We start from the raw sequence: 144,179 nt of genomic DNA, 5'->3' as shown, positions 1-144,179 counted from the left end.
GGTCCATGTAAAACTTCTATCATACTTCATACTGTGCACTATACAGAACATAAAATCCAGTTTATAGGATCCTTTACATGAGCTGTAGCTTACTTCAGCAGAATCCTGCATAAAAATAAACTCCAGTTCATGTGCAAAGTTATGTAAGCAATTTAGCAATTATTTTGCACAGAGTCATGCATAAAGGACACTACAGCTGCATGATTGACAGCTGGTATAACGGTTAAGGTCTTCACTTCACAATTATATTGCTATTATAACTAAGGCTAAACATCATAAACCCATATATACATTTATTTATTTATCTGACCAGAAAGCACAAGTGGATGAGCTCTTTTACAACAGAGATCTGGGGAGAAAAGTTCCAGAGAATTCAGAATATCTTAAAAATATAATGCAATAAAAACTGATGAAAAGCATCATTGGTGAAAAACATAAGGAAAAAAAAAACATTGCATATAAGGCACAAACAATGTAAACATGACAGGCATAAGCAAACTGACAAAGTATATTGGGGACAGCCCAGAGAGAAAATGCTTAGCACAGCAAATATACTCGTGTTAACCTCCTTACAAAATATATTGGTGAATATGTAGGGAGATCAGAGGTTAGCAGAGGATTGGGTAAAGAAGTAGGAGGAATGAATGAGGAGTTTTGTCATGCTGCATTATTCTCTGCACCAAAATGCCACTTGTGTAGAAGTTTACCCATTTTTTTCAAATTGCTTTATTTAGGACATTGTCCATTGTTGTTGTTGTTGTTTTGTGTGTGTGTGTGTGTGTGGGGGGGGGCTGTGTTATATGTAGCTTCTTTTGCACATACAGGAAATGTTTCATACAGAACACTGATAAATATACAAATCTGGATGCAAGCATCTGAATGCATAGGGTCATTAACTTATCTGACACTTCCATGTTGAAAATTAAATATCTAGGTGAAATATGGATTTTTAATTATAGCACAACAAAGTTTTTGACTGTCAGGTTCACAGAGAATGATTATCAATATGTCTGGTGGTAACTGGAGCATGTGGAAATCCAAAACTGATAGGCAGTGCTTCTTTTTCCAGAATCATAAGACTGTCTTTCAGCAAGTGACTTTGAGACTGAACTATACAGCCTGTATAGGTCCTCTATGCAGCCACTAAAATATGCACAATATTCTTGTAATCATATGCAGATGAGTCCTCTCTTTTAGGCCTAGTGTTTACAAAGAACTTCACAAGGGTCTGAGTGTCCTCCAATTCTTCCACAGAACAGGTAATTCAAGAAGCAGGGACTAGTTCCCACATGCTAACCCCATATCTATATCATTCAAACACCTTTACCAGTCTATTCAACAGACCCCCACTAAAAGTAATCTCTTTACTGGGGTGATAATGGACTTCTGATGGTGTAGGTAACCTGATGACATGCAGAGAGGTCTCCAAGTAAGGAATGTTATTATCTGTTTTATAAAAATGACAAAACCCTCATTTTCACCATCCATCCACTGCTGAGAGAGAGATCTTACTGGTAGATCATTCTGAAAGAAAAAAGGTGAGCAGCCAGGGGGAGCCCGCAGAATTTTTTGCAGAGAGTGCAAACCTAAAGTGTCCCTACACAGCCCCCCACCACCACGTAGCCATTCCAGTATCCCATTACTTGGCTATTTCTCCCCTGTTGCCATAAACACTGTTCAAAACTCTCAGTGTGCTTTACTTCTACAATGATTACAGATATTTGGATTTAATTTACAACTTTTATTTCAAAATTTATAGCACAAACACTGATAGCCATTTGCTAAACAAAGCAATAGTCTTACAATGAAAACAGACTTAGCATTAAAGCTTCTCCACCTTTGAAACTCAGATTCACTGAAACAGCATTGAAACCCGCATTCAAAACAAAATGCATCTGGCCAGTGGCAGATTAAGTTTACCTTTGGGGTGTTGTTAAACCATAGGCCCCTTGCACTCATTTTTAGGGCAGTGCAAAAGTTCTTTGATTCACCTTCCTGATTGTATTAATTATAATATATAATTGAATTATATCCCTTGTATAATACAGCACCACTTGTTAGAGTGTGTTTTAAATTTACAGTTTTAAACATTTTTCCAGTAAGCAATGAAACAAAACATATGAATCACTAATGACAAACTGCCCAATTCAGAATAGTTCAACCATAAAAGGCCACTCAAAATTTTGTTATTACAATCCACCAATATCAGTCAATATACACAATCTCTGCAGAAGTAAAAGTCATCTGAATAATTCCACATCAAAGATATCTGAAACTAATGAGGAGGTTGTTCCTAGAAAACAACTTTATATTTCAGTTTTTCATCTACAAATTCTGTGCCTGCTGCCCTCATATAATAAATTTCCTATGTTACTTTAAAAATGGTAAGCTGGTATATGGCAATAGAAAATGGGTGGCAAGCTAAAAAACAGGTTCGTAGTTACTAGGCATCTCATCCAAAAGCAGGCACCCCACCCCCTTAAAGTACAAATCGACATTCTGTGGGATTAGAACCTACAACTCTCTACATCAAGGTGCAAGCATGCTACCTGCTGTGCTATAAATACTGCTTTAAAATTCTATACCACAATATGATACCATTTGCTAAACAAAACAGTTGCACATTTTAAGCAGACAGCATGAGCAGCAGTAAACTTCTCTTTCCTTGAAGTTCACAATTCCTTGAAAATGCACTTGAAAATAAATTCCACCTGCTAACTCTAACTAGGACATTTCACTCTCTCTCTCTCTCTCTCTCTCACACACACACACACACACACACACACACACACACACACACACACATATGTGTGTGTGTTTGTGTTTGTACACTGAAGTATGAGAGCCACAAGTCTGTAAAAAACTTAGTTTACTATGTTTATACAGTCTGCACAGTATATTGAGAATCACAAGTCCACACACACACACACACACACACACACACACACACACACACACACACACACACACACGCACACACACACACACACACACACATATATATATAAACATGCTTGCGCACACACACACACACACACACACACACACACACACACAGATAGAACAGCAAGGTTTGCATTAGTATGCATTTTCTAAGGATATGAAGTTTAAAACTCAAATGTCTGCCATTATTTTCTGACTTCAGTTCTCAATGATTTGCCAGAAAAAACAAAATTTTATGAGAAACACACTTGTTAGACTGTGTTTTAAATGTATTGTTTTGAACATTTTTTTCTAGTAAGCAATGAAATAAAATGGATGAACCAACAATGGCAATACTGCCCAAAATCAGAACAATTTATATCATAAAAGTCTATTCAAACATCTGTCATTACAATCCACCAATATCAGTAATATGCACAATCTCTGCAGAAGTAAAAGTCATCTAAATAATTCCACATTAAAGAGATCTATAACTAATGAAGTGGTTGCTCCTAGCAAATCATTTTATATTTCATTGTTTCATCTATAAATAAAGTGCCTGTGGCCCTTGAAGAATAAATTGCCTATGTTACATTAAAAAACTGATAAGCTTGTAATATTGCAATAAGGAATGGATGGCAAACTGATAACAGGTTCATAGTTACTAGGTATCTCCTCCAAAGGAGGACATTCTCAGGACTGCAGCATCCACCCCCTTTAAAATACAACACAGTACAGTATCCACAATCCATCTACATACTGTGGGAGCAGAACTCACAGCCTTCTGCATCAAATGCAAGTATACAACCTGTTGTGCTACTAACAAGACAAACAGACTTGCCATAAGCAGCGCTAAACCTCTGTTTCCCTGAAGCTTTCAGCTCCATGTAATATCCACTTGAGACTCAACTATATCTCTCAACTTTGCAGCACAAGAAGTCTGGAAAAAGCCAAAATTTATACGGGGGCTGGGGGCCAAAACCAAGGACACATTTTAAACATTGATTGTATAATCTTAGAAAGTTGCTAGAATAAAATGTTTTGTGTTACCATGCATTTCCTGAAAGAGACTGAAACTTAAATGTCTATCATTATTTAGTGAAGTCATTTCTCACTGATTTGCCAGAAAACCACAAATTCTAAGAGGAACAGAACAAAAGTATGAGCCAAATATTCTGTGAAAAATCTGGACAGTTGACAGCTATGGACTCAACTCCTTAAATCACAAGCAAGTGGTGGTATGGGTAGAGAATTCAGGCTCTTACTCCTTGTACCCAAGGTACAGGGTTTGAGCCTGAGTAACACTAAGCACAAGGTATACCTAACAGGGGTGTTTTACACACGCACACACCAAATCCCTTACTTGATGTCTGTGCATTGAACACTTACCTAAATTCCCTTACTTGACACAGCAAATGTAATTGTCCATGAATTGATATGAAGAAACAAAAGGAATTTCAAATAGCCAAATAGCGCAGGAAGAACAAGACATCTGCATGTACAGATGTGTTGCAGCCACACCAGCAAGCTACGGGACTGTTCTTAAAGAAAAATGCCCTTAAAAAGTGTTTTTGTTTGTAATAAAAAGAAAATTAATCTCCCGGCCAGCCCTCAGCCCTTTGGGGGGGGGGGGGGGTGCAAGGGAGTCCCTTACACGTGTGTGTGGGCACCCTTGTGAGCAGCATCCTGATATCCAGTGTTTTTTAACAAAATCCTTGAAACAGGATATAAAGTAAGCTATGACACTGCAATTCTCAAAACAAAATGCACCACCAAAGCCAGCTTCATAGATAGCATTGCCAAAGAAGAAGAATGATGGAGTTGAAATACTAAAAGTACATCTATAATTCAAATCATGTTCATCATACTTACGTACAGAAATTTAAGAATTCTTGGATAGGCATTATTAGAAGACTGAGCAGAAAGAGAATATGATGACTGTCTACAAGGAGAGAATAAAAAAGATGGAAGTGCAAAATTATTTGGTGGTAAAACAAAGCTCTTTCTAAAGAAATTAGATGGTATGAATAGGAAGGCAATAAAATGACAGATATGCTGCAGTTACCCTGGTGGAGACTCCCCAGGTCACTAGAGAAAGACCTAAGGTAAAAACCATATAAAGTGAGTGCACAGATCTTTGCCTCCAAAGCCAGAAGATATAAGGGGACCTTGTCCCATACCATAGTCCGGCTTTTGCTTTATTGGTAAAAAAAAGTGCTTGAGACACCATGCTGTATTACATTACAAGGAGGTTAAAATTGCCATACACAGTTATTACTCAAAATTTGTGAGTGAATGAAGGAAACAAGATGTTATATATTAGTTACCCACAACTGAGGGTAACAATGATTAAAAGAATCTGAGACTTTGCTGACCACAACCTGGCATGTGAAGTTTTGTGAGGGTAAGGTTACTCTCACCCAGTTTACAGATAAAGAGTAAGGAGAAACAGTTTTCATTCATCATGTCAATATCACCTTTCTAGCTCTGAAGAACTGCTGGCATGTAACCCATCCATTCAAATGAGAACAGGGGTGTGCAGGAAAATTCTCATTATTATCAAGATTATAAAGAAGCAGCATAGAAAGACCGGAGGATTATGGAGTATGAGAGAGGAGTAAGAAACAGTTTGCTATTCTAAAGCTTGTAGGTTTACATAAACATTGTGGTATTTTTGTGACACAGTTGATATGAAAGCAACTAAAAATTCAGCTTTTGTTTTGCTCCCAAGTTGCTTTATCCAATGTTTCAAAGCATGTGTTGAAAAAGTACTATCTCCCAAAACATCTATGCACAGATTTCTCTATATTCAAGTAAAAAGTTCAACTAGAAATCCAACTTCTGGTCCAGCTAAAATTAATTTGTTGCAGACTCTAAATAAACTTATTGTCACATTAGTAGTTACCCCAGGCTCACTATTACACATATTTAATATTTCTTCTCACTCTAGCAAATAGAGGATACTGTTGTTCCTGCAAATTTTTCTCCAGACTTGAGGATTTATCTCTGAATGAGGCACACCAACAGTCTTCACTTTAACTCCATTCCAGGCAGTGATCCTTATCTTCAAGACTGTAATAAATCACTGGCAAATATACCATAACTAAGAAAGGCACCCCCCATACCAAAATAAATCATTATTGGTCACATAATGACATGTAGTTATTTCCCCTGTTTCTAATAAATGGCATCAGCTAGCTGTTCTTCAAAAATATTATTTACATGTTGTGTATATCACATTATGGCATTTGTAATGCTTTAAACCCAAACCACTTAAAATGTGCCATTGTTTTACAATGTTTATGTCACAAAAAAAAAAAACATTCAGTAGTCAAAATGCTACATAGACACCAACCTATCTCAACAATGGATTTTGAACTTAAATGGTGGGGTTTGGGGACTTAGCATGTCCAACTATAGGAATAAATTAGATCCATGTTGCTAACAGCTTAGCAGACAAGAAATAGTCAGGAGAATGCAGACCAAAAGGGTACAAAAGCAGTATTGTTAAGGCCATAAATTACTCAGGTAATGACACTGTGCTGCAATGACACTATCCTGAAAACTAACCACAGTCTTTTCATTTACTGAACTAGAGCTGCCCACTACACTTCCCAAATTAAATTCTGGCAACAGGGCCTCATCTTGTGAGTAAAAGGTTTATTTAGAATATGTATTATGGGAGCAATACAGACAGTCTTTGGTTACTTCTAAAGTTCTGTACTTAGCTTGCCCGGTCCCCTGTCTATTATAATATGGTTTTCTATATACATAGCCTTGCTTTTGCAGCATCTTATGGCAATGCCATTCACAATTTCTTCCATAGTGCTATATTGTTTAACAAAAACTTTTGCAGCTTCTGTTTTTCCTTTCTCAGATTGTTCTTGTTGCTAAGAGTCTGTGTCATATAATTGCTCCAGCTGCAATACGTTCAAGTCATGTAACAGTTACTCTTTGTTGGTAACAATTGTTTAATATTCTTTCTAGAGAAAACACAAAGTTTATTGTTACAGTCATTACACCCTACTGATTTTTCACTTATTTTACTTCCAGTCTTGTCACCTTTATTAGAGTTCTCAAACCCTACTATTTTACACCTCTGTTCCATTTTCAACAACTACTCATGGCTTCTTAGTTGGATTTTTTTTTTTGGCAGAATTCCTTCTCTACAGGCCTACCTTCACTGTATTGCTGCACTGCTTTCTTATAGTGCCTCATGCAGTTTGTAAGAATCTGAATTCACCTTTTTACACTATACTCTGTCAGGTTAGTCCTCGCAAGCAGATTTGAAAATATGCCCTTATTTCTGTCTAGAAATTCTAACTCCTTTTATTTTTGTGTCTTGGACAAAGACTTGTCTATCTGAACAGTAGGCATGGATTTCTTTTTCACAACATTTTTGACAGTGCTAAAACTTACTTCTTCTTCTTCTTCTTTTGGCTTTTCCCGGTTAGGGTTGCCACAGCGGATCACCTGTCCGCTCATGATTGGCAGTAGAGTTTTAAAGTGTCGAGTTGCCAGCCCGGCGCCCAACCTTCCACAGAAGGCACACTTACTAGTGAAGATTCATTTTCTTTCCACTCTTTCAGCATATTGGTACGGTGGATTTGTTATGACCTTCTTTTGCCAGTCTGCCTGACTTGATAATCTACCTAATATGACTTTTACAAGATTTCAAATGGACCTTGCCTCTAAGCTAAAAATGTATTTTCTTCTGATGGCTCAAATACCAAGCCTTTGTGTTCTGGGTTGAGTTCTCATTTTTTAGCATTTCTATTACATATGCTTTTCTGCATTTCCTGAGCTGTTCTTCACAATAGACATTACTTCTCTAAGTTTTCCTAAGGTTAAGGACACACTATGTATCCCTTTTAAATGTTGTTTTCTTGTCTTCCCAGGTATCTTTGGCAATATCAGGACAACCTCTTGGTTGCTTACCGTACAAGAGTTCAAATGGCATAAACCCCATTAATATCTGTAGCACCTCACATGCTGTAAACAAGTAGGGTAGCAACTGATTACAGTTTTTACCATCTCCTTCAGTTATTTTTCTTAACACAAATTTTCATGTTTTATTAAACTTCCTTATAAACCATTAGTCTTTGGATAATAAACTGACATTTTTAGCTGTTTACCTGTTTCATTGTGGCAAACCTTCTAGACCATTTGTGATGATGATACTAGATCACACCAGTATCTCAAAAATGATCATAGAACTATGTTTAAATGGCAAAACTCTAATAGACATTTAAATCAAAGGATTTTTGAAACCAGATAATGCAGCGACTTTCAAACATTCTGTATAAGAATAACTGAATTTTGATAGTTCAATTATAAATAAATCCTGGCCAGCTACATATGGGTAATAGTTTTGTCCATTCCCAAGTAAATTCCAAGAACATGATTATATACAAGTTTCATAACTCAAGTATTGTCAAGGTTTTGATACCAGAAAATGGTGTAAAATTTCTTTTTTTTTTTTTGTTCTTACTCGCCCTATATAAGAGATCATTGATTAATTCAAAGTAATGGTAGGAAGTAGTTTCTTTATCAACCCCGACTATCAGTTCTATAAGTCTCCTTGCTCTCAGTAAGATACTATCTTACAATTAAACTTTTTTGAAGTTAATATGGCTCACTTCTAGATTTGCTAAATTTGGATAATTTTCCTCACTTGTTTATTTTGAAGTGGAAATTTCAGATTCCTTTGCAATACATTCTGGTATATATTCTTTGATAATGAAGTCTTCCTTTGCGAATGGAATGTCTAAATAAAATTTGTCTTCAGTTTTATTTTTCCCTCACTCATACATCCATGATGCCTAAAACTACCATTTACTTTAGTTTTCTTTATTAATCAACAGAAATAGGTTTGAAAGTCTGACAGGATTGTGTTTCTTTCTCGTGTAGTACACTGGTGAGGTCTTTCTTATTAACTAAATTCTCCATTTTAGTACACAAATGCTGCCCAGAATTCTCCATTTTAGGATATGCTGTTTCTTTTTGACAACATATATAATTCTGCTAAGGCTGTGCATTTTTCAAACCTCCTGACTTAATTTGTTTGAGTTGAACATTATTAATAAGAAATTTGTTCTCTTCAGTTTCCCTAGTTAGCTTTAATATTTTCTTTGAAATGATTTCAGGAAGTAATGTTTATTGTGTAACTCCCTAGCTTCTATTGACTTTGTTCCTTCAGGCTATTCTTCCCAAAAACATACCTCTCCCCCTTTTTTAAATATGTTTATTGAAATTTTATATACAAGAATTACCATATTAACATCATAATCCTTTTCTAAAAGAAAATCCAAATTGGTTATAATCCTCTCCTCAACTTGTGATATAAATTTGAAAAAAGTTGTACTTTTGTAATACTCAACCTTGTATTTGATCCTTACTGTCCTTCCAAATAAAAAAAAATGTCATCAAGGTATCTCACGTAAAATCTATAAGATTCTTTAAACATACCCTCCAGAATAAATTCCCTTTCCCATTCCGACGTAACTATATTAGCAAACATTAGCCGAACCCATAGCCACACCGTTTTTCTGTAAATAATGTTGTCCTTCAAATATGATAAAATTATTCTTCAAGACAATATTTAATAAACACTCATACATTTTTTTCTTATGCCACTTGTTTATGTAACAGAAATTGACAAAACCATTCTGCCCATATGTCATGAGGAATTACTGTGTGACGGTCCTTAACATCCACTATTTTAAATACATAATTTTTCTGGAATTCTAATTGAATAATATTTTTCAAAAATTCCCAGGAGTCTTTACATACTTGTTTCTGTTCTTTCAGAAAATTCTTTAAGTTATGATCTAAAAATTTGGCACACACAGATGTGATGGACTGCTCCCATCCACAATAGGGTGCATTGGTGGGTTTTCCATGTGCTTGTGTATTATAGGGATCCCAAATATGGCAACAGTGGTAGGGGACATAACATTCAAATAATTATATTCATTTGTGATAGACCCTTCAATGAACATGTCATTCAATTCAGATCAAATTCTTTGATAGGCTTTATTCATTTCATTAATTGATGTTAGTCCTGTTCTAAAATCTCCCTCATTCTATTACAGTAATCTGCCTTCTCCATAATAACTAACCCTCCCCCTTTGTCTGGTTTCATCACCCTTATATCATGGATTCTTATTCTATCCCGCTGCACTTTCTCTAAATTAGTAATATTGTCCTTTCTTCATTTTTTTGCCCCTTATTAGATTCCCATTCTCTAAAAGTACCTTTAAATCAATTTCACAAATTCTTTCAAATGATTGCAGAATGGGGTGCAGGGGTGGGTTAAATGTACTAGAAATGCATAAACTGGACATAGCAGGGTTGAGCTCATTAAACATTATAGCAAGATTTAGCTTCCTGGTAAACTTTTTTAATTCAATCAGTATGTTCCCTAAATTAGTGGACATGGTAGGAACAAATGACATACCTTTAGCTAATAAATTCACTAAGTCAATATTCACCTCAAAAGATGAGACGTTGTCAATTTTAAAGTCATTTTCTTCATTTGTTTTTATCTTCAGCTTATTCCACCCATTTTGACTTTCCTCAGTGTCTGCAGAACCAACCCATTCGTAAAACTGTGGAAGCATGATATTATCATCCCCTTGTTCAGAGGGACTACCCTGGTTTGCTAGTTCTTAAGTCAGTGAGAATGATTCCTCTCCTTCCATCAGTTTGCTCTGATTGGTTGCTTCAAGGGTTGGTTCTGCTGCAGTCCCAGACATTGGTTCCTGTTGTTTTGCTCCCTTATCCTCTCAGAAAGCCTTAAAGGAGGGAAGTTCTGATCATACTCCTGAAAAGGGGTATAACCTTCCTCATTCCTCTTGGATAATTCATTGGATTGAGAGTTATATGTAGATTGTTCTTGCTGCAAGTGCTAGAAATGATGACACTGTGTAAAATCCTTCTTCCCCTAAGTTTGTGATACAGGAGAGTCTGGATAAGCAACCTCATTGTTATAATCAGTCCTGTCTCTTTCCGGCTTACTCAATTTTCTACTTTTAATATTATTAATTTGTGCATCTATTCTAGAAAAAAATTGTAGCATGATCAAACCTATACCATGTATAATCAATATCATGTGTTATTATATTGTTCAAATTATTTATCTCAGCGATAAGTTTGTCAGACAATTTAGTGTTGTGCTTAACTAAAACCTCCATATACTCATAGCTGTGTATATTAAAAAGGTTAAGTAATTCTTTGTGTAGCAGTGAATCCTTTTCAAGGCCAGTGGGATATCATCATAACCCTTCAGAACTATACTAGATCAAATACACTCTTTAAAATACATATTTCCGACCTGTAACTTCTTTATTTTAAAAAGTTTATAGTCAAGTTCCTCCAATTTACTTCTCAACCCATCATCAATGTTTGTTGGTTGAGGGATAAAATCCATATTAATGGTAAGCCATTCATTTATTTCTCTCAAACTACCAATATAGTCAAGCAAATTCAATGAGAGTAACTCTGATCAATGCAAGTAGCCTGAATAAGAATGTATACTCCTCACAGGCCTTTCTGATCCTCAAAAACATAGATACATGCATGTTACTAATGGTTTACTATTAAAATGTCGAAAGGCACTACGTCGACTGTACTATAGTCGAACACAGAAGTTCAAAAATAGTAATGTCGATGTCAAAAAAACAATCTAGGAATGGTTTTAACATGGGTCAAGGTAGGTGTTCAGTATTATTCAGAACTACAAACATCTCCCCTACCTCGACCCATGTTAAAACACAGTCCTAGATTTTTTTTTGTCGTCGACATTACTATTTTCGAGCTTCCATGTTCGACTATAGTACAGTCGATGTAGTGCCATTCGACATTTCAATAGTAAACTGTTACTAACACATAGCTTCAAGGTATTAATAGCACCATTCAGTGCCAGCATTCAATGTCTACCACTCATTGAGACCCACCTCAGATGAAAATAATGATGTAGGTGGTGGTAAAGCATCCATATTCTTAAGAGGCCAAATCACATTAAGATTCATAAGACATGACAGTTAACACTGAGCACCTTCATATCTTACTTACCATCAATAAAAATGCATACTATATCAAAACCATGTACCATGCCTTCCTCATATCACCCTCAGCCCACAAGATAGTATCTAAATAAACTGCAGTCCCTCCCCATTGAACCAAGTACTCTACTTATGGGGAATGTCAACTAACCTACCATTGACTGGATAACATACTCTATAGCATATAAGTATGTACAATACTTCCTAGATTCTTAAACATTAATTAATTAGACCAGCTAGTTCATATCCTAACTAGGGGTTTAAACATACCAATATAACCCATCCATGCTCCATACCTGTAGCCATCTCATTACTGGTAAAATCTGACCACCACTCAGTAATATCCACTATGAGCATTAAACTTTATATGCCATCAAACACTTTTTTTCTTTAGAGGTTGTTCAAGGGCAAACCTATTGCAGCTATCTGATGACCCAGTAAAATTTAAGCACCTGTCCCCTTTCTATGACTGTGTATCATACACCGCTTCATTCATGGACAGTCCTTATCCTTACCTAAATAATTGCATCGAGGCATTAGCCCTAGTAGACAGAAATACAATAATATGTTTAGGAATTTGTGGTGGAATCCAAGTGTATATACACTACACAGTGAAAGTGAGAACCTTTTGTTCAGGAGAATAAATAATATACACAAACTTCTAAAAATTAATTAAGATAAAGCACTTGGAAGTGAAATCAAATCCTACAGAGATGAGTACAAACTGAACATTTTCATCTATGTTATGGATAACCACAAGGCCTTATATAACTATATCATAAACCTTAGAAGTAATACCTCACACTGCACCAGGCTAATATATAACAGCAGTACATACTCTTACCAAGAGGAGACAGCCAAGATGTTAACTGATAAATTTAGCTCTAACATTACACCCTTATCTCTGTCTAACTTTTCCCTCCATATTAGCATGCCCATATTCCCTTACATGACTTCAGAGCAAAACTTGAGGGGCTCTCCTAAGAACACAAGCTCCATAGGTCTTAGCGATGTGCCATGTTTTCTTTTTTTTGTTCAAATAATTTTATTGAAAGAATTTTTTACAAACAATAGTTAATGGATTTTGTAAATCAAATATTTAAGTTAAGTAACTATTTACAAATGTACATAGGCCTTAAGTCAGTTGTATATAAGAAATACAAATCATTATTGCATATACAGACATTATACATTATTAAACAAACAGTTGGACAAATACATGATGATTCCTTGCGACTTCTCTTCTTATGTAGGTTAATTTGTGACCATCTTGATTGTCTCAATTAGGGAGAGAACTTTCTCCCAGGGATTCTTGGTCCATTTCCTAGGAAAGATTCTCGTTTCCTTAACTTTGATTTCTAACAAAGCTACCTCTTTCAATAGAGTTAGAAAATCCTCGAAAGTTGGACTGATAGTGAGTTCCATTTCTTGTGATACATTTTTTTGATACTGCCAATATAGCCCAAAAAAGATACCGGTTTTTCCTTTTCATTGCAGTGGCTTCATATATATTCAGGAGAATGAATAATTTTGACAAAATAAAAGAATCGGTATAAATGGATTGCAAAAATTCACCAATATCTTCCCAAAATTTCTTTATATAAGAACATTCATACATAATATGAGATCAATCTGCATTACATTTTAATGAACACCTCCAACATAATGTTTCCTTCATGTTATTAAATGTAGCCATTTTACTTGGAGTGTAAAAAAGGAGCTTCCATGCAAAGATTTTCCAACATTGTATATTTGAGGTTAACTTTATAGAATATAATATATCTTTTTTGGTCTCATTTGATAACAATAATGTATGATCTTTAGTGATGAAATTCCACAATTTCTGATTAGCTTTTATTTTATAGTTGATGATAATTTTATATAAGTTTGAAATTAAATTTGTCCAATTAAAGTCTCCATATATTATTCCATATAAATGAAATATAAATTTGGGCATGGAACTAAATGAGGAATTATCTATTGTTCTACATACATCTTTTGCATAAGCTATTAGTGTATTGATAGCTAGTCAGTCAGTGCTTGATAAATTAAATGTGTTAATTAATTGATTAATATCTCAGACTATTAGATTTTCCATACATTAATACCAACATATGAAGTTGTTTCCCTTCCATGAGTTAAGGGTATCTCTAGGAATGTTGTTGAAAAAGTTTTTTGTAATTTTAAATGGAGTTAATAACTGGAACCATAATTTGATATCAATGCTATTATTTACAAAACTCCAAAAAAGTATTGTAAATGTAATTTATATAATTTAGATTAGTAGGTTTGGTGCAGTTGTATTGCAAGTTAACACAGATAAAGCACCAGAGCTTATTATTTTGATGATTTAGTTGTATATTTTTACTAATTTACATTCCTCTTGAAAAGTAACAGTATGTAATGTCTTCCATGCTGAGGAAAATTCTGGATCTATCCAATTTACTATCATTTTGAAAATGGATGCTTTGATATAAGTTTCTAAATCAGGAAAGTTAATACCTCCCATCTCCCAGGGCCTAATATGGTTCAGATAAGCTATTCTGTTTTTTGGGGGTACCAAAGGAAACTTATAATGATTCTATTTAAATTTTTTAAGATTTTCTTTTTGCTAGGAATTATAGGGATAGCTTGTGTAATGTAGTTTACCTTTGGGAGAATGACCATTTTTATTAACTGAAATCTATCTTCAAAGGTTAAATACAGCTTATTCCATTTCCCTATTGATAATTTTAGGGTATTCAGAATATTGTTGTAATTTGTAGATAAAGTTAATTCTAGGTTTTCACATAAAACAATCCCTAAATAATCTAAAGAGGAAACTTGTTTACCAAGTATTTGATTTATGTTAGTATTTGATTTATTTTTATTATTTAATAGTATGTGATTCGATTTATAAGCATTCATTTTTAAACCTGAGATCTGATGAAATTTCTCAGCAATAGAGTTTAATTCACAGAGAGACTCATCTGAGTTTGACAAGGTAAGTAAATCATTAGCATTTATCAAATCGGAGTTTGGACTTTATTCAACTGTTTATATTGCGTTTCATTCAGCTCTGAGTTCCGTTTTCACTTTCTGTGAGTTCTTTAGTTTGTTTTCGGTCTCTTTAGTTCTTGGGTTGACATGGCCAACGAAGACGGAATTGCAGAGCCTCATTCACCACCACTGTTTACATTAAGCACCGGACACAGAGAGGCAGGTAATAACGTAACAAAAAGCCCTCCTAACGAGGTCGTGGAGGCGAACGCTGACGGCAATTTAACTACGGTCATCCAGATTATGATGGGGTGGCTAGACCAGCTAACACAGCGTTTTGATAAACTTGACAGCGTTTTTAATAAAATAAGCACACCAGTATCGAGGGAGCAATGGAAAGAAGGGCATAATGTGGTACCTGATTGTCCTTTTTTTTCACTCGGAGCTCCTAAGGTTGGGGCTAATTTGTCTAAGCAGAGCCAGGCAAGCAACAACTTTTCTCAAGCCTCTAACATACCGGCTGGACAGAGGCAAGCCGATCCATTTACAGAGAGCATTGTTCAAGGAGTGGGGACAGCACTAGCTACACAACAGCTAGTTCCTTCTATAAGTAGCTTTCTGAACAAGAAAGATGTTTTTGTTAACAGCAACGTTAACGAAGCAGAACCATTACAGCCATGTGAAGGTAGGAACAATGACATTACCATCCTCATAAGTGAATTTGATTACAAACTGTTTAAATGCAAAAAACTTCAACTAGAAGTGGCATATTTGGAAGAGTGTTTGAATAAAAAGGTAGTTCCCAAAGGACTGAGGCAATGGAGGTTCCCAGTAGGTTTGACAAAGGGTTCTAATCTCCATAACAGATTGTTAGAACTTTTTGACAAACAGGGGTTTGACTTCATTCAGGTGCTTATAGCACACTATTTGGAACAAATTCAAGAGTACCAACATGACTTAGAGAAACTGGAAGTGGATATTAAAGACAATCATGACTTCCCTAGGTACAAGTATGAGTATACAAGGATTTTTTTCAAGTATTGCAGCGACTATGGAAAAACTCTCAAGTAACAAACAAAAGAAAATTAGGAGAGATTTGTTCCAATATGCAAACCACATTGCCTACCCAAATCCACCTATGGTTACTCAAGAAAAATTTGGTGCAAAAATAAATAACAATTCAGGTGAAGGATGTCACCAAGGTTTTAATGGGGTACCTTTAACTCCCATTAGTGCACCTTCACAACTATTGAATGATGAATTTCATCAGGACTTGATTGATGATCAAGGCACCAGTAACCAACCTCAATTTAATGACAGTAACCATAACACTCGCGATGAAAGCAACAATAGACAAATACATGGTAACAATGCCAATGAAGTACAAAATGCTCAGGGTTTTCGGCAGGGACAGAACTTTTACCAGGGGAACCTGAGGTCCAACAGCAACCAGAATGTTCCAAGGAACAAGCGGAACCAGAGGCGGAGGTAGTGGAACCTCCCAGCATATTGAACATAGTGAATAGTACCGAAGGAGATTTTAAAAATTACAATTTTACTTCCTTTGGTATAGATCAAAGTACATGCAACTTTTTCTCCAAAGGGTTAACTTTTGTGCCAGACACACATTTTAATTTAATAAAAACCATCATTGATTTAAAATTATTCGTACGCAAGCTGAACCTGAAGATCACATTAGGAGATAGGCCCACCCTTCTTAACAATTTTAAAGTTTCCAGTGTCTTTAATCCACCATTATTGGAAAGACTTAAAGTCTTTGAAATGGCTTGTGAATTGGATTTAAGGCACTTAGCTGCGAATCAAACTAACATGAAAGGAGTTAAACTTAATATAACTTTGCAGCAAAGGGAACTTATTAGTATTCTCAAAGATTGTAACATTAGGGTTATGAAACCCGACAAAGGGAATGGGCTTATTTTCATGGATCAGTGTGTTTATGTCAACAAGTTGTTAGCTCATTTAAGGTCAGCACCATATGAAGAAGTTAGTATAAATGAAATCAATATAGCGTATGGCAAAGTTAAAGGCATTTTTGATGACCTGCTTCTTGAAACTTCCATCGATATGGATTTATATAGGTACCTAACCATTATATCACCTAGGTTACCAGTCTTTTTTGGGGTGCCCAAAATTCATAAATCAGTGTCAGATCCACCTTTTCGACCTATTGTTGACGGCAGGGGTTCTATTCTGAGTGCAGCAGCTATATATGTTGATAGTCTGCTTAAGCCACTCATTGCAAATGAAATGCAGATCTGCAAAGACTCCTGGAGTTTTTTGAGGGAAATTAAGAAAATTCCATTCAGTCCTGAGTATATACTTCTGACAGTAGACGTAAAAGATTTATATACTGTCATCCCTCACAACATAGGTTTAGAATGGATTAGAGACTTCCTTTTTGATAGGAAAGTTAATGATATCACCATTAACTTAGTAGAGACCCTTTTAGAGCAAATTCTCAGTGCCAATTTTTTCAGGTTCGAAGGGCATATGTATTTACAGACATCTGGTGTAGCGATGGGCTCCCTGTGTGGAGGGGCCTATGCAAACTCCATTATGGCACACTGGGAAAACTCATTGTTGTTCCAAGATCCCTTGTATAAGAGGCATGTCGCCTGGTACACTAGATACCAGGATGACATGTTTTTCTTATGGAAGGGCTCTCCTAATGATATCCCATTCTTTATTGCTTCCATCTCCAATTTAACCAATTTCTTGGAATTCACTTATGAATTTAACTACACTAGCATTAGTTTCCTGGATATCTTACTACACAAGGACGAACAGAATCTAAGGTTTAAAAGTACTATTTACAGGAAACCTACGTATTCTAACGGCTTCTTACACTATTCTAGCTGTCACCCGTACCACCAAAAGAAGGCTGTAGTTAAAGGGCAAATGGTATGGGCAGCTAGGATGGTTACTGAAGAAGCTGATTTTCTAACTGAATGTGCCAACCTTTCTAATATGTTCTACAACAGGGGTTATCCAGGCAGCATGGTAGCGGAGATTATGGAAGAAGTTGTATATAAGCATAATGCAGGACATTTTAGTCCCATTTTAAGCATAGAATTGCCATCACACGCACAGAAATATGCGAAAACATTGGGGAGCAGCATTCTAATTTAACTAACGGCGACCGTCAGTATAGTTTAAGGTTCTTATGCACTTTTTCCATAGACCACTACTTCATTAAGGACATTCTAAGCAAAAATTGGAGAATCCTATCAAATGGCAGGTTTTTCCAGGGGAAATTTGAAGGGCCCCCAGCTGTTACATTTAGGAGGGGAGTTAATCTTAAAACCTTATTAGAAGTGGGTAAATCAAAAATAAGAACACACACAATGGGCATGTTAAAATGCGGCTTTTGCAGACAGTGTAAGTTCATAAGAGAAGGGCACTTTGTAAAGATCAATAACATTGAATATAAAGTCAGAGGCAAGTTTAATTGCCACACTAGGGCATTGGTTTATGCAGCAACTTGCTGCACTTGCCATGCTTTCTACATAGGAAAGACAGAGCGCAAGCTGAAACAGCGTATTTATGAACACACTTACGCTATAACAAAAAAAGAACAAACAAATGCCTTAGCTTGCCATGTGATTGAACATCCAAACCATAGTTTTAAATTTACAGTTTTGAAACAGGTTGACGACAGCCCGTATATAGGCCCGTGGCAAATCCAACTTGAAATGGAAGAATTGTACTGGCAAATAAAAACTGCAGCTCATTGCCCCCCAGGTTTAAATGAACAAATATCAATTGCTTGCATCCTGAAAAAGCTAGCCCTAAACAGATAATAATTTGGAGTAGCTTCAGGATGCAGCATTTTGTTAGTTACAGTTATGCACATTAACATATTATTATGTGGAATACCCTTTTTGGAGAATATGTAGTAAACATTTTTTAAGTTTATTATTTTGGTTTTTACATAACTCTTTAGTGATTTAACATTAGGCTAAATTTGTTCAAAATTATAGTTGGATATTTAGGTTTAAATAAGAACCTTTTTTGTGTACATTTACACACACTAACAAAAAGGTTTTATAATTGTTGTGCATTTTTGCGTATTTATGTAACAATGAAAATTGTTTTTTAACAATATACACAGGTTGTATTAAGTTAGTTTTAAAGTTAGGGTGACACATGTCATGCCTTCCTATTTGTAAAAGTTTTAGATTTGTAGGTTGAAACGCTGACAAGTGCCACATGACAAGTATAATTAATTAGCTTGTTCAACTAATTTACATGTTTAATAACCTAAGTTTTAAATTGAACTGTTGTTTGCCTATTGCTTGTTCGTTGATTCTGAGGAAGGAAGGAAGGGCACTGAACCTTCCGAAAGTGCTTAATTTATTAAATCGGAGTTTGGACTTTATTCAACTGTTTATATTGCGTTTCATTCAGCTCCGAGTTCCGTTTTCACTTTCTGTGAGTGGCTTCATATATATTCAGGAGAATGAATAACTTTGACAAAATAAAAGAATCGGTATAAATGGATTGCAAAAATTCACCAATATCTTCCCAAAATTTCTTTATATAAGAACATTCATACATAATATGAGATCAATCTGCATTACATTTTAATGAACACCTCCAACATAATGTTTCCTTCATGTTATTAAATGTAGCCATTTTACTTGGAGTGTAAAAAAGGAGCTTCCATGCAAAGATTTTCCAACATTGTATATTTGAGGTTAACTTTATAGAATATAATATATCTTTTTTGGTCTCATTTGATAACAATAATGTATGATCTTTAGTGATGAAATTCCACAATTTCTGATTAGCTTTTATTTTATAGTTGATAATTTTATATAAGTTTGAAATTAAATTTGTCCAATTAAAGTCTCCATATATTATTCCATATAAATGAAATATAAATTTGGGCATGGAACTAAATGAGGAATTATCTATTGTTCTACATACATCTTTTGCATAAGCTATTAGTGTATTGATAGCTAGTCAGTCAGTGCTTGATAAATTAAATGTGTTAATTAATTGATTAATATCTCAGACTATTAGATTTTCCATACATTAATACCAACATATGAAGTTGTTTCTCTTCCATGAGTTAAGGGTATCTTTAGGAATGTTGTTGAAAAAGTTTTTTGTAATTTTAAATGGAGTTAATAACTGGAACCATAATTTGATATCAACGCTATTATTTATAAAACTCCAAAAAGTATTGTAAATGTAATTTATATAATTTAGATTAGTAGGTTTGGTGCAATTGTATTGCAAGTTAACACAGATAAAGCACCAGAGCTTATTATTTTGATGATTTAGTTGTATATTTTTACTAATTTACATTCCTCTTGAAAAGTAACAGTATGTAATGTCTTCCATGATGAGGAAAATTCTGGATCTATCCAATTTACTATCATTTTGAAAATGGATGCTTTGATATAAGTTTCTAAATCAGGAAAGTTAATACCTCCCATCTCCCAGGGCCTAATATGGTTCAGATAAGCTATTCTGTTTTTTTGGGGGTACCAAAGGAAACTTATAATGATTCTATTTAATTTTTTTAAGATTTTCTTTTTGCTAGGAATTATAGGGATAGCTTGTGTAATGTAGTTTACCTTTGGGAGAATGACCATTTTTATTAACTGTAATCTATCTTCAAAGGTTAAATACAGCTTATTCCATTTCCCTATTGATAATTTTAGGGTATTCAGAATATTGTTGTAATTTGTAGATAAAGTTAATTCTAGGTTTTCACATAAAACAATCCCTAAATAATCTAATGAGGAAACTTGTTTACCAAGTATTTGATTTATGTTAGTATTTGATTTATTTTTATTATTTAATAGTATGTGATTCAATTTATAAGCATTCATTTTTAAACCTGAGATCTGATGAAATTTCTCAGCAATAGAGTTTAATTCACAGAGAGACTCATCTGAGTTTGACAAGGTAAGTAAATCATTAGCAAATAACATTATTTTGGAGTTAAATTTATTATAAATGTTAATGCCTTTAATTTTGGGATTTGAACGAATCTCAGAGGAAAAAAGTTAAATTGCTAGGGCAAATAATATTGGAGACTTGGTTGCTCCTTGTTTGGTACCCTTAGTAATTTTAATTGCTTCTGATGTGAATGGACCTAATTTTACATATGCCAGATAGTCTCTATATATATTCTTTATCAGAGTGATGAATTCTGTAGGAAAATTATAAATTTGTAAAACTTTGAATAGGTAATTCCAATTTAATGAATCAAATGTTTTTTTCAATATCTAATGTGACTATTAGTGCTTCAGCTTTGTCTTTATTTAAAATATCTATAGTGGTTAAGATTCTATGTATGTTATCATGGGTGCGTCTGTTGTAAATAAACCCTGTTTGGTCATCACTAATGACTTTAGAGATTTTTTGATCCTATTGACCAGAATAGACATAATAAATTTGTAGTCATTATTAAGGAGTGAAATAGGTCTATATGAGCTACATGAAGTGGGATTTTTATTTTCCTTTAAAATAGGTGTAATCGATAAGTATCTCCATAATGGTGGAATTGTGCCTTGTGAGTATGTTTCGTTTAGTGCCTTTTGTAGTATTGTTATGACAGATGATGGGAATAGTTTAGAAATTTCCATAATTATTCTATCTATGCCTGGGGCTTTGTTATTTTTACCTATTTTAATGTTCTCATTAAATTCTTCTATCGTAATTTGTTTTTGAATATTCATGTTTATGCTCTCTGGTATTTTATTTAAATTTAAGTTATCTAGGCATATGTTTGTATTGTTATGAAGTGGGTCATTATTGGTATAATGTTTTGTGAAATAAAATTTAAAAGCATCCAAAATGTCACTTATATCTGAAACTTTTTGCTTGTTATCCCCTTCATGAATTATGTTTGTAATATTATTTGCATTGGAAGATCTTTTTAATCTCATAGCTAAATTATGCATATATTTGGCAGAGATTGAATAAGAGTTTAATTAAAATATTTCTAAGGCTGAATTGGTTTTATACAATAAGATATCATTATATTTTTTATTTAATTTTTCAATCTCCTTTTTTTTAAACAGGGTCTTCTAAAACCTTTAGATCAGTTTCTATGATTTGTTTTTGAATGTTAGCTCTGATTCCCATTCCTTTACTTTATTATTACATCAAGAAATAATTTTGCCATAAAGATATGTCTTTAGAGAAGCCCATAAAATAACTATATTTATGCCACTAGCATAGTTTGTATCCAAGAAATATTTTATTTCCAAATCTAACCATGGCTTAAACTCTTTTAATTTAGTAAAATATGCTGAAAGTCTCTTGGTGATTATCAATATTTGAAATCCATTTGAATTCTAAGAATAAGCGAGTTATGGTCAGACAGGGGACAGGGGATTATAGAAGAATGCAATATTTTCATTTTTAAATCATGAGATACATATATTTTATCAATTCTTGTTTGAGTGTTAAATCTATAGTTACTATGGGAGAATAGTAATGAACTTTCATTCTTAAGACTAAATGAGTCTAATAGCTGCAAGTTATCTATCCATTTTTTTAAGAGTTCTCCCTGTAGATGTGATACGAAAAGATCTTTTGTTGGTAGTCTCCTGGCTATCTAAGATACAGTTAAAATCACCTCCCAAAATTAAGTTACCTTTAGATGCTTTGTTAATAAGTTCTATGTGTTTTTTAATAGTTCTTATACCTATACCCAGAAACCAATACAAGTTCACCAATGTCCAGATTCTATTACTATATCTTACTATTACTATTGATAAAAGGCCCTCTTTGTCTTCATAGTTAAATAAAACTTGTGGATTAGTAATATTTTTCTTCCATAGTATTAATACCCCCTGTTTTTTTTACTATATGATGAATTAGATAGCTTTGGGAAGTCATTTGGGTTCCAAGTGAAATTATCATTAGCTTTAAAGTGAGTTTCCTGTAGAAAAAAACACTTGTGCTTTATTTATTTTTAGGTATTTAAGTAAGTTAGATCTTTTCCTATGATTATTTAAACCATTTACATTTAATGAGAGTAATACTGTGTCCATCTCATTTGTACTTAAAGAGTTTTGATTGAAATGATGACTGTATATTTTGTCATTTATTTGTTGTATAATCTCCATATATGCATTGAATTCAGTGGTGAGGTTGTTACTTCCTTTAAAACTATATAAAATAAAAATTGAATGAGGCCAGAAAAAAAAATCAACAAATGTATAATAGTAGACCTTATACATGCATATAAACAAATATTTAAAATAATCTTTTAACAAACATGGAATGTATAACATTCCCAATCTGAGTGAACAAGAAGCTCAGACAGATTAACCTTCGTTGCAGAAATTGAACCAAACATTAATGAAAAATTAGTGGCTCCTTTGCATATTATTCTGGAGGTTGCAATGGATCAAGTCAAACATATGTGATTAATTCAATCAAAGTTATTTAGAGATGTGCTTTAAGTTTTATCATTTATTACATCATGTGTGTTGATTCAGGTATAATTCCTTTTTAATAAAGTATTTATATAACATAAATAAATTATCATGTAATGTGTTTGATAACCCATTTCATTTCCATCTTATATGAGTATCTATATAATGACCAGTTCATTTTGTAACTGCCTTATAGAGCATACTTTAGTCAATGTTGTGCAATTTGTTTACACTAGTAACAATTTAAAACTCAGAGAATTAAACAATTTCTGACACCTGTCATCGCTGTTATGGTTTAGTTTAAATTTGTGAACTACAAGTTCTGCATATATATATATATATATATATGAATTCCAAAGCATAGACAGTGCTGCTCAAGGCTATGCTATACAACAATTACACATGCAGATCTCTATATCATGTTTGTTACGTAACCTTAAATTTCAATAGAAAGTTTGTTCGTTATTAAATTACTAATAGCCTTAAAAATTCTATTGCGTGTGTTGAACATGATCTTAAATTTCTATTTTATACTCATATAATATCAATTCTAAGAAACAAATCAATTTAGAATTGCATTTCAATGACCAAACATTAATAGTAGCTGTAAGTTAGATAAAGACAATGATAAACAGATGAAATATTCATTTAGCTAGTTTCATATTGCTAGTGCCCTTACAACCATTTATTCTTCATCAGAAAAATTCCATTACTAATGTATTCTTGCAGGTTAGACATGCTTGTCTGAAATAATAACATTTTGCAAGCTATTCACTGTTTGCACTCTGTCTATTATAATAAGCTATAGTTCAATACAATAAATATGAGATTTGTCTTTTTGCAAGCTTGTAAAGACCCAGTATCAGATTATGTCTTACATGTTATTTCCTCATCTCGTCAAGTAACTGTTTCTAAGTATATCAAAACTTCCTTTGATACTTCATTGAATATGGTGACATGCATACTTCTTAAGTCATTTCTCTTCTTTATTTATTTATTAACTAAATAATGCAGATTCATGGATAACTTCAAAGTATCTAACCATGGGTCTAATGCTGAATATTTCACTTTTATCTGTATCAATGTATTCCTTTATTTTTGTTTTATAATATCTAACAATAAGCTATAATATATTCATGCCTCGTAATACCTTCTTTCCATCCCTTCTTTCATACAGTATATATATATATATATATATATATATATATATATATATATATATATATATTAAGTAGTTATCCTATTTACAGAGGTGCTGTCGCCTTAAGGCCATAAGGAAGCGTAATGTGATTACACACTAGAATTGTGTTGTTGTATCAAACATCCTCTCCGGTAGTAAGATAATCTGGACTTCAGTACTTTATGTTTGTTTTTTCACTGGCTATACAATTATTTGACAACTAAAAGAAAGGATTTGCTAATACAACACTTATGTTAAAGGGGTTTCATCGCATATCTTTAAGATGAAAGGTAGATGTTCAAACAAACACTTCGTGATGACTTAAAACTGTGTTCCTAATACGAATATTAAATTAGAAAGTATAATGACTTAACATCGATAGATTGTGTCGTGTTTATTGTGTTTTGGCACTTTACTTTATCAAACGATCATTCTGCCTTTACGATAATGCGTATAGTACACTAAGGGAGCTCGCGGACTAAGCACTAAAGCTTGCCTACGTGTCTCATGTAACAAAAGCTTCTCTTCACATTTTTGTGAGAAGCAAAACCTTTAAGTGAAATCTATAACAATATTTGACAAATAATTCAACAGGATCTATTCATTCTCTAGGTTGAATTAATCCATGTTTCATTGCAAATGATTCAAATGAGTCAAACATATTTAAAACTTGCATGCCAATAACGATCCTTGCCTATTAGATTTAAACACTTTTGTACAGTCAGTATTTGTAGTATGTTGCATTAATATTAAATATTTCCTCCCCAACCCTCATTTTTATACTTCACAATCACACAATAAAGCAATCATTAAGTCTATTGTATGTGAATGGGGTATTCATATTACTGACAAATATTTTGTGAGTAGCTTGAAATATAAGTAGACAAATACATATTTGTTACCTTTAGCCTGAAATTTTAGTTTTAGTTGATTCTTTGAGAGAAGCAGTAGAAAGAATACTTTTTGAGTCAGTTCTTTGCTTTTTTTTCTTTACATCAATCCAATTATTTTTCTCAGGGGATCTTTTTAATGTTGTAGTAAGAGACCAGTCCATTTCTTCCAGAACTGTGACCAAATTATTGTTCTTTATGAAAGTTATTGCTTCTTCGATATTATTAAATGTCCTTGTTTCATTTGAAGTGAAAATCCTTATTTTTGCAGGATATGCTAGGTGTGCTTTTATTTTATTTTGTTTGAGTAACTTTACCAGTGGCCAGGCTTTCTTTCTCATTTCTAAGACTCTGGAGGAAAAGTCATTGTCAAATCTAATTAGATTTTGCTTATACTTCAGAGGGGACTTTCTCCAGGCACATCTCAGAACAAGCTCTTTATTCAGATAAGAGAGAAATTTAACCACGACTGACCTGGGTGAGGATGTTGAAGATGTAGGAATGGGTTTCCCAATGGCTCGATGGGCTCTTTCTATACCATAAGAGAAACCTTCTTTCAGTTCAAGGATGTCAGGTAACCATGAATTAAGGAAAGAAATTATGTCATCTCCTTCAGATTTTTCCGGTAAACCAAAGGTTCTCACATTAGTCCTCCTTTCTCTATTTTCCATATCATCCAGTTTGTTAATAAGCCATTTATTTTGTTCCTGAAGAAAATCACCCTGGGTTTCCTCCTGTCTGAGCCTTCCATCTATATCAGATAAGGATTCTTCAATGTTTAATATTTTGACTTGCTGTTACTGGAGAAGTACTTTAAAAGTTTCAGTTTGAGTATGACAATTTTCTCTCAGGTTTTCTAAGTTGTCTATAAAACTGTACATTTTAATAGATAGTTCTTGTAAAGTTGAAGATATCAACTGAATTTCTTTCCTCAGAGTAGATTCTGCATGTGAGTTCTTTGAGCCACTCATCTTCCCAAATCAGCTTTAAATACACCAGAGATTTCTGACAGGAAATTCTTGAAGAAAATATTCCAAAATTGAAATACTAGTAATAAAAATACTAAGGAACAATAATTAACTGTTTTTCCCAAAATAAAAAAAATAATAATTTCCTGTTATTTAAAGTGGTTTTAAGGAGCTCTAAAAAGTGCTGCTTTCAGAGTGCCATATAGGCTCCGCCCCCTACATTTGGGCGTGCCATGTTTTCTTGTTAGCACAAAGCAAAACCTTATAGACTCACTTCTAAGCATATTCAGTCTCTGCCTCTCCACTTGACTTATGCCTGAGCTCTGGAGAACTGCTGTCATCATTCCACTCCCCAAGGGATGACCTACCATTGACACTGGCAAGTATAGACCTATAAGCCTAACCAGCCCTATCTATAAGGCAATGGAGTGCATCATTATACAGATTATTAACAAGAATGTTAGCAGTCTGCAGTCCCTTGACCCAAACCAGTTTTGGTTCATTAAAGGTAAATTGTGCCTCTTAAACTTTGTGGACTTCTTTGAACAACAGGATACAGGAAATCAGTGCACTCTGCTTACCTTGATCTTGACCTTGAGAAGGCCTTTGACACTAGTTCACTTTCTGTCATTACAGACAAATTAGTCAAACTAAATGCAAACCTTTATGTAATCAACTGGATAGCAAACCGGTTCACAGACTATTTATCGTAGGTGGTACACTGACTTCAAAAAAGGTTAATGGTGGTATCCATCAGGGATCATTCCTTGTGTCACATGTCATCAGTATTTACTTTTCTGATGGCCAAATGTTAAGGCCTCTGGATGACCAGGTTTGTGGATGACTACAAACACAGAGCTGACATACTCTTCATTTGACTTCCAGCTTCTTCAGGATGCTCACACATTCAAGTAAATAGTGCCAGGGCCATGACTATATACTAAATGCCAAGAAATGTAGTAGACTATTCTTTGGCAAACATAGTCACCCATGCAGCTACCACATAGTTGACGCCCCATTGAAGAATTATGTACTTATTATGGACCTGGACAATTTTTATTTATTTATTTATATTTTCATTACTATGGTAGAGCACTGATTATGACATGGGTAACTGCAGGCTCAACCAGGTTACAGTAAAAATGTAACAGTTACAGTCAACAACAGAACACAAAATAACCACAAAAAAGAGAGTTAGTATTCATTGACAATGAACTATCCTTTGACCACAAGTGTGTCCACTGTCATTAGGAAATTGCTTCACCTAGTCTGACTGATTACCATGGAAATATCTACTAGCTTAAGGGAAGATATTATCCCACTTTACTCTTTTCTTACCAGACCAATAACAGAACATAGTGCCCATGCATTATGTACTTTTCTAAACAATGACTCAGCTTGAGGGAACACAGCATTTCCTCACAAAAACAAAAATAAATCAGTGACATATCTTCCATTGAGTACTTAGATTTCCTTAAATCACAACATCTTAATATAGATGGATAGTTTGTTTCTCATAGACATTTGGTGATGGTGGTGGTGGTGGAAGCTTTTCCATACCTATAAAGCCTTGAGGGATCTGGTTCTATCCAATCTCCTACACATCCACAAAACAAACAACACCATAAACACCTACTCAAATGATCCAAACATCCACAGCAGCAAAAACACGACCTGTTGGTGAGACAGATATCTCTCCCAAAGAATCTCTCTTATGTGGAACAGACTTCCCTTAAATGTCAAAGTAGCTCCCTGACACTCTTCAAATGCAACCTATACAAATGGATGAGAAACCATAAATTCACTAGTGGTGTGGCCCCACAAACTCTCATTGAAAAGGGAAAAATAACTGGTTCTGCACCACAAATCCATACTGAAAGGGGAAGAAATTAAGTAGTAGTTTATTTAGCAGTTAGTTACATTTATTTACCTGAGTAGAACATTAATTAATGAACAGTCACAGGCTCAGCCAAGGTTACATCATAATGTAACAAAAGGAAAAATTAGCACAGTATTCAACTAGCAGAGATTTACCTTTAAGAACAGCCATAGAAAGTCTGATATGCAATATATACATATTTAAAAGCCAGTGCATGGCACAGAGAATTAAGGCTATCAGTTGCAGTTCCTGTGGTCATCATCTTCTTCTTTCGGCTGTTCCCGTTAGGGGTTGCCACAGTGGATCATCTGTTTCCATTTCTTCTTGTCCTGTGCATCATGCTCTTTCACACCAACTGCTTTCATGTCCTCTCTCACCACATTCATAAACCTTATATTAGGCCTTCCTCTTTTCCTCTTACCTGACAGCTTCATCCTTAGCATCCTTTTCCCAATATACCCAGCATCCCTCCTCAGCACATGTCCAAACCAACACAATCTCGCCTCTCTTGCTTAGTCTCCAAACTGTCCTCCCTGAGCTGACCCTCTAATATACTGATTCCTAATCCTGTCCATCCTAGTCACACCCAGTGCAAATCTTAACATCTTTAACTCTGCCACATCCAGCTCTGACTCCTGCCTTTTTGTCAATGCCACCGTCTCCAACCCATATAACATTGCTGGTCTCACTACCCTCTTGTAGACCTTCCCTTTCACTCTTACTGGTACCCGTCTGTCACAAATCACTCCTGAAACTCTTCTCCACCCATTACACCCTGCCTGTACTCTCTCCTTCACCTCTCTTCCACATTCACCATTACTCTGAACTGTTGATCCCAAGTACTTAAACTCATTCACCTTTACCAACTCTACTCCCTGCATCCTCACCATTCCTCTACCCTCCCTCTCATTTCCACACATATATTCTGTTTTAGACCTGCTGACCTTCATTCCTCTCCTCTCTAAAGCATATCACCACCTCTCCAGGGTCTCCTCAACCTGGTCCCTACTCTCACTACATATCACAATGTCATCTGCAAACATCATAGTCCACGGGGCCTCCTGTCTAATCTCATCTGTCAACCTGTCCATCACCACTGCAAATAAGAAAGGGCTCAGAGCTGATCCTTGATGTAATCCCACCTCCACCTTAAATGTATCTGTCATTCCCACCGCAGTTCTCACCAATGTCACACTACCCTTGTACATATCCTGTACCACTCTTACATACTTCTCTGCCACTCCTGACTTCCTCATACAATACCACAACTCCTCTCTAGGCACCCTGTCATATGCTTTCTCTAAGTCCACAAAGACACAATGCAACTCCTTCTGACCTTCTCTGTATTTCTCCAACAACACTCTCAGAGCAAATATTGCATCTGTAGTGCTCTTTCCTGGCATGAAACCATACTGCTGATCACTAATCACCACCTCCCTTCTTAACCTAGCTTCCTCTACTCTTTCCCATAACTTCAAGGTGTGACTGATCAATTTTATCCCTCTGTAGTTACTGCAGCTCTGCACATCACCCTTATTCTTAAAGATAGGTACCAAAACACGTTTTCATCATTCCTCAGGCATCCTCTGACTTTCCAAAATTTCAGTAAACAATCTGGTTAAAAATTCCACTGCCATTTCTCCTTAGCACCTCCATACTTCCACTGGTATGTCATCTGGGCCAACAGCCTTTCCATTCTTCATCCTCTTCATAGCTGTCCTTACTTCCTCCTTGCTAATCTGCTTCACTTCCTGATTCGCTAACCCCACATCATCCAACCTTCTCTCCCTCTCATTCTCTTCATTCATCAGCCCTTCAAAGTACTCTTTCCATCTATTCAACACACTCTCCTCACTTGTGAGTATGTTTCCCTCACTGTCCTTTATCACCCTTACCTGCTGCACATCTTTCCCAGCTCTGTCCCTCTGTCTTGCCAATCGGTACAGGTCCTTTTCTCCCTCTTTAGTGTCCAATCTCTCATACAACTCTCCATATGCCTTATTCTTAGCCTTCACCACCTCTCTCTCTTTGCCATGCCCCTCATCTCCTTATACTCATGTCTACTTTCTTCATCTCTTTGACAATCCCACTTCTTCTTCGCCAGCCTCTTCCTCTGTATACTCTCCTGTACTTCCTCATTCCACCACCATGTCCCCTTGTCCTCCTTCCTCTATCTAGATGTCACACCAAGCACCTTCCTAGCAGTCTCCCTTACTAGCTCTGCTGTAGTTACCCAGCTATTCGGTGACTCTTCATTGCTTCCCAGTGCCTGTCTTAACTCTTCCCTGAACTCCACCTCACAATCACCCTTTTTTAACTTCCACCATTTAATCCTTGGCACTGCTTTCACACTCCTTCTCCTCTTCTTGATCACCAACATCATCCTACAGACCACCATTCTATGCTGCTTAACTACACTTTCCCCAGTCACCACTTTACAGTCTCCAATCTCCTTCAGACTGGCCCTCCTACATAGGATATAACTCACCTGTGTGCATCTTCCCCCACTCTTGTATGTCACCCTGTGCTCCTCCCTCTTCTTAAAATATGTATTCACCACAGCCATGTCCATCCTTTTTGTAAAATCCACAATCATCTGACCTTCTGCATTCTTCTCCTTAACACCATACCTACCCATCACTTCCTCATCCCCTCTGTTCACTTCACCAACATGCCCATTGAAGTCTGCTCCAATCACTAGTCTCTCACCCTTGGGTACACTCACCACCACTTCATCCAACTGACTCCAAAATTTTTCTTTCTCATCCATCACACACCCAACTTGTGGAGCATATGCACTAACAGCATTCATCATTACACCATCGATTTCAATCTTCATAAACATCACTCTATCAGACAATCTCTTCACCTCCAAAACACTCTTGGCATACTGTTCTGTTAGGATAACCCCTACCCCATTTCTTCTCCCATCCACACCACGATAGAACAATTTGAACCCGCCTCCTATACACTTGGCCTTACTTCCCTTCTATCTGGTCTCTTGCACGCACACTATATCAACCTTCCTTCTCTCCATCATATCAGCTAGCTCTCTCCCTATACCAGTCATACTGCCAACATTCAAAGTTCCTACCCTCAGTACTACACTCCTAACCTTCCTCCTCTCTTCCTGCTTTTGGGCATGCCTTCCCCCTCCTCTTCTTCTTTGGCCAACAGAAGCACAATTTCCGCCAACGCCCTGCTGGCTAACAGTACTGGTGGCAGTCATTGTTAACCTGGGCCTCAACCGATCTGGTATGTAAATATGAAATATTCTCTGTATCAGTAATTTGGCAGAGGTTTTACACCAGATGCCCTTCCTGACACAATCCTTCCCATTTATCCGGGCTTGGGACCGGCACAAAGAAATGCACTGGCTTGTGCATCCCCAGTGGCTGGGTTAGTTGTAGTTCCTGTGGTATAGGATTTTATTTCATCATCTCTCATTTGCCTGATGTGTGACTTTGAGCAAGTCACTTAACTAGACATTTCTCCCTGGTCACCTCTGAAAAGGGGCTTTTCATCTAGGAGGCCAAACCTATTTAACACATGGGTATTATTATTACTGTTATTATTATGATTATAATATAGAAGATCTAACAAGTCAAATATATGTACAGTTACACAACTGGAATAGAAAAGAGAGAACAGAGTTAAAGTGGAATGAAAATAAGTGGAGCTATGGGCAGCAGTAGCAAGGTTAGAAAAGCTAATAGACACTAGTAAGATGAAAGACCCAGGTTATGCATAATGATGTGGTAAGCTGAATCGTAGTTTAGGATAAGGGAGTTGATCAGGTGGATCTGGTATTTGGGAAGTAAACATACTACACAGATATTGGTTTACTTGACATGTCCTTTAGATTAATAGTCACATTTAATCTGTTTTAGTTAAGTGTTTTTGAACTGTGGCTTGAACTGGGAGTAGTCTGTATGATCATTTATATTAGGAGGACGTTACTGCCATAGTTTTGAGGTCAGTACAGAGAAGCAATGGCTAGTAGAATGCAGATTGAGAGTAGGGGTTTGTAGGGAAGGACCAACTCTGGCTTAGCTTCTTAGATGATCAGTTTGAGTGGCAGCAAATTTTTGAAGATAGGGCAAGTGTCTAGTTTGAGTGTTTTGAAAAGTAAGGAAAATATTTGACCTGGTTTGAACTGGAAGCCATGTGGCCTTTGAAAGAGCAAGGCAGTAGTTTTTATTCCATTGTGGGTTAGATATGAATCAGCATATTTTATTGGAGAGGGTCCACAGAAGATCAGAGTTTTTCACAGAGGCAGGAGCTGAGTAACTAGGGTGCTTTTTCCTGCAGCAGCTCTTGGTTGATCTGAGAGGAATTGACATATTTTGTTGGTCCAGAACAGTAGCCTGATGATCGTGGCTCTCAACATTTTTATGCAACCATGGAAGTATAGTTATATGTCTAGACAGATCCTCAAATATCTAAAGGATGTGCTGGTTTCAATGGAATTATCTCAGTTAAGAATATGAAAAGATTAGGGGATTTGGATAATTGTTATGGATGTAGAATAATGAGGGATTATTTTTCTGTTTTACATTGAATAGTAGCTTTCTGGAGATTAGACAATGCTGTAATTGAAGAAAGTCCTACAGAAGTTCAGTTTCAACTGTATGATGTGAGGGATCAACATTATAGACAGACATCAATTACATAAAGATGTAGTGGTAAATGGGGCATGTTAAGTGGAAGTGATATTCCTAAACTTTGTTTTCTGGTACTACTAAAAAGAGATAGTCAACTTAGGTTCTTAATTGCTCATTTTCTTGATCTAAAATATTTTAAATATGAGCATTACCCATTTCCATTTGGATACCACAATAGGCATACTGCTTGGGGGTGTATCAAATAAGAACTACTGAACATATTCTCTTATCTTAATAAGAAGATTTGATCAAGTTAAAGTCAGGGAGTCCATCTTCCAGAGTTTGTGGGGAGACCCCCGCTTCATCTTTTCTAACTGGATTGCAACTGCCATATGGTCTATGAAGGGGGCATATATCAGATTAGCTGACCTTATGAGCAATTTGTTGTGATAATAACCAATAATCTAACCTGCTAGCCAGGACTGTAGTGGGGTTAGCAAAGGTATATTCACCCACTAGTGGATAATGCAAATATCAGATTTCATCTAGACCTTCCCCGTGAAAACTGTTATTAATTACCTTTTGAGAATGCATGAGCCTTTCAGCTAATGGAAGTGTCCTATCTTGTCCAAAGTCCACAACTATATTGATGTTACCTGCTAGGAATTACACTAAAATCACTTCTATTTATTTTCCTCAAACAATTGGCAAAAATGGGTTGATCATTAATAGGGCCATAAAAACAACCTATCCCTGCAGGATCACACTAAGTATTAAACTTGATGAAGAGAATTATACCTTCTTTATCAGCATATTTTCCCAAAAGTTGCAATCATAAAGAACACCTTTCTCCAATAAGAAAGCCTCATTTCTTATTTAGACTATACACAAGAGCCCTCTGACAAAACATATTAAGCACGTGAGCATGACATTGTCCTGTTTTACATTCTTATAAGCAATGACATCAGCCTTAATTTTAGTCATACATTTAGTTATAACATGTCTTTCATGAAGACTAATTGCCAGTCTAACATTTAATGATACACACAGAACCATTAAATAGTGGTAACTGTATTTTAAATAACAACAGCTTATAAAAGAAATAGTAAACTGGAACAGGACTGCAAAACAAGAAAGTTTCTACAGATAACAGTCATCAATAGGGCAAGCCTCTCAGAAGGCCTTAGCATCATCACTACCATCTAATAATAACAACAAAGGTCACACAAGTTACAGAGGACAGTGTAACTTAACTAATGAATCTATTAACCTTCTTTCAATTTTTTTCCATTAGAGGGGTTTGTTTTTCCACCTTTGTTTTTATTACACGAGGGATGTCTATTCATAAAGATGTCCTATTCCATTTGAAAGTGAGACACCATTAGGATTGTCCTTTACAGTTTCAGTGGAAGACTTCGTACAAGGAATAACTGGATGAAAACTAATTTCCATCGTGTCTTCTAATTCCAGGCCACCAGGGGAATCACAACAGTTATCAGAGACACCTTCCATTTCAAAGAGCTCTTTAGTAATCAGTGTACAGTGTCTGGGCATTTCAACAATGGAAGACCGTTGCAATTTCTGTGCCATCGCTGGGCTAGTAAGCAGATCAGATTAAATACAAACCTGGATCACTGTGAATTTTCCCAGTCCAGGACTTTTGTTTATTTTTTTTACTTATTTTTATACGTTTACATTTGTAAAAATTTCTTTTTATAACATGCTTCTAGCACTTTTGTAAATGCCCTTTCTTTTTGAACTAAAGCAGGGGAGTTAACATATAAAACTCAAGCATTATACCCCATGAACTGAAAAGACATCCCTCCTTAGCAGCATGGAGAGGTATTGCTATATCCAAACAGTTTAAGCAATAAGAAAATAATGTGGCAAGGGAGGAGGAACCCTGGTGAACTCATAAAGCCCAATGAACATGTTCATTCACTAAATCATTTGTAAAAATTTAACCTCAGCACAACTGTCAGGTTTTTATATAAAAAGCTGATAAATCTCCCACCTCCATGCTTTCTGGCAAACACATTAATGTTAAATGATTCCTATGCATCCTATCTGAAGCTCCTTGATCATATCCTGGTCCTTCAGATGTATACCCAACTGCATAGTTATGGAAACACTAAGATCATGTGACTGGCCTGCGAGGATATTCATAGTTTAATTCAGAAAAACAGCCTTGGATACATATTCATCTAATGTTTGCTGATAGTCGATACATCTACTGCCTTCACAAGGGTCTTTGTCATCAGAGCTGTTTAACAATTTTAGGCTCCAGTGGCTATGACTGGGAGCCATATGTAGCATCTGCCATGACAAATGTCTCTCTTTTGTGTCTCCACCTTACAACTGTTAAAAGCAGAGTATATTAGAATAATAATGGAAATATATATTGGTTTACCTAAGCAGCAACTTAAAATGAAAAATTGGCTGGAGGATTCAAAATAAAAAAAAATTAAGAAGAAGAAGACGCAAAAAAGAATAAAATCAAGATACCTGTTCTATGGAGCTAATCACAACATATCTTACTCCATCAACATAGAAGTTCCGCCTACAAAATGCTCACCAAATAAATTAGTTTAGTTTGCATTAGCCCTGTTAGACTTCCTGGGTTAGATCACAGAAAATTATGTTTCCTGTGTTTGCCTGAATAAGCCCCATTATGAGTCCCTCTGTCATTTCACCTAATACTTCTGAGAGGCTGAATGGTTTGTAATTACTGTGCCTTCTAGAAGGGCCTCCACTTTGGATATGGAATACAATATCCTGCTTCCATTTATCAGTAGCAGGTTTTAATGCCCTTTTTGTGTTTCTGACCTTACCAAAGGCAAAGGTGACCATTTCAATTTAAATCTGATTGGGACCATGTTGAAGAGTAGAAAAGTGGATGGGTTCCCTTTCTGCCCTGAATTAATGTATGATAGTATGTAGCTATTATCTGTTGGCTCGGTTATGGTGATATAATTTTGTTCTAGTACCCTGTTTTCCTTTTTCATTTCTCTTCATTTTTCAGATGAGGCTGTGAAGGCCTTATCATTGATACTTGCCCTGATAAGTTTTACATCAAATTAAGCTTTACTTTTGATTGTTTTGCAAGTCAATTTTGGACAGAGATGACGTTATCAGCTATAAATTCACACAGACTACAGAGATGATAATACATAGCTTATCTGAAATAATCCTATGTTGATTTGTGATGTTTTGATTTTTACTGTTATAACAAGGTGAGACTGTGAGTGAATGTGAGCAGAAGCTACTGTGCATTTATACATGATATAAATGAAATCCAGCTTATGTGTTGTGGATACATTTGGTACCGTAGGTCAGAGTGATTACTTTATTGTACATAAAGTAATATTTAGTCATGTTGTTTGTGTGATTTTTCTCATAGAAGTTGACTAAGAATCTCTTTGAATTATATGGTAACTGATTTTGATTATCTTTTGTTTTAAAATTCTTTATTAGGTTATAGCTGAAAATGCATTACTTAAAGGTCTATGCCATTAATGATTTGCTAAAGCACAGTTATCTTGTGCGGTGTAGTAAATGCTATGTATATTTTAAATGTGACACCTGATAACAGTGATGTCCTGTATTCCTCATGTCAAAAGTTACATGATTTGCTTACCATTATTAGTAGTAAATCTAGACTTACTGGTTATGATTGCACTTGTGCAACTGGCACAGCTTGGGGAACTGTTGTTACATATATTAATGACCTCACTGATGAGATAAATAATATTAGGTAAAGAGCAAATGGAGCACATTTAGAAAAGGAAGAGTATTTTGTCATTAAAGATTATTCAACCCTTGTTAAACATGGTTCTATTGATGACAGCTCTGGAATTCAGGATTGCACGCACTCAGGAGTCTGAGGATTTGGATTATGGACAAGAAAATAAAAAATAATGAAAGGAAGAAGATCACAACAAGTAGCAAGGAAGAAAAAATAAATCAATTAATATCTCACAGGCAAAGAGAATACATACTACAAAGAATACAGCTTAGTTTTGTTTCACACAGGTTGCAGGGACTGATAACATTGTTCAGAAAATCTTCAGTCTACAGAAAAGGGCATAATTTTTCCAGAAGAGAAGTTAGAAAAAGAGGTAAGGGGTAAGTTAAAAGGAAGAAATCAAAACCGAACTTGTAAGGATTGAACATTAATGTAAGAAAAAAGGTGAAAGACTGAAGCTTTCAAAGTGGCTCAACCTATGGAAGTACACAGACAGCTAGATAGGAATTATATAATTGTAAATGTTAATAAGCAATAAAAAGAGTGAAATTAATAACAGTAATGGTGATGAAGATTATTCCTTTGTAATAACTGATAGAGCTGATATTACTGAATTAGAAGTTGAAGATCTGTCAGATCTGATCAGAAGTGATATTCTTGTAATAGGAGATTCAGTTACTACTGGAAATGATACTTACATTTTCAGAGAAGATAATTACAGTTAAATAGTGTTATGCTTGCCAGGAGCAGAAATACAGGATGCGAGAAAGGCCTTAGAACTCCTTAATCTAAGGATGTATACAACTGCTTTTATTCATGTTGGTACAAATGATCTCCTCTACATGGTACCTCCCATTGCTAGTATGGAGCTGGCATCCCTGTTAGATAGCATAGCTTTGCACATGTTAAGATGCATTTTTCACAAATCACATATAGAAAGAAGAGTCAGGTCACCGTGAATGAAAAGAATCAATAGCCTCATTTTGGACACGCGTGTTTAGACATGATGGCATGCACTTGTCAAGACTGGGAAATAGAACTTTATGCAACAGATATGTTGTTATATTTGACAAACAAAAGACAGGATTTTTGGCAGGTCAAAAATATAACATTTCACATATATTAACATTTGATGCATCTCTGATGGTTGTTAATGCTTGGACCATTAGTAATAAAGTTTTTTTTTTTTTGACTGGAAAATTTTCTACATTCTAACAAGATTGATGTTGTAGCTGTTTGTGAAATATGGTTTGCGAAGTGACCAAAAATCAGTCCTGTCAGGGTATAAATGTTTTTGCTGTGTCAGACACTCTAAAAATAAGGTAGAAGTGTTATGATAGGGATTAAAGATTGTTATGAGACTTGTGATTACTACATGTTGAGTGATAACACCAATACTGTGAACATAAAGACAACCCTGGAACATTGTTGCAATATACAGACCACCAAAGTCAAGTGCTGATGACCTAGAGGAATGAAGGGTGAATTAGCCAGGGGCCTAATTGCTTGGTAGTTGTTTGTTGTTTAATTTGCACTTCAGCTGCTTTTGCTGTGCTTTTACTTTAAGAAATTCCAGGATCATACATCTTGTGGAAGAAGATGTTTACCTAGGCTCTCTGAGTTGAGAAGCACTGCAGGAATCTCAAAGTTTGATTATTTATTGGCCAGTGGGAATAGGAGTCAGTTTTCAATCTTTTTTTTTTCTCTGTGCGGAGCTGCCCACCAGGATGCAATGGTTAGAAGTGCCCTGTATAGTAGCTAAAGCCTATACAGTAAGATTTAACTAGATCTGAAACCTGTTAAACAGTGTGGCACTGTGCAGAAATACGCTTAAAGCAGCTCTAGCACTACAATCCTAAACAGCCAACCCTATTACAGGAGCAGACAGCATTTCCAAATATCTCTGTGGCCAGCTTGGTAGATTTGGGCATTCTAAGGCAATGTAGCAATTGTGTCATGCTCTCAGACAGCCAGTCAGTCATTAAAGAATATAACATGGTAAGTGAGAGAACAAAATAAACTTCTTTTGAGGTAAAAATCTCACATACAAATGACATTGTCAGGAATACCAACACTACATTCTTCACACATACAGTTCACCGCACAGGCAGATTCCCATATAAGCCTGAAGTTAATGATCTCCCAAGTGCAAAGCCCATAAAGCAAGCATACACTTTACCTAACATTCTTGTCATTGGGGACTCATTGTGTGACACACAAACTCCCCACTCATCATGACGGTCAATAAGAAGATAATGGTTAGTCGCCTGTCTGGAGCCAGGATCGACAATATTGTGTATGCACTCAAGTTACTGCACCCCAACTAGCAATATAATTCTATCATAGTCCATGTGGATTTAAATGATGTAAAACATACCTCACTGGAGTATATGAAAAGAGGAATAATGGATCTCTCGGAATATGTGTCATAGATAGGCGTGAGCCTTACATTGAGCAGCATTCAACTGTCACCAAGGATGATGCCACAGTAGCAACACAAAATGATTGATTTTAATAATTGCCTTAGTTTCTGGTGTCACTCCAGGGGGATACAATATCTGTTAGTATGGGAGAACAAGGTCAAAAGAAAACATTGCTTTGACAAGAATGGGTTGCACCTGTTCCCCCCTAGGTTTTTGGATACTGGCTAAGACCTTCTCTAGCCCCTTAGATCCCTTTTTAGGCAATGCCAAAAAATACAAAACTACCAACATAATGAAAACGTCTACAAGCAACCTTAAGTTACTGCTCAGTGCTCTGAGACTAAACAAAAGACTCCACACCCTTCAAGCCCTCTGCACTCTGGAGAATGAACACATCTGTGTTGTGACTGAGACTTGGTTTAAAACAATAGAAAGTACTCCAGAAGTGCAAGGCTATGGTGACTTCTACATATTTAGACCAAAAACTGCACAGACTGGGGCCAAAGGTGGAGGTGTTTTGATCTATGTTAGCAACAAACATACCTCCAGATTGGTTAAACAGGATGATACCATGGAGCTCATCCATGTACAAGTTACCATAGTTAAGGTCCCTCACTATATCATGGCTAGCTACAGCTCACCAGCAATGCTGATAGAGTTTCACAACTCTTACCTAAACCTACTAGAGGCACTTACCATAAAACTAAACACATTATTCATGGGTAACTTTAACTATCTGTCTATAAGCCGGGAAATGAACACTGTCTCAAACTCACAGGCAAAGTGCTTTCTGGACTTTATTCACACAAACACCCTGGAACAGATACTGCATGCTCCAACCGGAGTATCAAACATACTTGATCTAGTACCCACCAACATGGAAAAGAGTTGCACCCCTTTCACCTGTGTCACATCCTCACTAGGGAGACCAGATCACAAAACTGTCTCATTTGAAGTATAAATCAACCCAGAAAATCATGCTAAACCAGTAACAGTTACAAAATATTCCTATTAGATGACATTTTGCCAAAATCCAAGGCTCCCCCAGCCCTGAGACCATAGCAACCTATGCAGAATTATTTACAGAGTCACTATACAAACCATAAATGCTGCTATATGTACCAGAAATAAACCCAAAAGAAACACTAAAATCAACCTCCACTAGTGAAATTCTCATTTAAACAGGTTAAATAATAAAAGAAGAAAAGTCATGGCCAAAATCAGGAAAAGCAATTCCCTTAAAGACAAGTGCTCTCTTATGCAACTAAACAAGAAACATAAAGGTCTAATTAAATGAAACTGGTCCAACTATGAGGTCAGGATAGTCAAACAGGCTAAGGGTAATCAGAAGGCTTTCTTTAGCTACATCCAGAATCTTAGTGGTAACACACACTGATCTGGGTGACATAGCAAATCTACAAGCTGATAACTTTAGCTCAGACTTCACCCTACACTCTCCCCCCAGCTTCACCAACTGAAATCCCATCCAACATACTTCCCACAGCAATAAGCAAGGACCAGGTGTTGGCAGGATTCATTAAAGCCAAGAACACCACCTCCATGGGTTCCAACAACATCTCCAGTTGCCTCCTGAATAGTGTAAAACATATCCTATCAGGACCACTTGAGGCACTCTTCAGCTACACTCTTGAAACAGACTACATTCTAAATTAATGGAGGACCACAACAGTCATTCCCCCCACAAGGGCAGACCAGCAGACAACCCATGGAACTACAAACTCATTGGTCTAACAAGCCTGTATGCAACAGAACAAATTATCATGGAAATTATAAAATAGGACGTTGGCAACCTATAGACACTGGACCCATTTCAATCTGGCTTTGCTAAAGAACAAAATTATTTACTGTTTTTTACAGTGTTGGTGTGTGTTTTTTGCTAAAGGAAAGTCATGCCTACTTTAACCTGGTAGACTTCTTTGAGAGGATCATCAAGGCAACGGTGAGGTTAAAACAGTGCATACTGCATATCTTGACCTGGCTAAGGCCTTTGATACAATACTCCACGCAGGCATTGTTGACAATCTCTAAGAGCTGGTTGTGAACCCTTACATAACTTACTGGATTGCTGGTTGCTAACAGACAGCACCCAAGAAGTATGTATCGGTGAGACCAGTTCCACCAAGAAACTGGTCACCAGTGAAGTACCCCAAGGCTCTGTGCTAGTCCTTCTCCTTTTTGTCATCTACATCTCAGAAGTCAAGGCTAATGTTAAAAGCCTTTGGTTTGGGGTCAGAGTCTAGGCTTGTAATGACCCTAGTGGTTCTTAGCCTAGTAACAACCTATGGACCTATGAACCTGTAAGGTTATTTTGTATAAAGTATTGTCACAACTGGAAAGGTTATGACTTGAAATCATATATCAGCATGCATATGTTGAAATAGATCTGTAACCACCTGTAGCATGATGTTCTATAACAATATAATAAATAACAGCTATACATGAAAAATTATGCTGTGATGTAATATATATAGACTTAAATTCAGTATTTGATAGGGTCATACACAAAACATTCATCAATAAATTAGAACAACTAGGTATTGATGTACTCTTGATAAGATGGATAGCTGCATGGCTTAAAAACAGGACATGGCAATACAGCAATTGGGCAGGTGAAATTTTAGGTTACAGTTAGGGTGTCCCACAGGGTTCTGTCTTAGGCCCATTGTTGTTAAGGTTGTATTTTTCAGATTTATCTTTTTCATCTGAGGCATTCTACAGTCTGTATGCAGATGACTTGAAAATGGGAAACTGATTACATGTGCTACAGATAGAAAAAGTATGTAAAAGAACTTGACTAAATTGACCACTTGGGCACAGAAGAAATATATGCTGATTAAGATGCAAATTGAAAGGTGAATATTTAATACAGCTCACAGTGATTGAAACTGTAGAGTCATTTAAGGTCCAGAGTATATGGTTAGATCCAGTGGGAACACACTGTATTATTGAACATAATTTGAGTGAACTCAAAGAGAGAGAGAGAGCAATTCACAAAAATTAATTTTGCTGAAAGAGGAGTTTGATTTTTTTTCTCTATTGTTGTGGGACCTCAGAGTTGGCATGTATAAGTTCAGGGGAGTATGGGTGGTGTCCCCCCACTTGTGGGGTGCAGGGGGCGCTCCCCCTTCAAAAACAAAATAGTTGAGTTGTTCATTGAAGATGGTTTTGGCAAAATGTTTTCATATTTTTGCATTTGCTGAAACTGCCTTCAGTGGCTCGACATGAATGTGATCCAGCTTCGACTTTTTCTAATCATATCAACCAAACTGTTAATGATAGTTACAAAACTATAGGTGGTATAAAAACATATATAAAGTCTAGGAAATCAGAAATTATGAAATCATTGTTAGTTACATTAGAACGAAACGAGTATAGAATAACAATATGGGAAACTTATAAGGAAACAAGCATGAGTAAATTGGAAAGAGTGGTGCTGCGGTAGCATTGTCGGCTCACAGTTAGACGTTGCCCATTCGATTCTCAGTTAAAGCGTCTTCTGTGTGGCGACATGCATGAACGGGTGTTCCTTCATTGAAGGTTGTGCATTAGGCCTGGCAAGCCAGCATGTAAAAAGCTCTACTGCCAATTATTAGTGGACCAGAGTTCCGCTGTGGCGACCCCTAACCGGGAAAAGCCGAAAGATACAAACAAACAGTAGAACTATACCAAGGGCATCTAAGTATGTAAAAATGTAAGATATTATAAAATACTAAAATACATGAACTTGTACAGTGTTTCATACAGACATTTTAAAGAGACCTTATTCAAGTATAAAGGACGTTTAGAGACAACTACCTCCTGGAATGTTTGGGTTTAGCAAAAAGTAGTACGGAATCATCATACAACCTATGCAGATGATTATATAAGAATAAGAGAAGTACTGATTGCTTCTCTGAGAGGGAAGCTGATACATGGATAAACTGCCAAATTACATTAAAGCAAGCACTAGTTTAGATATTTTTAAAAACAACCTGGACACTGTTTTGGTATATTAGCAGGCTAGAAGAGCATTATTGCCCATGCCCGAAATATTTGTATACGTGTGTGTGTGTGTGTGTGTGTGTGTGTGTGTGTGTGTGTGTGTGTATATATATATATATATATATATATATATATATATATATTTATAGTTCCCCTTAGAATCTCGAATTGCTGAAAACTCAAACTAGAAACTCCATTGTGGCTGACTGAGAGTGTTTCTTAAACAATCTGGAATTACAGAGCTGACATAAGTATATTTTTGCACTTATCTAACTGTTCAGCGTTTCTTAACAGTACTGTACTGTTTTTATTTATTTGCTTGACTGAATTATTTACTTTTCTGTGTCTGCATTTATATATTTGATGACTTCTGCCTGAATTGTGTTTTTCTCCCACTATCCCACCCAACTGCTGTTGTGTTCTTGAAGTTGGTGGCTTTTGTAGTTACCTGCACCTACTGTAACTTTGACCTGGGACACTCCTCCCAGTCCCATCTCATTATCTTACTCTATGTAATACAGAGATCATTTGGGAAGGCCAAACCTTTTAGTTCCTTAACCTTGAATTATCTTCTGTTCCTCCTCTTTACTAACGAAAAAAAAAAAAACACTTTATTCAGCTGCTTTTACTGTATTTGTGTTTCCTCTTCCTACTCTATCATTTCATCTTGCTTTTTCTACTACTTGCTGCTTGTTCTCTAAAGTGTTCAATTGCATCTTTTCTGTTGCATTTATTACTACTTGTTTATAGCCTGTTTAAATTGTGTTATTCTAAACCTATATAGGTTATAAGGTTTTAAAGTTTTTTTCAGGCTTTATGGTTTTATAAAGCTAGTATAATATTTGTTAAAGTTTATTAAAACTAGTGACACAATGTATCATAAAACCTTTATGGGTTTATACATGGCATGATACTATACTGATGTATATATGCTTTTTTTGCTTTGAATAGATTCATATAGCACTTTAAATGACCGTGCAATTGGCACAAAGCACTTTAAACATTACAGAGCACTTTAAATAATTAATTATCTATTAAGACAATTGATTGATTGATTGTTTGGTTTGACTGCCAAAACTCTGTATAAAACAACGCATTTCTTTTACTAAAATTACATCTGAAGAAGCGTAGTTATTCTACACGAAAGCACTCATTTTATTTCTTGTACTACAATAAAAGACGTATTTTGGATTACAACAGAGGTATATTTCCTTGTGGTGATTCCTTCTGCAATCTGCTTCATCAGTTATTCTAAACCTCTTAGTTTTGGTTTAAGCACTTGGGCTTTAGGCTTACCCCTTAGCTCTACTTGGCCTTTCTCCCTCAGATTCTGACAAATATGGATGGACATTTTCTTACAGATTCTCTGGCAAGTCTGGTTGATATGGGCATCCTGAGACAGTGTAGCAACTGCATCATTTACACAGAGAACCATCTACTACTACCAGCTAGGAACACAATTTGAAAGAGATGCAATTACATTAGGAACCTAGAGTTTATGCTGTCTTCCTCACAAGCCAGTATATTTGGCACTGAGAAGGTTGTCAACACAATCACTACACCTCAGACACCACCCACACCTACACAACACACACCCACATATGTGGAGGTCCTCAACAAAAACATACCCAAACAAAAGGGATCTCTGAGGCAAAAACACACACAATCTCCACAGCCCTCCACACCATATTCCACATACAGTCCACACACCTGTGTCTCACAGCCACTAAAGCTTAAACATAAACCCAGTATATTCATAGGAGACTCCATTGTGAGACACTGAGATGTGCCTCTTCTCCAGGCTGGTTAAGGAGAAAGTCACGGTTAGTTGTCTGTCAGGGGCCAGAATCCACCATATCACATACACACTCAAGTCTTTCAACAACAGGTGCTGTGATGACTCTGTCACAGTCCATGTTGGCATGAATGACTTGAGATGTACCTCCCTGGACTATATGAAGAGAGACATGAATGAACTCATTGAATATGTGTCCCAGACAGGTATGTCCCTAGCCTTAATCAGCATGCTACCATCACCCAGAATGATGCCACAATACAAACAGAAAATGATTGATGTTAACAATTGACTTAGTTTCTGGTGTCATTCCAGGGGAAATCCAGTACCTGACAGTCTGGGACGATATGATCGACAGACCATGATACTTTCCAGAGATGGCCTGCATCTGTCTCACTTGGGCTTCAGGCTTCTGGGAAAGGCTCTTGCCTCCCCCATAGTGCCTTTTTTAGGAAACGTGATGAGGTTAAAAATACCAATGTAAAAATTTCAACAAAATGCATATTAAATGTCATGCTGGTAAATGCTAGGAGTCTAAACATGGAAATGCACTCATTGCAAGCATTGGTAACCCTGGAAAATGCTGACATCTGTGCAGTCACAGAAACCTGGTTCAAAGCTATGGAGATCACCCCAGTCTTACTTGGTTACTCGTCCTATTATACATTCAGACCCCAAACTTTGGGCAGTCAAGCCAAAGCAGGTGGACTTTCAATATATATTAATGACATACACACCTACAGGCTGGTTAAGCAGAATGATGCACAGGAGACACTCCAGGTGCAGTTAACCATTGACAAGACCCCTATACAAATCATAGTGTGCTACCAGCCCCCAAATCTGACTCAAGATGCCCAATCCAGCTATATGGTCCTCTTTGAATCTATCAAGATTCAACCTTCATATCTTCTTTTGTCCCATAACTCAATATATTGAGTCAGGGCATTAGAAGTCTATTCTTTTCTATCCAAATACACCCTGATAGTCAATATTTGTTTGTATTTACTTATGAAGGGCAGCAATACACAGAGACACATTTACCCCATGGATATGTAGAATCACCTACTTTATTTTCAACAGAAATGAAAAAGCAGTTAGATAAAATACAATTATCTTGTGGGTCTATGTTAATACAGTACGTAGATGATCTTCTCATAGCTTCCAATTCTTATACTGACTATCAGACTGATACTATTTTCTTACTAACTAAATTATCTGTGTTGGGATTTAAAGTGAACTGATCTAAGCTTCAGCTTTGGCAATCGCAAGTCTAGGAATTAGGACATCTACTTTCTGAAAATGCACAACATATTATACCCTCTCATATCACAGCTATTCAGACAGGACCCAGACCTACTACTTTAAAACAGCTTAGGGCATTTCTTGGTCTAACTGGCCATTGTAGACAGTGGATATCCAATTATGCTGAGACAATTAACCCCCTACTAAAACTATTAAAAAAAGGATATGCCCGAACCCCTTCCATGGCAGCCATGCCATGAACAAGCTTTTACTCAGTTAAAATAATTTTTTTTAAATCCTCCAGCATTAGGACTGCTAGATTATTCAAAGGTTTTATTTCTTTTCTGTTGTGAATGTAATAAGGTAGCATTAGGATTATTAGCACAGAAGAGAAATAATGGCTTTAGACCAGTTGCTTATTACAGTACAAATCTTGATCCAGTGATAGCAGCCCTTCCCACTTGTCTGAGAGCTGTAGCTGCAACTGCTCGGTTAGTGGACATGGAAGTGGCACTCACTTTAGGTCATGATACTTTGGTGCAGTTCCACATGCTGTTAATGCTTTTTTGTTAAGGACTAAAACGCAATATCTTTCTGCTTCTAGGCCTTCCAGATATGAGCTAGCTGTACTTAATAATCCCTCTCTGCAAATTATTAGATGTCTTCCTTTAAATCCAGCTTCAGTTATATCTATTGCTGATGAGTGTGAATTTTATGACTGTGTTTTTATTGTTAACAATGTGTACCCTCCTAGATCTGACCTACGGAACACTCCTCTGCAAAACCTTGACTTAATTTTGTTCATCAATGGATCATGCATGAGAAAGGAAGATGGTCAGCTGACAGCTGCATTTGCAGTTTGCAGTAATAACCAAGTGTTATTGACTGGACAATTGAATGGAAATGTTTCAGATCAAATAGCTGAGTTTAGTAGCACTAGCAGAGGCTTGTAAATTGGCACAGAAAAAGACTGTTAGTGTATATAGTGATTCTATGTATGCCTGTGGCGTTATACATGAGTTTGGTACATTGTGGAGAGAAAAATCAAAAATGCGGTATTTAAAACTGAATTGTTAAATGCTTTGCTTCTCCCAAGGGAAGTAGCTGTTGTTAAATGTGTCGCTAATAAATCAGATGATTCATTTGAAACAGCAGGGAATGCATTTGCTGATAAAGCGGAAAAACAGGCTACTTTATTAAATCTTGTTCAGAATTCTTTCTTGCAGCCTCTTCAAGTTGAATGTGTACCTTTAACTTTAAAGGCAGTATTATCTTTTCAAAACCAAGCTGATGACTCTGAAATGATAAGGTGGATCCGTGACAGCTACTATCATTCCCTGGAATCACATTGGCACCATCTGGATGGAAGGTTAGTACCACCAAGCATCACAAACTCTTTTACCTTAGTTAGCATGGGCCTATCGTTTGCTCTCCCATCTGGGAAAAAATGCTTTGATAAAACAGATTTTGACAGATTAGTATGCACCTTATGTTTCAGAAGTTGTGCAGCATCTTGTACAGATATGTAACATTTGCTTGAAGTTTAATATTTCTAAATCTGTAGCTGCTCCCACATAGCATATTAAAAGCCATGGGGACTTTTTATTGTATTCATTGTATTTCATAGCATTACAATTGTATGCAAGGTTTGGATATGCATTAGTTTTGATTGATGCATTTTTGGATGGGTAGAAGCATACCCATGCATAAAAAATGATGCCACTGCTGTGGTGAAGAAGCTTTTATATGATTTTATACCCTGTTTTGGGGTAAGAGGTTGTATTCAGTCAGATATAGGTACTCATTTCACTAGTCAGAATATTCAACAGCTTTGTGAAGTGCTGAATGTGTGTATCCAATATCATTATCCCCACAGGCCGCACGTTTCAGGCATAGTAGGAAGAATGAACCAAACCTTGAAAACTAGATTGGCAAAACTTACTGCAGAAATAGGACTAAAACGGCCAGCTGCATTGCCTTTAGTCCTCTTTTCTATTTACAGTGCTATCAGTACACCAAGAAAGTTTTCCTTCATGAAATCCTCATGGAACATCTCATAAGGATGCCATCCACACCCTTACCTGCAAATATGCAGGTGATGAAATAAAATTTGCCTGTTGTAAACAGCTTGTTTCTGTTCTACAGCATTTCCATTCACAGGTAATTTCTGCCCACCTCCAGCCCAATCCTGATGCAAAACATGATGTCCAACCACAAGATTGTGTGCTTGTTCGTTCCTTCTCCAGACAACATACCCTCCAACCACTGTGAAAAGTCCCATTCCTGGTACTCCTGCTTAGAGCAATGGCAGTTAGACTTGTAGGATATCCAACATGGATCCAAATTTTACATGTTCAAAAAACAGTGCCAAATAAAGGAAGCTAACCAATCCCTTTCGATCCGCCCTACGCAACCTTGTCTGATGAGAAGTCACTTTCCTCTCATACCAGGAGAACTAGAGACACCGAGGATATAACCAGTGACTAATGCTTTGGAGACACTAGAAGGGGACATTTTTCCTGAGTCAGCTGATCAAGCACTGCTCATTGAAGCTAATTTGAAACAACAATCTTTTTGGAAGTTGTTTGGAGTGCAGCAGCAAACTATTTATTGCAAAGCAAATTTGTACTTGAATCCATTTCAATCTCGACTAGCTCAGCATCAATGCCTAATTGTTACCGTGATGACTGCAATTATAGTTTTCCTTCTACTACTGCATTTCCTGATCCTTGCTGCAACTGTAAGTATTTCTCAATTTCTTGACAGAAAAATAAAATCAAAACAAAAATCAGCAAATTAGCATCCAAATTTCAATGCATTTCAAGCTACTCTGAAAACATATGCTAAGACTGTAAATGTTAGTAACTGTTGGGTGTGTGCTCACTCAATTTAACTCAAACTTCATAAATTCCATATAGTCCCTATTAAACAACAGTAACAGCACACCACTTAATATTCCCAAATTACTACCCCTCAACCCACCACTTTCTCTTTTCATCCCATTCAAACCAGCAACATAACAAATTCCTTCTCCACTTAAGACCCACCACACTTGCCATAGATCAACTGCCCAACAAATTTCTAAAAGTATTAGCAGACTCTATTTCATATCCAGTCTCCATATCCATAATCATTAACTGATCCATCTCTGAACAATATGTCCCTAAACTTTGGAAAATCTCCCACATCATTCCCTTGCATAAAGGAGGCACATCCTCAGAATTATCAAACTACAGACCAGTTGCCATACTTTCCCCTATGCAAGATTATAGAAAAATGCATATATTCACAACTACTAACTTATCTACTACAAAATAACATTCTCAATGACTCCCAGCATGCATTTATACCTAACCACAGCACCACTATAGATCTCCTGAGCTTCTCAAATTCTGTCATTCAGAACAGAAACATGGCAAACGTGTACCATCCATTTTCCTGGATATGTCAAAGGCCTTTGCTACGGTTTCCCAACAAAAGTTGCTCTATGAATTATCCACCATTAATCTCTCCCAATCAGCAATCACATGGTTTCATAGCTACCTGTCTGAGAGTCAACAAGCAGTTAAGTGGCAAGATGAGATCTTAGCCCTGCTGCCTGTCTCTGTAGGTGTCCCACAAGGCTCAATCCTTGGGCCACTTCTCTATTTTCGTCAATAAACTCAGTACTGCATCCACTCAAGCCACAGTTGTGTAACATACAGATGATTTCACCATCATCTGCACAGCTCCCTCCCTCTCTGAACACTTGACTAAAGCCCAAACAGCCTTCACAGACATAGAAAAGTACCTTACAGAAAACCAACCCATACTAAACTCAAACAAGACAAAATGCATGCTATTCACTAATACCAGAACTCCAATGCACCCAACCCATTTTTAGATCCTTTCCTCAGATAACACCAAAATTGAATTGGTTGACAATACCAAATTATTAAGAGTCACAAATGACAACTCACTAAAATATGACAAGCACATAGCCCTGTCCATTAAAAAGACCGACATTAAACTTGGCTCACTGTATAGAGCCAAACCATTACTTACTTCAACCACAAGATAGTCTTTTGCTGGAACACATCTTCTATCCACAATACTGTATGCTTTGCCTGCCTTCACTAATCTTAGAAAATCTGACTTAAAATTAGAAGCCTGCTACCACAAAATTGTTAGATTTGCTACTAACCTCCTCAACAGAACACATCACTGCACAGCCCTAAAACAACTAAAATGGCTTGAATTACCAAATTTGCTATCACGCAACCAACTCACTACTGCCTACACCATTATACACCTACCCGATAACTGCCCATCCCTACTCAACCAACCAAACTCTATGGTCACCCAACAAAATACTATTAAAAGTCACCAAAGCCAAAATAGTTTCAGAAACTCTCTGTTCTCAAATCAAGAAACAAAACTTGGAACTCCTTACCCCAACATATACATAACACCACTGAAAGCTCTGGATTCAAACTCCTTCCCAAGCAGCACTTAAATAGCAAGCGGCAGTGCTCCTGCTCTACCCCTGGATGAACTAAATGCACCCCCCTCCCCAATTACTCACTTACGATTCATGCATAGCTCTTTTCTCCATTCCTTCAACTGCTGTTATCCCCATACACCATTCAGTTGAGTCATGTATTATGATGATACAGTCTACATTATTATAGTGTAGCCATGTCATACCCTGACACACTGAATAAATCAACTTAAGTTGTAACTTTGTACTCTACTTGTAATCTATTCTTATAATCATGCATGTAATTTACTGCATTTGTAACAAATGTCAAAAAGATGTAATATTATCTAAATTTATCATGCTTTGCAAATATTTGTCTTCTCATTGTATTTATTTCTTTCTGGAGCTTTTCTCGATGGGCCTCCACTGAAAATGGGCTACTAGCTCAGTCAGACCATCCTGGTAAACAAATGTAAAATAAAAATAAAAAAAAATACCTACTGCTTATGATGGAGGAATACCATTATTTCCAGTACCAATAAGTGAAACTAAAATTGGGGCAGTTTTTTCATCATTAATATTAGGTAATGCTTCATGACATAATGTCACATCATTCAATAAAAGTTCTGCACTTAGACTTTCAGTAACTATCAAGGGTCATACTTGTACTAAAAAAAGGGACTGTAGAAGTTGGGCATAGCAAATGAAATATTACTCAGAGAATGTATAGCAGAAATGCAGTAAAATGTATGGTCCTGCTGAAAGACTTTTATTTCATTTGTGGTAGTCTGGCATATCCCTAGCTACCAGCAAACTGGTTGGGGTGTTGCTATGTTGGGAGAGTTTTTCCAGCTATTTGACATATAGATGCCATGCATAATGGTAAAATTCATAAAGTATGAGATACGCAGACTGTAAAAAAGCCAGTTGGAAAAGCAGATGCTTCATGGATTTATCATCATGATTTAGAGCAAACAGCTTTTAAAGGACTTTCTAAAATGGACCATGGGGATGATGTTATTTCTGGAGCTGGCATATTACCTGCTTATGGAACAGTGAAGTCAATACGGGAACTGAAAAAACTTTCTAAGTTATTAGAAGTGTTAAGCAATTCTACCTTTGGGACTATTAACTTGATTGCTTTAGAACTTAGTACCATGCATGCTGTAGTATTCCAAAACTGAATGGCACTTGATTTCATATATGTGCCAAAGAGAGGTATGTGCTCACTTGTGCACAAAGAATGCTGTTCATTTATTCCTGATAATGAACAGAAAGGCTGGGCTAGCAAGTACGGTTGATGCACGGATTCAACAAACTTGATATAAAATGAAAAAAGCAATCCAGCACCCGAAAGATGGTAGCGAAAAAAGTTTAATGTAACCAGACCGGTTTCAGCAATGTGCTTTCATCAGTGGTTTTACATTAATTGCAATTCTGAGGCTACTATTTGTAGAAAATCCAACAATGCAGTGATGACATCATTTCCTGTAGACAAGAAATCAATGAAGAAATAAAAAATAAATAATATATATAAATAAAGTAATTATATAATATTAAGCAAATACAAATGAGTATAAACATATATTGATCTGAGAAGATAGATGGCATATTACAGTTTATCATTCAAACCAGATGGAAAATGACCACCTAATTTAACAATCCATCTCTTTTCTTTAATATTTAATAAATTATGCCATCCAGTCTTGAAAGATCTATTTCCTGAAATTTTATCAATAACTGTGAAGGTGAAAGCGGCTGTTTTATGTGTCAAATGGTGTCTATATAAGGCATTGGTGGGTCTGGCATTTCTGATGTCTCAAAGATGTTCAGACATGCGAACTCTGAATTGTCTAGAGGTTTGTCCACTATAGAACGCTTGACATGTACATGTAGCCAAATATATAACCCAATTGGTACTGCAATTTGCAAAGCAATTAATATTACACAGTTGACTGGTATTCTTACTGGTGAAATTTTTGGTCTTATACACGTATTTACAAAAGGAACAATGGCCACAAGAGTAACATCCAACCAGTTTTTCCCCAGATAGCGTGGTTTGTTGTAATACAGTGTCCTGAGATATGGTTCTCTTGTAATGAGAAAAGTGAGACCCAAGAGTTTTGCCTCTATGATAAGAGAAAAGACATCTGTCTCCTAACCAGTCATCCAAACACGTATTGGTTTTAAGTATGTTCCAATGCTTATTAATAACATCTATCAATTGATCAGTATTTCTGCCAAAAGTAGTTTCAAGCCTAGGCTTCTCCTGGTTGGAACTAGTGACTTTATGTTTATATGTCAACAGGTTATCCCTAGATTTGTTTTTAGTCCATTGTAATGCAGAATTAACATCATGTTTATTGTATCCCCTCTGCATGAATCTATTGGAAAGGTCATTCTGACAAATAGCAAGTTCTTGTTGTGATGAACAGATTTTCTTGATTCTCATAAACTGTGATTTAGGAATGTTTCTGATAATGTGCTTAGGGTGAAGACTAGAAGCATGTAGTAAGCTATTATATTGTGGATATTTTCTATGGACCGTAGTACGTAAAGTATTATCAGGTTCTCTGTGTAAATGAACATCCAAAAAATCAATATTATGCGGGTTATGGTTTACAGTAAATTCAACCCCCCACTTATTGCCATTGAGATATTCAATAAATTCCATAAGGTGCTCACTGCCACCTCTCCACACAAGCCAACAATCATCTAGGTAACGTCTCCAGATGTCAATTTCTGGCAGATACAAATTGTGTGATTCATTATAAATGATTTGTTCTTCAACATACCCCATAAACAAGTCAGCATATATTGGTGCAAACAATGCTCCCATGGCTTTACCTTGGATCTGCCAGTAACATTGATTTTGAAAATAAAAAACATTCTTGGTGAGAACATGCTCTGCCATACAGATTCATAAGGTGTTAAAGCCCGGACTGTAGATGTTAATTCTGTTAAGCCAGTATTCCAATGCTGTCAGACCAGCCCGATGTGGGATACATGTATATAATGATTTAACATCTAAAGTGCACATCAACCAATGTGGTTCCAGTTGGGATTCAGAAACTATTTGTAAAAACTCGGTGGTATCTTGCAATCTGGCCCTGACATGAGATAATAAAGGGTTTAAGTGCTGTGTGAAAAAAACGGACAATAGTTCAGTAAGTGAGCCTATACCTGAAACAATAGGTCTTCCTGGTGGAGTATTATAAGATTTATGAATCTTAGGCAATAAGTACAGATATTGTTTTGCAGGATCCTGGACTGTTAACTGAATTTTGATCTTGATACTGATAATACCTTCCTCTACTGCTGATTGTAAAAATGCATCAATTTCTTTTTTGAAGTTAGGGGTGGGGTCAGTAGGCATGCTCAAATAATGCTGAGTGTTAGAAACTTGTCTAATTCCCTCTGCCCAGTAATAACTGGAATCCATGACTACTATGGTGCCACCTTTATTTGCAGGAAGAATGTTAATGTCAGTATTCCCCTTAAGCTCCATGAGGGCCTGTTGCTCGGTTCTGTTTAAGTTGTGTCTAAGATTGTACCAAGACCCCAATCGGTGATGTAAATCCTTAATGACAGCATGTTGAAATATGGCTACGTGTTTATCCATAGGTGGACTGAAGTTGGATTTGAAAAATCTAAATTCAGTAGATTTTTGAGTTGGTGTCTGTTGATCAGAAAACAATTTGAGATTAATTTTTCTACAAAAATCCAATGCATCTGAAACAAAAGTACTCTCGTCCACAAAGAAACCCAGAATAAAACCAAGACCTTTATTTAACAGCGATTCCTCAATGGATGTTAAAACATAACTAGATATATTGTGCACATTGGAAAAATCTGGATTTATTGGACAATGGATAGAAAAAGTTGCTCTATCGTTCTTATTTGTGTGTATGCGTCCCCCCCTGTGTCTTCTGTTCCTAAAGGGTGATCTGCACTACAACCTCTCTTGGAGACTGGGGAATCACTGATATTGGTAGATTCAGTATCTGTGGTGGAAGATTCCTCCCCCGAGCTTGTGCTAAATGGTGTGCCCTTTTTTAAAATAGACCTAGGCCGTTTCTTACGTGTATGGATGGGAATTTTAGTACCCTCCGCAAACCTGACACTTCTCTGTGATTCAAACGGTTTCCCCCCTCTCATAATCGTCCATGTCTCTAGAGAATTTGTGTAATTTCTTATCCTTATGGCCTTTTTCAAAAATTAGCAGTTGTCTGGAAAGTCTGCTCAAAAGCTCCTGAAATTTGGTTGAGTCCTCATGTTTCTTTAATTCTTCACAGTCCTTTTGTACATCACAAATATTGACCAGTATGGTTCTGTCATAATAAGAAGATAGTATGTTGACAAAAGACATAGATGCATTTTGTTGTGCCAGATTCCATTCCCTAAGTAATATGTCATCTGGTTTGCTAACTAGTGGTTGCAATTTGGTTCTAAGTCCCCTAGGGGAAATATTTTGATGTTGATAGGCCTTAAAGAGCCTGGAATGCCAAATATTAGTTCTCAATGTTTTAACCTTTTTACCAAGTTGTGTAAACAGCAAACTGCAACTGTCAACTGGATCTGATATCCTGTTCTGAGTGGATCCATTCTTAGATTCTATACCAAAAATTTGGATATCATTTTTGTCAGCACATAATCCCTGTAATAATTGATTGAGATCCATGACAATTAGTTGCCAGTATACTTCGGCCAAATGTGATGTAAAAAAATGCCAAATTGCAAAGGTTAGCTAAATCAGAATAATGCTAATCGAGTCAGACTATGAAGAGAAGAGAGGACCAAAATATATATAAAAAAGCTTCACAGGCCAAACAATGGGAGCTTAATTTGAATCACAAAGAAGTGCCTGGAACGCAATGGGACTGTTCCCCCAAAATAAGCTAGTAAATTGGTCAAGGAATGAATGACCAAAATTGTTAGTATTCAATATTCCACTATCTGTTTTAATATGACCAATGTTCACTGACAAATGCACCATATATCTGACCAGAATTTGCCAGAAATGCTTAATATAGAAATGCCATGAAATAAACAAATGCTTAAACCAAAAAAATATATATTTATATATAAATATAAAGGGAGTACTAGCCTTCCTGAAACAAAAATATTCTGATAGCTGAATGAACTCTTAACTTGAAAGAATATATTGATATATGTCAAGCAAAACTGCAACCCTCCAATACACAAATTGTCCACATAAGGTAGTTGAGAGAAAACACTCAACTATATCCAGTATGACATTTGGAAATGACTGATGTTGTCCACCTATTATTAACCAAATCACATAAATAAGAAGCCCGATATGTTGAAAATCTCAAAAATGTACTAATGCCTTGGAATTTCACTGTTGAAAACAGTATGCCTGTTTAAATATATTAAATTATTTAGATGGCTTCATATTCTAATCAAGTTATAAACAAATGTCCTGTACAAATATTGTGTACTAGCTAATATTTATGAGCCATATAGGTCCACAGATATCCAAGAGGTCAATATAGTGCCTACAATGTTAGTTGCCCATTCCCATAAACTTAAGTTATAATGGTATACAACAGAATTCAAGATGTTATACAAAGCATTCAACAGACAGTAATAATTTAGAGTCCAGGCTCCTCGATTGATATTAGTAACAAATGCCAATGATAATGGACAAACTTAAATCATATAAAAACATAAGAAAGTAGTCCCAATATACTGTTGGCAATTGTTCTGGATGATACTGAAACATGAACAATCGGTACATGTAATGAAATAAATCTGAGAGGCACAGTGGAGTCCACATACAAGTCGTGCTATTGTTTCTGAATCCCAATTGGAACCACATTGGTTGATGTGCACTTTAGATGTTAAATCATTATATACATGTATCCCACATTGGGCTGGTCTGACGGCATTGGAATACTGGCTCAACAGAATTAGCATCTACAGTCCGGGCTTTAACACCTTATGAATCTGTATGGCAGAGCATGTTCTCACCAAGAATGTTTTTTATTTTCAAAATCAATGTTACTGGCAGATCCAAGGTAAAGCCATGGGAGCATCGTTTGCACCAATATATGCTGACTTGTTTATGGGGTATGTTGAAGAACAAATCATCTATAATGAATCACACAATTTGTATCTGCCAGAAATTTACATCTGGAGACGTTACCTAGATGATTGTTGGCTTGTGTGGAGAGGTGGCAGTGAGTACCTTATGGAATTTATTGAATATCTCAATGGCAATAAGTGGGGGGTTGAATTTACTGTAAACCATAACCCACATAATATTGATTTTTTTGGATGTTCATTTACACAGAGAACCTGATAATACTTTACGTACTACGGTCCATAGAAAATATCCGCAATATAATAGCTTACTACATGCTTATAGTCTTCACCCTTAGCACATTAACAGAAACATTCCAAAATACAGTTTATGAGAATCAAGAGAATCTGTTCATCACAACAAGAACTTGCTATTTGTCAGAATGACCTTTCCAATAGATTCATGCAGAGGGGATACAATAAACATGATGTTAATTCTGCATTACAATGGACTAAAAACAAATCTAGGGATAACCTGTTGACATATAAACATAAAGTCACTGGTTCCAACCAGGAGAGGCCTAGGCTTGAAACTACTTTTGGCAGAAATACTGATCAATTGATAGATGTTATTAATAAGCATTAGAACATACTTTAAACCAATACGTGTTTGGATGACTGGTTAGGAGACAGATGTCTTTTCTCTTATCATAGAGGCAAAACTCTTGGGTCTCACTTTTCTCATTACAAGAGAACCATATCTCAGGACACTGTATTACAACAAACCACGCTATCTGGGGAAAAACTGGTTGGATGTTACCCTTGTGGTCATTGTTCCTTTTGTAAATACGTGTATAAGATCAAAAATTTCACCAGTAAGAATATCGGCCAACTGTATAATATTAATTGCTTTGCAAATCGCAGTACCGATTGGGTTATATATTTGACTACATGTACGTGTCAAGCATTCTATATTGGACAAACCTCTAGACAATTCGGAGTTCGCATGTCTGAACATCTGGGAGACATGAGAAATGCCAGACCCACCAGTGCCTTATATAGACACCATTTGACGCATAAAACAGCCACTTTCACCTTCACAGTTATTGATAAAATTTCAGGAAATAGATCTTTCAAGACTGGATGGCATAATTTAGTAAGTATTAAAGAAAAGAGATGGATTGTTAAATTAGATGGTCTTTTCCTACCTGGTTTGAATGATAAACTGTAATATGCCATCTATCTTCTCAGATCAATATATGTTTATACTCATTTGTATTTGCGTAATATTATATAATTACTTTATTTATATATATTATTTATTTTTTATTTCTTCATTGATTTCTTGTCTACAAGAAATGATGTCATCACTGCATTGTTGGATTTTCTACAAATAGTAGCCTCAGAATTGCAATTAATGTAAAACCACTGATGAAAGCACATTGCTGAAACCGGTCTGGTTACATTAAACTTTTTTCGCTACCATCTTTCAGGTGCTGGATTGCTTTTTTCATTTTATTCCTGATAATGAGCCTGCAATACATAATCCTTTGGAAATCATCCAAAAAGTGGTTGAATGGTCAGAGACTAAAGAAGCAAACAATTCAAAATGAACTTGTTTAACTAATTTGTTTTCAAGATGGGAAGGCAGTTTGTTAAAATTTATTATGCTTTTTGTAATTAGTATTGTAATTCTGTTTTTGGTTTTACGTTTATGTAAAACTTTAATAAATAGATTTATTGCAACAAAATCAAGATCATTGTTACAAGGTTTACATACTGATGATTTTGAAAAAGTATAATTTATGGATAAAGTCAATTAAAGTAATACAGAAAGTGAAGATGAGGAGTTAGTTTTCAAAAGTGTTGGGAAAATGTATGACATATTCAATGACACGTATGTGATGCTTTCTCAGCATCAACTGGAGGATTGTAAAGGGTTATAATGAAATTGCATGTGTATTCAGAAGGTTAGTGCATGTGTCCATGTGTTGGATGGCACAGTGGTGCAGTGGTAGCATTGTTGCCTCACAGCAAGAGTTTCTCCATTTCGATCCTCAGCTGGACTGTCATCTGTACGGAGTCTGGATGCCCTCCATGCATTTGTGTGGAGCATTTCTCCCCGGGCTTCAACTGAAAATTGGCTTTGTTCCAAGTTGGACTTTCCTACCTAGCAAATGTTAAATAAATACTAAATTTGTCACAGGACCATGAGTAGATACATAGAATAGTAAAGATTTTTGTATTTCATTCTCTGTGCCTAAAACAGCATTCTTTCTCTCTGTCACATAATAGAAGAAAATATCTGCATACAATGTTATATTTTATTTCCTATGCCTGAGACAACATTCCTCCTAAATCACATGATTACATGGTGAAAGGAAATATTTTCCTACTAAGCAGCATAATATAGATAAAAAAATGACCAATCTATAATTAAACTTTGACATATTTTCAGTAAGATATTTAGTAAAAGACTTAAATAATGAACTGTATTATAAACTGCATTAGCTAGCATTTTTCCTTTGGATGTTACCAATGGTATGATTAATAAAGTTTATTACTTTGTTAAAGCTTTCCTATAAAAGATTGTGAATTCTTTTGTTCTGGGAGACATATTTTCTGAGCATGGTCTCCCACATATGTTTTTTTTCATTTAATAAATTATTTTAAACCTGTCAACTACTAAAGTTTATTTGATAAAAACTTTGTTAACCTTAACAGAATGGGGTTCATATTACATTATCGAACTTCCAAAAGTTCGAACACCGGATCTTCGAACTTGGAAGATTGAAATGTAATAACATCGAAACAGCAGAACAGTGAATTTTTTCCCACACACAACACAAGCACACCAAAAACCTTATAAACCTACACTAAACCTTACATACACAACTACCTATGCACTAACCTTAACCCAAACCCTAACCCTAAGGTCTGCCACTATCTCACACTTACCTTATCCGTGCCCTAACCCTAAAGTCTGTCACTATTGCACACTTACCTGACCTGCACCCTAACCCTAAAATCCGTCACTATCACACACTTACCTTACCTGCACCCTAACCCTAAAGTCCATCACTATCGCACACTTACCTTACCCGTGCCCTAACCCTAAAGTCCGTCACTATCACACACTTACCTTATCTGCGCCCTAACCCTAAAATCCATCACTATCACACACTTACCTTACCCGTGCCCTAACCTTAAAGTCCATCACTATCACACACTTACCTTACATGTGCCCTAACCCTAAAGTCTGTCACTATCACACACTTACCTTACCTGCGCCCTAACCCTAAAATCCATCACTATCGCACACTTACCTTACCTGTACCCTAACCCCAACATCCGTCACACTCACACACTTACCTTGACCCATTCAGTAACTTTCGCACCACAGTGTAGAAAATGTCGAAGCCGCAGCAACGTCCAACTGAATTCTTTCCTTGAGAAAGAATTCGGACTTTCGGGGCTTTGACATTTTCACCTTTCGAACTTCCAGGTTCGAACTTCTAGTGTTCGACCTTCTGTAATTTTGATTAGGTAATAGGAACCCAACAGAATGTATGCATGCATGTATTTTCCTTGTCAGATTGGGTAATGTTTGAATACTTTGTCCATTCTTTTCTATGATTTAATAATTTGTTGATTTCATAATTTCATTTCAGTTTATTTCAAAATTTCCCATTTTATATATATATCTATATAACTGCCAGAGAAGAGTTTGCCAGTTTGGTTGGTTTAAAGTATTGCAAATGACCTTGAATGATTCAACAACAGGTTTTTGAGGAAGGTCTTTATAGACAGCCTCAGTGGATCAAAGCTAGGTGATTGTTCGGAGTACCAAAGCTGCTGTTTGAAAATCTTTATCAGGTTTCAGGTAGTATATGAAAGGAATGTTAGTGGATCAAAGGGGGTAGGCAGCATTTAGAACAGCTGCCAAAGATGCTTAGTGTGATATTAAAACAAAGATATAGGCACTCGACAATCTCCAAACTCTTGACACCATGCAGTTTGGCTTTGTCAAAGGGAGATCCTGTCTGCTGAACCTAGTTGACATCTTCAAGGCAATCACCAAGGCAATCACCAAGGCTGTGGATGAGGGTAAGGCAGTGCATACAGCCTACCTCAACCTGGCTAAGACCTTTGATACAATTCCCCACTCAGGTATCATTGATAAACTCACCAAACTAGGCATCAATCCTTATATCACTAGGTGGGTTGCAAATTGCCTCATAGACAGGACCCATAAAGTGAAAGTAGTGGATTCCAAGTCAGACTGTCAACCAGTCATGAGTGCAGTCCCACAGAGCTCAGTCCTGGGCCCTCTCCTGTTTGGCATCTACTTCTCAGAAGTCCAGGTGAACACAGAAGGGCTTTGGCTGACGAAGTTTGTTGATGATTGCAAGCTAGGAGTCATTATTAACTCCCCAAGTGATGTAGACATCCTACGAAAGTGCCTCGCTGATACCAATGACTGATGTCGGAACCATGGCCTTAAGCTTAATGCCAAAAAATGCGTTATCATCCACTTTGGAGAAAATCCAGTCCCTGCTAATTACCATGTCGATGGGAGCCCACTGAACACTGAAGGTGCCATAAGAGATCTGGGCACCCAGGTTGACAGCAACATCAACTTCAACCACCACATTGCCACTGTGGTCAGAAAGTTCTTTTATGTGGCACATCTCATAACCAAAGGTTTTGCATCCAGGAAGGAAAAGGTCATCATCCCTCTCTACTCATCCCTCATTAGACCAGTCATTGAGTATAACTCCCCATTTGGCATGTATCTGACCAGACACCTTCAACAACTGGACAGGCTACAAAAGTACCTCACAAAAAGGATCCTAGGCCTTAAACACATGTCCTACATGGATAGACTCAAGAAACTTCAGCTGTTCTCAGTCTCTTATTATCTACTTAGAAGTGATCTCTGCTTGACTTAAAAGCCATGTCTGACCCAGCCCTGCTTGAAATGCTACACCTAGAGAAATCCCAATCCCCCCATACCACATGCTCCAGAAATCACAACCTCATTACCACAATCAACAGAACATACTAGTGGGACAGGTTCATCACCCAGAGACTGCCCATACTCTGGAATAAGCTTCCCATTCATGTCAGGCAGAGCACCTCACTGGCCCTCTTCAAGAGAAATCTTGATGAGTGGATGGGTAACAAAATGTTCACCCCAGGCATCACTCCAGTGGCCCTACTGGATAGAAGCACGGTGAACTAACATCAGGTGGCACGATGCCAGGGCAATTTATTTGTGATAGGCATGTGAAGGCTCTGGGCCATTAGCCTATTACACACCTATGATCCTAAAAAAAGCTTGCATAAAACATATCTGAGCATCAACAGAATGGTTAGGAAGGCAGGTATATTTCACAGAGGATACTGCTGCTATGGAACAGACTTTTCATAAACATAAAACAGAGTTCATCCTTGTCCATGTTTTAGTGTAACTTACATATATGGATGGGAAACAGAAAATTTACCACAGGATGGCCTCCTGTACTACTAATGGGCAGATTCAGCTCATAAATGCTTTATACCATGGAAGGGTCCCCTTAAATTATATATAGTATTGTCCCAGTTATTCTCATTAGGGGTAGCATATAATTATCGACCATGGGACGGGTAAGGCCAATCTGTAATTAAATAAATTGGTCAGGCTATTCCAAGCACAAAAAGGGAAATTGGCTAGGCTTAAAATGGCCCACAAGGACAGCTAGCCTAGTAATTACCTATGGACCTATGAACCTGTGAATTTATAGCAACAGACATCTTTTCATATAACCATCACAAGAATTCCTGCCTTGTTCCTTGCATAGGTTCATAGTTTCATAGGATGTTACTAGGCAAATGGCTTTAGAGCCCTTCCAAACACAGCCATATTTATCCTGAGTTGCCCTAATTGTCAGTAGTTAGGTGAGCAAAGTTCTTAGAGGTAAGAGTCTATGGCAATTAATACTGACTGTCTCTGTCCATGAGGTACATGGGCGCCACCCCGGGAGTGAATTAGCAGTCATCCATCCGTTGCTCTAGGTTGACTTTGAAGGGGGTCAGGGAGTGGATCTGTTTTGTGTGAATTAGAAGCTTGTTCCAGAGAAGTGGCAGTCTATGGGAAATGTATCTATCTCTTCAGCATGATTTACTCATGTCAGAGGCTAGGTTAAGATCCCTGGAGTGAGTGACTGTCATGCAGTTTGATTTAAGAATGTGTAGCATTTCCATCAGGGCCAGCACAGAGACAGCCCTGTAAGCCAGGCACATGTCACCCCTTAACAGCCTGTAGGAGACAGAATACAGTGACTGAACTTTCAATCTCTCCAAGTAGGACTTGTTTTATGTACCTTGTATTTTCTTTGCGAGAATCATCTGTGGTCTCTCCATCGTTTGCAGGTGTGTGGTGAGATACATGCAAAAGGGAACATTGTACTCAATTATTGGTTTGATGAGGGCCGAGTATAATGGAATTATAATATCCTTAGATCTAGAAGAGATGCATTTACTTATGCTACGCAGAAGGATTTCCTTACCACTGCAGAAACATGGTGGTCAAAGTTCAGATTGCTATCTTCCTGAGTACCCAGATCATGTATCACTAGGTCTACACTTAGGAGGGGGTGCTGTCTATACTGTTATTAGCAGGGATGTTAGCTTTCCTAAAGGGAATAATAATGCATTTTTTTTTGCATTTAGGTATACTCCATGGCTTTGTCATGTTAAACTCTTCTTCAGTATATTAGCATCATTGGGGGACTCAGTGATTGCTCCCAATTTGCAATTGCCAGAGTACTTGGTCAGGCATAGGCCATCAATGTTTACTTGGAATTTATAGAAATAAATTCCAAGCAATAAAGGGCCCAACACAGAAACCTGGGGTACGCCACTGTTGACTGTTATTTTGCTAGAGGTGAAGCACCCGCTTTGACAGTATGTGTCTTGTCAGTTAGCTAATTGGCTGCCCATCTGGTGGTGTAGAAGTTAATTCCCAACCGGGAGTGTTTCTCTGTAATACTTGAGTGGGGAATTGTGTCAAATGCTTTGGCTAGGTCAACATAGGTTATATGCACTGTCTTTCCCTCATCCCGGGTCTTGGTGACTTTCTTGAAGAAGTCAACCAGGTTTAACAGTCATGATCTACCCTTAATGAATACACACTGGGTTGGGTCCAGAATTTTGAGACCACCTATATCCTTGTTGACAAGGTCTGTCACTTTTTTAATTTTTCCAAATCTTTTGGGTTTCTAATACCATGATGGAAATGGACCGCATTCCTAAGTCGAAGTATGATTAAAGTTCATGAAATTTGTATTTTTTCAATCTTTGATGTTAGCCAGATGTGCTCTTTGCAGCAACCACAATGTGCCCAGTTATGACTCCTTCTGCAGTTCATAAGGAGTTGCATATATTGGTAACATATCTAAGTAGGACTGTAAATTCTTTTTTATAAGACTTGTGGCTCCTACTACTATTGGAATTGTCTGGGTATCCCTCTTCCACACTGCCCTCGCTTCTGCCTGCAAATCCTGGCATTTTATGACTTTGTCTCTCTCTGTACATAAGACACTGTGGTCATTGGGTGTAGCAATTTCAGTTATCAGTGTTACTTTTGTCTTCTTTTTATGGACTACTATATCTGGTTTTCTCGCATCAATTTTTTTGTACTGTTGGTAATGTGTGATCCCATGTGATAGAAACTTCATCATTTTCTATAATACTGTGTGGTTCCTGTTTACAGTGTTTTTGAGCTACCTCAATATTATAATATTTGCATACAGTGTTTTTCAGCTACTTCAGTATTATAATGTTTGCACAATCCCCAATGGAACAGTCTTGCTACATTATTATGCCTTTCAGTATACAGTCCTTCTGCCATTGGTATATCACAACTAGCAACAAGATGTGTGACTGTTTCTAATTTGTTTTACGAAACCTACATTAATCTGTTTCTCCCACATGTTCAATGGACTTTGGAAACCAACATGTTTGAAGTCCATTATCTTGGGCCATCAATATTAACCTTTCATCTTTTGGTTTAAATTCACCTCTCCTTAAACATTCCTGCATTCGACCCTGATCAACATGAGGCTGTTCCAAGAGTTTTTTATACTTGCAACTATGTTTATGCATTTTCCACATTTCCTGCCTTCTCATTTAATCCTTCACCTTACATTCTTTCTTTTGTTTTTTGGCACATTCAGTTGCTGCCTGATTTTTGTCTACTTCTGGTTTGAGTTTCATTCCCACTTGACGTTGATATGCTTCTGCTAAACTAAGCAGGGAAATTATCTTAGACTTATTCTCCTCGTGTTTCAAAATTTTCAGTATATTTGGGTCTTGTGCGGTCAGCAGATATGTATGTAATCCCACAACTGTAGATCTATAGATGGAAACAATTTTGAGGAGGCCCATACCTCCTTTAGAATGGGGATATATAGTCTTGGTATGCACTGATTTTTATAAATCATTTGATGAGCATGAAGCATTTTTCTTGTTTTTTTGTTTTCTTGTCCAACCTATCCAACATCTTTTGGGGCCAGGCAATCACTCCAAAACTGTAAGTTAGGACAGGAAGAGCAAACTGGTTTGTAGCTTGGACTTTATTCCTAGATGTCAATGCTGTTTTCAATATTAATTTTAGTCCTCTAAAATAATTCTTACTAACTTTTATTCACATTTTCATGTCTTATTGTTGATCCTTCATCAATTCCCAAATATTTATATACTCCATCTTGCTTGAGTTCTTTTATATCATATTCCTGCTCCAAACTGATGTTTTCTTGGTGCTGCAGCTTTCCTGCTTTAAATGTTGCTTTTGTACTTGTATCAAGACCAAATGACATTCTTACATCATCTGAAAAAAGTTTGACTACTTGCAGTTGTGCTTTTAGTTCCTCATCTGATGAACTATACAGTTTTAAATCATCCTCAAAAAAGAAGATGAGATGTCTTTACACTTTGTTGTTTTCTGGGAGGCAAATTGTAGCCATGACCTAAGCTATTAAGTAGACAGTTTAATGGGTTAAGGGCAAGACACAAAAGAGCAGTGATGGCAGAAAATCACCCTGGGATAATCCCCTTTGAATTTTTATCCTTGGAATAATAATTTGTCCTATATTATGGCTTAACTGCAAATTGGTTTGCCTCTGTTTCATGAATGCTGTAATGTAATTGATCAATGAAGGGTGTATGTTATACATTTTAAGCACTCTTTTATCCATGAATGTTGGATACTATCAAATGATTTTTTTGCAATCTATCCATGCAATACTTAGATCATTTCCCTTTTTTACAGTTCTTCTTCATGACTTTTATTTAACAACAAATGATCCTTTGTTCCATATGGCTTTCATTACCCTTTTGTTCTACTGCCATGATTGAGTTGTCATCTAAATGACTATAAACTCTGTCAGCATCAATTCCAGTGTGTAGTTTATATGTCGTTGGAAGGCAAGTTATTGGACTATAGGTTTTAGGATAGCTTGCAGGTTCACTCAAGTAGGAGTATTGTTTTTCCTGCTGTTCACCAGACTGGTTTCTGTTTGGAGTGTATAGAAGTACTTCCTACTCATGGCTAAATCTTCATGTAAAGATGTTAATACTTTTATCCAGAAGTTAGGTACTACATCTGGTCCTGGGGGATTCCAATTAGGAGCTTTTCTTAACTGCGTTTTGACCTCTCTGGGTGTTACTTCATCCCATTTCATATCCTGTACATTTGAACTTCTTATTATTTCTTTTACTTCTTCTATCCATTTAGCATCTTTGTTATGTTCCACATGATCTTCATAGATCTTAATTCTCTAAAATGTATCTATTTCTTCTTTTAGTGGTGTTTTTTCAATTCTTTTTGCCTTGTTTCCCAATTCTCCATAAAACTTTTTTGGGTCATCAATGCATTGCTTATTTGTACTTTTCCTTTATATTTATCTGCATATATTCTATGTTTTTCTGCCAGTGCTGATATCTTTAGTTTATTATTTTCAATGGTGCATGGTAGATCCTGATTTGTTCTGATACTGGGAATTGCTTTTATCAGGTCTATATTACGTTATTGAATACTCATGTATTTGAAAATGTAATAGTCAACCCCTAATTGTCGAAAACGTCAAACGTCGAACTTTTCAATGGAGATCTCCGTACAGTGCGGAAATGGAAGTTTTCCATTGTCTGCACTATATGGTGATGTCGGAGTTAGTATATTTAAGTAGCAGGGGTGTGCAGGGGGGCTTCCCCCCCCCTGCTTACAGTGATTAAATGGTTTGTTTGGGTGGGTTTTTGTACTTTTTTTTGCTGTTCGACGTTTGATGGTTTCAATAATTAGGGGTCAACTATTATGTTTTCGAATACATGAGTATTCGATAATGTAATATCGACCCCTTTTATCACATCTATCTTTATGAGTATTTTTGTTGATCTTTTCCATCTTCTATATTCTTCTAACAGGGACACTTCTTACCTTAACTGCTTTATAGTTTTCTCTTTTCGATACTTCCGTGATGGCACTTGATTTCTCACCTCCCTTTCCCTTACTACCCTGTGTTTTTCTGGTAAGACTTTATCTGTTATTAATTTAACTGCGCAGTAAGATAGCCTGTTTACTTCTGTTATATCATATGAGTCTCTATGAACAGTCTTAATTACTTTCTTCATTTGTCTTATCAGACTTCTAACTTTTTGGGATTTATAGACTTTCTGTAGTTTATTTCTTTCATTGATCTTAATATGTCTGTTCATCTGTATTAAATCAAGCAACTCTTCTCTTAGGCCATTTTCTTCTTAACTGAGGGTGAATTTTTTATTCTCCATTTCCTGTGGGCATTCTATAGAAAGGTCCAGAGCATCTTCCTGTGCCATATTCTCTTCAGTTTCATCCTATGTCATCCATTGCTCTTTCATATGGGAACTCACTGAACAATCACTACACAGCCTTGACTACATCAGAGTTGACACAGTTTCCTGTTCATGCCACAGTTTCCTTTCCAGTGTATGGTCCATAATGATTCTTTCCATGGCCTTGCAGATGAGGTTAGTCAAGCTTATGGGTCTATAATTCCAAGGGTCGGTTGATGTTCCCTCTTTGAGCAGAGGGATTACTGTTGCTGTCCTCCATTCTGCCAGTACATAGCCAGTTCGCAGGCAGTGGTTAAACAGGGATCCAAGTGGATCTGCAAGGCCATGTTTTACATTGTTTAAAAAGTAACCTGGGATGTTGTCTGGTCCCTTTAATTACATGTTTTTGGCACTGGACAACACAGAGATGACCTGTTCTCTTGAGATAGGCTGTGGAATGGTGGCAGGTACACTTTGGTGGATGACTAGTGGGTGTGAATTTTGCTTCCAAAACCAGTTCAGTGCATAGCTGGGTAAACCCCTTTAGATTTCAGATGTAGTTAAAGAATGCCTTCTGATTATCCTTAGCTAAGGTGGCTATTTTTGCTACATAATTAGCTTTGGAGGACTTGACATGATCTCTGATTTTTTTTTTAGGCTAGAGAGGGATTTCTTCCTCTGCTGAGCCAGTTCCCATTTGCTTTTGGACATTAGTTTCTTTCCTTTGTTGTATAGCCTGTTTATAGTAGGGGTCCACCAGGGTGGATTGTTTTTGCACAAGACCTGGTTTTAATCAGGTCAGGTACAGCTGATTCTATACAACTGCTTAAGTGGTTATATAGGGTGTTGGTGTACACCTGGTGTACACCTCTGCACAGGTGCCCATGTTATCTGAGTTTGAGGGGACTTTGAAACTTCTTATACCATCACTTAGTAGGAGTAAATTTGTCTTGGCAAAAGTCTTAAGCATTTTTGAGAATTATGGGGTATCTGGCTTTAAAATTATATTGAAAGAGACTGATTTATGGGGAGGGGTACAATGCTCTCCCATGTTAGTGGTACTATGTCCAGGACATTTAATCCCCTCATAGGTGTGCTGGCTAGCTGATCCAGAGCATTTGTATTGACAAAGTCCAAGAATCTCTGAGACAGCATGTTTGTGATGTTGTATGTTTTCCCATTTGATGGTAGGATAATTAAAATCACCCATGAGTAAGGTGTTGGGCTGCATGGCAACTGACTCCAGTAAGTCTAAGTATGTGGTATGCTTTCCTGGTTCTTGGTGAGGGTCCTATAGCTAGCTATTATGTGGTAGGGGGTTTTCCCTGTGGTTAACTTGACAAGGAGTAGCTTGACAGAGTCATACTGTTTGACCAGTCCAGAGTTGTACTTATCCTTAATGAAGATGAGTACACCTCCTCCTTTAGTTCTTTCATGTTCAGTTTGTGGCCTGAATGTATGGAAGACATTGTAGTTCTGCTTGACCGTGGTGCTTTCCATGGCTTTGAACAATGTCTCAGTGACTGCACAGATGTCAGCATCTCCAAGGTAATGAGTGCTTTCCGGGAGTGCAGTCTGTTGTTTACAGTCCTAGCATTAAGCAGCATTACCTTGAGTTTATCTAGAAAGAATTTTGTTAGATTGGGAGGTTGGTTACTTTGACACTGACTAAAAAAACACAATAGTGTGGCTAATACCTTTGCCAATATTTGAAAGCCTAGAGGAGACAGGTGCAGACCATCTTTGGCAAAACAGCATGGCCTATTAACCATGTCTTCCCAAGCTGACAGATATTGGATCCCTCCATAATACTCAAAGCAGCTGCAACAAAATTCTCCAAAAAATATACCACAAAAAAGCAGTCAGAGGGTGGAATAAAGAAGCAGTTTTAATCCATCAATTCTGGTCCTGGTACCTCGGCAGTTCGCCTTCAATGGAACACATTCAAGCACTTACAAATTCTCTTTTTATATATTTATTAATGAAACAATTAATCAATCAATTACTCAATTCAAACATTTTTAACCCTGTCAAAGCTGTAAAAAAATCCAGCATATATAAACAGTGAATATTTCCATTTTTATCACAATAAATATTGTGTTATTTTTAAACACATGTATAAACAATAAATATTACCATTTTTATCACAATAAATATTGTGTTATTTTTAAACTAATTCATGTCCTTATAAGTCACAAATGTTAATACTACATGACAAATAATATACACAACAATATGCACAGTTAGAAAAGAATTAAAGTATTACAAAATTTCAAATTTATTGCACTAGTAAATTTCATCCACTTTCTAAATTCATTCCAGCAGGAAATAATGTGTGATACCCTATAATCATCCTTTGTTCAAGCTTATTCAGAACAGTTCTAAAATTTCCTATACACGAATGGGGTCTGGCAAGTACACTAAATCTAAATCCATCATTATTACCATTGTGTGTGTTGCAAAAATGAGTGGCTACTGGGCTCTCCAAGTTACTTCTCCTAATGTCACCCAAATGCTCCAAAATCTGAAGCTTAACCTTCCTAGTAGTCTGACCAATGTACCACATAGGAGGGGTACAATCATGTCTTCCCAAGCTGACAGATATGTACAGTATGTACACTACACCGGAAGACATACAGTCAAATCTCTCAAATGCCAAATATCTTTTTCCATTTATTTTAACCCCATGCATATTTTTAATTTTATCACAAACTGAGCATCGGCCACAGCTATGCATCCCAACATTACTATCAACCGAGGGTTCCAATTTCCTATTTAGTATTTCCTTTAGGTTGGGATATCTCTTATAAGAGAAAGTAATGTGTTTAGGAAAAAGACTGCCAACTATTGGATCTTCACATACAACATGCCATAACCCTCTTATGATTTTTCCATGATATCTGAAAAAGTAGAATATCGAATAGAATGTTTGAATTGAGTAATTGATTGATTAATTGTTTCATTGATAAATATATAAAAAGAGAATTTGTAAGTGCTTGAATGTGTTCCATTGAAGACGAACTGCCGAGGTACCAGGACCAGAATTGATGGATTAAAACTGCTTCTTTATTCCACCCTCTGACTGCTTTTTTGTGGTATATTTTTTGGAGATATTGGATCCCCCTCAGACTGACACCAAAAGCTAAGCCAATTGTTTTTTTTTTTTTGTATTGTGGCATCATCCACAGAATTTTGTTGCTGCTGCTTTGAGTATTATGGAGAAATTTGTTGCTGAAGGAGTTCAGAGTGGTGAGACTTTTTCTTTTGCTGATATGTTGAAGGAGAGGGAGCGCAAGTGTGCTGTCTCTGATCTATGGACTATGGACATAAATGATTCATGTTCTGAAGGTTTTGCACAACTAGAATGTATAATGGCTAAAGAAATGACCATTTTCTATGATTCAAAATTGCTTGAGAAGTATGTGATGCTTAATATCACTCCTAGAGGGCTGCGGATAGATAAACTACCAGCAGGTGGTTGTAAGGAAGATGAGAGTGATTTATTATCTGAATGGAGGCAGGCAGCACAGGAGTGCTGTTTAAATTGGTTAAAAATACTCATAAAGAGAAACCAGAGGCCTATGGAGAGTTTGCACAAAAAGATTAATGAGTTGCAACATGACCTTACCAATAGAGCCTCGACTGCAGTTTTTCAATTAAATAGCAAAAACATTAATGATAAATTAAAGAAAGTAGAATGTGATGTCATGGCTAGGAAGAAATCCAAACTAAATAGAGACATCCAGGATTATGATAAAAATGAAATATATAATTGGCCCCGTAGAGGGCGCCGTTTTCAAAAGAACATCAAAAAACGTACAACAGGAAGTGAGGAAGCGTCTTCATGCTCTTCCATTAAGACTGGGGGAAGTCGCAAGAGTGTCTCTTTTGAAAATATTGTAACCGAGCGTCCAGATAGCAATGTAGAAAACCGAAGAGGTGAGCAGAGTCATCGGAAGAATCTTCCTAGCATGCAAACGCGATCTACAAGGAATCAGGGTAAGACAAGTCATTTGCCTGTTTCTAATCAGTTAAAAAACTAGATCCTGAATGTCAGCGTGTTTTGAATGAAACAACACTGTCCACTGATGAAGCTTGTGCATTATCTAGCTTTGACCATGCTGCAGTGTTGATTAATTATGCTAATAATGTACTTTTCAAAAAAAACAGTGTGTGTGTGTGTTTGAAAAGAACAATGCGTGGTCTAATTTTGACCATGCTGCAGCCTCGACTGGTCATATTGAAAATGTACCCTCCGAAAACAACAGTGTGTGTTCTTTTGTAAAGAACAGTGCGTGTTCTTTTAAACAAGTAAAGCATTGCGCTGATACTATTGTGGAGCAAACGCCAACAACCAGGGAAAAGACTATAAATGAACTTGACTTTATGTTTTGTAACAGAACTGATGCTAGAGCTGATAATTATGTTTATGCTGGACAGGATTTGGAAATTGTTCAAGGTGCTTTTGAAATTACTCAAATTGTTAATGAAAATGATATTGTAGCAATGACTGATGGTAATAATGATATTGATTGTCTTTCTGAATATGCATATGTAGATGATAGTGGAAGGGATGTTTAATTGAATGACATGTCTTTTACAACTGCCAGCTTGAATGTAATTAACTTGTCAGATGTTGTTTTATCTGATGAAATGTTTGATGTTCTGTTAAAGGGTACGAAATTTGTACCCACTCGATTACCCTCCTGTTCAGACATAATTATGGACGTAAAAGATTTTGTCCGTAAATTAAATTTGAAGGTTTACTTTCATGAGAGAGAAAAATGTCCTGTTAATGAAATTGAAACTTTGCTAAACGATTCTCTTTTAAACCTGAGCATATATGATTATGAGGGTTTAATATTTGATGAAAATGGGGACTTTGATGTTTCTGATTCTCTTGTGGAAGATGACACTAATATTGAGGGAACTTATGGAAGTGGGTATGGGCACATTGATGTCCCTTATTTTTTGGGTGATAGTAATTTTGTACCCCCTAAAAAATCACAGGCTATAAATGCCTTTGAATATGTTATGCTCTCTAAACTTGAACAGGCACATAAGTCTTTTTGTAGGGGAAAAAAGGTTTTCAATTTAAGTAAAGATGAGTGGTTGGCCCTTAAGACATTAAGGACAAATTTGGATAGAGTTACTGTCAAACCGGCCGATAAGGGGGGCAATTGGGTATTGATGAACACCGAAAAATATGAAGGCATTGTTAATGGTTTGTTATTGGAAGATACCTATGTGAAATTGAATTCTAACCCTTTGCCATCATATTTTGATGAACTCACTGAATTATTAGAGAGAGGGGAAAGATTAGGTTTCCTCACTGGAAAGGATGTGAAGAAACTTTTGGTAAAGGAACCTCGTCACCCGTACATATATATTATTCCAAAGATTCACAAGGATGTTGTTAATCCACCTGGAAGGCCCATCATTTCTGGCATTGGTTCTTATATTGAGAGGGTCAATTGTTTTTTGGATTTTCATTTCAAGAAATTTCTTTCAAAAGTTTGCTCCCATGTGAGGAATACTCAAGATGTATGTTTAGCTTTGAAGGGGTTAAAATGGGAGAAGGATTACTATTGGGCAACAGTTGATGTTGCTTCACTTTATACTAATATTAATAAAAGATGGGGTTTAGAGGCAATGCATAAGATGATGGGTGAAGGACCACGGACAATGTTTTTGTTAAGTCTATTAGAATTTAGTTTGACGCACAATTATTTTGTGTGGAAAAAAGATTTCTTTTTGCAAACAAAAGGAACCACCATGGGTGCAGCTTTTGCACCCACTTATGTGGTAATTTATATGGGAGAATTTGAGAAAGAATTTATGTTTCAAAATGCTTTTTTTGTTAATAATGTTGTATTTTTTAAACGTTATATAGATGATTTAATTTTTGTTTGTAGGGGTGATATGTCTCTGTTTAGTCAGTTTATTGATGATTTGAATAAAAACTATCATGGGTTGGAATTTGTAGCACATAGGTCAGTAGCCAATATCTCTTTCCTGGATGTAGAATTTTATGCAGGAACAGATGGGTTGGTGCAATACAAACCTTTCAGGAAACCCACATCAGTTAATAACTTTTTGCATGCCAGCAGCATGCATCCTTCTCATCTAATAAAGGCTTTATCTGAAGGGGAATTTAGAAGGAATTTGAGAAATACTTCAGATAAAAGGCTTTGGGATAGGGTTTGTGATGGTGTTTTGGATAGATTGCTATCACGAGGATATGATCGCAACAAACTCTTAGATATTAAAGAGAAATTATGTAGAAGTGTGACACCGAGGAGGAATAGATATGGGACAAGTCACTATTGTGACACTATAGTTGAATTAGATAAGATATTTTTTGTGTCGCGATATTCTACTTTTTCAGATATCATGGAAAAAATCATAAGAGGGTTATGGCATGTTGTATGTGAAGATCCAATAGTTGGCAGTCTTTTTCCTAAACACATTACTTTCTCTTATAAGAGATATCCCAACCTAAAGGAAATACTAAATAGGAAATTGGAACCCTCGGTTGATAGTAATGTTGGGATGCATAGCTGTGGCCGATGCTCAGTTTGTGATAAAATTAAAAATATGCATGGGGTTAAAATAAATGGAAAAAGATATTTGGCATTTGAGAGATTTGACTGTATGTCTTCCGGTGTAGTGTACATACTGGGATGTGATTGTACCCCTCCTATGTGGTACATTGGTCAGACTACTAGGAAGGTTAAGCTTCGGATTTTGGAGCATTTGGGTGACATTAGGAGAAGTAACTTGGAGAGCCCAGTAGCCACTCATTTTTGCAACACACACAATGGTAATAATGATGGATTTAGATTTAGTGTACTTGCCAGACCCCATTCGTGTATAGGAAATTTTAGAACTGCTCTGAATAAGCTTGAACAAAGGATGATTATAGGGTATCACACATTATTTCCTGCTGGAATGAATTTAGAAAGTGGATGAAATTTACTAGTGCAATAAATTTGAAATTTTGTAATACTTTAATTCTTTTCTAACTGTGCATATTGTTGTGTATATTATTTGTCATGTAGTATTAACATTTGTGACTTATAAGGACATGAATTAGTTTAAAAATAACACAATATTTATTGTGATAAAAATGGTAATATTCACTGTTTATATATGCTGGATTTTTTTACAGCTTTGACAGGGTTAAAAATGTTTGAATTGAGTAATTGATTGATTAATTGTTTCATTGATAAATATATAAAAAGAGAATTTGTAAGTGCTTGAATGTGTTCTATTGAAGGCGAACTGCCGAGGTACCAGGACCAGAATTGATGGATTAAAACTGCTTCTTTATTCCACCCTCTGACTGCTTTTTTGTGGTATATTTTTTGGAGATATTGGATCTCCCTCAGACTGACACCAAAAGCTAAGCCAATTGTTTTTTTTTTTGTATTGTGGCATCATCCACCGAGAAGGTAGAATGCTGCTTAAGGCTAAGCTTATACCTGCCTGTGACACATAATTTGAGAGCTCAGTCATGTCTCTCTTCATCTAGTGCAGAAAGGTATGTCTCAAGTCATTCACTCTGCACATGGACTATGGCAGAGTCATACGGGTACTTGTGGTTGAGTAACTTGAGTGCTTAAGTAACTTGATGGATCCTGGCACCTGACAATTGTCTAACAGTAATCCGCTTCTTATCCAGTCTGGTTAGGGGAACATCTGTGTGTCTTACTATGGAGTTTCCTATAACCAGTACATTGAGTTTTGAGGTGTTAAGCCTTATGAGCTTATTTTTGAGATACTGGTGTGTTATTATGTGTTGTGTTTGTTTTTTGCATTGCTGTATTGCTGTGTGTGTAAGTTGTTTCCATTTGGGAGGCCTCTAGTCTTTTGGTAAGTTACTAGTGAGTTCCATCACATATGTGGGATTATGGTTTTTGTCCTTATTTAGTGTGGGAAGTGATGTGTGTGTGCTGACAACCTGTTTGGTATTTGATTTGTCCATATGTGAGAGTCTTACATCCAGTTTCACAGGGTAACTACAACTCTCACATTTTCCTACTAGGACCCATAATATCTTTCTGTCTATGTATTATGCTTGATATATTTATTAACAAAGCAAGGATCACACAACGTGTGAATTTACTGGAGGAAAGAGAGCAATGTCAGAAGAAACAGAATTCTTAGCTGCCACTGTAGATTTCCTTAGCAGTAACTCTTTATATAAAAACGAGCAAGTTAATAACTACTCCATCACCAGCGCAACCATCATCAAATAGCAACATTTTAGACGGGAAAACTGGACCTTCCATTATCATTTAATTAAATGTAAACTTAGGTCTGTATGTAGTTGCACAATAAGTAAACTTGTATACATTGGATTTTGTGGATTTGGAATATTTGTAACAGGGCAGTCAGCTTTATAGCAGTACAACAGACAACATAAAGACTGAAAAAGAAAAAGAAAGTGTCCACCATTGCAGAAACATGTTTTTGTACCTGAATGTTTTATAGTTTTTGTAAATCATCATAGTTTCATAAGCTCAAAGGTAAATACTAGGCTGTCAGTTTGCAGACTGTTATATGCCTAGCCAATAACACAAGGTCAGAACCAAGTCTAGCCAATAACACAAGGTCAGAACCAAACCCTATACCTTGTATTGCTAAGGTTAAGACTTTAACCATTAAGCCAGCCCCCCCTTCATCATCATCAACCCCCTTTTTTCCATGTTGTACATGGTGTCCAAATGTCATGTTAATTGTCACCATCCTTGTTGATGCATTGCTACTCCCCTACCTTCTTTTACAGTCATGCCTGACTGTCACATGCTTCTCTCACACCATCCTTCCATCTCTTTGCTTGATGCCCTCATTTCCCCTTGCCTTCTTCCTGCCTGTCCCATATCTTCTTCACCAGACTGTCTACTGCTTTATTGCTTATGTTCCCAAACCATCATAATTTGATTTATTTGACCTTTTGTGCAACTTTGGCTCCTACTCTGATGTCCTCATTTATTTGTCTGTTCCCCATAGTATGCATCCTACCACACACTGCAAGTACTTCATCTATGTCACTTCTAGTTTCCACAGCTACTCAGCCTTTACTGCTCAGGTTTCTATACCATATAGTAGTACTGGTTGCACCACTGTTTTGTACTCCTTTCTTTTCAACTTCTTTGACTTCTTCTCTGACACTCTGTGCCAGTCGGCTGCAGCCCCACTGATTTTAGTTTTGACTTCCTCATTTAATCTTCCCTTCTCCACAACCACCCATTCTAGATATTTGAAGCTGACAACCTGTTCCACTATTTTCCCTTCTATCTCAATTCTCATATTCTTCTGATTTCCCCAATTTTCTGTCATTACCACTGACTTATTTGTATTCAGTTTCATCCCATCTACCTTCAGTTTTGCATTCCATTCCCCTGTTCTTTGCTGAAGTTCTTGCTGAGAGTCTGACTGTAATGCTGCATTGTCTGCTTGCAGCAACTTTGCCAATCTGTCCCCTCTGACTTGTGTACTGATGTAGTCTATCACAGTTATGAACAGCAGTGGGCTCACAGTTGTACCCTGATACACACCCACTCCCACTGGGAACCCCTCTTTCAGACTGAACACTGCTCATACCTGAGTCAGTGGGTCCTTATACATAGCCTTCCCTAATTCTGCCAATGTTTCTGGCACTTTAAACCACAGCAGGATTAGCAGGACTAGCGAAATCAACTTTCTTGGGACCTTGTCATATGCTTTCTCCATGTGCAAGAATGCCCAGTCAGACTGTTTCCTCATCTCTTGCTTCTTTTCAATTATCTGTCTCACTGCAAACACTGGGTCAGTTATGGTGCATCCTGATCTAAATCGAGACTGCTCATATCCCATCTGACTTTCTGCTACTATGTATTTCTGTTTGTCAATCACCCTCTCTAGAACTTTCATACAGTGTGACAGGAGTTGAATACCTCTGTATTGCTCACAGTTGTGGATGTCCCCTTTGTTTTATACACTGGCAATTTATTGCAATTTTTATTGTTGAACTCAGCTGCCAGGACATTTACAGATGGACAACATCATGAACTTTAAAAATCAGAATAATTGACTATTTGACCGAATTCAAACATAGTAAAGAAAAGAATGCTTTAATCTGATGTTGCCAATTTCATTCATTCCTCAACGATTGAGTTCGGAGCCAAACCTTGGATTTGACTCAGCCACTTTTTGCAGCTCGTGGAAAACTGAAAGCTCTCAAGCTCCTCTTCTACCCATAATGCATTAGTCCCCTACCATACCCCAAATCTCGTTTGACGCCTTTGTGTACAGACATGTTTGTAGTTAGCTCTCGACCTTTTGTGGTATTTGTGAGTAGAAAACCAGACTTATTACATTTTTCCTTTATCTTTTTCTATAATATTTCTCTCTTACCCTTCCTACACTAGTTAGTGTAACCTTATTTCCATTGTTGGTATATTTTTTTCCTTGCTTCTTTTCCTTATACCTTAGCAGTAGTCTCAGTTATCATCATTGGTAACCTTTTTCTCCCCTTAATAGTTTTCCATTTATATATATCTATATATATCTATATATATATATATATATATATATATATATACATATATATATGGGTCCTTGTTGTGTTATTGACAGTATGTTTCATCTAACGGTACTTTGTCAAAATTACTTTAGCAAAAGTGCTTTTTGTCAAAAATGCACTTTCACTAAAGAAAACAAAACAAAAAAAAAACATGCCGTTAGCATGTACCGTTAGTTGTACATCAACGTATGCTGTTGATGTACAACTAAGGAGACTCATGTTGAGATCGTAGTACAGTGGGGATAAGGGAATATTCTCTTTTCCCCACTGTAGTGCAATCTCGGAGTGAGAATATTAAATTAGGGGGTAGGGGGATGTGGGGGACTGGGGTGCAGGGGGGCTTGCCCCCCTGCATATCAGTGTTTAATGTGTTGTTTTTTTTATTTGTCTGGGAAAGTGCATTTTTGACAAAATCCACTTTCGCGGAAGTCAGTTCACGGAAGTAAGGTTCAATGAACCATCATTTCGAGTAAAGAATATAGACATATATATATATAAATATATATATATATATATATATATATATATATATATATATATATATTTTTTTTTTTTTTGGTAATGGCTATGGCCACAAGATACCTTTGTCAGATGCACATGACTCGTGCATCTGCTGTTTAGCCCTGTATCATTTGAATGTGTCCAGTAATATTTGTAAGGCTTTTAATCCATGGGCCTTGCTGGATAGAAAAAACAAGCTCCCTTCATCTTCTTCTCAGACAGTACCTGGGTTTCAACCCATTAAGAAAACAGACAAGAAAGAGTCAAAGAAGCATCCTTCGGACCCTTCCACATCTTGTGTTCCAAGCTCAGCTACAGGTGCAGAACGTGCTCATAAACTACCTAAATTATCAGATCTGAAAGCAAAACAGTTGGATTCTACATCTTCCAAAGCCAAGTCCGCATCATTGGTTCTGACCCACTTGGATCTGAAGTATCTACCTAAGACCCTTTATGAGTCATCTCTGAATTCCATTCCCTCCCGTCTCCCATCCCCATTCCTTGAGTGATGCCAGCATTCCGGGACCTCATCTATTGCATCATCTTCTTGATCATCCAGAAGTCTGACTGAAGTGGATGTGGATGGGATGATGAGGAAATTTCTCTCAATGCAAATACAAATGGGGGTTCTCCCAGCTCCAACCCTATTGGATCTAGAGACCTTCATAAGTACTATTCTACCAATGGTGTCTCCTTCCCTGATTTGACTTTCAGTTTCATAGCAGTTGAAACCAAGAATGCCAGATCCAGCCTTATTGGATCTGAAGTTTGTTGTATGTTCTACTCCAGCACTGTCCCTGAGTGGATCAGCTCTGAGTGCATTGGAGCCAGGTAACTGTAAGAGCTGTAGCATCGGTGCCAAATCTGGGGTGTTAGAGTCTACTCCAAGATTATTGGAGGCATCTCTGCCCCTCAGAGCCTTGGCCATTGACAGTTCAGCTCCAACACCTGCTTTGAGTGGTTTGTCTTGGGGTCAGAGGGAACTGACAGGTCGGAAGTACATCTTTTCAGAGCCATTGACTTCTTCCTCCCCAGGGCATTCTGCATTTGAGGTGGTGAAGAAAATTTTCTCTGCTCCTAGAGAAAGGACTCATCTACCTTCCTCAGTTTCCACTTCCCAAAAAACGTATCTTTATGTCAAGAGCCTGAAAATCCTACTCCACAAGGACAGACAGCCCAAAGTCTCCAGGACACCCCTCAGGGTATATTGATTTGTTCTAATACCTCTCCGGAACATCCCACCAAAGAAGTCCCTAGGATGAGGACGTGCAAGAGGAAGCACTTATACCCCCTCTCAGGAGTCTGTCATGGAAGATTCTAATTTTGATGAGAGGAAATGGTCCCCAAGATCACCACATCATAGAGATCCTAAAACAGAGGTGTTTAGTCTGCCAACAACCCTTCCCAAGAGGAATCAGTATTCCTGGAACCATTTGGGTTTGGCCCATGTACCTCCTGGGTGACTCCACCCACTAACAAGCTCATTGATTTGATCGCTCAGTGGTTGTGGAAGGAACCTGACTCTGTTGAGCCAATCCCCAAAAGATCGGACCAAATTCTGGTGCTGACCAAAGACAGGGAGTTTTGGATTAAGGGAGTACTTGTGGATACTATGGCCATAGAGGCGGCCACAAAAAAAGGAACTTGCAGAACAAAGTTCCTCTGTTCATCCTCCTAACAGGGAGTCTAGGGTGATGGGCAGATTTGGGAAGCATGTGCATGCATCAGGAACCTTTGTACTTTGATTGCTGAACAGTTTGGCACACTTTACTTCAGAGGGATTTGATTAAAGAACTCACCAAATCCTTCTCAAGGACTATTACTTCTGAGGCACAAAGTTCTATTGCCTCACAGCTGGCTACCATACGGTCTATTTTGAATTTGTCCATGAAGCTCATTTCACATGCAGCTGAAGGTACTTCAAGGGCAGTGGATTCAGGGACTTCCATTAGGGGACATGCCTGGATGAGCCTGTGTGGTTTCATGTTGCACTTCAAGTCTTCCTTTGTCAATGCTCCTTTTAACGGAAGTTCAGTATTTGGCCCCAAGCTTAAAGGCACACTATCTAGGTGTGAGCTGGAAGGTAAAACCCTGTCTCCTGTAGGAGTACATTTTTCGACCCCTCAAATGACATTTTCCAGGAATCAACAAGGTGGTCAAAAATGTAGTTTAAAAAGTCCCAGGGTCCCTTCCAAGATCCATGTGGAGATAGTTCCCCCAGAACCAGAGGGGGTACTCTAATGGAAGACACTGCCCGCATGGTAGAGGTGGCCCACAAAACCAAAGGTCTAGAGATACCTTCTATGACAGATCCTAACAGCGCTCCTAAAAGGATACCTAATTGTTCACCTCTGGAAGCAGTCAGGGGCTGTTTGTCCCTGCACCAGACAGTCTGGCTACAGATTATAAAAGACTCATGGGTGCAGAGGATTTTTCCAGTGTTTCTAATACTCCCTTTTTTCTTCCTTCTCCCTGTATGGTAAACAAAATTCCCAATGTTCCACTCAGTCAGAGGAAAGCAGTAGCACTAGAAATAGAAAAAGCTGCTAGAAAAAAAGAGTCATCCAAAAGGTCCCTCCAGACCAAACAGAGTTCAGAACTTACTCAAGATTATTTTTAGTGCCTGTGAAGATAGGTGAAGGCTGCCAGCCTAGCCAGATAGAATTTTGTAGATAATTCTGTCATTTGTAAATATTAATATAAGCCAGGGGCTTTTTCTCTTAAATGGTGAATAAATGGTGTTAAATGTGTAACTGCAAAAATGTAACAACAGTGCACTCTGCTGTAACAAAGCTGAGAAGTCAATTATTTGACGTCAAGCTGAGATGTCTAGATAAAGGCATTCTGCCCATTGTTTTGAGACCAGAGTTAATGGCTAGATTTTTATTGCTATGGTTCTTGACTAGCTGCAAGATCAAAAGGGTTATTAACCTCTGAGAGTCTGTTAGCCTGGGAACCAGAAAGAAATGATGTAATCTGAAATTAATCAGTGGTACTGTGTTATCAATTTAAGGACAGAAAGAATGAGGGCATTTAGAGCATTTGTCTTGAGAACATCCAACTCACCACTCTGCCTGTGTCTATATGTAAGTAGGATCTTACAACTGTGTTTTCTCTTAGATATAGCTAGGAAATAGGAAGATTAGACTAGTTTGTTTTTCTATGATGTCAGAACTTTTCTACTGTATTATTTTAAGTATTTCTCTGTGATCTCTGAACTCTTGACTAGCACTGTGCAGTAAGAAGTATTGTCTTGTGTTTTTATTATTTATTATTAAATATTTTTAAACCTTTCAACTGTGGCTGTTTTGTGTAGAGATAATTTAAGCTCTAAGAGTACATTGTAACTATATAGTGATACTGTATCAAGTCACTCCAAATAAGTCTTGACTGTTTGGTTGCACTTACCATTTGGATAATAATATTGCACAGTATAATTGAAGACCCTTTCATACGGGCCTTTGAGTAGCTGATAAATATTAGCTGGATGGTGGCAGTGACTTCTACCGTATAGTTTGGGTAAAAGGGGTGCAGCTGGAGAACCTGTGCCAGCCTTCCCCAAGAGTGTTTGTGTGGTTTTATAAACTCTTATTTCAAAATGTGTGTATGTCAGCTACCTTGGGCTGGTACATGAAGCACTGGTTGGACAGAGTGGGTTCTGGAGGTTTTAGCTTGCCCACTAGGCTGAGATCTGCACCCTCTAGCTGTACCAGTGGGGAGTCTTATTGGGGACCTGCAGAGAAAGGGAGAAACCAGCACCAGACTGACTGTGATCTCTGTGTGCTCTTAAGGGAAATTGTACTTTACTGTGTACGTATTTACTATCCTTTCCCTATGTGGAAGCCTCTCACTGGTGTTAATGGTTAGGCTTGAGGCTCCTTGATTGTTGGGCCAGTGCATGGGTGTCACAGTGCCAAAAAAAACTGGAGACTGGAGACCAATTTTGAATCTCAGCAATCTGAGCAAGTCAGTTCAGCACACAAAGTTCCAAATTGTCACAGTCCAGTTCATTTTGCCATTTCTGCACCAGGACAATTGGGTGTGCTCAATAAATCTTCAGGATGCATAGTATCATACCAAAATGAGCAGACAATCCAGAAGATACTTACACGTCCAGCTGGGAGCCAGTCATTATCAGTTCAGAACTGCCTTTTGGTCTCACCATAGCCCCCGGGGTGTTCAGCAAATGCATGGCAGTAGTAGCAGCTCACTTGAAACTGCAAAGATTCCAGGTGTTTCCTTATTTGGACGACTGGTTCATAACTGCTCTGACAAGGCATCAATTGATCAAAGCACGAGATCATGTATTGCAACCATACTCACAACTAGGAATTACTATCAGTCACAACAAATTTCAACTAACACCAACTCAGATATTACAGTTCACAGGAGCCTTGTTCAACATGTCTTCCTTGTTAGCCTCTCTTTCTCTGCCAAGGGTTCAAATGATATGATTCCAAGTCAAAAAGATTAGTTAAAATTCTTCTCTCTTGGATCAAAGGATCATTCAAAGTCTGGTCAATGTCTGCTGCAATAGTTTTGGTTCCATTAGTAAGACATCACATAGGTTCATAGGTCCATATTTGTTTACTAGACTAATGACCACAAGGGCCTTTTTAGCCTAGTCATGCATCCTAAATCTCTGACAAGTTCTGATACCTTTGAAAGTATAAACTGGGGCTTGGGAAATGAAACATTTACAAGCTAGGGCCTGGGAGATGAACCATTTACAGGTTGTCTGTGTCCATTAGAGACATAACTTCCAAACCAGGGATGAATTTCCTGTTCCCTATCCAATTGCCTAGGTGGCACTTGAATTGGGTTAGAGAGGAACTCTGCTGCACATGGATGGGTAGGCTGTTCCAGAGATGGGGTAATCTCTGGGATACATACATGTCTCTCCAACAGGTCCCACTGATATCACAGGCAGGGTTTAAGTCTTTAGAATAGATAATTCTGGTGCTATTTGTTTTGTGGATATGTAGGAGGTCCATCAGACTGGGGTCTAAGAACGCCCTGTATATCAGGCATAGATCTCCCCTCAAAAGCCTGTAGGAGACAGAATACAGGGACAGAGCCTTGAGATGGCCTGCATAGGACATTTTACTTAAGCCCTGTATTCTTTTAGTGAGGAACCTCTGTGGATTTTCCAGTTGCTGAATATGCCTGGTTAGGTACATACCAAAAGGGGCATTGTACTCAATGATAGGTCTGATGAATGCTGAATACAGTATAACAATGACTTCCTTGGACTTAGATGCCATACTTTTGCTTATAAGTTGTGCAAAATAGAATGATTTCCTCACTACTGTAGACACATGGTCAAAGGCTAGATTACTATCTATGTGTGTCTGTAAGTCCCTGACTACTGGGTCAACTCTAAAGGGTGTGTTATCAATATGATAGTTATCTGGGGTGGATGTCTTTCTGAAGGAAACTATTATGCATTTCTTGGCATTTTGTTTTAGTCCATGGCTCTGGCACCAGTTGTTTGTCTGTGTCAGCCCCTCCTGGAGAAGATTTGTGTCAGTGTGGGATTCAATGAAAGCTCCTTCAGTGGACACTAGTAACTCAGTGGTCTATTCTTCACCAGTCTTTATCCACCTAGATCAAGATAACTCAGGCATGCAAAAACTGCATCCTTTGGTGGATGTACTCTGATCAAGTTCTTCAAGGTCGCCTCTTTACTCTTCCTCAGCCCAAGGCCATAGTAGCCACATATGCTTTCCCAATTGGGTGGGGTGGGAATTTCTTGGGAAAGAGTCCAAGGCACATGGTCTCCCAAAGAGGTCAATATGCATATCATCATCTTTCAGCTGTTCCCATTAGGGGTCGCCTCAGCGGATCATCTGTTTCCATTTCTTGCTGTCCTCTGCATCATGCTCTTTCACACCAACCACCTGCATGTTCTCTCTCACCACATCCACAAACCTTATCTTAGGCCTTCCTCTTTTCCTCTTACCTGGTAGCTCCATCCTTAGCAGCCTTTTCCCAATATACCCAGCATCCCTCCTCAGCACATGTCCAAAGCAACGCAATCTTGCCTCTCTTGCTTTGTCTCCAAACTGTCCAACCCGAGCTGACCCTCTAATATACTGATTCCTAATCTTGTCCATTCTAGTCACACCCAGTGCAAATCTTAACATCTTTAACTCTGCCACATCCAGCTCTGACTCCTGCCTTTTTGTCAATGCCACCGTCTCAAACCCATATAACATAGCTGGTCTCACTACCCTCTTGTAGACCTTCCCTTTCACTCTTACTGGTACCCGTCTGTCACAAATCACTCCTGACACTCTTCTCCACCCATTCCACCCTGCCTGTACTTTCCTCTTCACCTCTCTTCCACACTCACCATTACTCTGAACTATTGATCCCAAGTTCTTAAACTTATCCACCTTTACCAACTCTACTCCCCGGATCCTTACCATTCCTCTACCCTCCCTCTCATTTACACACATATATTCTGTTTTAGCCATGCTGACCTTCATTCCTCTCCTCTCTAAAGCATATCTCCACCTCTCCAGGGTCTCCTCAACCTGGTCCCTACTCTCACTACATATCACAATGTCATCTGCAAACATCATAGTCCACGGGGCTTCCTGTATGATCTCATCTGTCAACCTGTCCATCACCACTGCAAATAAGAAAGGGCTCAAAGCTGATCCTTGATATAATCCCACCTCCACCTTAAACGTATCTGTCACTCCCACCGCAGTCCTCCCCAATGTCACACTACCCTCATACCTATCCTGTACCACTCTTACATACTTCTCTGTCACTCCCGACTTCCTCATACAATACCACAACTCCTCTCTAGGCACCCTGTCATATGCTTTCTCTAAGTCCACAAAGACACAATGCAATGCATTCTGACTTTCTCTGTATTTCTCCAACAACACTCTCAGAGCAAACATTGCACCTGTAGTGCTCTTTCCTGGCATGAAACCATACTGCTTATCACTAATCACCACCTCCCTTCTTAACCTAGCTTCCACTACTCTTTCCCATAACTTCAAGCTGTGACTGATCAATTTTATCCCTCTGTAGTTACTGCAGCTCTGCACATCACCCTTATTCTTAAAGATAGGTACCAAAACACTTTTTCTCCACTCCTCAGGCATCCTTTGACTTTCCAAAATTTCATTAAACCATCTGGTTAAAAATTCCACTGCCATTTCTCCTAAGCACCTCCATGCTTCCACTGGTATGTCATCTGGGCCAACAGCCTTTCCATTCTTCATCCTCTTCATAGCTGTCCTTACTTCCTCCTTGCTAATCTGTTTCACTTTCTGATTCACTATCCCCACATCATCCAACCTTCTCTCTCTCTCATTCTCTTCATTCACCAGCCCTTCAAAGTACTCTTTCCATCTACTCAACACACTCTCCTCACTTGTGAGTATGTTTCCCTCACTATCCTTTATCACCCTTACCTGCTGCACGTCTTTCCCAGCTCTGTCCCTCTGTATAGCCAATCGGTACAGGTCCTTTTCTCCCTCTTTAGTGTCCAGTCTCTCATACAACTCTCCATATGCCTTATCCTTAGCCTTTGCCACCTCTCTCTCTTTGCCATGCGCCTCATCTCCTTATACTCATGTCTACTTTCTTCATCTCTTTGACAATCCCACTTCTTCTTCACCAGCCTCTTCCTCTGTATACTCTCCTGTACTTACTCATTCCACCACCATCAATATGCATATCAATGTCCTAGAAATGAGAACTGGCCTTCTAGTATTGCAGGCCTTCCAAGACACTCTCCCCTCCGGGACCATTGCAATTCAGATTTTCAATATATCAGTCATCCAGTACGTTAACAGGCAAGGAGGAAGAAAATCTTACTACCTTTGTTGAGAGGCATTAAGAGTGTGGCAATGGGCCCAACTGCTCTCCTCTACACCTTTCCCCCAGTACCTCTAATCTCATCTCCAAATTTCTTCAGAAAACATGATTGAAGAACACAGTCATCCTCATTGCTCCTTATTAGCCTCATCAGATTTAGTTTCCCTTTCTTGGGCCTCATCTCTTTTGCCAACCTTGGAGTCTGGATCCAACTCCCAACCTCCTGTCTCACCCGACAGACTCAGTACATCCAGACATTCTATGCCTAAAGTTGACCGCGAAGTTTCTCCAATTCTTCTGATAGCTAGACAGCCCAGACTCTACTCTCCTGACCATCACATTCTCTTATCATCCCACAAAGCTTCCAAAACAAAACTTTACAAAAGTGAATGGAATAGGTTTGCTTTTTGGGCACAGCAAAAAGATATTGACCCTTTTTCCACACCAATTGCAAAGGTCTGGTATTCTTAGCTACATATCTTAAGAGGGAGCTAGTTCCTCAACTGTTAAGTTACAACTAGCTGTCATTTCTAATTTTCATATATGAATCAATAATTCATCTTTAGCCTCTTGCAAACTTTGTAAAGCTTTTATAAGGGGTACCTTTCTTCTCAGACCTCCTTTTAAAGATCCTACTCCAACATGGGATTTGATTTTAATGTTACAATCTTTGAACCAATCCTCCTTTGAACCATTGGCCAAGTGTGAACCAAAATTGTTAGTGGCCATTACCTCTGCTGGAAGAGTCTCATAACTTCAGGTCCTATCTTCTAAGCCTCCTTATCTGGATTTTCATAAGGATATGATATCCTTAAGAACTAACCCATCCTTCCTTCCTAAGGTGGTGTCAGAATCCAATATCAGTCAAACTATCAATCTCCCAGTCTTCTTTCCAAATTTCTCAAACAAAGGAGAGCACATGTTGCACCTGTTAGAGGTCCAAAGACAGTAACATTTTTATATTCATTGGACAAACGTTTTCAGGAAATCAGATCAATCATTTGTCTCGTTTTCTGATCCAAAATTGGACAAACAGTGACTAAAGTGAACGATTAATGAATTGCATTTCCTTTGATTACAACAAATTGGGTTTGTCTTTGCCAAAACTTCTAAGAGCTCATTCTACAAGGTCTATGACAACTTCTTCAGTATTTCTATCCAGATCTTCCTTGGATGATATTTGTGCATCTGCAGCTTGGGCTAACCCTCATACCTTCATTACTCATTAGAAATTAGATCTGGTCTCTAGAAGAAGAGCAGACTTCAACTCAGTGGTGCTCAGAAACATACTTTCTTAGAGTCCTCCTATGATTGAGGTAGTTGATGACTCTGTCCCAATCATTGAGGAATGAATGCAAATGACAACATCAGATAAAGAAGTTATGTACTTACCATAATGTCCCATCTGTGTTATCCATTTTCTTTCTTCCTCAACTTCCCTCCCACCAACCCCCTACCAATTTAAATTCTGGAAGGATCAAAAGATGCTGCTCACTAAAGTCAGCAAAAAAGAGCTGAGGTATGATAGGGGACTAATGCATTATGAGTAGGAGGGGAGCTCTGGAGCTTTCAGTGTTCCACAAGCTGTAAAAGGCACCTGAGTTGGTTCTAAGGGTTGGGTTAGACCCAAACTCAATTGTTGAAGAAGAATGAAAATGGACAACACAGATAGAAAGTTATGGTAAGGACATAACTTATTTTTTAGACATCTAAAATAGTGCTCAATGGCCTTTTTACTGCAGTAAGGAACTTAAGGTTTCTATAAATATAAACTGGAGAAAATTTTGATTAAAAAAGTCAAACGTTGGAACTTTTGACAGTGCAAATTCATTACTCCAGTTAAATGATAACTTTCATTTTGTACTATTTGTTTCACCAAAGTCTAAAAATTGTTGTGTACTTTTTGTATTCAAGTGATGGTATTTCATATGATTTTCAGTTTATTATATTACTTGTTTTTGTACTATTTTATAAGCAATAAAGACTTCCCTTATTGGGAAGGTTTGTTTGCTGTTCTGCTTGAGGATACATTTAGATTACTTTGTGGAAGTTGCAGATGTTCACCTAAATTATATTTTGGGTTTGTATGTTTCTGTTTTTTTTTCTGCTTTTGCTATTATATGGTGGCTCTGAACTTTTAAATTATTTCTCTGAGGACTGAATAAAATACAGTTTCTGTTTCTTTCATCTTTAACAATCTGGTGGCTTTTCTATTAGGATGTTTCTGTGGAGATTATATCACTAATTATTTTGCATATTCAGTATTCATTCATATATTCTTTCTCTAACTATTTACTTAATCAAAGTTCAGGCTCACAGGGGAAGCCAACATTGCAGGTCGGACACACTCTCACATATATCTGGGCCATATACAGGTGCACCAATTCTCATATGTTACATTTTTGTGATCCAATAGGAAACTACACCACCCAGAAAAGTCTTTATACAGACACTGGAAGGATGATGGGCAGACTCCAAACAAATCTGAAAATCAAATGCTGTGAGGTTGCAATGCTAACTATGGATATGAAGTCTGAAACTTAAATGAATGTCATCATTTAGTGTCTTCAGTCCTCAGTGATTTGCCTGAAAACCAAAATTTTAGAAGGAGCAGACAAAGAATATGAGGCAAAAATCTGGATATTTTGCAAAAACCTGGACAGACGAGAGGTATGCATGCAAAAGGAGCCTATTACAAAGCAAGGGAAGGTGCTGGTGTTGAATCTATCCCTCTATTGTTATTTATGCCTTGATATAGTTTCAGTTCTCTTGCAATAGTATTGGCTGCACTATTTGACACATCTAGAAAAATGAGGACTGAGATAATAGTATTCCTGAGGACACAGAAAGCAAGGCATAGGTCTCTCCTCAAAAATTTATGACTCTGAGAACAGAGAGTGATTCCAGCCCTTCTTGATAGCTAAGGTTTTTTAGCCCAAAATGACTTTTGTTAGAAGCCTCTGTGCTTTTTTCAAGTTATTTTGGTATGTTTAATTAGATACATGCCAATTGGTACATTATATTCTATAATGGGACTAACCAGGGCAGATTACAGGGGAATAATAACATCCTTGGTTTTGGAAGAGATGCATTTCATAATCAGTTGTGATATATAGAAGGATTGCCTTACTATGGTTGTCACATGGTGATTAAAGAAGAGACATCTTCCCAGGTGCCCTGGTCTGTGATGATTTGCTCATTGTAGAGTAGAGTGGCACTGATGCAGTAGGTGGTGATAATTTGCTGTTTTCTGAAGCAGGTAATACTAAATTTCTTAGGTTCATAGATAGGTACTAGGCTATTGGCTCTAGGGCCTATATAAGCCTAGCCAAAAAGGTATCCTGGCTTTTGCCACCCAAGAAAATGATTTTCCTGTGCCGCTGTTGAGCAGAGACACAGAGGTGATCCCCGGGGTGAATTTCCTATTTCCCATCCAATCATCAAGATTTTTTTGAAGAGTGCTAACGAGGAGCTTTGTTTGATATAGATAGGTAGTTTGTTCCAGAGTATGGGAAGTCTCTGGGACAGGAATCTATCTCTCCAGCATGTTCTGTGTATTGTAGTGACAAGGTTTAGGTCCCTAGAGCATGTAGCTCTGAGGGATTGGGATTTCTTTAAGTGGGGCATGTCCAACAGCTCTGGGTTTGACATAGCTTTGTATGTTAGGCAGAGGTAGCCTCTGAGTAGATGATATGCGACGGAGTAAAGCTGGAGTTTTTTGAGAAGGTTTGTGTAGGGCATCTGTTTGAAGGTATTTCTGCATCATTTCCAGTTGTTGTAGATGTCTTGTGAGGTACATACCAAATGGGGTGTTGTACTCTATAATGGGTTTAATGAATGACCTCTTTTTTCCTGGATGAGAAACCTTTTGTGATGAGATGTGCCACATAGAAGGATTTCCTGATTACTGTGGCAATATGATTATCAAAGGAGAGACTACTGTCCACCTGTGTCCCTAGGTCTCTTATCACACTTTCGGTGAGGGGTACCTTCTCCACTAGGGTGCAGCGGTACCTTCTCCAATAAAAGATGGTCTGGATTGGTGCTCAAGTTATACAAACTAAGCTAGATTCAGCAGGTCTAAATTTAGTCTATGCAAACAAGGCATACCAATTTCAGAAAGAAACAGTTCAAATAAGCAGGCACAATAAGCCTTTAACCAGGAACTCTCAGCTCAGAAGGGCAGAATCTACCCTCTCCTCCCACAAGAGTGCAGACCACACCTTCTTAATGTAAAATAACTGGCCCAAAGCCCAAGTGCTTAAACCAGAACTAATACACTTTTAGAATAACATACACTAAGCCTTAGAAGGATGTAAGCAACCTGTACTGCCACAACAGTGCAGACCACAAACCTTCTTAATGTAAAACAACTGGTCTGAAGCCCAAGTGCTTCAACCAAAGGCTTAGAATAACAGTTACAATTTAATCGGGCTACTAAGAAGCAGTAATAAATGCAGCAGAATAAATGCAATTAGGTACTTTTAAGAACAAGCAGCAAAAGCAAAATAAAGTAGGAAAAAACACAATTACAGTAAAAACAGATGAATAAAGTGCAATGTTTTATATAACAATAGAAAATGAGCAAACTGATTTAAACAAATTACCCAATTAACCAGTAATAAAGCTCAAAACTTAGCTTTGTTCCAGCATTCTTCAATCAGACAAGTTCTAACTGCGCACTCCTGCCACTAGGATGCAGGGGAACCTTCTTCAAAAGAGATGGCCTGGATTAGTGCTCAAGTTATACAAACAAAACTAGATTCAGGATGCCTGAATCTAGTGAATCTAGTCTATGCTAAAGCAACCAATGCACACCAATTTCAGGAAGAGACAGTTCAAATAAGCAGGCAAAATAAGCCTTTAACCAGAAATTCCCAGCTCAGAAGGGCAGAATCTAGCCTCTCCTCCCACAAGAGTGCAGACCACAAACCTTCTTAATGAAAAATAACTGGCCTGAAGCCCAAGTGCTTTAACCAGAACTAATACACTTTTAGAAAGACATTGAGCATTCAATCAGCAATTCCCAACTTAGAAGGATGTAAGCTACCTGTCCTGGCACAACAGTGCAGACCACAAACCTTCTTAATGTAAAACAAGTGGTCTGGAGTCCGAGTGCTTAAACCAAAAGGCTTAGAGTAACAGTTATAATTTAGTCAGGCTACTACCAAGCAGTAATAAATCGAGCAGAATAAATACAACTGAGTAGTTTTAAGAAGAGGCAAAAGCAAAATAAAGTGCAATTTTTTTAGTAAAGTGCAAGGAAAGAGGAAGAAGTAGCAGAAGAAAAAATTCAAGGCTAAGAACCTAAGTTGGTTGGCCTTCTCAAATGTTCTCTCTGTATTAAGTAGAGTGAACACCAGAGTGGAAGGTGTGTCCTAGATCAAATTTAGAATAGGGGTGGGCAACAGCAAAGCCCTTTCTCAGTTCTCCTTGTGTTAACATGTAATAGCTACACTTCGAGGAATTTTGTATCATTTGTTGATCTGGGAATTACAGCCATCTTGCAATCAGCTGCATACCTGGAGCTGAATTTAGGACAGCCTTACCAAAGTGCTTTATTACTAAGACAAGCAGCACCTCAGCAGGCTGTCTCCAGGACCATGCTATATGCTGAGACACTCTGGTGGACAGTTATATGCTAATTAGCCATGCATTCTGTTGAGGAAATATATGTGATAAGGCATTTATGCATCTGAACAATACAGAGAATCGCCCCACTGCATAAATTAGCATGGCTGCTCCTGGCAGCTCATGTTAATCAACACGGGGACTTTTGTTGGCTGGTAGAGATAGGTGGTGTGTGCATGTGTGTATGTGTGTTGAGGTATGTACAAAGTATATGTCTGTCTGCCTGGGAGGTTGCAGTACGGAAATATGTTAGGAGACTTTGTGTGTGTGTGTGTGTGTGTGTGTGTGTGTGTGTGTGTGTGTGTGTGTGTGTGTGTGTATGTGCAATCAGGTTGCAGGGTGTGTGTGTGTGTGTGTGTGTGTGTGTGTGTGTATATGTGCAATCAGATTGCAGGGCGTGTGTGTGTTTGTGTGTGTGTGTGTGTGTGTGTGTGTGTGTGTGTGTGTGTGTGTGTGTGTGTGTGTGTGTGTGTTTGTATGGGAGAGTGAATGGGGGATGTTCCTGTACCACAGCAATGCATGGGCCGCTAGTGTTAACTACCATGGGAAAGTGCTGATCTGCACTCATGATAGTTAACAGTGAGTGATTCAGTGACATGAAAATTAGCTGATAATGAGGTATTTCCTCATTGCAGCTAATGTTTCTCTCAATCACAAAATACTGCATCACAGAAACAAGCCTGCTCTCATTACGTCCGAGTGACACCTCCAGGTGCATCTGAAATTAACTACCACTGATGCCTTTAGGTGTCAAATATTGCTTATTCATATTTGCATCAGTGATTCCAAAACCATGCTATGTACAAGGTTTTAAAATATTTCATCTTAAAGCTTTCACAATGGCAAACTCAACTGCATTAATATTTGACCTCTGTGTAGTGCAGGTGAATAGATATTAAGTGTTGCTTTTATTATATCAATTTATGTAGGTATCTTTTCACATTTTTCTAAATATCTTAATGACCAGGTAACACAGAGAACTCCTTAGATTCATATGAAAGCTCTCAACTACATGCATAAAATGTTGCTTACAGTATGTGTGTAACTTGAGTTGTTGCTGGGATATTTTAAGTTGTTTACAAAATATTACAAATACAATAGTTAATATGTTTACTGTAACTTATACAATTCAGTTTTAGACCTAGAACCTAAAGAGTACTACCACTATAAAATAGATTGTGGTGAACAATTTGCCATTTACACTTCTTTTATAACCGCTATGGTTCCAGACATATGAACATTTGTTTGAAATTTGAGGACATAATTTGATTCTGCCAAAAGGCTTAGTTACAGTGCAAACTTCTTGAACTCCATTGGAGTGAATGAGTTAATTCAAGTGCTGGTGTTCTTTCTGAATTCCCAGATTAGTCAGCCAGAGATGATTCTTGTCAGTGTTGTGATCATAGCAATAAATGCCAAAAAGGAGGGATTCCAGTATGGATCCCTGTGAACAGCACTGCTCACTTTTCCTTAACTTTGGTGGCATAACTAACCCTGAGAACATGTGTTCTGTCCTTAGGTCAGTGTTAACAGCAATTCAGAGGCACACAAATTAGCTGATAATGAGGTCTTTCCTCATTGCAGCTAATGTGTTTCTCAATAACAAAATACTGCTTTGCAGAAACAAGGCTGTTTTATTGGTTCCCTGAATGCAAGTGCTGGGATTCTGTGTCAATCATTGGGTGAGCCAGCAGGAGATTCTTATTGCCAGTGTCCTGATCAGAGAAATAAATACCATATAAGAGGAGGTCAATAAGCACGCCAGGGAATGCCACTGGTCACCCTTTCCTTAACTGAGGAGGCATCACTGATCCTGTGAATATGTGTTCTGTCCTTGAGCCAGTGTTAACAGTGATTCGGAGACAGAAATTATCTGACAATAAGGTGTTTACTCATTGCAGCTGATGTGCCTCATAGTTTCAAAATACTGCATTGTGAAAACAAGGCCTTTTTACTGGTACCCGAATGCAAGCACAGGGGGTTCTTTGTGAATCCTCAGGTTAGTCGACCAGATATTGTTGTTGTCAATGTTGTGATCAGAGAAACAAATGCCAAAAAGGAGGGGACTGATACAGTCCCCTGAGGAATGCCACTGGTCACCTTTTCCTTAACCGAGGAGGCATCACTGATCCCAAGAACATCCGTTCTGTCCATGTGCCAATGTTAACTATTGCAGAAAGATGCTGATCTGCACTACTAGTAGTAAACAGTATTTCAACAACATGCAAATTAGCTGATTATGATATCTTCCCTCATTTCAGCGAATGTGTCTCTCAATCACAAAATACTGCATTGTATAAACAAGACCTTTCTACTAATTCCCTTAATGCGAGTGCTGATGTTCTTTATGAGTCCCCAGATTAGTCATATAGAGATCATTATTTTCAGTGTTGTGAACAGAAAAATAAATACCAAAAAGGAGGGAGTTAATACAGACCCCAGGGGAATGCCTCTGATCATAATTTGCTTAATTAAGGATATCAAACACCCTGACCACACATGCTTTGTCCTTAAGACAGTTTGCAGTCCATCTTGTCATATATGGGTCTATGTTTAAGTTTGTTGGCTCATTTGGGATTCCAGTGTGTGAGATGTAATATGGATTCAAATGCTCTTGTAGGTCCAGATAGGCAGCATGAACAGTATGACCATTGTCCATGGCCTGTGTGACATTTTGAAAATAAGTTCACAAGACTGAAGAGGCATCACCTGCTCCTAACAAATCTGAATTATTGTGGGTTAAGACTGAAAAATGTCCTAATGTCCTGGTTTATGAGATCATTGATGATGCATTCCATGGGTTTGCAGTCAGGAGTAAACCTAATGGGCATGTAGTTGATTGGATCAGTGATACAGCTACCCTTATGAAGGGGCATCACCTCAATATTGCACTATTGATCAGAGGCATAGTCTGTGCAAGATTTAAGTTGAACAACTTACAGAGGGGACAAGCAAAGCTTTGCTTGACACCATTTATAAGACAACCTGTAATGTTGTCAAGACCCATTGACAAAGAATATTTGGACTTGGAAAACGCTTTAAGGATATGGTCCTTGGAGCTAGTTGGGGGTAGTGACTGTGGTATGTTTAGGTGGGGATGATAGTTTAAGGAGAGGAATTTGCAACAAACATGTTAGCCAATATGTTTTCAATGTTGTTAGGATTTGAATAGAAGGTGCCATTATATGTATGTTCTTCGCAGTGAAGTGAATTATTCCTTAGTCTTCTAACATAGATGATGAAGGAATTATAATTATCCTTAGCCCCAGAAGCTCATAAAAGGCTTTGCTGATCTTAATAACTGCCTTCAATTTTTTACTGAGGCATTTTATATTTTTATTGTGATAACTGCCAATCATGAATGAACAAGGTGATCCACTGTGGCGACCCCTAACCAGAAAAAGCCAAAAGAGAGAGAGAGAGTGAGAGAGATTGCGATAAGGGGATCTGGCCTTACAAGGTAATCTAAGCAGTTTCTTCCTTATGTTGTTAAGTTTGTTAACATCTCCTGACCACTGTTATTGAATTTGCCCCTGTGTTTGGTCCTGATGGGAATGACCATAACAGTACATTTATTTAAATGAGTATTATGATCATGGGTACAGGTAGCTGCATATCCCAGTTCCATTTTGGGATTTCATCAAATAGTTGTAAAGGGTTATCTTTGAGTGTCTAAGGATGGTGATATTAGTAGCCATGGGAGAAGATGTTCTGAAGGCAAGTGTACTCATTTGGTGATCAGACTTGATTGAGTGACCAACCATGAGCAGGGATAAGGCTGGGGCTGAGTTTGAGAGGAATCGTTCCAGGATATTTCTGGCCATAGTGTGATTATAGATAATTTGACCCAGGGGGCTCTTGTTCAGTTTGATAAGATGCTATGTGCACACCCAACATTAGATATATAAGTAAGCTAGTCTACAGATAGGTATTTGAAGTCAATGAGTATTTGATCTCCATCTCAAATCGAGATGTTTTCTAGGAATGCTGGGAACTTATCTTAGCCATGTAGGGCCACAGAGGGGGAGCTGTCGCAAGCTACACATTGAAGATCTGACTTACCTAGAGTAAGCTGGAATTCATAGGTTCAGAGGTTCATAGGAGGTTACTAGACTGGCAGCCCTAGAGCCTTTATAAGCCTAGTCATGTTAATCCCAGGTTGCCCCAATTGTCCTTGGTTAGATGGAAGTACTTTAGAGATTAGCACCAACTACCTTTGTCCATGAGTGACATGGGTGCCACCCCAGGGTGAATTTGCAGTTACCCATCTATTTGTCCAGGTTGCGCTTGAATAGGGTCATTGAGGAGCTCTGCTTCACATGAATTGGAAGTTTATTCCAGAGCAGCTGCAATCTCTGGGAGTCATTCCTATCGCTCCAGAATGTTCTGTTAATGTCAGTGGCAAGGCTAAGATCCCTAGAGTGAGTGACTAGTGTAATTTGATGTGCATCATTTCCATCAGGTCAGGGTCAGAGACTGGCCTGTAGGCCAGACACAAGTCACCTCTCAATAGCCTATATGATACAGAGTACAGTGACAGGGCTTTCAGTCTGTCTACATAGGTCATGGTTTGGAGACACTGTATCTTCTTAGTAAAAACCCCCTGTGGTCTCTTCAGTTGCTGAAGGTGTCTGGCGAGATACTTGCAGAAGGGAGCATTGTACTCTATTAATTGTCTGATTAGGGTTGAGTAAAATGGAGTTAAAACATCCTTAAACCTGGATGCAATGCATTTACATATGAGAAGTGCAATGTAGAAGGCTTTCCTTACCACCGTGAAAACCTGGTGGTCAAAGATCAGATTACTATCGACCTGTGTCCCCAGATCTCACAGCACTGGGTTTAAACTTAGAGGGGTTCTGTCAGTATTTGCCAAATGGGATATTAGTGCACTTTTTTGCATTTAGTTTTAGATCGTGACTTTGGCACGAGTCATTTGTTTGTGTTAGCCCTCCTGTAATATGTTAACATCATTAGGAGACTCAATGACTGTGCCTAGTTTACAATCACCAATGAACTGAGTAAGCCAAAGGTCATCTACTTTAGCCTGGACTTCTGAGAAAAAGATTCCAGATAGTAAAGGGCCCAGCACAGAACCTTGCAGTAAGCCACTGGTGTTGGGTCTACTGATAGCAGTGAAATCACCAACTTTGACAGTATGTGTTCTGTTGGTGAGCCTGTTAGCTACCCATCTAGTGATGTATGGGTCAACATCTAGCTGGGAGAGTTTTTCAATGATACCTGAGTGAGGGATTATGTCAAAGGCTTTGTCTAGGTCCAGATAAGTGGTATGCACTGTCTTACCTTCATCCAGGGCTTTGGTGACATTCTTGAAGAATTCTACCAGATTCAGTATGCACAATCTACCCTTAATGAAGACAAACTGGGTTGGGTCTAAAGTTTGAATGTCATCTATGTCCTTGCAAATAAGGTCCACAATGATCCTTTGCCTTGCAGATGAGGCTGGTTAGACTTATGGGTCTATAGTTCATTGAGCTCACTTGAAAGATCAGGGGGTATTGCTTTGGAAGTGATGAAATTTCTAATGAAAACTGAGACAACACCACCATTTCCAGTGGGCTTGAAGACCTGATAGGCATAGAACTCTGGCTCAGAAGAGGTGGTTCTCTTCACATTTGAACCATGTCTAAGTCATTACACAAACATGGACCCGTTCCAAAGGCAGAAGTGTCTCCAGATTGGACAGTTTATTATGAAGACTTCTGGCATTGAGCAGAACTGCCTTGATGTTGTCTAATCTATAATCTGACTACTGGTTAGGTTTGGACGTTTATTAGATAAACTCTGCCTAAAAAAAAAGGCACAATGGTTGTAGCAATAGCTTTGGCCAGTATGTAAAAGCCTGTTAACGAGGTGTAGGCCATCTTTGGCAAAGTAAGCAGGATTGTTGATCATCTTTTCATTGGTTTATTTAACATTTGTTTGCTGGGAAAGTCCAACTGGGACAGAACCCATTTTCAGCGGAGGCCCAGGGAGAAACACTCCAGATGCACATCTTTGGAATCTTGTCCCAGGGATATACATACTGCAGCCCCCCTCCCTGAATGACTCAAGTTACAAAACCAGTTGTTGAAATCAATTGCCTTTTCTTTCAGTGTAGGTATAATTTGCAGTAAGGGAAGGACATCACTAACGACTCAGAATCTTATCCTTGAAGGAAGGATATGCAGCAACATCCAGCAAGTCTTTTTAAATGTCTTTTTTTAGGGTTTTGCGCAGATTGTTCACAATAGCATGGACTATGATCATGTCAGAGTTATTCTTGCTGAATGAGGGCATTTTAATCTTGACTCCTGGCGGACAGCTAATTGTAACTCTATCCATATTTAGCCTGGTGAGTATGGAATCAGTGTGAGACAGAATTTATTTGTACAATGAGTTTGATAAAGCTAATTGCTTCTGTGTTGTTTATTTGAGTTACTGCTTATTTTTATGGTAAATATAGTTTGTCTTTGACTAAAATACTTTATGAATGTAGTATGAATGTTGAGAAATTTGAAATAAATAAAATGATTATTCGGTTTTGATGTAACAGTTGAAAAGTAAAATGGTGGACCATTCCACGCTACTTGTAAAATGTAGGCTTGATAAAATTTAAAAAAATATTAGTGACAGTAGACTGAAATGCCAACTGTTTTAGCAAAAGTTTGGAGTTTATTCAATGCCTAGGGACAGTAGTTGTGATAATCGGTGCAGCAATTGTAAATATGAGAATATGTACTAATTCTAAACCTGTGATAATAACAGAGTATTTCCACCTCCTCCAAAGTACAGTAATCTGAGATGTAGTATACAGAAATAAGTAGGAAGAATACAAGGGTTGCTGCCTTACCATGTTGCAGGGTTCAGGAAATACAGCCCTCCCTGGAAAAGTGTTTTAAAAGTATAACAGTAAGGTTTGTGGTTTGCGCTTTTTTGAGGATTGCACTTTAGTTTTTAAAGTGTCAGGACTCTCAGATCTGAGTATAAATCTCCCCATACTGTTTGTGTTTCATCAGACTGAAAACAGCATATAAATAAATAAATAAATAAATAAATATGAAAATGTAAGAGAAAACAGCAGATTAGATCCATTAAATATATTCCAGAAAGTTATGATACTTCACATTTTGACTCATCATACAGAAGGTGCTTTATCCAGTACAGATGTTGACATTAAACTAAAGAACGTGGATCATGCGATAGTAAGGGTGGAGTTTATTCTTTCAAGCTCTTTCTCAGTGAGATGTATCAAGTCATATTCATTTCACTGAGAGTCCCAGCAATTAAGAGTTTCAACTTGACAAAGTATTTTTTTTAATAGCAGTCACATATTTGGGGTTCCTGTTATAATAAGTTCAAGGATGGTAAATGTGAGCTTTGAAAAAGTGAAAATGTAAACAAAACTAATAAGGAAATATATACTGAATTTAAAATTGCTGCATATTGGAGATTTTTTTTTCTGTGAGGTAGAGCAATTTTGGAGCTAGTATGCATAATTTGAAGTGTAATAGGGGATGTAGTCCTCCACATGGAATGGAGGGACTTGCTCCCTGTGAAAATACTTATTTTGTGTATTTTGCAGTTTGCCAGTTACTGCACAAGTGAAGATGTTGGTGCTTCCCTTTGTGGACCTGTCAACAGCTGAAGTTCAGTCAGCTTGTACTGAGCAGATTAGCTGTTGACAAAATATTATAAACCTAGTCTTTTTGGTGGTAAAGAGCGATAAAGCCATAGCTGCAGCCTTGCATGCCCGGGTTTGAGCAGCAGTAAAGGCAACTAATAGAGCAGTAGGGAGGATGGGTGTGCCCCTCCTGGGGGTAGAGGGAGGCAGGTACATGGACGCACAAAGCAATCGGAGCTTCCTGGCAGAAGCTAGAAAGCCAATCATGATGAGCTACAACTGAGGGGTGGGCCTGCATGCTGACATCATCAGCTCTTTGCTGAAATGGGAAGTGGATTAGTGCAGCCTGCCCATTGCTCTGACCCATGGAGGTTGTCAAGGCACATGGTGGGGTAACAACCAAGGGTATAAGATAGAACTCCCCTGACAGCTGGATGTTTGACAGCATAACCCTCCAGAATAAGCTCTTTGTTGGCCTATACGTAAACAAAAATCAATATTAATAAGGAGGTGGACTGAAGTGACCTGTAGACCTAGCAAAGGATGTAGTGCACTGGGATGGCTCTCTATGCAGATCAAAGTGTGTGATATACCTTTAAGAAGCTTTCCAGTGAGTTAGCACATGCATATACGTACTCAGCATGCATAAGCAAGAGTGCCATTTTGAGTGAGCAGCCAGAGTGTGAGCATGTAAGTATGTAGTCAGTCAGTTAGGTAGTTCATTTAAGTTTAATGTTCTTGCCATCCATCCTGATGTATTTGTTTGCAATAAACTACTTAAATGAACACCCAAGCCTCAAAGTCTTCTTAATGCACATAAGAAGAGCAACATGGTGTCAGAATGAGGCAGCAGGTTAAAGTTGGAGAAAAATAAAGGAGTGGATTATCCCAACTGTTCAAATGACTCACAAAACAGGTCAGGAACAAATTCCAGTTACTAAAACTTGCTTAAATGATTTATTTTGCTATAAATATTAAATGAAGCACTCAGAATGTTCAAAACAACTTTCTTATTAAACAAAATGTATGAAACTGTGACATATTGATAAAAATATTCAAAATAATTACAAAAATGTTTGAAATAATATCCGAATTGCATAAAATGTATAAAAAGGGAAGACAACTGTATTTTTTTGCTATGTGCTAATTTTTCATATTAACTAAAGCTATTCAAAATATCCAAAGTGTGCAAAGTGTTTGCAAGTGTGTGCAGTTATTTCACAAAGTAATGTTGCTTTAAAGAATATTTCACAAAGTACAGATTTTTCAATGCACATTTCACAGAGTAAAGTCTTTCAAAGAGTTTATTCTGCATTTGAATATTATTACAAGTATCTGATGTGTGTGAATGTTTGTACATAATTACAAGGGCCATTTTACATTGTGTTTTACTATAATCTGTGGGCATGGCAGAAGGCTTTCACAGACCTGTACCACTTGTGTTTGATAACAACATTGCAGAAGATTGGAGATTGCTTGAGCATTAATATAATATTTTCATATAGGCTGTTTTTTCTGGCAAAGACATGTACTAAAGCATTAATTATGCTTAATTTAGTTGGTTCAGAGGCCATTGAAAGAGAGCATTCATTTGTGTGTGCATCTGTTGTGTTTGCAGGGGAGGTGGAAGACCACCATATAGTGGTACCGGCTGAAACAAGGGAAGACTCTGAGTGCTTAAAACGTAAATTTAGAGAAATGTGTAACATTGAAATGAATATTACAATGGAAAGGTATTATTTTGCACAATGGATCATAAAGCCTGGTGAAACTTTTGCAGCATATATAACTGGCTTGAGAAACAAGGCTAAAACATGCAGATTTGGTGATTTGAGAGATGATTTGATAAAGGACAGGCTTGTGTGCGGCATTAATAATGACACAGAGAAGAAGATTTTGCTTCGAGATAGTGATCTGATATTAAATAAGGCCATTGAGGTTTGTCAGATTTACGAGCTTACAAAAAAGCACACAAGTATGCTTAGAAATGAGAATAGCTGTAGGAGGCATGGTGACAAAGCTCATGTTGATAGTATGCAGCATGTGGTTAAAAGAAACAGACCCAAGCACATGGCAACTACTGCACGTCCTGTAACAGTCCCTGGGGAACCCCAAGTCTTTCCGACAAATTCCAGGGCATGCTTATTAAAGCATAAGGGTGAGTTAGCAAGGTCAAAACATGTGTCCCCACTCAGCTTCATAGTCATCTGTCATAATTGTGATGGTAATCATGAACCCAAAAGAGGAAAGTGCTTAGCTTTTGGACAGAACTGTCATTCTTGCAATAAGTAGAATAATTTCAAAAGGTTTTATAAATTAAGGCACTTTCTTTTATTAAAAGAAGGCATTCAAAGAGGAAAGTTGATCAACTAGAAAGCTGTGACCTTACTTTTTATGTTGATGGTGTGTCTGTGCTTGGTGAAACATTCAATGCAGTATATTTGTGAGCAAGGAATGAACTCTTCTTTTACTGTTTGGATTAATGGGAGTCCCATATAGCTCAAAGTAGATACTGGCTCAAAGTGCAATGTTATGTCAGCAGAAATGCTTGCTAGAGTAAAAGCTACAGAACAACTTCATTTGACAAAGTGTGAGAAGCTTGTTGAGAACTTGGTGGTGAAAAGATTCAAACCAAAGGCTTACTTGTGCTTTCATGTTTCTGTGCTGGGAACAGCTATGACTTGCAAATTTTCATAGTTAAGAGACATGTGCACTCTTTATTAGGCCTCAGAGACAGTTTGAAAATGGGACTTATTTCATTTAATAAAGAAGTCCACCATGTAAGCTGCATGACAACAGGTCAAATTTCGCTCAAACTATTTTTTCTGAGTATGCTGATATTTTTTTCAGACAAACTAGGCATACTACCAGTTGTGCACTCCATGAAGTTAGACCTAGAGGTCAGCCCAGTTATCAGACCAGCAAATAAAGTTCCAGTAGCTATGCAGAACAGAGTCAAATCTGAGCTAGTCAAAATGGTGCAGCTGGGAGCAATTTGTCCAGTAGAAGAACCTACTGAATGGGTATCTTCCATGGTAGTAGCTCATAAGAAAAGCTCAGTTGAGATCAGAATATGTATCAATCCAAGAGATCTGAATAAAGCATTAAAAAGTTCTCATCATCCAATGCGCACAGCTGAGGAGGTTGCTGCCCTCATGCCAAATGCCACTGTTTTTATCTTCTTAGATGCAAAGAGTTCATTTTGGCAAATTTTGCTTGACCAAAAATCTTCATTGTTAACCACATTCAGTGCACCATTTGGAAGATACAGATTTCTGAGAATGCCATTTGGAATAAATTCTGTCAGTGAAGTCTTTCAGTGTGCAATGGAGCAATTTTTTTCTGGCTATCCCTGTGATATTATATTAGATGATATTTTAGTAGGAGGCAATGATGAAGTTCAACATGACAGAAAGCTCAAGAAAGTTCTGGAAAGCGCATGTGAAGTTAATCTTAAGATGAATCCTCAGAAGTGCAAATTCAGGCTATGAGAAGTTACTTATGTTGTTCACTTGTTTACCAGTTTGGGCTTATGACCTGATCCTTTCAAACAAACAAGAATTCTCAAGATGCCAGCTCCAGACAATGTTCAAGCCCTGCAACATTTTCTTGCATGGTCAACTATCTAGGAAAGTTAATTCCAGATTTAAGCCAATTTTCATCACCATTATGAGAGCTGACAGGCAAAGATGTAATTTGGTCATGGTCAGAACAGCACTAAAGAGTATTTGATGCCCTAAAATAGAAAATTGCCAACCCACCAACTCTCAGCTACTATGACAAACCAGTTGCTCTTTCCTGTTATGCTTCTAAGTTTGGTCTAGGTGCAGTCATTCTTCAAGAGGGTAGACCAGTAGCCTATGCATCAAGAACTCTTACCCAAACTGAGATGCAGTATGCCCAGTCTGAGAAAGAGCTTTTGGCCATTGTGTTTGCATGTTCAGAGTTCCATGATTAAACTTATGGTTGACCCATGCAGAACGAAACTGACCACCAACCTCCAGTCACTATTTTGAGAAAGCCTATGCATACACCTCCAGCTAGACTGCAACATATGATGCTCAAATTGCAAATGTACAATTTCACTCTTGTTTACACAAAAGGCAAACTTTTTTATCTCACTGATACTTTATCCAGATCACCCAGTAAAAACACAGAACAGCATAACAATGAGCAGCTTGATTTTGAGGTCATGGAAGTGAAAAGTTTTTCTTCCACATATCTTGATGAACTCAGAACTCACACAGCTTCACATCCAATTATTCAGAAGCTAAACCTCTTTATCAGTCAAGGATGGCCTTCAAAACAATCTTGTTTACTAGTGGAAGTCAAGTAAATAAATAAATAAATAAGTGCAACTATATTTTCCATACCGAGATGAGATTTTGTCAGACAATGGTATCATCATGAAAGGTCTCAAAGTAATTGTTCCCAACTCCTTGCAACAAGAGTATATTAAGATCTTGCATTGTGGCCACCCAGGAACTGATTTTACCAAAAGAAAGGAAAGGGGTCTAGTACTTTGGCCTTGTATGTAAAGAGATTTTGAGAAAGTGTTTTGATCTTGCTCAGTATGTAATAGTAAAAAGCTGCATCAACAAAATGAACCACTTCAGGCAAGTCAGATTCCTGAATGACCTTGGTAGTCAGTAGCCACAGATATCTTTGACTGGAATGGTCAGCATTACTTGGTGTTAGTAGACTCTTATTCAAATTGGTTCAAGATTGACCTACTTCTCAACCTAACTTCAAATACTGTCATTACTAAGTTGAAGAGACATTTTTCTGTCCATGGTAGTCAGCACAGCGTTATTTCTGACAATGGTGCACAGTTTACTAGTCAGCAGTTCAAGAGATTTGCAGAAATGTGGGACTTTGTTTATATTACAAGTAGTCCTCAATACCCTCAGTCAAATGGCTTGGCTGAATGTGCAGTTCAAAGTGCAAAATAGCTGTCAGAGAAATCCAGATGTGACCAGTGGTGGCTGGTGACTTCAAATCAAAGGGGGGCTGCAGGAGACAGCTGAACAGATGGGAGGAACATGAAGGGGTGTGGCCAACTATAAAGAGGTGGAGCTATGCTAAAAACTGCAACAACTGGGACTTTAATTAAATACGCTGCCCTGGGTGCCAAACCATCATTATGAGAGTCCAATCAAGACAAAAGGAAGTGTAGAAGAAAAAAGAATATTTCAGTGCATTGGCTACATGACAGTTTACTTAATATCTAGATGGAAACAAAAAGGTTGTGAGGCATGAAAAAATAATTTACTTTTTAAATACATTACTGGAATGCCAGTCAAAATTAAGTATAAAAAACACAAGCAGCACTCAGCTCAAACTACTTCTCCTTTCACTGCAATTCTAATTATAATTTATATTCAGCTTTATAAAAGTACCAAGTAACATGCTGAAAGTAGCAATCTCTGTGATACCCCCACTTGTAAAAATGTTTCTTATCCAAAAAAGACCTGCTGCCTTACAACTATCTACTTGTTTCATGGGGAAAACATGATCAAAGTAAAAAATGAACAACAAACAAGAAACAAGCTCAAGATAAATTGCTTAAAGGATTACTGCACAGGTTATGGACCATACATGATAGACTGGTATTCTACTTAGTTTACGGGTAAAGCTTGCAAAGATGACTGCAAGTCTCCAACAAATGCAATGAGATTCTGAAAATACTGTAATCCTGTCCTTTATTACAAATACTGTCATACACATTTCAATACCCAAGGCATATATATGATATCTAGTTATGTAAATATTCTCTGCCCGGCAATAACAAAAAGGCTTTCGATGTTGGTAAATCTTTAACTGTATGCTTATTAAAGCTTACTTGCATCTTACAATCTCAGACAAGCTTACCTGATGGTCATTAAGCCATTGCTACTTAAACACAGACCATCAGCAACAGCTCCTCATGGTCCTGCAGAGTGGTCCTAGCAGCAGAGAACTGAGAAAAGCGACTACTTTCCTTATTTAAGTATTTTTTTTACTGTTTTTTTACCTGAAATACCTTCTCTTGCTTACCTTGAACAAGCTTAAACTGTTTTTTTTAACTGTTTGTTGTATTATATATTATCTGCACTTAAAGTTTCATTTAGTCGAAAATTGGTCGAAAGTTGTTTGTTTGTTTGTTAATTTAACTGTTGAGGCTGCCCACTAAAGTGAGCTAGCCTGTGTAACTGATTTATTACTGTTTCCTGCATTTCTGTGTGCTTTCTATCTCAAAAACAAAAAAAACAAAAAAAATCCTTGTTTTCCCGCCTCTCCTTGACTAGTTTAGACCAGTATACAGGCTTTGCTGTATTCTGGGCTATGGTGTAGTTCCTGTGGTGTCCATTGCCTTACTTGGATAGAAGGAAGTTTCTTTGCTCACCAGTGGGAGTGGGGAGCCTTGAGCAGCCTATCTGTCCCTGAAGGAGTGACCTAAGCACAAGAGCTTGTAGTAATTGGTTGTTTTGGACCATTTCTAGCTCTTTTGAAGTTCCCTGTTTAAAATCAGCCTCTGAGCGTTTTTTTCTGGCTATACAACTCAGCAACAGCTCCTCGTGGTCCTGCAGAGTGGTCCTAGCAGCAGAGAACTGATAAAAGCGACTACTTTCCTGATTTAAGTATTTTTTGCTGTTTTTTATCTGAAATACCTTCTCTTGCTTACCTTGAACAAGCTTAAACTGTTCTTTTAACTGTTTGCTGCATTATATATTATCTGCACTTAAAGTTTCATTTAGTCGAAAATTGGTCGAAAGTTGTTTGTTTGTTTGTTAATTTAACTGTTGAGGCTGCCCACTAAAGTGTGCTAGCCTGTGTAACTGATTTATTACTGTTTCCTGCATTTCTGCGTGCTTTCTATCTCAAAAACAAAAAAAAAAAAAAAAAAATCCTTGTTTTCCCGCCTCTCCTCGATTAGTTTAGACCAGTATACAGGCTTTGCTGTATTCTGGGCTGTGGTGTAGTTCCTGTGGTGTCCATTGCCTTACTTGGATAGAAGGAAGTTTCTTTGCTCGCCAGTGGGAGTGGGGAGCCTTGAGCAGCCTATCTGTCCCTGAAGGAGTGACCTCAGCACAAGAGATTGTAGTAATTCGTTGTTTTGGACCATTTCTAGCTCTTTTGAAGTTCCCTGTTTAAAATCTGCAATTGCATGGCTTTGTGTGGTTGTGCACATAGCGCAGCGCCGGTTAAACAAGGTTAAACATTTTCTGGTTCCGCCAAGTCTGCTCTTCAAATTTTCCCTTAAGAAAGCTCTACTCTTATAATAATCTAGTCTAATCGCTTTATTATAAGCCTAGCACTTGTTCTCAAAACCTCTCTTCTAAGTAAGCACTCACTAACTAAAGTAAGCACTACATCCACCTACCTTCCCTGTGAGTACCCTCTTCCCTTAAAGGCACAGCACTCCCTTATAATATTCTGGCATGTCGAGTGGTAGATTGCTGGCATCCTCTCCGGTTCAGCTGGTTAATCTGGGAATCTTGAGACAATGCTACAATTGTCTCATGTACACAGACAACCCTCTCCTCCTCCCAACAAACACAAATACATGTGAGAGATGCAACTATATAGCCAAACTGGAGGCTGAACTCTCTCAACTCAGGACTGGCAAGACCAGACAGGAGGAGAAGGTAACCACACACACACCAAACCCAGTCCCACATAAACCTACCACAACTGCAAACCAAACACATAAAAACACAAAGACATACTCGGAGGCTCTAACAAAAAACTTGCCAAAACAAAAGAGGCTCCCAAAGTAGACACCCAGAAATCCACCACCTCAAAACATAACACATGCATCACATACTTGAATAAATCAGTGTGTCAAACAATCACAGCCCTTAAGGCCAAACACCATGCCTGATACACTAATAATAGGTGACTCTATAGTCAGACACACTGACGTTCCGCTTACCAGGCTGAACAAGGAGAGGGTAACGGTGAGCTGCTTATCGGGAGCTAGGATCTGCCGCATAACACATGCACTCAGGTCATTCCAAAGCAAGTACAAATATGACTCCGTCATTGTCCATTCTGGCATGAATGACCTGAGATGTACCTCCCTGGACTACATGAAAAGAGACATAGAGGAGCTCTCTGATTATGTAGCCCAGGCTGGTATGACCCTGACCCTGGGCAGCATCTTGCCCTCACCAAGAATGATGCCACAATACAAAGACAAGATGATCAGCTTAAATAATTGGCTCAAATACTGGTGTCATCCTAGGGGGATCCAATGTCTGTCTGCTTGGGATGACATGCTGGACAAGCCACACTGCTTCGCAAGGGATGGCTTGCATCTGTCACCACTGGGCTTCCGGATATTGGCTAAGGCTCTTGCCTCCCCCATAGTGCCTTTTTTAGGCAAGGCTCAAAACACAAACCCACCTCCTTAGAAAACAAAAATGGAAAAAAATTAAGGGTAATGCTGCTCAACGCCAGAAGTCTAAATCTCAAGATGCAGGCTCTCGAAGCACTCCTTAGTATGGAGGACATCGATGTCTGTGCAGTAACTGAATCCTGGTTCAAGGCTCCTGAGAGCACTTCAGCGCTACCAGGCTATACCTCGTATCATGCTTTTCGGCCCCAAAACTCGGGCCAAACCAAAAAGGGAGGGGGAGTGTTCATATTCATCAAGGACACCCACACCTCCAGGTTAGTGGCAACACATGAAGCATCAGAGACCATCCAGGTGCAACTAACCATAGGCAAAACTGCTATACAACTGGTAGCATGTTACAGACCACCCTCCCAATCTTAGGAACCCCACTCAGCCTTCCTGAAGACATTGGAGGATATGAATGTCTCACCAAACACCATCATATTGGGAGACTTCAACTACCCTAACATAGATTGGGTGCATTATTCTAGCCCAAACACCCTAGCCCAAAGGCTCCTGGAATTCATAAAGTCAAATGCAATGGAACGGCTAGTCACCTCTCCCACAAGGGGAGATAATATACTAGACCTGATCATCACAAACATGGGGACAAAGTGCTCCACACCGGAAGTATACCCTTCACTAGTGAGATCTGACCACAAACTAATCACCCTGGATATACATATCCCACCTCCACCCCCAACACAAAAGACTACAGCGAAAAACTTCTCAAAAGCCGACTTTACACTTCTTAAAACTGAGATGGTATCCTTTAAGCCCACTGTGACAGTGGAAACCACATCCCACAATGCAGAATCCTTCACAAATGCTTTCTATGGACATCTCCAAGAATGCATGGATCATGCAATCCCAAATAAAACCAAGACCCTCTCCACCAAGGGCAGGCGTCTTGTCTGGTGGACCCCAGCCATAAACAAATTGTATAACAAAAGAAGGAAGCTACTGCACGACAGAGCAAAAGCCCATAAAGAGAAGGCATCTCTGATCAGCACTAGTAGAAAGCTACATTCTCTCATAAAAACATCCAAGGCCAACTTTGAGAGAAAAATCGCTATGGACACTAAAGATAACCACAAGGTCTTCTTCAGCTATGTTAGAAACCTGGGCGGAAACCCTCAGATATGTTCAGAGTTAGTTCACAATGACAAAAAATACACTGGATCCACAGATATTGCCAACATTCTGGCAGACAGGTTCAGTGCAAATTTCTCCCCTCCCTCACCCCCAAAAGAAGAAATACTTATCCCAGCTGAATGTAACCTCCCTGTCATCTCAGATGTCCAGGTGAGAACCGCCCTCAGCAAAGCTAAAAACACAGCATCAATGGGACCTGACGGTATCCCGGGTTGTGTGCTACGTGAACGCCAAGAGGAGCTAAACCCACACATAAAAATGCTATTTAACCTTAGCCTTACTACAGGATATGTACCTGAAAACTGGCGTACAGCAACAGTAGTCCCACTCCACAAAGGAGGCACCTCTACTGACCCTGGTAACTACTGCCCCATAAGCTTAACCAGCCTGGTCTGCAAAGCTATGGAAAGAATCATTATGGAACTAATAAACAGAGACACTGGGGACTTACAGAGACTTGATCTCACCCAGTTCGGCTTTGTAAAAGGCAGATCCTGCCTTTTAAACCTGGTTGACTTTTTCAAAACAGTCACTAGAGCCATTGACGAGGGCAAAGCAGTCCATACAGCCTACCTGGACTTGGCTAAAGCTTTCGACACAATACCCCACTCTGGCATCATAGACAAGCTCAACAGCATAAATGTAAATCCATATGTCACAAGATGGGTGGCAAACTGGCTAAAGGATAGAACCCATAAAGTCAAAATCGCTGGAGCCATGTCAGACTCAAAGCCAGTGACAAGTGGTGTCCCACAGGGCTCTGTCCTGGGACCCCTCTTGTTCGGCATTTATTTCTCAGATGTGAAAGCAAACATGGGAGGGTTGTGGCTGACAAAGTTCTCAGATGACTGCAAACTAGGCGCCATAGTCGATGCACCAGCTGACACATACATCCTACAGAAAGGCCTCACTGAAATGGACAACTGGTGCCGGAGTCATGGCCTTAAACTAAATTCCAAAAAATGTATAGTCATCCCCTTTGGGAAAAACAAAGTGCCCACAAATTATCACATAGGCGGTAATCCACTGAGTACGGAAAAAGTGATCAGAGACCTGGGGACCCAAGTCGATAGTGACCTCTCATTTGACACCCACATTGCCAAAGTGGTTAGAAAGACTTTCTACCTTACACACCTTATCATGAAGGGATTCACATCCAGATCAAAGGAGGTTATTGTGTCCCTGTACTCCTCCCTTATTAGGCCCATGATTGAGTACAATGCCCCATTTGGTATGTATCTCACCTTGCACTTGCAACAGCTAGAGAGACCCCAAAAGTACCTCACCAAGAGGATCAAGGGTCTCCAACATATGTCATATGCTGCCAGACTAAAGAAACTCCAACTCTATTCAGTAGCATACCGCCTACTCAGAGGTGATCTGTGCCTGACGTACAAGGCCATGTCCAATCAGGAATTGATGGACATGCTCCACCTCAAAAAATCCAAATCCACCAGAACCACGAAAGCTAAAGATTTGAACCTCAGCACAAATATGAATAGGACATGCTGGAGGGACAGATTCATAACTCAGAGGCTTCCCATACTCTGGAACAGAATCCCAGTTCATGTTAGGCAGAGCCCCTCACTGACTCTCTTCAAGAGAAATCTTGACGAGTGGATGGGAGATCATAGGTTTACCCCAGGGGTCATCTCTGTGTCACTACTAGACAAAGGCACAGTAAACTAATTCTATTATGTAAGGGGGTCTTCACTGTGTCACTACTAGACAGAGGCACAGTATTCTAAATCTATTCTGTACACTTTTGTACCATTACATGGGGTGGCGAAAGCCACATCACTATGGCTAGGCTTATAAATGCCCCAGGGCAGATAGCCTAGTACCAAACTATGAAACTATGAAACTATGAAACAGGTACTGCAATAACATGTACTTTCTGAATAAGAAGAAGCATAAATCAACAGTGTAAAAATATGACAGAAAACCAGAACATTCTGCAAACTCAAGGACAGATGAAAATCCATTGTAGTACTTGTGCCTACCTTGGATGGGGGGATATTCTGTACACTTACACTGCATAACTGCTCCTTGCCTTGCTTGGACACATCCTGGGTCACTACATGGGGGAGTGGGGTACAAGTATGTCACAATTTGAAATGTCTCTGGCTGACGGTGATGGCCCTGACACATTTGTCATACCTGTCAACCCCAGAGCAAAAAATCTTTACAAAGCCATAAATAGAAGTGGGACAAAGGCCCCAAAATAAGGACAATTTTAAATATTGCTCTTATAAACTTAGAAATATAATAGAATTGTAGGGTTTGCATTAGTATGAATTTTCTGAAGGGTATGAAATCTAACACTCAAATTCTGTCATTATTTTCTAACTTCAGTCTTTAATGATTTGCCACTAATTTGCCAGAAAACCACAATTTTATGAAAAATGGACCAACAATGTGATACAAAAATATAAAATCACCACATAATACAGCTGGGAACCTGTCAAAGAAGGGACACTTTATTTAATATTAGTACTGTTAAGTTGAGCAGCTGACAAAATAAGAGAATCTGTATGCATTTCTTAAATAAAAGTAATCTGTAACTCTGATCATTACAATTATTTATTAATTGTAAGTCTTCCACATTTTCTTTCAAAACTGCCATTTTGTGGAGAGATTATCGGGGGAGAGCAACATTTTGAGCCAAAGTTGGGGACAGTTGAGAGGTTTGGATATATCCAATTCTATAAAGTGATTTATTTGCACGTACCTCTCAACCTCTTAATACAGGAAATCTGGACAAGGCCAAATATATTGGGGGAACATACAGACAGTACTAAAAATTGCTCTTGTATAAACTTCAATTGATAGAATAACAGGTCTTGCTTTAGCATGCATTTTTCTGAAGGGTATGAATTCTGAAACTCAATGTCTGTCATTATTTAGTGACTTCATTCCTAAATGATTTACCAGAAAACCACAAATTTTGAGGAACAAATCAAAAATAAGAAGCAAAAATCTATTCATTCTGTGAAAATCTGGACAGTGTTGAGTTATAGTTCAGCCGGGGACGTCTGTGAATTTGCTTCCCCCTCACAAAATCATGGTAGAATGGGGCCTCCCCCTGTAGCCATTCCAATGTCCCATTACTTGACTATTTCACCCGATTTACCATAAACACTGTGATGTGCATACTGCTTTACTTCTATGATGATTTGGATTTCATTTAAAAGTTTTATTTTACATTTTACAGCACAAACACTAACATACATCTGCTAAACAAAGCAATGCAGTCTCACAATGAAAATAGACTTAACATTAAAACATCTCTGCCCTTGAAACTCACATTCATTGAAACAGCATTGAAATCCACATTCAAAGAAAATACATTTGGCCAGTGGCAGATAAAGATTAACTTTGGGCTGTTTTTAAATCATAGACCCCTTGCACAGAAACATACACGTGTTCTTTGATACACCTTCCTGACTGTATTAAATTATATTCCTTGTATAATACAATACAGTTGTTAGAGGGCATTTTAAATTTATTATTTTGAACATTTTTCCAGTAAACAATGAAACAAAATGCATGCACCAATAATGACAAAACTGCCCAATTCAGAACATTTCCATCATAAAAGTCTACTCAAACTTCTACAGTCTACCTGTATCAGTAAATATGCACAATCTCTGCAGAAGTAAAAGTCATTTAAATAATTCCACATTAAAGAGGTCTGTAACTAATGAAGAGGTTGCTGCTAGCAAACAACTTTATATTTCATTGTTTCAGCTACAAATAAAGTGCCTGTTGCCCTTGAGGAATACATTGCCCATGTTACATTTAAAAAATTAAAAGTTAGTAATATTGCAATAGGGAATGGATGGCAAACTGATAACAGTTACTAGGTATCTCTGCCAAAGAGGACATTCTCAGGACTGCAGCATCTACCACCATTAAAAGTACAGCACAGTACAGTATCAGCAATGCATCTACATACTGCGGGAGTAAAACCCACAGCTTTCTACATCAAAAGCAAGTGCACAACCTGTTGTGCTATTAACAATGCAAGCTGACTCAGCATAAGCAGCACTAAACTTCTCTTCCCCTGAAGCTGATAGCTCCTTGTAAAATCCACTTAACACTCAACTGTACCTCTCAACTTTGCAGCACATGAGCACAAGAATTCTGGAAAAAGCCAATATTTATTGGGGGGGGGGACAAAAGCCCCAAACCCAGGGACACATTTTAAACATTGCTTGTATAATTTTGGAAAGTTGCTATAATAAAACTTTGGGATACTGCCATGCATTTCACTGCCATGTCTTGCACCCAGGACCCTATTCACTACAGTCAGAGCAACATACCACTTTTCAAAATCATCTGTTTCTTAAAAGACAGGAAGACTGAAACTGAAATGGCTATCATTTAGTGAATTCAGTTCTCGCCATAGCTCTCAATTTCTTAGCATAAACACCTGGACAAAGGCAATGATGGGAGAAAACAGCCCCCAAACATATTCAGTGAATTCAGTTCTCACTATAGCTCTCAATCTCTTAGCACAAACCTGGACAAAGCCAATAATGGGGGAATACAGTCCCAAAACTAGGGACAAATTTCAAATATTGATCTTATAAACTTAGAAAATTGCTGGAATAAAATGTTTTGTGTTATGTACTTTCTGAAGAATACGACGTCTGAAATTCAAATTTCTGCCATTATTTAGTGAATTCAAAACCTAGAAAACCACAGATTTTATGAGGAACAGAACAGAACAAAAATATGAGGCAAAAATCTGACCACTTTTCACAAGTGGTGGTGGGTAGGGAATTCAGGCTATTGCTACCTGCATCCAAGGTTTAGGATTTGAGCCTGAGTTATTCTCTAGCCACCAGTTATAGTTGCCTGGGGCATTTCACAGACATGCACAAAGCAGCAAAGTCTTGTTTCAGTTACTAACTGCAAAAGCAGTAAATGAATAACAGAAGCAAAGTCCTGTTCCTCTAAAAAGCAAAGTATTCAGTCTGCAATACATTTCAAAATCAAAGCCAGTTTCAGTTCTTAACTAAAGCAGCAAAGTATTCCGTCTGTTTCAGTTCCTAAGTCTGTTTCAGTTCCTAACTAAAGCAGCAAAGTATTCAGTCTGTTTCAGTTCCTAACTGTAAAAGCAGTACCTGCTCAACAAACTGTTAAAAACAAAAAAGCAAGCTGGCTGCTGTTACTTCACTAAAATACTTTTAATGTTAGCGCTTTCGTTGAGGTCAATGCCTCAACTTCTTCAGACAACTCAACTCACTAAATAGATATATATCATATTCAATTAATTAATCAATTACTGGGACACTTTAAATTTAAAGGTCCCTTACATAAAAATTCTTTGTTACAAAAAATTCATAAAATAGAGAAACATACTCAACATATATATTAAAAACTATTAGGCTATAAATATCTATTATACAGGAGCTTTCATCAAATGTTGATATGAACAACTATTATGTTAGAAATCCTAAAAAAACTCTGAAAACTAAAACCTTATTATATAAAAAATTGTTATACAGTATATAAATATATAAATATACCTAAATGTGGACATTAAATTTTACCAACTCTCATCCTATTAATTCATTTTTAATTAATTAAAAAAAAAAGGTATAAACCAGAAAGGTATTACTAAAATAAAAGTACACAAAACAACATAAACATACATGACTAAAAATGCACTCATTTGTCCTATACAGATATGTATGCATATCTACACTCATGTATGCATATGTTGTATAAGAGTTCATGTGTATATATAATAATCCTTATATCATTATATTCGTTTATCAATGAAGGGCTTTAAGCTTTAAAATACACTTTATAGAGGCAAATTAATTTAATCCTAGAGGTATGTGTGCAAAAGTATGAATTTGCCACATAAATTCGCATTCCTCCAGTTTCAATTCCCATGGTCCTCCCCTCTTACTGAATTCAACCTTTTGTATGACTGTGAAAACAAAATTATGTGTGGGGTTGTCCAAAATATGCCTAGCTAAGACATTTGTGGTTATTCCCTTCTGAATACTATATTGGTGTTTGTATATTCTCTGCTTCAATTTTATTTCCGTTTTCCTAATATAAAATGAAGGGCAATGTTCATATAATGCCACATAGACTACCCCTTTAGAGTCGCAGTTGAATTTTCCTTTTACTACATATGTCTAATCTCTAATATTATATTTATTACTTACCTTTATGTATTTACACTGCTGGCAACGTCCACATTTTTTCATCCCATTCATAGGTCTATATTCCTCCCCTTGGTTTACTAACAAGGTCTTCAAATTGGGCCCTTTTCTGTAAATAAATCATGGTCAAGCTTCTAATAATGTATTCAGGCCATTATCTTCTAAAATAATGGCCCAATTCTTATACAAAATGTCCTTAATATTATTTATGTCCAAAGAATATATGATCAAAAAACTAGTTCCCAAACTTTTATTGTTGTTTGACTGCTTACTCATCTGGCTAGTTTCAATGGTACTCTGATCTAAAGTTTCCCCAAGGGCATTGCCATAGCCCTTTTGTACAATGGGTCTAAAGTGCCCTGACATCCTTTTCAAATTAACTTAAAAATATGTACTAAGAAATATTCAGGGTACCCTCTCTTAATAAACATATCCTTCAAAGTTTTGCATTCTAAAAAGTAATCACTATTAGCCGAGACCATTCTAGCTCCCCTTACAACTTGCCCCTTAACCACCGCCTTCTTTTGGTGATAAGAGTGCCAACTTGTGAAATGTAAAAACATATTAAAATAGGTAGATTTTCTGTATATGGTTGTCTTGAACCTATTATGAACTTTATCCTTTGACAACTGAATGTCCAAGAAATTAATAGAGTCCTGTTCGACTTGATAAGTAAATTCTAGGAATTCTGTGAGTTCTGTAATACTTCCAATAAAGGGCTCTACCATAGCTACCTGACCTTTCCACAGAAAAAAAAAACATATCATCTTGGTACCTAGTGTTCCAAATAACATTATCCTGGAAGATTCTATTATTAAATAATAACACCCTCTCCCAATAGGCCATAACACAATTAGCGAAACTGCCTCCACAGGGTGACTTCAAGGCCACCCCTGTTTTTTGTAAATACAGGTCTCCATTAAAGTACATAAAGTTGTTAGACAATACAAGTTCAAGAAGGGTTTCAATACAATAGATATCACAGTTATCAGCACCTTTGAAATTCAAAAATTCCCTTACCCACTGCAACCCTAACTCTTGCGGTATAACCATGTAAAGGTCTTTTATATCTACGGTAAGAAAGGTGTATCCATCATCATACTTTAAATTATTAATACCTTCCAAAAAGCCCCAGGAATCTGAACAGATTTGTGTTTCTGTTTTAATGAAAGGCTTAAGTTTATTATCAATATATTTTGCACAGGCATAGGTAATCGAACCCCTCCCATCCACAATAGGTCTAAAAGGTGGGTCATACAAATTTTTATGTATCTTAGGAGATCCGAAAAGGGTGGGTATAACAGGAGCTGGCATGGTCAGGTAACGTAAGATATCAATGGTAATGCTACCTTCCAAGAATAAATCATTAAGAGTATTATTTATTCTTTTATATGCACCATTAATCTGATTTGCACTAGCATGTTTGTAAGTATCACTCTCCAAATATTCACACATTCTGTTAAGATACGCCATTTGGTCCATGAACTCTAGACCCCCCTCCCTTATCTGGTTTCATGACTCTTATGTGACTCACTTTCAACAACTGCAAAAAATCCATTTCTTCCTGAGTTATATTTTTATGATGATCCTTATTGTGATACGTAGTATTATTTCTATAGTTGTTACTATTACTAAACATTGCTCTCAAATCCATCTCACATATCCTTTCAAACATTGCAAGGGACTCATGGAGTGGTGGGTTAAACAAGTTCAAAATTCTAAAGGTAGAAATTAAAGAAGGGTCGGCACCCATTAGACATGTTAAATTGAGCTACAAACAGTTTAAGGTCTAAAATAGTTCTTGCTAAATCCGCTTTTCTATCTGGAACAAAAGTCAGTCCCTTAGCAAAAATGTCAACAAAACTTTCATTAATGTCCAAAGTGGTAAAATTAAAGATTTTGAAATTGTTCAGGGAAGTCAGATAAATTTTAGGATTTTGTTGAACCCCGATCATCTCTTGTGATGATTATGGCGTCTCCATTGTGGGCCCTGATTCTTGTTGTTCCTCCATTGGCCACGTTGGTTCACTTAACGTCCCTGAAAACCCTGATTGTTGTTATTACTATTTCCGGTATCATTATTTTGCTGTCCATTTGCTTGTAGGCTGTTGGTCTGTTGCTTATTATTTTTTATACTTTCACTGCGTCGTAGGGCTGAAGTCTGTGGTTGATTACTCACATCATTTTCTCTCAACGAGATATGAGCTGACCTAATCCTACCTCTGAGGTGAATGCTGTGGGGAATTTAACCATATTGGTGCAGCAGCTGCTCAATCGAGTGGATACATTATCTAAAACCATTGAAGAAAGGAACCCTGGAAATTTCCAACCAACTCCCAGGGTAATGGACAGTAATTTAGGATCGAGTGGATATACATTATCTTATGCAAACATTTTGAGTGGAACTCTAAACTCTGCTATGAGTTATCCTCCATCTGTGAGTACAATACAACCACTAACGGAAGGGGGTAACATACCGCAAAGCATACAAGGGGCTTTTTCAAATGAACAGCAAAATGGTAATGTGCGGAATTCCGTTCCCTCAATGACTGAATACTTAAGAGCTTCTTCATTTTTTGCAACCACTACTGATTCTGATATGGATACTATTCGTAGCAATAATATCTCTCCAATTGTGACATAACTGAATGAATTTGATACAAAACTTTTTAAATGTCGGAAGTTACAGTTGGAAGTTTCATACTTCCGTGAGTGCATTGTTAAGAAAATAATTCCGAAAGGGTTGCATCAATGGCGCTATCCTGTGGGTTTAATGTATAAGTCCTCTTTTTTATTTTGAACTCATCCAGTTATTTGATCATCAAGGGATAGAGTTTTTACAGTTATTGATTAAACAATACGTTACTCAAATAGATGTTCTAAGGGCTGAGCTCGAGATTCTCAAGCATAATATTACTACAAATCCCGATTTTGTAAAATATAAATACGATTATATGCATATTTACACAAGTATTGATTCTGCTATAAATAAAGCAATAGAAACAAAAAAGAAAAAGATTACTCTTGATATCAATGAATATTCAAAAGATATGGTTTATCCCCCACCTCCAGATGTAAATAGGCCTATGAGTAGTGAGTCTGAAGATGTAAGGTCGCATCCATTGGACAATGGGGCGAATGGGGATGAACTGATAAATATACAAAATGATGTGAGTAATCAACCACAGACGTCAGCCCTATGATGCAGTGAAAGGATAAAAAATAATAAACAACAGACCAACAGCCTACAAGCAAACGGACAGCAAAATAATAATACTGGAAATAGTAATAACAATAATCAGGGTTTTCAGAGACGTCAAGCGAACCAACGTGGCCAATGGAGGAACAACTGGAATCCGGGCCCACAATGGAGATGCCAGAATTGTCGCAAGAGATGATCAGGGTTCAACAAAATCCTAAAATTCATGTGAGTTCCCTGAACGATTTCAAAATCTTTACTTTTACCACTTTGGATATTAATGAAAGTTCCGTTGACATTTTTGCTAAGGTACTGACTTTTGTTCCAGATAGAAAAATGGATTTAGCAAGAACTATTTTAGACCTTAAACTGTTCATAAGAAAGCTCAATTTAACATGTCTAATGGGTGCCAACCCTTCTTTAATTTCTACCTTTAGAATTTCAAGCTTGTTTAACCCACCGCTCCATGAGTCCCTTGCAATATTTGAAAGGATATGTGAGATGGATTTGAGAGCAATGTTTAGTAATAGTAACAACTATGGAAATAATACTAAGTATCACAATAAGGATCATCATAAAAATATAACTCAGGAAGAATTGGATTTTTTGCAGTTGTTGAAAGTGTGTCACATAAGATTCATAAAACAAGATAAGGGAGGGGGTCTGGTGTTCATGGACCAAATGGTGTATCTTAACAGAATGTGTGAATATTTGGAGAGTGATACTTACGAACATGCTAGTGCAAATGAGGTTAATGGTGCATATAAAAGAATAAATAATACTCTTAATGATTTATTCTTGGAAGGCAGCATTACCATTGATATCTTACATAACCTGACCATGCCAACTCCTATTATATCCACCATTTTTGGATCTCCTAAGATACCTAAAAATTTGTATGACCCACCTTTTAGACCTATTGTGGATGGGAGGGGTTCGATTACCTATGCATGTGCAAAATATATTGATAGCAAACTTAAGCCCTTCATTAAAACAGAAACACAGATCTGTTCAGATTCCTGGGTTTTTTTGGAAGGTATTAATAATTTGGAGCATGATGATGGATACACCTTTCTTACCGTAGATATAAAAGATCTCTACACAGTTATACTGCAAGGGTTAGGGTTGCAGTGGGTAAGGGATTTTTTTGAATCTCAAAGGTGCTGATAACTGTGATATCTATGTTATTGAAACCCCTCTCGAGCTTGTATTGTCTAACAACTTTATGTACTTTAATGGAGACCTGTATTTACAAAAAATAGGGGTGGCCATGGGGTCACCCTGTGGAGGCATTTTCACTAATTGTGTTATGGCCTATTGGGAGAGGGTGTTATTATTTAATAACAGAATGTTCCAGGATAATATTGTGTGGTACACTAGGTACCAAGATGATATGTTTTTTTTCTGTGGAAAGGTCAGGTAGCTATGGTAGAGCCCTTTATTGGAAGTATTACAGAACTTACAGAATTTCTAGAATTTACTTATCAAGTTGAACAGGACTCTATTAATTTCTTGGAATTCAGTTGTTAAAGGATAAAGTTCATAATAGGTTCAAGACAACCATATACAGAAAACCTACCTATTTGAATATGTTTTTAAATTTCACAAGTTGCCACCCTTATCACCAAAAGAAGGCGGTAGTTAAGGAGCAAGTTGTAAGGGGAGCTAGAATGGTCTTAGATGATAGTGATTACTTTTTAGAATGCAAAACTTTGAAGGATATGTTTATTAAGAGAGGGTACCCTGAACATTTCTTAGTACATATTTTTGATTAAGTTAATTTTAACAGGATGTTGGGGCACTTTAGACCCATTGTACAAAAGGGCTATGGCAATGCCCTTACGGAAACTTTAGAACAGAGTACCATTGAAACTAGCCAGATGAGTGAGCAGTCAAACAGCAACAATAAAAGTTTGGGAACTAGTTTTTTGATCACATATTCTATGGACATAAATAATATTAAGAACATTTTGTATAAGAATTTGGCCATTATTTTAAAAGATAATGGCCTGACTAAATTATTAGAGGCTCGATCATGATTTATTTACACAAGAGGGCCCAATTTGAAGACCCTGTTAGAAAACCAAGGGAAGGAATATAGACCTATGAATGGGATGAGAAAATGTGGACATTGCCAGCAGTGTAAATACATAAAGGTAAGTAAGAAATATAATATTAGAGATAAGTTGTATGTAGTAAAAGGAAAATTCAACAGCGACTTTAAAAGGGTGGTCTATGCGGCATTATGTGAACATTGCCCTTCATTTTATATTGGGAAAATGGAAAGAAAATGAAAGCAGAGAATATACGAACACCAATATAGTATTCAGAAGGGAATAGGCACAAATGCCTCAGCTAGGCATATTTTGGACAACCCCACAGACAATTTCGTTTTCACAGTCATACAAAAGGTTGAATTCAGTAAGGGGGGGGGACCATGGGAATTGAAACTGGAGGAAAGCGAACTTATGTGGCAAATTCGTACTTTTGCACACATACCTCCAGGACTAAATGAATTTGTCTCTATAAAGTGTATTTTAAAGCTTAAAGCCCTTCATAGATAAAATACTATAATTATATAAGATTTATTATATATACACATGAACTCTTATCAACATATGTATACATGAGTGTAGATATGCATACAAATATGGTTAGGACAAATGAGTGCATGTATAGTCATGTATGTTTATGTTGTTTTGTGTACTATTATTTTAGTAATACATTTATGGTTTATAATGTCTTTTTTTAAAATGAATTAAAAATGAATTAATAGGGTGAGAGTTGATAAAATTTAATGTCCACATTTAGGTATATTTATATATTTATCTATTGTATAACAATTTTTTATATAATAAGGTTTTAGTTTTCAGAGTTTTTTTTAGGATTTCTAACATAATAGTTGTTCATATCAACATTTGGTGAAAGCTCCTATATAATACATGTTTATAGTCTAATAGTTTTTAATATATATGTTGAGTATGTTTCTCTGTTTTATGACTTTTTTGTAACAAATAATTTTTATGTAAGGGACCTTTAAATTTAAAGTGTCCCAGTAACTGATTAATTAATTAATTTAATATGATATATATTTGTTGGGTGAGTTGAGTTGAGTTGTCTGAAGAAGTTGGGGCATTGACCTCAATGAAAGCGCTAAAATTAAAAGTACTTTAGTGAAGTAACAGCAGCCAACTTGCTTTTTTGTTTGTAAAAGCAGTACCTGCATAACAGCAAAGTCAAAGCAGCAGCTCCAGTGTTTCTGATCATCCCGGGGAAAGAATCCATTGCAGCAGCAGCTCCTGTTTCTCATCCCACCCATGCATGTGCTGAATCCAGCCTCAAGCCTTCATTCTGAGCATGCACAGTCAGTTGTAACTGCATAGACTTCTGGGGCATCTGTAAACTGCTGTCTTTTTTCCAAATCTGGACTGGTTAATCAGCAGTCCGGATTTGAGTTTTGGGACTTGTTAATTTTTATTTACTGTTTTTTCTTCCTGTTTTGTACAGCTGGGGAGGTGGGCTGCAGTCTTGCAGTCCAATAGCACGAGCCATCACTGGATGTGACAACACCAATGTTTTTCTCAACTTGCTAAATCTCAGAAACATTCATAGGTAGGTACCAGGCTATTGGCCCTAGGACCTATATAAGCCTAGCCAAAAAGGTACTCTGGCTTTCGCCACCTAAGAAAATTATTCTCCTGTGCCTCTGTTGAGCAGAGCCCCAGAAGTGATCCCCGGGCTGAATTTCCTATTTCCCATCCAATCATCAAGATTTTTCATGAAGAGTGATAATGAGGAGCTTTGTTTGATATAGACAGGTAGTTTGTTTCAGAGTATGGGAAGTCTCTGGGACAGGAATCTATCCCTCTAGCATGTTCTTTTTATTGTGGTGACAAGGTTTAGGTCCCTAGAGCATATAGCTCGGAGGGATTGGGATTTCTTTAGGTGGAGCATGTTCAACAGCTCTGGGTTTGACATAGCTTTGTATGTTAGGCAGAGATCACCTCTGAGTAGGCAATATGCAACGGAGTAAAGCTGCAGTTTTTTTAGACGGTCTGCATAGGGTATCTATTTCAGGCCAGTAATCCTCTTTGTGAGGTATTTCTGTGGCCTTTCAAGTTCTTGTAGCTGTCCTGAGAGGTACATACCATAAGCGGCATTGTACTCTATAATGTGTCTAGCGAGTGATGAGCAGAGGGGAACAATTATCTCTTTTTTCCTGGATGAGAAACCTTTTGTGATGAGGTGTGCCACGTAAAATAATTTCCTGACTACTGTGGCAATGTGATTATCAAAGGAGAGACTACTGTCCACCTGTGTCCCAAGGTCTCTTATAACACTTCCGGTGTTAAGTAGACTACCGCCTATGTGGTAGTTCATGGGTACAGAATTTGTACCAAAAGGGATTACAATGCACTTTTTGGAATTGAGCTTGAGGCCATGGCTTTGACACCAGGCATCTGTCTCAGTGAGGCCCTTTTTTAGGATGTCCACATCGTTAGGAGGTTTGATAATGGCTCCTAGTTTGCAGTCATCTGAGAACTTCATTAGCCAAAGTCCTTCTATGTTAGCCTGTACTTCAGAAAAGTAGATAGCAAACAGGAGAGGACCCAAGACTGAACCCTGTGGTACTCCACTTGTCACTAGTCTGAAGTGGGATTTGGAGTCTGCTATTTTCACAGTGTGGGTTCTGTAAGTGAGCCAGTTGGCAACCCATCTTGTGACATAGGGATTTATACCTAGTTTAGTGAGTTTATCTATAATTCCAGAGTGGGGGATGGTGTCAAAAGCCTTGGCAAGATCTACATAGGCTGTGTGAACCACCTTACCCACTTCTATAGCTTTGGTGACTGCTTCAAAGAAGTTTATCAGGTTTAGGAGACATGATCTGTCTTTTACAAACCCAAACTGGGTGGGGTCCAGAGTTGGGAGATTACCAATGTCTTTGTTTATATGTTCCATGATGATACACTCCATGGTCTTGCAGACCAGGCTCGTCAGGCTAATGGGGCGGTAGTTCCCGGCGTCCGTGGTGGATCTCCCTTTGTTGAGTGGGATAATCATTGCTGTTTGCCATTCAGTGGGCACAAAGCCTGAGGTGAGGCTATGTTTGACCATGGTACTTAGGTGCGGTGCCAGTTCGTTCTGTAGTTCATGTAGAACGTAGCCTGGGATGTTGTCAGGTCCCATGGATGCTGTGTTCTTGGCTTTGGAGAGTGTGGTTTTTACCTGTGCAGCTGTGATTACATGAACTTTGTATTCTTCCGGTATAGAGATGGGTTTTTAGGGGGTACATGGGGGGTAAAGTTAGCACTGAATCTATCTGCCAGGATGTTGCAATATCAGTTGGTTCTGTATATTTAGTGCCATTGTGCTGTAACTCAGAGCAGATCTGAGTGTTGCCATTGAGATTATTGACATAGCTATAGAATGCTTTGTGGTTGTCTTTAGAGTTAGTGGCAACTTTGTTTTCATAACTAGCTTTGGAGGATTTTATGAGGGATCTCAACTTCTTACTGAGGCTGACCAGTGAGTTCCTCCAATCATGGGATTTTACTTTTTTCAGCAGTTTCTTTCTTCTGTTGTAGAGTTTGTTTATGGCAAGGGACCAACAGATTGACTTCCTTTTTTTGGAGGATAGCATCTTGGTTCTGTTAGGGATAGTATGATCCATGCACTCGTGCAAGTGCTTATAAAATGCATTTGTGTAGGATTCAGCAGTCATACTTCTATTGCCCATCTGCATGGGTGTTGTAAAGTTTGCCACTTCTGTCTTAAGAAGCGTGAAGTTGGCTTTGGAGAAATTTTTTAAGGTGGTTTCCCTAATGGGGGTGGGGGTGGGATGTGGATGTCTAGGGTGATTAGATTGTAGTCGGATCTGACCAATCAGGAATTGACCTTTGGTGTGGAATATCAGTCATCCATGTTGGTAATGACCAGGTCTATGATATTGCTGTCCCTGGTGGGGGGGTGGGTAAGTTGATCCAAGGCACTGAAATTTATGAATTCCAGAAAATGCTGAGCTAAAGAGTTGGTACATCAGTAGTTTTCCCAGTTAATGGTGGGGTAGTACCCATTACTGGGGTGTTAGGTTGTACCTTAATATTTTCAAGTGTATCAAGAAATGAGGAGTGGGAATCCTGGGGCATGGTGGGGGATCTGTAGCAAGCTATAATTTGGATTGTGGTCTTGCCCAGAGTTAGTTGTACTTGGATAATCTCAGATGCCTTATGCTGAGCAACTAACCTGGAGGTGTGGATATCCTTAATGAATATGGACACGCCTCCACCTTTAGTGTTTCAGTCCAGGTTAGGTGGCCAAAAGGTGTGGTATGAATTATAGCCTGGTAATGCAGGGGTGCTCTCTGGAGCCTTGAACCAGGTCTCTGTCACTGCACAGATGTTGATGTTCTCCATTTTAAGGAGTACCTGGACTGAGTGCATTTTGAGGTTTAGACTTTTAGCATTGAGTAGCATTACCCTCAGATTTTGCTTGCTTGTACCTGTTATGGTGGTGAATTTGTCATTTGAACCTTACCTAAAAAAGACACTATTGGGGTGGCAAGAGCCTTAGACAGTATTCGGAATCCCAAAGGCGACAGGTGCAGGCCATCTCTGGCAAAGCATCGTGGTCTGTCGATCATGTCATCCCAGTCAGACAGATACTGGATCCCCTTAGAATGACACCAGAAGCTTAGCCAATTGTTGAAGTCCTTGTACTGTGGACAGCGGAGTGGTGCAGCAGTAGTGTTATCACTTCACAGGAAGATGTTCTCTGGTTTGATTCTCAACTGGGGTGCCTTCTGTGCGGAGTCTGTATGTCCTCTCAGCATTCATGTGGGTTTCCTCTGGATGCTCTGGTTTCCTCCCACATTGCAAAGACATGCATCTGGAGCCTTTCTCCCAAGGCCTCCACTGAAAATTGTCTTTGTTTCAAGTTGGACTTTCCCAGTTAACAAATGTAAAATAAAATAAATATGTGAAGATTAGGGAAAGATGGGCGAAGGCTGCCAGCCTAGTCAAATAGAATTTGATACATAATTCTATCATTTGTATAAATAAATGTAAAATACAGGCTTGTGTTCTTAAATGAAAGAAAACACTATAAAATGTGAACTTCAGGATTGTTGAAACATTGCCATCTGCTGTAAGGAAAATCAAACAAAGCATTTCAAATGTTCTTAAAGTTACAATTATCTAAAAAATGGTGCCGAAGCGTCTGGATGAACACATTTTTCTGTTGTCTAAACTTAAGAAATAATTGTTTGAGCATACATGTGAAATGTCTTTTATTGTTGTAGTTTCCTGAGCAGGTGTTAGCTTGCTAAATAATGCAATTTGTTTGCCTGGGAACTTCAGACTAAGTGTCAAAATGATGTAATGTGAATACTGGGAAAGCCTAAGTGTCAAAATGATGTAATTTGGGAGGGCCTTCGCAGAGCTGTTTGTTAGTGTTTTAAAAACTATTGTTCAGTGAGAGACTGAAAGCATTGTTCTTGGACCATCAACCCCAGTACTGCTTATGCTCTTTATGTATGTAAGTAGGATTATAGCACTGTGGTTTCTCTTGGCTAAAGATTAGAAAGTTAGATTAATTGTTTTTCTTTGACATCAGACCTGTCCTACTATATTATTTTAAGTTTCTGTGTGATCTCTGAACTCTTAGATATCTCTGTGGTGTAATAGTATTGCCCTGTGTTTTAATTATTTATTATTAAATATTTTAAAAACCTTTACCTGTGGCTGGTTTGCGTAGAGGCAAAGTAGGCTCTAGAGTACATTGCATATTTATAGAGGTTATCGTAATAGGCCACTCTAATAAGCCTTAGACTGAATAGTCACATTGCCAATTGGATAATACTATTGCACAGTAATAATTGGACACCCTTTTAAGGGCCTTTGGCTAGCTGATAATATTAGCTGATGTTGGCAGGAATTACTACTGTATAGTCCGGGTAAAGGGGCACAGCTGGAGAATCTGTGTCAGACTTTCCCAGGAGTGTCTGTGAAGTTGTATAAATACTTATCTCAAAGTGTGGGTGTGTGTGTGTCAGCTACCTAGGCAGGGACACAAAGCACTGGTTGGGCAGAGAGTGTATTGGAGGTTAGCTTGCCAGCTAGGCTGAGATCTGGATCCTATAGCTGTGCCAGTGGGGGAGTCTTAATGGTGACCTGGAGAGCAAGAGAGCAACCAGCCCCAGACTGACTGTGATCTCTGTGTGCACTTAAAGGAAATTTTACTTTACTGTGTATATTAGTTATCCTTTCCTCTTCTAGGAGACATCCTCCCTGGTGTCAGTGGTGAGGATTGGGGCTCCTTGATTGCTGGGCTAGGGCACGGTCATCACAAGTGGTGGCAGTGGTTGGGATAAGATATCCTCACAAGTGTTTGGCAGTGGTGTGGGTAGAGTGACTCCTGTAGCTTATGTACAGTGATCTCTGAAGGTGTTTTGTACTCTAAATCAGCCATGCAGTGTATACTTAGAGTTCAGATCACAATTTTTTTATTTCTTTTGTTAGCTTAGTTAGTCAGGGTGAGCAGGCAGTATGTCAGCACAGGAGTATGGAAAGCTGACAAGGAGCCAGCTGGTGGAGCTGTGCCAGGCTAGGGGACTGGTGCATGGAAACCTGACTAAGGCAGACCTGATTGTAGCCTTGGTTGCAGGTACATCACAAAACAGCATCTAGGACAATCAGTGGAGATACAATATCCTTGGAGAATGGACAGCTCAACCTTTCTGCTAAGGACAATCCGACTGGCAGTGGAAATACAATATCCTTGGAGAATGGACAGCTCAACCTTTTTGCAATGGACTTAAAATTCCAGCTGGAGCTAAAGAGACTTGAGTTGGAAGCCAGATATTTGGAGATAAAAGCCAAAGAAAAGGAGCATCAGAGGAAGCATGAGAGAGAAATGCTTACTCTTTGCCAGAGTCATGGAGGTAATGGGGAAGGGAGTAACTGGACCCTAGAAGAACAACAGGTCAGTAAATTTCTTCTGTGATTTAACGAGGGGGATAATTTTAATAGTTTCATTCACATGTTTGAAAGGGTATGCAAACAGTATAATTTTGACCAAAGGCTCTGGGTAAAGTTCCTGGCCCCCTTACTCCATGGGAAAGCTGTAACTTGTATATCACAAATGCCTGACTCTGTTTTGATTATACTGCTGTAAAGAAATGTCTGTTACAATGTTTTAAGCTAACACCTGAAATGTATAGGAAAAAGTTTCATGAGCATAGGTGCAAGACAGATGAAAATGTATGTGAATATGTTGTTAAACTGAGTACTTATTTTCATAGCTGGGTGACTGGATATCAGGTCACCACTTTTGAAGGGCTGGCAGACTTTTTGGTGAGGGAACAAGCCCTTAGCACTTTGCCTGAGGACATGATGATCTGGTTAGCTGATAGACAATGTGCTACTTCAGATAAGTTAGGGAAGAAGGGAGCCCTATACCTGGCCATCAGGGCAGCCCTGCACAGGAAAGGGATCCCCAGTACTGCTCATGGGTCTAAAGGAACCCATGATGGGCAGCACAGATTGTCCCAACAGAATCCACCAGTAGCAAGGGAAGCCACTAGTCCAGGTACACATCCAAGAGCTAGGGTTAAATGTTTTGAATGGAACCCGTGGGGCCATATGGCATACAGATGTCCATGGAGGCAAGGTGGAGAACCAAAGGTGAGGGAGCCAGTAAGTGGGAAAGACAAAATGCCAATAGTGGGTTGTCTTGAGACAACCAGGGTATGGAACTACCATCCTGCAGATGTCCTGAGAGGGAAGGATTTGGATGAGGCAGTCCCAGGTACTTATGCAGTTATACGCAGTGAGGCAAGGAGACAAGCATGTGGGTCTGGTAGCCTGGGGGAGACCCAGACAGACTGCATACTTGCATCCAGGACTGCTGAGGTGGTTACTTCAGGGAGGGTGATATGCTGTAGCAGTGAAACTGAATGTGAGCCACAGCTGCTTGTGGGTACTGATGTTCCCTTGGACAGGGTAACTGCAAAGGTAGAGGTGAGTAGTAGTAGTACCCAGGCTGGCAGTGAGGAACCACTGTCAGAGGATGCCAGACTTCCAGTGGAAGGGGAGCTGGGAAGGGTTACAAGGAGAGAGTTGAGACATGCTCAGCTCTCAGACCCTACATTGCAAGTCCTGAGGCTGGTAGCTAGGGAGGCACTTGATCCTCAAGGGAAGGGAGAATCTGTTTACTGGGACAAAGGGTTACTATACAGAGAGTGGACCCCCTGAGGGAGGGCTAGAAGGTGAGAGTAGTACAGCAGTTGGTAGTGAATTTCCAGAGATGTAACAGGGTACTGTAGGACCTGTGAGCAGTGCCAAAAGGTAGGAAAGGCAGGAGTCAATGTGAGAGCTCCTTTGATGCCTTTGCCTGTGATTGAGGAGCCATTTCAGAGGGCAACTATGGATATTGTGGGTCCTCTGAGTACCCCAAGTTTCACAGGGAAAAAGTATATCCTAGTGGTAGTGGATTATATTACACGATATCCTGAGGCAGTGTCTTTGTCCTCCATTGAGACAGAGAAGGTGGCAAAGAGATTTTCAACAGGGTAGGTTTTCCAAAAGAAATACTGACTGACCGAGGTGCCAATTTCATGTCAAACCTGCTGGCTTGTCTGTGGAAGTCCTGTGGGGTGAAGCACATAACAGCCACCCCTACCATCCCCAGACTAATGGTCTTGTTGAGAGGTTACACTCTACAATCAAGTCCATGCTATGGGCATTTGCAGATCAGTTTAAGAGGGAGTGGGACAAATATTTGCCCCATCTGTTGTTTGCTTACAGAGAGGTTCCCCAGGAATCCATGGGTTTTTCACCCTTTGAGTTGTTGTATGGGTATAGGGTGAGGGGACCTCTAGATTTAATTCGAGATGAGTGGGAAGGTGAGTGTGAGTCTCACAAGAAGTCTCTTGTGGCATACATCCTAAACCTCAGGAAAAGGCTCAGAGAACTCATGGGCTTGGCCCAGGAAAACCTGGCAGAAGCCCAACAACAGAAAAAGGTGTGGTATGACAGGAATTCTCGAGCTAGGGAATATGCTGTGGGACAGCAGGTAATGGTTCTCATTCCTGTCAGACACAACATGCTGCAAGCAGCTTGGGAGGGACCATACTGGGTGGTAAGAAAGGTAAATGATGTTAATTACACAGTGGAAGTGCTAGGCAGATGGCAGGGGCACAGATTGTACCATGTTAACATGATGAAACCTTACCATGACAGGGAAGCCCTTGTGCTGAGTATTTGCAGTGGACTGCAGGAGGAGTCTGAGGGAGATCTGGGGACTGATCTCATTGAGGCTCGGGCTGACACCTTGGTGGAAGGGGTAGCAATGTCCCAGTTGCTATCTCCCACCCAGGTTTGAGAAATCCGAGCAGTGTTGCAGGAATTTGGGGACATGTTCACTGGGAAACCAGGGTGCACCCACCTGTTGCAGCACCAGGTGGATACAGGACCCCAAAGGCCTATTGGGCAGGCCCCTAAAAGGGTGCCTGAGAGAGTCAAACAGACTCTGATGGAAGAGGCACAGGAGATGTTGGAACTAGGGGTGGTTCAAGAGTGCAACAGTCCCTAGGCTTTGCCAGTAGTGCTGGTGCCAAAGAAGTATGGCAGCACCAGGTTCTGTGCGGATTACAGGAAATTAAATAGTCACACAGAGTCAGATGCTTACCCCATGCCTAGGACAGATGAGACCCTAGAGCAGCTGGGTGGGGCTAAGTATCTTACAACCATTGATCTTACCAAGGGTTACTGGCAGGTGCCCTTGACTCCCAGTGCTAGAGAGAAGTCAGCCTTTGTGACTCCTTTTAGCTTGTATGAGTTCACAAATATGCCCTGTGGGATGAAGAATACCCTAGTGACTTTCCAGAGGCTGATGATTAGTATCCTAGCTGGAGCAGGAGGGTTTACCCTTGCTTACCTAGATGATATTGTCATCTACAGCCATTCTTGGCAAGAGCACCTTCAGCATGTCAGGGAGGTACTGGGCAGACTACAGAGGGCAGGGTTGACCATTAAGCCGAGCAAATGTCAGGTGGGTATGGCAGAGGTATCCTACCTAGGACATAGAGTGGGGAGTGGTAAGATAAGGCCAGAACATACCAAAGTTGAAGCTATTCAGGCATGGCCTGCACCTGTTACCAAAAAGCAGGTGAGGGCATTCTTAGGGACAGCAGGGCACTACAGAAGGTTTGTCACTAGTTATAGTACCATAGCTGCTCCCCTCACAGACCTGATAAGGAAGAACAGGCCAGATAAGGTAGTGTGAACCCCAGCATGTGAGCAGGCATTTCAGAAGCTTAAAGAAGCTTTGGGAGGACCCCCTATGTTAGCCAGTCCAGATTACATCAAAGAATTTGTTGTGCAAGTGGATGCTTTGAACCATGGGGTGGGGGCTGTACTTAGCCAGATTTCTTCAGTGGTGGAAGAGCACCCAGTGGTTTATCTCAGTCATAGGCTCCAACCCAGGGAGGAATGGTATGCAGCTGTAGAAAAGGGATGGCTAGCCATAGTGTGGGCATTGCAGGAACTTCAACCTTATCTGTATGGAACAAAATTCACTGTAATGACAGATCACAACCCTCTAATATGGTTAAACAGAGCCAGTCAGCAAAATGCCAAGTTGCTAAAATGGAGCCTGGGGTTGCAAGCATATGATATGTCAGTGCAGCACTACAGTGGGAGTAGCAATGCCAATGCAGATGGGCTCTCAAGACAGGGAATGGGGTGAAGTACCCTCAGATAGACCTAGCCCTCTCAAGCGGCATTTCTCAAGGGTCACTTGAAAATCTAGCTTGAGTTCTCTGGGGGGAAGAGATGTGAAGATTGGGGAAAGATGGGCAAAGGCTGCCAGCCTAGTCAAATAGAATTTGATACATAATTCTGTCATTTGTATAAATAAATGTAAAATACAGGCTTGTGTTCTTAAATGAAAAAAACACTGTAAAATGTGAACTTCAAGATTGTTGCAACATTGCCATCTGCTGTAAGGAAAATCAAGCCAAGCATTTCAAATGTTCTTTGAAGTTACAATTATCTAAATATGGTGCCAAAGCATCTGGCTGAATACATCCTTTCTATTGTCTTAACTTAATGAATAATTGTTTGAGTATACATGTGAAATGTCTTTTATTGTTGTAGTTTCCTGAGCAGGTGTTAGCTTGTTAAATAATGCAGTTTGTTTGCCTGGGAACTCCAGACTAAGTGTCAAAATGATGTAATGTGAATACTGGGAAAACCTAAGTGTCAAAATGATGTAATTTGGGAGGGCCTTAGCAGAGCTGTTAGTGTTTTAAAAACTATTGTTCAGTGAGAGACTGAAAGCATTTGTCTTGGACCATCAACCCCAGTACTGCTTATGCTCTTTATTTATGTAAGTAGGATTATATCACTGTGTTTTCTCTTAAGATTACCTAAAGATTAGAAAGTTAGATTAAGTATTTTTCTTTGACATCAGACCTGTCCTACTGTATTATTTTAAGTTTATGTGTGATCTCTGAACTCTTAGATATCTCTATGGTGTAATAGTATTGTCTTGTGATTTAATTATTTATTATTAAATATTTAAAGAACTGTACTGCGGTGGTGGTGCTGCGGTAGCGTTGTTGCCTCACAGTTAGACGTTGCCCATTCAATTCTCAGTTAGAGCGTCTTCTGTGTAGCGACATGCGTGAATGGGCATTCCTTCGTTGAAGGTTGTGCATTAGGCCCGGCAAGCCAGTACGTAAAAATCTCCTGCCAATCATTAGCGGACCGGAGTTCCACTGTGGCGACCCATAACTGAGAAAAGCCGAAAGACACAACAATTATTAAATATTTAAAGAATCTTTACCTGTTGCTGGTTTGTGTAGAGACAAAGTAGGCTCTAGAGTACATTGCATATTTATAGAGGTTATCGTAATAAGCCACTCTAATAAGCATTAGACTGAATAGTCACATTACCAACTGGATAATAATATTGCACAGTAATAATTGTACACCCTTTTAAGGGCCTTTGGGTAGCTGATAATATTAGCTGGTGGTGGCAGGAATTACTACCTTACTGTCTGGGTAAAGGGGCACAGCTGGAGAATCTGTGTCAGCCTTTCCCAGGAGTGTCTGTGGAGTTTTACAAATACTTATCTCAAAGTGTGGGTTTGTGTCAGCTACCTGGGCAGGGACATGAAGGACTGGTTGGACAGAGAGGGTACTGGAGGTTAGCTTGCCAGCTAGGCTGAGATCTGGACCCTATGGCTGTGCCAGTGGGGAGTCTTGTTGGGGACCTGGAGAGCAAGGGAGCAACCAGCCCCAGACTGACTGTGATCTCTGTGTGCACTTAAGGGAAATTGTACTTTACTGTGTGTATTAGTTATCCTTTCCTCTTCTAGGAGACAACCTCCCTGGTGTCAGTGGTGAGGATTGAGGCTCCTTGATTGCTGGGCTAGGGCACGGTTGTCACAAAATAAATATTCTGGGTGATGGCAGGATGCTACTCAGGGCTAGGATCATACCTGCCTGGGGTACAAGATCGGAAAGCTCCTCCATGTCTCTTTTCATGTAGTCCAGGGAGGGAAGTAGGACTATTTGACTCCAGACAGTTCGACCCAGAACTGTTCACCCCCGGCCGGTTTGACCCCAATGCATTTCTATACAATTTCATGTATAAATTTATATGTGATTTTTTAGTGGACAGTTCAACCCCGGAGTATTTGACCCCAGACTGCTTGACACCAAATATATTTACCCTCTGAAACTTTAACCATTAGGAACTGAGTAGGGCACGTACAGCAGCCGAGGATTTCTTACGCCAGTTCATCCAAGTTTTTGAAGTCACACAAAGAACACTGGGGTGCCTTTTGGGGAAGATGGGGGGGTTGATACTTAAATTCCTGCTCTCTCTCTTCTTCAAAACAGCAAAAAATAAAAAGCCAGCACTCAATTCTCCAGTGTAGCCTTCTGGCAAAAGAATATTTTATTCCATGAAGACTGAATAAAAAATTAGCCCAGTGGGGTCATACCGGTTTCATCAAAAGCCTTCTTCAGCAACCACACCACAAAAAATAATATCTCTCTCTTCTTCCTCAGGTCTGTTGCTATCATCCAAGCTCAAGTGATTCCTTATTTCCTCCTCAGTTTCCTCTTCAATCTGGATGAGGGTTGGGGCTAGCATTCCAAATGTGGATCCCCTCATTGTCACCTCGAGCAGGCAAAGTACAATGTGCTTTTCATTTCTCTAAACATTTACCATTCCCGGCTGCAGGCAAACCCAGGGAGTACTTAGTCAAATTTAGTTCACAAGTAGAGACACGCAAGTTTTTTTAAAAAAACTGTGGAAACAGAGCAAAGTTTCGTCAATAAACATCTAAAGATTGCATGCTTTAGCGAAATGCCTTGTACATGTGCAGCATATCACTCAAGCTGGTTTCCATCACTGTGCAAATTCAACTGCTTGATTAGCACTTCAGGTGGCCTGGGACTTTAAGGGATCCTTTGGTGCAAAATGCAGGACCCAGGTAAGGGTAAGTGCTTGGCAGTTTCAGAAATGAGTAATCTGTTGTTGTTGTGTTTGTATTTGTTATTTGACTTTTGAGGCTTCTAAACTGTGCTTATGACACTTTTATTGTACTTGAATTTTTTAGTTACATTTGGTATTGATAGCTTCTGTGTGCTTCTGTTGAGGAATTCTTTCTCATTGTAACTGAACAATGAGGTGCTGGCTGGGTTTATGCTTTAATTGTTTTTCTTTCTAGATATTTTTTTTGTTTTTATTTTTACCCCCCAATCTGTGGAAAGGTTTTGTAGCTTGACTTCTTCAAGTTTATTTCAGACTTTTTTTTTATTTGTTGTGATGTATAAAGCGAATTGATGTTTGTCCTTGGTAACTGTGCAGCATAGCTTAAGTTGGGCGAGGGGGCAATGTCTTGTTTCTAGTCTTCCTGTCACTTTTGTTTTTAAAAGTTTGTGGTACACATCGTCATTGAATGAGTAGCCATTATTTCCAAATTGTAAACTTTCAGTATTGTTTTTTGTTTTTTGCAGCAATAAAATAAATTGATTACTAAAACACACCAGTAATCTAATTTATAGGTTTGCATTTTTAAACTTAGTATTTAGCATATGTCTGTTAGTCTAATAACAGAACCACATTCAGTTTGAGGCTGCTGTTCGGGTCCAACCGTCCGGGGTCGAAACGGTCGAGGGAAAATCATATGGGGGCGAATTGGTGGGGTCAAAATGTCTTTTACCCCCAGGGAGGTACATCTCAGGTCATTTACTCCAACATGGACAATGACAGAGTCATATTTCTACTTGTTATGGAGTGACCTTAGTGCATGCATTATGTGGCAGATCCTGGCACCCAACAGGCAGCTGACAGTAACTTTCTCCTTGTTTAGCCTGGTGAGTGGAACATCAGTGTACCTAACTATAGAGTCACCTATGACTAGAGTGTTGGGTACGTTTTTATGCTTTATGGGCTGTGGTTGGGTGGCACACTGAGTTTGTGGGCTGAGTGTCATTTGGGTTGTGTTGGGGGTGGAGGTTGCTTGCGTTTATGCTTTGGAGGTTTCTGTTGCTTGGGCAGATTTTTATTGAGAGCCTCTGTGAACGTAGGTGTGTGTTTTGTGTTTCTATGTGTGTGTTTTGGTGGTGTAGGTTTTGAGGGATTATGTGATGAGAGTGGTGTGGTGCAAGTGTTTACCCTCTCCTCTTGACTGTCAAGTCCAGTCTTGGGTGAAGAGAGCTTTGCTTCCAGTTTGGCTATATAAGTGCATCTCTCACAGGTTGTAGTGTTGGATGGTAGGAGGAGAGGGTTGTCTGTGTACATGAGGCATTTGCTGCATTGCCCCAAGATGCCCAGATTCATCAGGTAGACAGTAGAAAACACGGGGAGCTGACCCATAGATATGCCTGGATAGGTGCTTATTTATTAAGTACTAAAAACTGTTTTCCTCTAGATAAGTGAGGAAAGTTGAGTGCTGTAGTAATTTATTGCTTATTTAGTGCTTACAATGAGTTCTGAGCAAGTGCTGAGCTAAAAAAAATAGATTTGGGTGTTAAAACTAAAATAATGGCTAGTTCTAAGGTGAAATTTGAAGAGCAGAGTTTATGGCACCGGGGATATTTTAACCCTACCTAAGCGACGATGCATAAAGTGTATTTTATTTTTAATATAACAGTAGCAAATGAGCAAACTGATTTAAACAAATTAACCAATTAACTAATAAAAAGCTAAAAACTGAGCCCTGTTCCAGCAGTCTTCGATCAGGCAAGTTCTAACTGCACACTCCTGCCACTAGTGTGCAGGGGAACCTTCTCCAGAAAAAGATGGCCTGGATTAGTGCTCAAGTTATACAAACAAAGCTAGATTCAGCAGGTCTGAATCTAGTCTTGTACTACAGCAAATAAGGAGTACCAATTTCAGAAAGAAACAGTTCAAACACGCAGGCACAATAAGCCTTTAACCAGAAACTCTCAGCTCAGAAGGGCAGAATCTACCATCTCTTCCCACAAGAGTGCAGACCACAACTTATTTATGTAAAATAACTGGCCCTAAGCACAAGTGCTTAAACCAGAACTAATACACTTTAGAATAACAGACACTAAGCCTTCAATCAGCAACTCCCAACTTAGAAGGATTTAAGCTACCTGCTCTGCCACAACAGTGAAGACCACAAACCCTCTTAATGTAAAACAACTGGTATAAGCCCAACTGTTTAAACCAAAGGCTTAGAATAACAGTTACAATTTAATCAGGCTACTAACAAGCAGTAATAAATACAGCAGAATAAATGCAATTAAGTACTTTTAAGAACAGGCAGCAAAAGCAAAATAAAGTAATAAAGTAGGATGAAACAGAAATATAGTAAAAGCAGATGAATAAAGCGCAATTTTTTATAACAATAGAAAATGAGCAAACTGATTTAAACAAATTAACCAATTAACCAGTAAAAAAGCTCAAAACTGAGCCCTGTTCCAGCAGTCTTCAATCAGACAAGTTCTAACCACACACTCCTGCTACTAGGGTGCAGGGGAACCTTCTCCAAAAAAGATGGCCTGAATTAGTGCACAAGTTATATAAACAAAGCTAGAGTCTGCAGGTCTGAATATAGTCTATGCTACAGCAAACAAGGTGCACCAATTTCAGAAAGAAACAGTTCAAATAAGCAGGCACAATAAGCCTTTAACCAGAAATTCCCAGTTCAGAAGGGCAGAATCTAACCTCTCCTCCCACAAGAATGCAGACCACAAACCTTCTTAATGTAAAATAACTGACCTGAAGCCCAAGTGCTTAAATCAGAACTAATACACTTTTAGAATAACAGACACTGAGAATTCAATCAGCAATTCCCAACTTAGAAGGATGTTTACATGCCACAACAGTGCAGACCACAAACCTTCTTAATGTAAAACAAATGGTCTGAAGCCCAAGTGCTTAAACCAACAGGCTTAGAATAAAAGTTGCAATTTAATCAGGCTACTACCAAGCAGTAATAAATGCAGCTATATAATATAAGTGAGTATTTTTAAGAACAGGCAAAAGCAAAATAAGGTAATAAAGTAGGAAGAAACACAAATACAGTAAAAGCAGATGAATAAAGTGCAATTTTTTTTTAGTAAAGTGCAAGGAGAGAGGAAGTGGGTTGGCCTTTTCAAATGTTCTCTCTGTATTAAGTAGAGTGAACACTAAACTGGGAGGGGTGTCCCAGATCAGATTTACAGTTGGGGCAGGCAACTGCAAAGCCACCAACTATAACAACACCACAAGAATAGGGTGGGAGGGAGAGGGTAAAAACAGTTTTGGGACAGATGAGAACAGAAAGCAATGCCAGAAAATATGTAAAATAATTCAGTCAGGCAAAAAAATATTTCAGTCCGGCAAAATTAAACTAAACAATTAAATAAACAGAAAAATAAAATACAGTACTATCTTTAAAACTGCAACTGCGGTGGTGGTGCTGCGGTAGCGTTGTCGCCTCACAGTATGACATTGTCCTGTTCGATTCTCAGTTAGAGCATCTTCTGTGTGGAGACATGCATGAATGGGCGTACCTTTGTTGAAGGTTGTGCATCAGGGCTGGCAACTCGGCATGTAAAAAAAATCTACTGCCAATCATTAGCGGACCGGAGTTCTGCTGTGGCGACCCCTAACCAGGAAAAGTCGAAAGACACAACAACAACAACAACTATCTTTAAAACTGCAAGTTTGTACTTAACTTCAGCTTCTAATACAGTTGATTGTAACCAGCCAAACCACTCAAAAATTGAGCAGAAAATAAATTCCCAGCTATGTTGCTAACACTTAAAGCAGAGAGAACTCCTCTAGGCTAAGGGTTAAATATGGAATAACAAAGACGTGAGAACAGCAATAACCCCCTCTAACCACAGAGGGACAGACAGACCACAATATTCAGTGAAACAATTAAATAGAAAAATGAAATACAGTACTATCTTTAAAACTGCAAGTTTGTACTTAACTTCAGCTTGTAATACAGTTGATTGCAGCCAGCCAAACCACTCAGAAATTGAACAGATAAATTCCTCATGATAATCATCTTGGTTCACCTGCCCAGAGGCTTATGTTGAGACAAACCAAAACCACATTACCAATCAGTAGTAATTTATTGTTTCCAAGTGGTAAAAACAACAAAGCTGTAAAACCCCAACTGTTAAAAAAGTGTTTGTCCCAGAAGCCTTACTATGATAAAACCAGCAAACTGCTCATCTCATTGAAAAAAGGGGTGCTAGTGAAGACGCTGATGTCAAAAGGTTTTGATCGCATCAGATTTGTGAAAAGTTTGTGTCAAGAGACGAGATTGCACATTGTAGATTCACAAGGGGAAATTTAATTCAAATGAAATCGGAAGCATTTGTTACCAGTGTATGAATCAATGTTACAGCATCTTGCCTGTGACAAAAACTTTAGTTCTCAGAGTGACTTGTCCAATGTCCCTGTTCCAGAGGACATTCCATTAGCAATCCCCGCTCCTGAGAAAATCCCTTAGATTTCTCAAGCAGGACATTCCCCAGTGACTGTCCCTGTTCCTAACCCAGACCTAACTATTATGTCACAAGATCAGGTTGCATCTCAAAACCTACTTCCAGATACACAGCAACTGGGACAGGACTGTTGTTTTTCTTTATTAGTGTCTGTATAATTGCATGCCTATTGAAATGTCATTCTTTATATGAGATATCTCAGTAAAGAAGGAGGAGGATGTAGATCACAATGCATGATATGCTTTTAAGAAGCTTTCCAGTGAGTCATTCCATGCATATAAGCACTGACCACGTGCAAGCAAGAGTGCCATTTTGAGTGAGCAGCCAGAGTGTGAGCATGCAAGTATGTATTCAGTCACTTAGCTAGATAGTTCGTTTAAGTTTAATGCTCCCGCCACCCATCCTAATGTATTTGTATACAATAAACTACTTAGATGAACACCCAAGCCTCAACGTCTTCTTAATGCACATAAGATGAGTAACACCCTAGATAAAAGTAGAAGGAGAAAAATGTACCAGACCTACTAATAAAAAACAGAGTTTCTCTGATCAATGTGCTAAGATACAAACTACCCCTTTTACTGCTTCTGCAGGAAGCTGGATTGCAAGAAGTGTAGAAGAAAAACAGAACATTTTTTAATTTATTTTTCATTTGTCGACGAGGTAGATAAGCTGGTCACAAAAACATGCTCACCAATGGCCGAGACCATTAGGCAAAATTAAGCAGCTACAATCTAATATTGTCTGTATGTAGCTGCATGTATTTATGAGCTAGACAATGTTGTCTGTTAGTCTATGAACAAGTGGTTAATACTGCAGTGCAATTAAAATATTAGTTTCAATAGATACCTAATGGTACAGATGCAGGGTATCTGTCTGTGCTGCTGGTAACCCACAGTCAGGCTGTTGATAGTGATGGCTGGTGGGACAGGATGAAGCTTCTGAAGGCTGGTTCTCCTATATGGTGGACACAGTTAGAGGGATGCAGATGACTATGTAACCTCTAGTGGAGAACACAAGTCTCAAAGATTATACTATTAGGACTGAGAGGGAGACAACAACCAGATATCATAGCACAATGTGCCCCCTTGTTAGGGATTTTGACCCACCTACTGCATTGATAATGGCTCCCAGCACTACAAATTCAACTCTCAATCAGTTCCCCCTTTCTTACCAATTAAAATACAAAAAGCATGACATTAGGTCCTATTCCTGAGTAGTTAGGGACCCTCCTTATAAAAGATTGCATTTGGGTTTCCAGGTAAGGAGTAGGAAAATCAAGGGAGGGCCCATCTGTCCTTCAAGATATACTAGAAACTGGCTCATCTCCAGCTATCACACAGGACCAAATCCTAAACGTGATAAAATATCCAGGGATGCATCTTAAATTGCATGAAGCATGATTTAGCCACCCTATTAATAACACTGTTCAACCTCAGCCTCCATACAGGTTTTGTACCAACAGAATGGAGAACAGCCAGAGTCATTCCCCTGCTACAGGGAGGACCTTCCACAGACCCAGGGAATTACAGACCCATAAGTCTGACCAGCCTCATATGAAAAGCCATGGAAAAATGTATCATTGAACTAATCAATAAGGAAATAGGGAATCTCCAAACACTGGACCCATCTCAGTTTGGATTTGTCAAGGGCATGTCAACTTGGACTTTTTTAAAAAGGTCACCAAAGCAATGGATGAAGGTAAAATGGTACACATCACATACCTGAACCTGTCCAAAGCTTTTGAACAAAATACCTCACTCAGTCATGATAGAAAAGCTGAATAAACTGTGATTAAACCATATGATACTCCCTGGATTGTTAACTTGTTCAAGGAAAGGGTGCAGGAAATCAAAATAGGAGGGGTTACCTCCAGAAAAAGACCAATCACCTGTGGAGTCCCCCAAGATTCTGTGCTAGGACTTCTCTCATTTGGCATGTATTTCACTGAAGTAATATCAAAGAGCTCTGGCTGACTAAGTTTGCAAGATGACTCTAAGCTAGAAGCAATCATTGAATCCCCAAATGACTTAGCCCTCCTGTAGGAAGGTTTGTCTCAAATAAATAACTGATGCCAAAATCATAAACTGAAACTACATGCAAAAGTATCTTTTGAGACGTCATCTACCCTGGGGAACTAACACATTTACAATACACTTCTAAGAGTTAACTCAGTTGTTCAGGATTTGGAAACTTATGTGGAGAGTGACATAACTTTCAACCAACATGTCTCCATTGTCGTAAGAAAGTCTTTCTATATTGTACAGCTTGTCAACAAAATGATTGTGTCTAGATATAGAGATGTCATTGCTCCAATTTACTCAGTCCTCATTAAGCCAGTCTTTGAGTATAATGTCCCCATAGTCACTTATCTGTCTAGGCACATGCAAAAATTGGAATGCCCATAGAGATACCTTACTAAAAGGCTACGAGGCCTAAACAATATGTGCTACATGGACCAACTCAAAGTACTGTCACTATACTCAGTATCCTACAGACTGCTAATTGGTGACTTGTATCTGACATACAAGGCATCCTCTGACCTGATACTTGGGATTCACTAAACATAAGAAAGTCAATGGCATCAGGAATACTCTGTCTAGGGATCTAAATGTCTTCTGAAATATCAACAGAATAGTTCAGATGGATAGTTATATCTCACAGAGGATACCACTGCTTTAGCACAGACTCCCTATCCATGTAAAACAAAGTTCATCCTTGTCCATATTCAAGCATAATTTGGAGCTATGGATGGGCGCTAGAAAATTTACCATACTGACTTACAAGAATAACAATAACAACACCAAATAAATTCCAGAAAAAAACAGCACGATAGCAGGAAGAAAATCTTTAATTTCTAAATCACAATCCAAATACAGAGTTAGTGCTTTTGCCCATAAAAGACTAAGGCTTCATCAGAGTCAACCAAAATCCTTAATACATACCCATTAAATAGAAAACATAATCAAACAGCAGCCAATCAAAATTCATGCTTAATTAAAAGTAAAGATTAATTAAAATCAGACACTACTTGTCTTAAGAACACATATCCCAAAAATATTCAGCTATTTAAAATGCAATAAATATATAATGAATATATTAAACATAAAAATATATACAGTTAATTAGTTAATACAAAGCTTTTATACAATTCTCACTATACATTTTAAAATACTATTAATCAAACAGTAATCATTAATTCCAGATTTAACCATGGCAATCAAGCTCAGTTGCCGAAGCATTGCTTTATATTATAAAAAGTTTTCATTGTGACTTCCCTCCTTGGGGCCAGTAATCAAGGAGCCTTAACCTTCACCACTGATACCAGTGGGGAACATTCAATTAGAACAGAAATGTATGCACACAGTATTTTCAGATGCAGCTTTCTGCACCAAGCACAATTTTCCTTAAGAGCACATAGGAAGCACACTCCAAACCTGGGGCTGGGTTTTCGTCTCCAGGCCCCAAATAAGACTTCATCTTTCTCTTTGCAGAAACCAGTGCTCTGTGTTTCTGTTCCAAGTAGCTGACACACACACTCTTTGAGATTTGATTTTCACACACATAAACACACACACACACACACACACACACACACACACACACACACACACACACACACACACACGCACACACACGCACACACGCACACACACACCTGAGAAAGGATGGCACAGATTTACCAGCTCTGTCACTTCCACACAGACTATAAGATAGATTAACTGCCACTAGCCAGCTACTTTAAGGCTCTTACTAGGGTACCCAATTACTCTTAGTAAAATTAATACTTATACAAATGGTAATATTAACCAAGCAACAAGTCTTTCAGGACCATGAAGTCCACAGTGCTACCAAATAAATGCAATTACTCTCAAAGGTTAAACTATTTTCTAAAAGACCAGCCACAATGAAAGGTTTAGATACATTTAATAATAAATAATAAAATGGAAAACATGAAAATACTGACTATCTATTTACAATAAACGCCACAGTTTCAGTTCACAGGAAATGCAAAAACTAACTCAGATGGAAAGACTAAGACAGATACAGAAAAAAAATACTTTTAGCTAATCTCACTGTTTTATTAACTGACTGAAGAATTACTGTTCCCTAGTTAGGTTAGTTACAAAAGCAAGACAAGATGAAGTGGGTGAGTGGTCTTTGTTGTCAGGTTACCAAAAACAGAGTGCTGATTGTCAATATCACATCTGTCACTAATATCTAAAATAATTTCACTGCTGGCTATAGAATAACATCACATCTGATCACCTGATTCTGTGATTACCACACTACCCCTTTGACTAGAAGCTGAACCAGGATCTAGCACAGATGTGTTACAATACACACCTAGAGCTTTGCTAAGGCACCTGGAGACTGTAAAACAATTCCACTGCTTTCATACTTCATGGAGGGACTAAACAGCCATTCACTTGCGTCCCATGGTAGCAATTAGTTCACCAGGTCATTCAGAGACATTGTGTCTCTGGGTGCATTCAGACCTGTGAGATCAAATCTGTATGGCCTAAACCTAGTCATTTAATTTTTGGTTATGTTTCTTAAAGTAAGCTGAGCTGAGCTTAACCCCTTCCCTTCCAACATCCTCTGTTATCATATCCTCAAATACAACAGTGCAGTCTGATACAAATGTATATTTCTTTTCAGTCCAGCAGGACCCACTGTTGACATGTTTTTAACACAAGCAACTTTACAAATACATTTTAACACAAGCATCTTTACAAATTAGTTTAAAATATAAATGATATAAAATTCTTTACAAAACTCCAGCTAGCTATGCTGGCATATGTTACACATGCACTGCCCTACTGTCTCTGGCATAGCTGGCACTATCTCACATCATCATATTCACAATCACTCCCCATCTCATTCTGATTTTATCTATAATAAAAAATAAAAATCTTTTTAACTTTTTTGTTTTTTTGCATCATCAACATTCCCACAAATTTGATATTTTAATTTTCTAACAGTCTTTCCTACGTAAAATGCCTGGCATGACATATAAGTGACAAGATACACTACCATTTTAAATTTACAATTACATCACCATGGAAACAAAATAGCCTGATAATAGCCAATTACTGTCACATAAGTCCAACCCTTAATATGTTTACAAAATTTTCACATACCACATTTAACCATCTGTGACTTAAACATATTTGTAGGGATTTTTTTCATTTTCCAAACATCTCTTGATATTCTTACCCCAATTATACAACACCTGTGAGACATTGCCAAATATATCTTTCATTTCTGGGGTGAATATCATATTCCAAGTTCTCCTAAGAGCTGTCACAATTGTAGGAACTTTGGGGTTAAAAGGAATAACCATGGCACCCTGTTTTTCCTCCCTTAAAATTGTGGATGTTTTAACACTTTTCCCCCATAAAATATTGAAGATGGTTACTTTTAGGATGCATGCACACAAGATTGATTATTTAGATATTCTCACTTGCAAACTCCACATTTTATTTTATGTTGTTTAGTTTAATTCTATGTAAAGATTGTGTAAAATCTCAGTTACTGCTGATTGTATAGTTTCTTGTATTAATAGTTGTATTAACTGCCTACATATATAGCTTTATGTATGTACTTGGAGCTTTTC

Source organism: Protopterus annectens, chromosome 4.part0 (genome assembly GCF_019279795.1).
Source record: "Protopterus annectens isolate FY-2018-M chromosome 4.part0, PAN1.0, whole genome shotgun sequence".
In the NCBI taxonomy this organism is placed as follows: domain Eukaryota; kingdom Metazoa; phylum Chordata; order Ceratodontiformes; family Protopteridae; genus Protopterus; species Protopterus annectens.
This window is presented reverse-complemented; position numbering follows the sequence as displayed.